At 49.1% G+C, this 140,923-nt stretch overlaps 6 protein-coding genes and 1 long non-coding RNA gene across 23 annotated transcripts in view; 2 read left to right on the forward strand and 5 right to left on the reverse strand.

Moving 5' to 3' along the window:
• Positions 1–5,769: 5,769 nt before the first annotated feature.
• Positions 5,770–13,783, reverse strand: C5AR2 (complement component 5a receptor 2). Of its 4 annotated transcripts, XM_036275150.1 has the most exons (3): positions 13,681–13,783; positions 12,101–12,175; positions 5,770–7,366 (listed from the first exon to the last, which is right to left on the reverse strand). In XM_036275150.1, exon 3 carries the CDS (start codon positions 7,349–7,351, stop codon positions 6,338–6,340), a length of 1,014 nt encoding a protein of 337 aa, XP_036131043.1. In that variant the 5' UTR covers positions 7,352–7,366; positions 12,101–12,175; positions 13,681–13,783; the 3' UTR covers positions 5,770–6,337. The 4 variants fall into 4 exon arrangements, with proteins under 4 accessions (XP_036131043.1, XP_036131042.1, XP_036131044.1 ...); XM_036275149.1 differs by lacking the exon at positions 13,681–13,783 and having other exon boundaries at positions 12,101–12,210; XM_036275151.1 differs by lacking the exons at positions 12,101–12,175; positions 13,681–13,783 and adding an exon at positions 11,915–11,988.
• Positions 13,784–17,047: 3,264 nt separating this feature from the next.
• C5AR1 (complement C5a receptor 1) lies at positions 17,048–36,270 on the reverse strand. Of its 2 annotated transcripts, XR_004961160.1 has the most exons (3): positions 36,132–36,270; positions 23,320–25,331; positions 17,048–17,077 (listed from the first exon to the last, which is right to left on the reverse strand). XR_004961160.1 is itself a non-coding variant. In XM_036275538.1 (2 exons), exons 1-2 carry the CDS (start codon positions 36,132–36,134, stop codon positions 24,282–24,284), a joined length of 1,053 nt encoding a protein of 350 aa, XP_036131431.1. In that variant the 5' UTR covers positions 36,135–36,270; the 3' UTR covers positions 23,110–24,281. The 2 variants fall into 2 exon arrangements, 1 of the variants encoding a protein (XP_036131431.1); XM_036275538.1 differs by lacking the exon at positions 17,048–17,077 and having other exon boundaries at positions 23,110–25,331.
• Positions 35,313–40,914, forward strand: LOC118639245. Of its 2 annotated transcripts, none has more exons than XR_004961162.1 (3): positions 35,313–35,508; positions 36,977–37,194; positions 40,804–40,914. It is a non-coding gene; the product is annotated as an uncharacterized LOC118639245 (long non-coding RNA). The 2 variants fall into 2 exon arrangements; XR_004961161.1 differs by lacking the exon at positions 35,313–35,508 and adding an exon at positions 36,553–36,593.
• Positions 40,915–43,973: 3,059 nt separating this feature from the next.
• Positions 43,974–44,865, reverse strand: INAFM1 (InaF motif containing 1). Its single transcript, XM_036275539.1, has one exon. The coding sequence runs from the start codon at positions 44,851–44,853 to the stop codon at positions 44,428–44,430; it is 426 nt and encodes a 141-aa protein (XP_036131432.1). The 5' UTR covers positions 44,854–44,865; the 3' UTR covers positions 43,974–44,427.
• Positions 44,866–45,701: 836 nt separating this feature from the next.
• Positions 45,702–59,695, reverse strand: CCDC9 (coiled-coil domain containing 9). Of its 6 annotated transcripts, XM_036276038.1 has the most exons (15): positions 59,637–59,695; positions 57,876–57,949; positions 57,183–57,287; positions 55,490–55,591; positions 55,068–55,316; positions 53,366–53,449; positions 53,111–53,284; positions 52,353–52,534; positions 49,390–49,436; positions 49,147–49,279; positions 48,375–48,465; positions 47,852–48,287; positions 47,377–47,469; positions 46,351–46,400; positions 45,702–45,831 (listed from the first exon to the last, which is right to left on the reverse strand). In XM_036276038.1, exons 2-15 carry the CDS (start codon positions 57,876–57,878, stop codon positions 45,814–45,816), a joined length of 1,767 nt encoding a protein of 588 aa, XP_036131931.1. In that variant the 5' UTR covers positions 57,879–57,949; positions 59,637–59,695; the 3' UTR covers positions 45,702–45,813. The 6 variants fall into 6 exon arrangements, 5 of the variants coding, with proteins under 5 accessions (XP_036131931.1, XP_036131928.1, XP_036131930.1 ...); XM_036276035.1 differs by lacking the exon at positions 45,702–45,831 and having other exon boundaries at positions 46,190–46,400; XM_036276037.1 differs by lacking the exons at positions 45,702–45,831; positions 59,637–59,695 and adding an exon at positions 59,186–59,248 and having other exon boundaries at positions 46,190–46,400.
• A 13,533-nt stretch (positions 59,696–73,228) lies between these two features.
• Positions 73,229–80,793, forward strand: BBC3 (BCL2 binding component 3). 2 transcript variants are annotated; one of them, XM_036274772.1, is made up of 4 exons: positions 73,229–73,356; positions 76,056–76,344; positions 77,720–77,910; positions 79,703–80,793. In XM_036274772.1, exons 2-4 carry the CDS (start codon positions 76,071–76,073, stop codon positions 79,817–79,819), a joined length of 582 nt encoding a protein of 193 aa, XP_036130665.1. In that variant the 5' UTR covers positions 73,229–73,356; positions 76,056–76,070; the 3' UTR covers positions 79,820–80,793. The 2 variants fall into 2 exon arrangements, with proteins under 2 accessions (XP_036130665.1, XP_036130666.1); XM_036274773.1 differs by lacking the exon at positions 73,229–73,356 and having other exon boundaries at positions 75,248–76,344.
• An 8,544-nt stretch (positions 80,794–89,337) lies between these two features.
• The window catches only part of SAE1 (SUMO1 activating enzyme subunit 1), an 81,893-nt gene continuing 30,307 nt past the window's right edge, over positions 89,338–140,923 (reverse strand). Inside the window, exons 6-11 of one of the 6 annotated variants that reach the window (XM_036275232.1) lie at positions 130,505–130,610; positions 106,416–106,560; positions 95,974–96,043; positions 91,985–92,033; positions 90,817–90,936; positions 89,338–89,397 (exon numbers count right to left, since the gene is read on the reverse strand). In XM_036275232.1, coding sequence (XP_036131125.1) covers positions 89,381–89,397; positions 90,817–90,936; positions 91,985–92,033; positions 95,974–96,043; positions 106,416–106,560; positions 130,505–130,610 — 507 coding nt within the window. In that variant the 3' untranslated portion in view covers positions 89,338–89,380. Of the gene's footprint in view, positions 89,398–90,816; positions 90,941–90,983; positions 91,863–91,984; positions 92,034–95,723; positions 95,826–95,973; positions 96,044–105,976; positions 106,089–106,415; positions 106,561–126,434; positions 126,523–130,504; positions 130,611–140,923 lie in introns of those variants that run through there. The other 5 variants (XM_036275233.1, XM_036275234.1, XM_036275235.1 and 2 more) reach the window with 5 other exon arrangements.

Genomic DNA, 140,923 nt, shown 5'->3' on the forward strand with positions numbered 1-140,923 from the left:
CAGCTTGAAAGTTCCTGAGCTCTGGCTGGTTTGGCTCAGCGATTAGAGCATTGGCCTGGGGACCAAAGAATCGTGGGTTCAATTCCGGTCAAGGGCAGGTACCTCGGTTGTGGTTCATCCTTGGCCCTGTCCGGGTCATGCAGGAGGCATCTAATCAATGTGTCTCTCTCACATCGATGTTTCTCTCTCTCCCTTCCTCCTTCCCATTCTATCTGAAGGTAAATAAAAGAAATATCCTTGGGTGAGGATTAAAAAAATAATAAAAAGAAAATTCCCTGAGCAGAAATAACCAGTTAGTCAAAGAAACAGAGCTGAACTGAGCTTCTTTTGGAAGACTAACCTGGCCTGAATCATTTCTTGGTTATACATCCAGAAATCACAAGCAAAACTTGAACTATTTCCCAAGGAAGGTAAGAGGTAACCACTGACCAGTCCTCTATTATTTAAGAAAATTCTAACATTATAGCCAATCACTGTGAAAAATAGCCTCTGCTTTTCATTCTACGAGCTGTTTTATTTTTTTATTTTTTTATTTTTTTTTAATCCTCACCCGAGGATATTTTTCCATTTTTTGTACAGATAGAGTGGGAGGGAGAGAGAGAGAGAGAAACATCGATGTGAAAGGGACACATCGAGTGGCTGCCACCCGCACGACCAACCAGAGCCGGGGACAAACTGCAACCGAAGTACGTGCCCTTAGCGGGAACCGAACCCGGGTTTCTCCAGACCGCAGGCCGACGCTCTAACCGCTGAGCCAAACTGGCCAGGGCTACGAGCTGTTTTATAATAATATGCACCTAAGCCTCATTTTATGTTCTGGTGAAGTACTTCCTTGCAAACTGCCTTCTGATGTGTGTACAACAAGCTTTTCCTAATTACTACTTCAGTGGCTCATTGGTTTCATTTATGGTTTTTGCTGCCCTTTTGACAGACGTAATTACCAAACTATCAAAAACAGAATTGTCTAAACCTTTGGGAAGTAATTTGAACATAGAGAGGTCAATTCGCATATCGTTACCCCAAAAAAGGAAAATAAATGGACTGAACAATCTACTTAAAATCTGCAAAACAGAACTACAAGTTTTCTTGGAGAAAGTAAACAACAAATATGAACTCAAGAAGTCATGAATCACGAAGACTGTGAGTAGCAAACTTGAAACTAATTCATGGAAAAACCATTAAGATCTAGTTCTTTGGAAACTTAAGAGAATCGTCCTGGCCAGTTTGGCTCAGCGGTTAGAGCATAGGCCTGCAGTCCAGAGAGACGCGGGTTCAGTTCCCGATAAGGGAGCGTACTTTGGTTGCAGTTTGTCCCGGGCCCTGGTTGGGTCATGCGGGTGGCAGCCACTCGATGTGTCCCTTCCACGTCAATGTTTCTCTCTCTCCCTCCCAGTCTATCTGAACAAAAAATTGAAGAAAATGTCCTCGGGTGAGGATTAAAAAGGAAGATTATTTTTGAGGCTCTTCCTCTGGAGAGCATGCCTTTTCCCCTCCCCCCAGACAGGTTATTTTTGCCCTTCTCCCTCCTAAGCTCCAAGGGTCCTTCTTTTGTTTCTGTAACTTGTTTCCTGGGCCTATGCAGCCCTGCCGGCTTACTTCTACCTCTGTAACATCTAAATAAAAGAAAAAGAAAAAAATAAAGATTATTGCCCTGGCTGGTATGGGTTAGTGGTTAGATCGCCAGCCTGTGGACTGAAGGGTTGCAGGTTTGATTCCTGGTCAAGGGAACGCACCTGGGTGTGTTTGATCCCCGATCTACGTTGGGTTCGTGCGGGAGACAACCAATGTGTCTCTTTCACATCGATGTCTCTTTCTCTCTCTCTCCCCCCCCCCCATCCTCCCTCCCTTCTATCCTCTCTAAAAATCAATGGACAAATATCCTCAGGTGAGGACTGACAAAAAAAAGAAAAAGAAGTACAAATTGATGGTTACAGACTAGTCATGGGATGTAAAGTACAGCATAGGGAATATAGTCAATAAAATTCTAATAATTATGTAAGGTGTCAAATGGGCATGAGCTGTGTTGGGATGATCACTTAGTAAGTTATGTAATGTCTAACCACTCGGGTGTACACCTGAAACTAATATAATATTGCATGTCAACTATAATTGAAAAATAAACAATGATTAAAAATATTAAAGTGGCCCAAATGTCACCCTTGGGGAATTTACAGTTTAGCTGGGAACTTGTGTTCCGGAACCTTGGACAAAAGAAGAGTACTACTTCCTCCCGGGGAGGAGGATGAATCAGGGACGGCTCACTGGAGAAAGTGTCATTTGAGCAAGGTGTTGAAGGCGAATTCTGGTGATTAAGAAAGGCATGGGCACTAGAGTCAAGTAAATGTGGGATCGGATCTCAGCTCTGTAATTTCCTTGCCGGGTGATCCTGGGCAATGACCTCCTCTCCCTGGGCCTCAGCTTATAAAATGAAGCATCTCTCCCACCTCCCTGGGCTGCTGTAAGATTATCTGAAAGGAGAAACTATGGGTAAAGTGCTGTCCTAGGGTAATGACTCTACACATAGGCATCACTACTAGGCGATTTAAAAGATCTGAACGGCTCTGACTGGCGTGGCTCAGTCGGCTGGGCGTTGTCCTGTGCACCGAAAGGCTGATGGTTCGATTCCCAGCCAGGGTACATGGCCAGGTTTCGGGCTCAGTCCCTAGTAGGGGACATGCAGGAGGCAGGTGATCGATGTTCCACTCTCACATCAATGTATATATATATATCTCTCTCCCTCTCCCGTCCTCTAAATATCAATTAAAAAAAAAAAAACTTTAGCCCTGATCGGTTTGGTTCAGCAATTGGAGTGTCCAATGAGTCTCGGGTTCGATTCCGGTCAAGGGCATGTACCTTGGTTGCGGTTCGTCCCAGCCCTGGTTGGAGTCGTGCGGGAGGCAACCAATCGATGTGTCCCTTTCACATCGATATCTCCCTCTCTCTCCCTCCCTCTCTATCTGAAGATAGATGGAAAAGTATCCTTGAGTGAGGATTAAAACAAAAAAATCTTTAAAAAAAGAATAGCTCTGGCCAGTTTAGCTCAGCGGCTAAAGTGTTGGCCCACCAACCAAAAGGTCATGGGTTTGATTGCTGGTCAAGGGCACGTACCTGGGTTGCAGGTTCCATCTCAGCCCTGGTCAGGGTCATGCAGGAGGCAACCAATTGATGTATCTCTCTCACACTGATGTTTCTCTCTCTCTCCCACTTTTTCCACTCTCTCTAAAAATTAGTGGGAAAATATCCTTGGGTGAGGATTAACAAAAAACAAACAAAATAAAAACTAAATAAATAAATAAAAGATTTGAACAGGTGAGATTCTAGAGCAGCCCTGCCTAATGGAACTTCTATGGCGATAGAATGTTCTACATCCGCTCTGCCCAATGTGGTCGCCACCGGCCACACATACCTGTCCAGCACTTGAACTGTGGCTAGAGTAACCGAGCACTAAATTCTGTATTTTAATTAATTTAATTCATTTGAATTTAACCAGCCATAGACAGCTCCTGGGCACCAGACTGGGCCGCACAGACCCGAGGGGCTTGAGCAAAGGCCCAGAGGTGGAAAAACAATACAGCCCAGAGGTTCTGTATGAGTTTCCTGGGGCTGCTGTAACAAGTTACCACAAACAGTGACTTAAAACAACACAAATTTATTTAATTAAAATTTGGGGGGTCAGAAGTGTGACATCAAGGCATTGGCGGGTCTGTGTTCCTTCTCGAGGCTTCGGAAAGAATCCATTTTCTCGCCTTTTTCAGCTTCTGGACGCTGCCTGCATCCCTTGGCTCGCGACCCCTTCCCCACGTCCCTCTGATGTCTACTTCCATTGTCATGTCTCTTGCTACTGACTCTGCCGCTCCTGCCTCCCTCTTATAAGGACCCTTATGACGACACTGGGCACACCCGGATAACTAGGATCATCTCCCCATCTCAAGATCCTTAATGTAACCACATCTGCAAAGTCCCTTTTGTCATGTGAGGTCGCATAGTCACAAATTCAGGGGATTAGGCTTTGGGGGCCATTATTCTGTCTGCGACACGGTCTGAGCACCTAGAATACAAGTGTGTCCAGGGGCGGAGAGAAGTCTCGAATACCAAGTGAGGGAGCTTAGACATGGTCTTTCCTTCAAAATAGATCCATAGCCCTGGCCGGTTTGGCTCAGCGGCTAGAGCATCAGCCTGCGGTCCGGAGAGACCCGGGTTCGGTTCCCGCTAAGGGCATGTACCTCGGTTGCAGTTTGTCCCCGGCCCTGGTTGGGTTGTGCGGTGGCAGCCACTCGATGTGTCCCTTTCACGTCGATGTTTCTCTCTCTCTCTCCCCCTCCCAATCTATCTGAACAAAAAATGGAAAAATATCCTCAGGTGAGGATAAAAAAAAAACAACAACAAAGATCCATAGCATGTCACCCTGCCACCACCTGTACTGCTGTCACCTTGATTCAAGTCACCCTCATCTCGTGGACCATCAACTTTTGCAGGAGCTCCTCACTTCCTTCTCCTCTCCCCCATAGTCCAGTCTCCACCGGCAACCAGAGGGATCTTATTAAAATCTAACTCAATGCCCTGGCCAGTTTGCTCAGTGGTTAGAGCATCGGCCCGCGGACCAGAGTCTGGGTTCAATTCCAGTCAAAAGCACGTACCTTGATTACGATTTGGTCCCCAGCCCTGGTTGCGGTTGTGCGGGAGGCAACCAATCGATGTGTCTCTCTCACATCAAGTTTCTCTCTCTCTTCTTCTCTTTCTCTCTCTCTCCTCTTTCTCTTCCTCTCTTCCTCTCTCTCTCCTACTCTATCAAAGATGAATGGAAAAATACCCTCGGGTGAGGATTTTTTTTTAAAAGTTAAAATCTAAGTCAAATCAGGACACTTCTCTGCTCAGAATAGGGTTGTCTGATTTAGAAAACAAAAATATTACAGACTGCTCAGTTAAATTTGAATTTCTGATCCACAACAAGTAATTTTTTTTAGTATAAGTATGTGTCAAATATTGCATGGGTCATACTCATGCTAAAAAAAAATGTGTTTTGCCCAGCTGGTGTGGCTCAGTGGTTGAGCATCAAACCATGGACCAAGAGGTCACCAGTTCAATTCCCAGTCGGGACCCGTGCCCGGTTTGCAGACTCAATCCCCATTGGAGGTGTGCAGGAAGCAGCTGATTGCTGTCTGTCTCATTAATATTTTTATCTCCCTCTCCCTTCCAATCTCTCTCAGAATCAATTTAAACAAACATTAAAGCCCAGCCGGTGTGGCTCAGTGGTTGAACATTGACCCATGCACCAAGAGGTCACCAGTTCAATTCCTGGTCAGAGCACATGCCCAGGAGGTGGGCCCCATCCCCAGTGGAGGCCATGTAGGAGATAGCCAATGGATGTTCTCTCTCATCAATGTTTCTATCTATCTATCTCTTCCTCTCTCTCTAAAATCAATAAAGAAAAAAAATATATTTTTAGCCCTGGCCGGTTTGGCTCAGAGATTAGAGCATCGGCCTGCGGTCCAGAGAGACCCGAGTTTGGCTGCCACTAAGGGCACGTACTTCGGTTGCAGTTTGGGTTGTGGTTGGGTTGTGCGGGGGGCAACCACTCGATGTGTCTCTTTCACATCGATGTCTCTCTCTCTCTCTCTCTCTCTCTCTCCCTCTCTCTCTCCCTCTCTCTCCCTCCCACTCTATCTGAACCAAAAGAAAAAAGAAAAAGAAAAAAAAAAATTTAAATAAAAAAATATTTTAAAAATTTGTTTTTATTGTTGATCTGAAACTCAAATTTAATTGGATGTTTTATAGTTTATATGGTAATGGTAGCTCAGAAACCTCACATGGATCCCCAAACACTTGCTATGGCCTAGAAGGCTTTCAAAGTTTCTCTTCCCCACCCAGCACCTCTCTCTCTTTGTCTCACACCACCCTGCCTCTTGCTCACTCTACTCCATCCACAATGGCCTCTTCACTGTTCTTGGGGTATGCCTCAGGGCCTTTGCATTTGCTGTTCCCTCTGCTTGAATGTTTTTCTCCAGATTTAAGCATGAATCCTCTCTTCCTTCTTCAGATCTTGGCTCAAACATCACCTTTCCCAAGAGACATATTCCAAATTCCTTCATTTCTTTTTTTATTGTCTGTCTTCCTCCTCAAGAAAGTCAGCCCCCAGAGGGCAGGAACTTGTGTCTGTTTTGGTCACTGCTGCATCCCAGTGCCCACCATAAGGCCTTGCACAGAGCAGGTGCATAATGAATGTTTGTTGAATGAATAAAGGAATAAATGGCAATAGCATTGAGCTGCTGGATCTACCTATGCCTGAAGCGAGCTTTGTGAAATGGGATAGAAGGATACAAACCAGTTTTCCTCTCGCCTAAACCTCCATCTCCGAAATCAGGTCATGGCTGGTGGATTTCTTGCTGACCACACTTTCATCCTTGCTCTGTGACGCCTTCAGGGCCCAGCGACATGTGGCTGGCAGTGACTGGCGAAGTTGAGCCCGCCCGAAATACAGGAAGAGCAGAGGATTGAGGCAGCTGTGAGCAAGGGCGAGGCCCACCACCAGGGGCTCAGCCCACAGGGCCTGGGCCAGGAGCTTGGAGTGTGGGGCAGCCACGGTGAGGACCAGCCCCAGAATGTGGTAGGGGGCCCAGCAGACAAAAAACCCCACCACAACGGCCATGCCCAGTGGCCAGCAGTGTGGGGCTGCATGGCGGAGGAGGGCACCGTGGCAGGTGGCTACGACCACCAGTGGCCCTAGGAAGCCAAAAATAAACCGGGTGGCGGTCACTGTGTTCTCAGCCGTGGCCGAGCCGCCGTAGTCCACCACACACTCCAGCTGCGGTGGGAAGTGCTCCTGGTGCAGGTGGTGGTAGATGGCTGAGGGCACGGTCAGCATCAAGGCCAAGGCCCAGGCTGTCCCACAGGCCACCTGTACCCGGCGTGCCCGCCGATCCACAGCCCACCAGGTGGGCCGGAGGGCCAGCAGGCAGAGGTCCACGCTGAGAGCAGCCAGGAGCAGGACGCTGGCGTACATGGACACCAGGATGACGGAGGGCAGGACCTGACAGCCCACTGCCCCGTATGGCCATTGTCCTCTGAGGGCAATGGGCACCAACAGGATTGGGAGAGACAGACAGCAGAGCAGATCCGCCACGGCCAGGTGGAGAAACCAGGTGGCACCGACCCTCCGGCGAGCCTCCTTCCTGCTCACCCAGGCCAGCATGGCATTGCCTGGCACCCCAATCATGAAGACCACAGCATACAGCGAGAGAGGGGCCACGCGGAGGGCCCCGTGGGAGACACAGGTGCCATCAACGCAGTCCACGGGGAAATCTGGAATTCCATCATAGTGCCCGTACTCGTAGGTGACGGAAATGTTCTCCATCCAGGCCCTGAACACCTAGGCAGGAGACAAAAGCCACAAATCTCAGTGACGAAAACTCTCAGGTCCTTGGAATGCTGGGGTGTGGGAATCCCAGCCCGTCAGGATCCTAGAACTAGGATGTGACGGCATTAGAACCCTGGCGAGCTCTGATACTGGAATTCTAGAAAAACCATCAGAACCGGCTCATTAGCATCTTGGAATTCTAGAATATTCCAACCTAGAACACCAGCCCCTTAGAATACTGGAATTCTAGAATGCTAGTGTCTAAGCACTAGCTCATCAACATCCTGGAACTCTAAAACACGACAGGGTTGCCCTGGCGGTGTTGTTCAATGGTTAGCACATCAGCCCGCACACCAAAGGGTCTCAGGTTTGATTGCTGATCAAGGGCATGTACCTGGGTTGCAGGTTCGATCCCTGGCCCAGGTTGGGGTACAAGTGGGAGGCAACCAATCAATGTGTCTCTCTCACATTGATGTTTCTCCCTCTCTCTCTCTATCTCTCTCCCTCCCTCCCTCCCTACCACTCTCTCTAAAAATCAGTGGAAGAAATATACTCAGGCTGGCTGGTGTGGCTCAGTGGTTGAGCGTTGACCCATGCACCAAGAGGTCACCAGTTAGATTCCTGGACAGAACACATGCCCAGGTAATGGGCCTGATCCCCAGTAGGGGGCAAGCATGAGGCAGCCAATGGATGTTCTCCATCATCGATGTTTCTCTCTCTCCCTCTCCCTTCCTCTCTCTCTAATGTCAATCAATAAATTTAAAAAATATATATTATATATACTATAATTATATTATATAAAACACACACACTCGAGTGAGGATTAACAAAAAAAAAAAATAATAAAAAATATATCAAAACATGACAGTGTTAGAACCCCAGCCTATGAACATCTCGGAATTCTGGACTATTACAATGTAAGAACACAATCGTGATTAAAAAAAATCTTGGAATTCTGAAATATTAAACTGTTAGAACCCCAGCCAATTGTGACTTGGAATTCTAGAGTAGTGCTGCCCCACTGAACCCTCAGTGTTGCCGGAAATGTTCCGTCTGTGCCGCTCACTGGGGTAGCTGCCAGCCACAGGGGCCACCGAGCATTTGAAATGGGCCCTGGTTGGTGTGGCAGACAGCAGAGCGCACACCCCGCACAGGTACACGTCCTGGGTTTCACAACCTGAACGCAGCTGGATAACTGGCAACCAGGTCGAGACACGAAACATTTCGAGAATCCCACCAGAGCAGTTTTTAAAAATAATGACAGTGTGAGGTAAACAGGAAAGATAAAATGTTGAATTCTCTACAATTCCTTCCTTCCTTCCTTCCTTCCTTCCTTCCTTCCTTCCTTCCTTCCTTTTCATTCCTTCCGCACAGTTCCTGAGTACCTTCTCTGTCGCCCTCACTGGACTCACAGCAGGGGAAAGACAGACAAAAACCCCTTGCCCTTGGAGCTGCCAGTAAAATAATAAATAAGCAAACAGGAGAAGTCAGACAGTAAAATATAGATAAGCAAAATACCCAGTATTTCCAAAGCTGACAAATGCTATAGCAAAAGGAAAAAAAAATCACACAGGGAATTTTAAATTAAGTTAATTTTAATTAAATTTAATTCACATTAGTTTTTCATTAAATTAAATTTAATTTTAATTAAATCCTTAGTGTTGAAATTTTAAATGAGTGGTCAGGGAGGGCTTCTCTGTGAAGGTGACATTTGAGCAAAGCCATAAAGGAGGTGAGGGAGGGAGCTGGGTGGGGCTTTGGGGGAAGAGTTCAAGGCAGAGGGAACAGCCAGTGCAAAGGCCCTGAGGTAGGAATGTGATAGCCATGTTCAAGAAACATCGAGCCCTGGCTGGTTTGGCTCAGCAGTTAGAGCGTTGGCTCGCGGTCCAGAGAGTCCCAGGTTCGGTTCCTGCTAAGGGCACGTACCTCGGTTGCAGTTTGTCCCTGGTCCCAGTTGGGGTCGTGTAGGTGGCAGCCACTCAATGTGTCTTTCTCACATCAATGTTTCTCTCTCTCTCTTCCTTCTTCTCTCCCTCCCACTTTGTCTGAAGATAAATGCAAAAATGTCCTCAGGTGAGGATTAAAAAAAAAAAAAAGTTTAAAAAAAAAGAAACATGGAGAACATCAGAGTAACAGCACTGGTGTGGATTAGGGGGTTAAGGGAAGTAGGAATAGAAAGATATGAGAGGCCACATGAGCATTTAGGACTTTATCTTTTTATTTTTTTAATCCTCACCCAATGGGAGGATTACTGAGCAGAGAGGTGACATGATCTCTCATAGCAATAATAACTATCGTTGTTGGTATGATTATTCATATTATTATTAGAAGCCATCCTCTACTGAGCATTTGGTGTTACATGCTGGGCACTGTTCAGGCACCATTAAATATCATACTGCTTAATCCCAACAACTCTCTGATTTTAATACCACTGTTAAACCCATTCTGCAGATGAGGAAACTGAGGCATTGAGCAGTTAAGTAACTTACCTAAGTTCACTCAGCTAAGCAAGTAACAGACATGAGTTTCGGACTGTGATAGCCTCACTCCGGTATTCCGGGCCCCCGCATAGTATCATCCAAAAATCTTAGCTTCAGCCCTGGCCGGTTTGGCTCAGCGGTTAGAGCGTCGGCCTGCGGTCCGGAGAGACCCAGGTTCGGTTCCCGCTAAGGGCACGTACCTCGGTTGCAGTTTGTCCCCGGCCCTGGTTGGGTCGTGCGGGAGGCACCCACTCGATGTGTCCCTTTCACATTGATGTTTCTCTCTTTCTTCCTCTCTCTCCCTCCCACTCTATCTGAACAAAAATGGAAAAATGTCCTCGGGTGAGGATAAAAAAAAAACAAAAACAAAAATCTTAGCTGCGGGAGAGTTAGAAAGCAGGACAACCAGTGGCGCTGAGCAGACCCGGGCTCTGTGACTCAGTTTTGGTTTGTCTGAGGAGTGACAGTCACCCGGATGAACCTACCTCACAGGTCTGGGGAGGCCTTGAGGAGTTAGTATGTGTAAGGCACAGAGCGAGGGATCTGGAGATCTGTCAGAGTGACCTGAGCCGGAGGCCCCCTGCTGGCCCTGGGGCCTGGCTGGCACTGCCCAGAGCCAGGGTTGACACAACAGGAAGAGCAGAGAGGAGAAGTTGGGCACTCCCCGCTGGCCACTCTGCCCTGCCTAAAGTAAAGTGGAAACGAGGTAGCTGTTGAGAGGCCAAGCCACTCTGTGTGTGCTTGAAGTCTGGCGCTCTGTGCTCATATTATTTTTATCACTAGAGTAAACATGTGCAGGCTTTAGAAACGAAAACCCTCAGAGCCCTGGCTGGGTATCAAGTGGTTAGAGCACCGCCCCAATACCCAAGGTTGTGGGTTTGATCTCTAGTCAGGGTACACATAAGAAGTAGCAAACACCCTGGCCGGTTTGGCTCAGTGGTTAGAGCATCGGTCCGCCGACCAGAGAGTCCTGGGTTCGGTTCCCACTAAGGGCATGTACCTCAGTTGTGGTTTGTCCCTCGCCCTAGTTGGGGTCGTGTGGGTGGCAACCAGTCGATGTGTCTCTCTCACATCGATGTTTCTTTCTCTCTTTCTTCCTCCCTCCCTCCCACTCTATCTGAAGATAAATGCAGAAATGTCCTCAGGTGAGGATAAAAAAAAACACAGCAACCAATGAATACATAGATAAGTGGAACAACAAATCAATGTTTATCTCTCTCTCTCTCTTTAAAATCAATCAGTAGATCCAGCCAGTGTGGCTCAACGGATTGAGTGTGTCCCAAGGACTGAGAGGTCACAGTTTCATTGCCAGTCAGGGCACATGCCTGGGTTGTGGGGTTGATCCCCAGTCGGCAGGAGGCAGATGATTGATGTATCTCTCTCACATTGATGTTTCTCTCTCTCTCTCCCTTCCTCTCTCTCTCTAAAAAAACAATAAAAACATATTTAAAAATAATAGCCCTGGCCCATTTGGCTCACCGGTTAGATCGTTGGCCCACAGACCAATGAGTCACGGGTTCAATTCTGGTCAAGGGCACCTACCTCGGTTGTGGTTTGTCCCAGCCCTGGTTGGGGTCGTGCAGGAGACAACCAGTCTCTGTGTCCCTCTTACATCGATGTTTCTCTCTCTCCCTCCCTTCCACTCTATCCGAACAAAAATGGAAAAATATCCTCAGGTGAGGATTAAAAAGAATAATAAACTAAAATAATAAATAAAAACAAAATCAATCAATCAATTAAAAACTAAAAACTCACCCCTGGCTGGGTGGTTCAGTTGGTTGGAGCATCGTCCTGTGCTCCAAAAGATTTCGGGTTCAATTCCCAGACAGGGCACACACCTAGGTTGCAGGTTCCATCCCTGGTTGGGGTGCATACAGAGGCAGCCATTCGATGTCTCTCTCTCGCTCTATCTCTCTCTTCCTCTCTCTCTCTAAAAATCCACAAAAACATATCCTCGGGTGAAGATTAAAAAATAATTAAAAACTCTAACTTTCACCAGCTGTGTGGCGTTGGGCAAGTCACTCAACATCTCTGTGCCTCAACTGCCTCATATATAAAATGAGAATAATAATATACCTACATTAGAGGGTGTTATGAGAATTCACCAAGTTAATAGCAGTGAAGAGCCAAGCACAGCACCTGGTCCACAGTGAGCTTTAAACAGGTAGCAGTGACTGTCCCAGCTGTCTACTATTTAGACACACCCTCTGGCCCCACCCCAAGACCCAACCTCCCCCCTTACCCAACAACCCTTCCCAGCTCTTACCGAGTAAAAATCCGGGAAATTCTCTGCGTGTAAATAGTTCAGTCAGTCTGTGTGTGCTATTTCCCTTTTAATATTCTAAACAGAAATGGGAACATTCAGCACCGACTGTGTCATTGCTTAACCCTGTCCACTTCATGCACCTTTGGGTCGTTTCCCTATCTGCATCACCTCCTGTCTTCGAAACCAGCCCACAGTCTGGGCGTGTCAAGCTTATTAACCAGCCTCAGACTACAGGGCATTTAATGATCATCAATGAGCAGCACTGTTATTCTATACAATAACTTCTATTTGTATGCTGATATCTACATATAAAACGTAACTGCTGCCCTGGCCAGTTTGGCTCAGTGGTTGAGCGTCGGCCTGCGGACCAGAGAGTCCCGGGTTCGGTTCCCGCTAAGGGCACATACCACAAAAAAATAAATAAATAAAAAATCTTAAAAAAAAAAAAAAAAAAGTAACTGCCATGATTATTATTTTATAATCATTCAAATGACAGATGACATTTTTCAACCACCTGTTATGTCCAGGTGTCATCACCCTATGAAATAAGTTATTATTGTTATCTCCATTTCCCAGAAGGTCAGGATTCTTACTATTATCCCCATTTTCCAGTGTCTATTCTTCCCTGCTGTGTCCGGCATCCAGCACACAGCGGGTGTTTAGTTGATGTTTGTGGAGGTAAAGAATGAAGAGGAGCCCTGGCCAGTTTGGCTCAGCGGTTGAGCGTTGGCCTGCGGACCAGAGAGTCCCGGGTTCAGTTCCCGCTAGAGGCACGTACCACAAAAATAACAATAATAATAATAATAATAATAATGTTTAAAAAAAAGAATGAAGAGGGAAACTGAGGCACAGAGAAGCTAAGGGGTCACTTAGGTGTCTCTCCGTTCCTCCCAATTACAAGCACCCACTCGCGTGCTCTTGGCACACGTGTGTTCGTGTCTGCCAGGCTGGCTAGGACCGCTGAGCTGGGAAACTGTGGGACACACGAAACCAAAAGCCAAGCGCTGGGATGTTCGTTGCAGCCCAAGACGGGAAAGCATCCAAATATTCACCCACAGGGGAACGAAGAAACATACCACGTTGTTCTTTTCGTGCAGTGGAATGAACGTGGAAGGGTTTTGTGTGGAGGAGACAGAGCCAGACACACAGGACAATGTGCTGGATGATCCTATTCACATAAAGCTTAAAAAACAGGCAAGAGGCCCTGGCCGGTTTGGTTCAGCGGTTAGAGCGTCGGCCTGCGGTCCTGGGAGACCCGGGTTCGGTTCCCGCTAAGGGCACGTACCTCGGTTGCGGTTTGTCCCCGGCCCTGGTTGTTGTGCGGGTGGCAGCCACTCGATGTGTCCCTTTCACGTCGATGTTTCTCTCTCTCTCTGTTCCTCTCTCTCCACCCCCCCCCCCACTCTACCTGAACAAAAAATGGAAAAGTGTCCTCGGGTGAGGATAAAAAAAAAACAAAAAAACAAAAAACAAACAAACAGGCAAGAGAATTCTATGGGGGTGGTAGTGACCGGGGTTGGGGACCAAAGGGGGCTCGGGGACTGGGCCCATGCTGCTTCTTGACCCCGGGTGCCGGTTACCTGAGTGCTGAGCTCCTGGAGACGCCCCGCCCCGATGTGCCGCTGCTCCGCGTCACACAGGACAGGACACGGAAGGACCTTCCTTATGAAGAGGAACCACCGAGCTGAAGGGATCGTTCACGGGCCACGTGACTGTGGTGGCCTTCCCAGAAGGCGCAGATTGGAGAGGGCTGTTTACTGGACACCTGAGCGTGACAAAACATCGGGATCCTCGGGGAAGCCTTTCTGTTGGGCTGCCCACGTCCACCCAAGAGCCGCGGTTCCGATGCGGACTGCAATGTGACAGTCATGAAGGTTCCAGTCCTCGCCCTGGCCGGTTTGGCTCAGCGGTTAGAGCGTCGGCCTGGGGTCCAGAGAGACCCGGGTTCGGTTCCCGCTAAGGGCACGTACCTCGGTTGCAGTTTGTCCCCGGCCCTGGTCGGTTGTGCGGGGTGGCAACCACTCGATGTGTCCCTTTCATGTTGATGCTTCTCTCTCTCTCTCTCCCCCTACTCTATCTGAATAAAATATGGAAAAATGTCCTCGGGTGAGGATTTAAAAAAAAAAAAAAAAAGATTCCAGTTCTGGTGCCCAGGAGCTGAGAAGAAGGAGTTTCACGGGCCAAGATTGTGAAACTCCCCCTTCTTCCGCTCCTCCTTCCCCCCATCCTTACCGCCTCTTGCAAGAGGGCTGCCAGTCTGGCCAAAGGCACGATCCGGGCCCATCGCCAGGGCCCTGGAGGTCTGGGGTCTCTGCGGAGCGTCTGGCGCCTGGTGAATTCCTGGAAGTTCGTCGTGTTTGCCAGGACCCCTATGGGACACGACTGGGCACAGCCGTTTCACTGGCCCCAGCAAATCTTCAGAACCGGGAAAAACACGGGAAAAACAGGAGTGGCATTCTCCTACTGAACTCTTCCTCTCCATGACTCACACGTCCCAAAATTACCGGGCAGCAAATGAGGTCAGAGATGGCTTGGTGGGTGGAAAGCTGACCAGGTCCCCAACCCACCCAGGCTCAGTGTCACCAGCTTCCTGGAAGCCAGACCCGCATGTGGTTTGACCTCGGAGGCCTGGGGATCTTGGCTGTCCCCACAGAGCCCTCTGAGGTCTTCCTCATTCAGCAGCCGCTGCCTGCTGCCCACTCCCAGCCGCCAAGGACGTGCCCAGCCCTGGGCAGTCTGCCTTCTCCTGAGCCCTGAGGACAGATAAATATTTCTCCTGCCTCGCATGTTCGGAGGGAGACAGCTCAGGGTCATGTCCTCCACAAGAGACCAAGGCCGGTGACCAGAGTCTGAGTCCTCAGAGGCAGACAGAACACTAGCAAGTCCTACTGAGGCAGGACGGTAAGAAGCTAGGAAAACCTGGGCGCGATGGAGTGGGGAAACTCAGACAAGACCATTAAACGGGGGCAAACAATTTGAACAACTTACGGCCGGTTGAAAGACCTTATCTTCCCTAACCAAGGACCCTTGAGAGCAAACAGTGTATATCTCTCGTCCCTGACCAGAGAATACACAGCTCACATCACCCTGGTCGGGAAGATAAGAGACCCAATTAATGCCATCTGTGCCAGGGACAAACAAAGTCCGGGGAACAAATAACCAAAACACCGTCAGAGCCAGACAGACCCAAGATTAAAGTAAAACAGTAAAGCAGCCCAAAGAACAAGGCCAAACTCCACTATCCGCTCCTGCTGATGCATCAGCACATTAAAAACACACCTAGGCCCTGGCCGGTTTGGCTCAACGGTTAGAGCGTCGGCCTGTGGTCCCGAGAGACCCGGGTTCGGTTCCCGCTAAGGGCACGTACCTTGGTTGCAGTTTGTCCCCGGCCCTGGTTGGTCGTGCGGGTGGCAGCCACTCGATGTGTCCCTTTCACGTCGATGTTTCTCTCTCTCTCTCCCTCCCGCTCTATCTGAACAAAAAATGGTAAAATGTCCTCAGGTGAGGATAAAAAATAAATAAAATAAAATAAAATAAATTAAAACACCTGGCAAGCTGACGCGTTTTCTGCTGACACCCTCTCTAAGATTCTCACCTGCAGAAGGGAGATAAAACCCTCAAGACAGAAGACACCAGACAGAAGACACCAGCGCTGGCTGGAGCACACCCGCGCCCCTTCTTGGTCATGAACTTTTACTTCCCCCACCAGACCCGAAACCAGGGAAGCAGTGGGCAGCACAGTGGCAGCTTGTCCTGGGGTTAACACCCTCATCCTGTCCCCAAGGCCCCCTTTTCTCTGACCTCCCAGGGAGCCAAAGCAGCACTGCCCAGGCTCTCTCCGGTAGCTTCTATCCCAGCCCTTCCACGTGTCACTCACTGTCCCCAGCTTTAGTAAACGTGCTCCCACAAGCACCCCAACTCATGGTGTGAAATCTTTCCCGCACAAAGCCAGGCACCCACACGCTACAGGCCGGCCTGAGGCAGATACAGCCTGGGCCGGTCCCCATCCGGTGACACTATCTCCTCCGTGGGCCTCAGTTTTCCAACTTTAAAATGGGAAGATGTTGGCTATGGTGGTTCCCTAGCTCACTCTCGGCAAAGCACAGAGTCTGAGGATGGGCTCGAGAGACAGAACACTCAGACTCTGATTCCAGACCCAGAGACTTGGGGACCTCCGCCACCCTGAGCCTCAGTTTCCTCATCTGTAAAGTGGACTTTTTGCTCCGAGCATTAAGTGGGTGAAGAGAATTAAAACATAACAGTGGTGCCCGGTTCACAGAATACATTATGCACATGTTTGTTAAATTAACAACAACAGGCCCTGGCCGGTTTGGCTCAGCGGTTAGAGCGTCGGCCTGCGGTCCTGAGAGACCCGGGTTCGGTTCCTGCTAAAGGCACGTACCTCGGTTGCAGTTTGTCCCCGGCCCTGGTTGGTTGTGCGGGTGGCAGCCACTCGATGTGTTCCTTTCATATCGATGTTTCTCTCTCTCTCTCTGTTCCTCTCTCTCCCTCCCACTCTACCTGAACAAAAAATAGAAAAATGTCCTCAGGTGAGGATAAAAAAACAAACAAAACATAACAGTGGTGCCCGGTTCACAGAATACATTATACACATGTTTGTTGAATTAACAACAACAGAATATATATACTATAAAGTCTTACATTTTACATTTGAGGAATGCAGGCTTAGCAAGAGGAAGGGGCTCTCACTCCAACTTTGGAACCATTCAGCAATTTTTTTTTTTTTAATTTGAGAGAGAGAGAGAGAAACATGGGTGTGAGAGAGAAACATCGATTGCCTCCCATACGAGCCCCGATGGGGGATCAAACCCACAACCTAGGTATGTGCCCTGACCTGGAGTCAAACCCTCAACCTTTTGTGGGTGGGAGGATGCTCCAACCAGCTCCGGCTCAGCGATTCTTTTGTGTTTGCGTGTCTCTCCCTGCGTGGCGTGTCAACATAAGAAACATCCAAACCTGTAGAGAATTTGAAAGAGTTTATTTGAGCCAAACTGATGACAATCAGAAGCAAAATCTGAACAGATTGAGAAATGCTCCAGAGAATGGCAGTTTTGCACCTTATTTTATTCATTTAAGTTTTTTTGTTTTTTTTTTGTCATTCATCCTCACCCAAGGATACTTTTCCATCAATCTCCAGCCAGAGCGGAAGGGAAGTAGGGAGGGAGGAAGAGAGAGAGAGACCTCAATGTGAGAGAGACGCATGGATTGGTTGCCTCCCGCACAACCCCGACCCGAACCCGAATCGAACCTGCAACTCAGGCACATGCTCCCGACCGGAAATAGAACCAGAGACCCTTTGGTCCTTGGGTGGACACTCCAACTGCTGAGCCAAACTAGCCAGGGCTGCTCCTTATTTTATGTTACAATCAAAGGAGAAGACGTAAGGAAGGTTACGTGAACTCCATCGGTGGTAGATTAAGTGGGCAGGAGAAAGCAAAGGGGAAATTTCTGGGATCAGCTAAAGAGCAAAATGGAAAGACACGTACTTCTTTACATCGAAAAGGAGATCACCCTGATATTTCAAAGGTATGTTATCTTAGACACAAAAAGACAACAGACAGGCTCAGTTAAGGTAAAGACTGACCTTTGTCAAGGACTCTGGGCCAGGATGTGACTGCCCACCGCGACGCATTTTAGTCAGAAGGTCTATGTTCAGACCGTTCTGTGTGGTTACTTTGGTCTCAGAATTTGTCAGGCGGCCACGCAGGCCTCCTCTGAGCTTCTCGGTGCTGGCCGATTTGGTTCAGCGGTTAGAGCATCGGCCTGTGGTCCAGAGAGACCCTGGTTCGGTTCCTGCTAAGGGCACGTACTTTTCTTTTTTTCTTTTTTATCCTCACCCGAGGACATTTTTCCATTTTTTGTTCAGGTAGAGTGGGAGGGAGAGAGAGGAACAGAGAGAGAGAGAGAAACATCGACGTGAAAGGGACACATCGAGTGGCTGCCACCCGCACGACCGACCAGGGCCGGGGACAAACTGCAACAGGTACGTGCCCTTAGCAGGAACCGAACCCAGGTCTCTCCGGCCCGCAGGCCGACGCTCTAACCGCTGAGGCAAACTGGCCAGGGCAGGGCACGTACTTTGTTTGCAGTTTGTCCCCGGCCCTGGTTGGGTCGTGTGGGTGGCAAACACTCAATGTATCCCTTTCACGTCGATGTTTCTCTCTCTCTCTCTTTCTCCCCAACTCTGTCTGAACAAAAAATGAGAAAATGTCCTCCGGTGAGGATAAAAAAAAAAGTACAAATTGGTTGTTGGACCGAGGAACCTCAAAGGGAAGGGGTAGGGTGGGGTGGGAAAAAATAAACCGAAGAATTTATATGTATATATGCATAACCAACGGACACATACAGTAGTGTGGGGAAAAGCAGGAGGGGGGAGGGAGAGAGGAGGAGGGGGTCAATAGGGGAAAAAGGAGGAACATCTGTAATACATTCAACAATAAAGATAAGTTTTTTTTGTTTTTTTTTGAAGGCTCTGTCTCTGAAGACTAGACTGTTGGAATCACAGACTCTTAGAATGTTGGAATCATAGGTTATTTGACCCAAGGGATCCTACAATGTTCATCATAGGCTATTCGAATCACAGAATTCTAGAATGTCACACCAGGACCTCAGAGTCTTCGAAATATAGGGCTCCAGCTGTTTGATGTCAGAATTTTGTAGATGCTGTAAACATTAGTTAAGGAATTCTAGCTCCGAGTTGTCCAGTATGGTCGCCACTGGCCACATGAGGCTACTGAGCATTTGAAATGTGGTAGCTCCCAGTGAGAGTCGCTGTGAGCATAAAATACACATCAAATTTCCAAGACCTGGTACAAAAACACCGAAACAATGTGACAGCTCTCAAGAATGTGACATCTCTCTCAACATCTCTCAATCAATAGTCATTTTAGTCTGGCCGGTGTGGCTCATGCATCAAGAGGTCACCGGTTCGATTCCCGATCAGGGCACATGCCCAGGGTGGGGGCCCAGTCCCCAGTGGGAGGCATGCAGGAGGCGGCCAATCGATGTTTCTATCTCTCTCTCCCTCTCACTTCCTCTCTCTCTAAAATCAATAAAGGGAAAAAAAAATTTTTAAATAAATAAAGTCATTTTATATTGATTCTGTATTAAAATTAGAATATTTGAAATATATTTGAGTATGAAATATATCACCAAAATTAATTTTACCTCTTTTTTTTTAATTTTATTTCTCTTTGCTTGTCTCTTGCCTGTCTGTGGAAACTGTGAAATTGTGTGTGTGGCTCATGTGACATTCTTTTTGTTGTTGTTGTTCATATAGAGTGGGAGGGGGAGAGAGAGAGAGAGAGAGAGAGAGAGAGAGAGAAACATCGACGTGAAAGGGACACATCGAGTGGCTGCCACCCGCACGACCCAACCAGGGCCGGGGACAAACTGCAACCGAGGTGCGTGCCCTTAGCGGGAACCGAACCCCGGTCTCTCTGGGCCGCAGGCTGACACTCTAACCGCTGAGCCAAACCGGCCAGGGCATCATGTGACATTCTTTCAGACAGAGCTAATCTGGAGTGACACCTGCTGGATGTCCCAGACCTGATGCTGGAGGTCACATGGCACAGATGCAGAGAAGAGGCCCTGACCTGGTCTTGGAACAGGGTGGGGGTGGCAGGGGACTTGGGGAGGGGGGCGCTCAGCTGATTCAGCCAAACCCATCATTCTCTTCCTTTCCCCACCACTTCCTCTTCCAGCTTGTTGAACCAGCAAATTCTTGAGCCCTGAGTTTGGCAATCATCTGGCCCTTCAACCTACTTCCTCCTGGGGCTGGGCAGCACGAGGCAGAGGCTGAAGAGAAGCCGTTTAAATCCCACTCATTGGCCTCCAATGTTTCTAGAAGACTGTTGTGAGGCAGCATCTCCTTCCCAAATCAGGCTGAGGGAAAGGTCTCTGGCTGCAGCTCGCTCCCCAACGCAGGAAAGCTAAAAACGGCCAGGGACAGAGACGGGGCTTGAGGGCGGAGAGGCAGAGGGGGGATCGCCAGGGACAGAGACGGGGCTTGAGGGCGGAGAGGCAGAGGGGGGATCGGGGAAGGGTTCCTGCAGAAACTGTGCCCTGAGGGAAGGTAGAACAGAGACAGGGATGGTCTCTTAGAACAGTCCAGGCAGCTGAGAACCAGACAGGAAGAGAGGCAGGGGCACCCGTGGGAAGGATGGAGGACTGGGACCAGCCGGGCGTGGGGCGGGGAGAAGGGGGCGCCCAGTGTGGGAATGCGAGGGGAGGGGAGGTTTAGGAGAAGAGGCCCAGGTAAGTTTGGGGAAGGAGAGTGGGTGTGGAAGCCATGCCCTGCCGAGAGCTGTGAAGGTATCAGTGAAACTGCAGAGGTGAGAAGGGTGTTCAAGAGAAAACTCCAGCCCAGCTGGTGTGGCTCAGTGGTTGAGCGTCGACCCAGGCACCAAGAGGTCGCTGGTTCGATTCCCGATCAGGGCACATGCCCAAGTTGGGGGCCTGATCCCCAGTGGGGGGCATGCAGGAGGTGGCCAATCAATGTTCTCTCTCATCGATGTTTCTATCTCTCTCTCCCTTTCCCTTCCTCTCTCTAAAAATCAATAAAGGAAAAAAGTTTGTTTTTTTTTTTTTAAAAGAGAGAGCCCTGCCCGGTTTGGCTCAGCGTTTGGAGCATTGACCTGCGGACCAGAGAGCCCCCGGTTCAGTTCCCACTAGGGGCACGTACGAAAGAGAGAGAGAGAGAGAGAGAGAGAGAGAGAGTAAGAAAGAGGAAGGAAGGAAGGAAGGAAGGAAGGAAGGAAGGAAGGAAGGAAGGAAGGACTCCAGCCCTGGCTGGTTTGGCTCAGTGGTCAGATCTGGGGACCAAAGAGTCACAGGTTGGATCCCCAGCCCCGTGTGCGGGAGGCAACCAATCAATGTGTCTCTCTCACATCCATGTTTCTAACTCTCTCTCTCAATCCCTCTCTCTCTCCGCCCTCCGTCCCACTCTATCTGAAAAAAAAAAAAAAAAAATCAATGGAAAAATATCCTCTGGTAAAAGAGAGAGAGGACTCCAGAAAGTCAACATGTAAGGGCAGAGGAAGAAAGTCCAGAGGAAGCAGGGAAGGACCATGCAGAGAGACAGAGGGAGACAGAGAGAACTAGCTCGGCCCGGAGCCGGCCTGGGCAGAAGGCAGAGGAGGGACTTTGGCAGTCGAGGTAGGGGGACACCCAGGTGCCCCCACCTGTGGCTATCAGGTAGCTGGGCTCCACAACCTTGCTGCCAGGGAGTCCGCACAGCAACCAACACTCACCATCAAACCCACACACGCCTATTCTGGAAGCCAGAGCACCTGTCCTCCTACATGCTAAGCACCTTGATTTTTTTTCAAGAGTGGAAGGGAGAGGGAGAAAGAGATAGAAACATCGATGACAGAGAACATCGAGTGGTTGCCTCCTGCATGCCCCCCACTGGGGATCAGGCCCACAACCTGGGCATGTGTCCTGACTGGGAATCAAACCGGTGATCTCTTTTTTTTTTTATCCTCACCCGAGGACATTTTTCTATTTTTTGTTCAGATAGAGTGGGAGGGAAAGAGAGGAACAGAGAGAGAGAGAAACATCGACGTGAAAGGGACACATCGAGTGGCTGCCACCCGCACGACCAACCAGGGCTGGGGACAAACTGCAACCGAGGTACGTTCCCCTAGCGGGAACCGAACCCGGGTCTCTCTGGTCTGAGGGCTGACGCTCTAACCGCTGAGCCAAACTGGCCAGGGCGAACCGGTGATCTCTTGATGCATGGGTCAATGCTCAACCACTGAGCCACACCGGAAGGGCGCTCAGCACCTTTAAACAAAGGACGTACCCAAGGCAGCGGCGAGGGAACTGCAAGGTCCCCAGCCAGTGCCCCGCTGAAGGGCACTCCCTGCGCGCTGCTCTTGCAAAGAGACGGGAAGTCTCTGGTCCAATCCAGCGGCCACCAGCCCCGAACTGAGACGTGCTAACGCGACACACACAGGATTTTGAAGACTTGGTACAAAATAAAAAGTAAGCCCCGGCAGGTTTGGCTCAGCGGTTAGAACATTGGCCTGTGGTCCACAGAGACCCGGGTTCGGTTCCCGCTAAGGGCACGTACCTCGGTTGCAGTTTGTCCCCGGCCCTGGTTGGTCGTGCGGGTGGCAGCCACTCGATGTGTCCCTTTCACGTCGATGTTTCTCTCTCTCTCTCTCTTCCTCTCTCTCCCTCCCACTCTGTCTGAACAAGAAATGGAAAAATGTCCTCGGGTGAGGATAAAAAAAAAAATAGTAAAAGATCTCGTTAATAATTTTGCACACTGATTACATGTTAAAATAAAAATATTTTGGATATATAGAGTTAAACAAACTATATTATTGACTAGATGATTATTATGTTACACATTATATATAGCAATATAATATAAATATGTCATATTAATAGCCGCTAAGGGCATGTACCTCGGTTGCAGTTTGTTCCCAGCCCTGGTTGGTCGTGCGGGTGGCAGCCACTCAATGTGTCCCTTTCACGTCGATGTTTCTCTCTCTCTCCCCCTCCCACTCTATCTGAACAAAAAATGGAAAAATGTCCTCGGGTGAGGATAAAAAAAAAAAGTTTTTAATGTGGCTACTAAAATATTTAAAACCACCTATATGGCCGGTTTGGCTCAGCGGTTAGAGCGTCGGCCTGCGGTCTGAAGAGACCCGGGTTTGGTTCCCGCTAAGGGCGCGTACCTCGGTTGCAGTTTGTCCCCGTCCCCGGTTGGTCGTGCTGGTAGCAGCCACTCAATGTGTCCCTTTCATGTCAATGTTTCTCTCTCTCTCTCTCCCTCCCAAAAAATGGAAAAATGTCCTCGGGTGAGGATAAAAACATAAATAAAAAATAAAACCACCTATATGGCACACATCATATTTCTGTTGGCCAGTGCTTATCTATACAATATTTCTAGCACACACACACACAACACACACACACAACACTAAACAGAAATAGTCTAAAGTCAGCGATACATCACAACTCAACATTGATTTTATTTTCATCATGCAAGTGATGCACACTAGCTTTTTACAGAGTCAGAGGTTACATACTGTACGATTCCACTTATACAACCTTCTCCAAAGGGCAAAGCTAGAGATGGAGGCAGGTGCCTGGTTGCCAGGGGTTCGGGACAAGGCTGAGGAGGGAAGTGGGGGTGGCGAGAAAAGGGTGTCACAAGGGATCCTGTTGATGAAAGTGTCCTTTACCTGGACTGTACCAGTGTCAACATTCTGGTAGTGATTTGGTAACATCATTTTGCAAGATGTTTCTATTGAGGGAAGTAGATCAAAGGGACACAGGACACCTTTGTCTTATTACTTAAACTGCACGGGAGTCTGCAATGATGAAAAATAAAAAGTTTACTTTTTGAAAGTGCAAACAAAGTAGTTTACAAAATAAAAAGACAAATTCCTCTGTGACCCTGCGGCCAGGAGGTGATGGAACAATGATGCTTACCCTCAGCCTTCATGCCTTCCTCATGCTTGTTTCCCTGGTAACTACATACCATCTTTTTACTTTTTTAAAAACCCATTTAGGCAACATTTTAACTTCTTGTTTGTCTTGAAATCAACTCACTTACAGAAGCTTACAAAGCTTTTTCTTCCCTAGTTACTTTTTTTCCCCCAACTCTCCATAAAATAAATACTTAACCGTTTTTTTTTTTTGAAAGGTTATAATGTTTCCATTCCTCTATATTCTATGTCTTTACTGTGTTTTCTTTCTTTAAAAAAAAAATCATTTTTAATTGATTTCAGAGAGAGGAAGGGAGAGAGAGAAGCATCAATGTGAGAGAGAAATATAAATCGGTTGCTTCCTATACATGCCCGGACCAGGGATCAAACCCACCACCTCTTTGTTTACAGACGACGCCCCCACCAACGTAGCTACCCAGCCAGGGCTCTTACTCTCTTTTCTTTGCATCCTCTCTGCCCATGCAAACATGTTGCCGTCAGAGGGTACTCCTGGTATATTGGTGTGTGATTATTTTTCAAAGTCCTTGGATAAAGGTGAAGGCTGTGTGGCCCCAGAGGAATAGTTTGTGGACCTTGGAAAGGATGAAGGGTGAAGGAGAGTTCGCTAAAAACACCAGCTCACACGGGGCGGAGTTCAAAGAAGCAGAGGAGAATGGACCACAAGGCAGGCAGATGGTGGCCGGGGAGGTGCCCCCTCACAGCGCCTGGCTCTTCTGGGCTGGGGTGTCCACTGTGGACAATGTGACAGACCTGGACTCCCTGGTCGTCGACTCCTCGGTCAGCACATACCGGAGCCGGGCAGGGAGGGACTGGAGGAACCGCACGTGGAAGCTCTGGGTGGCAAACACATAGATGACGGGGTTGATGCAGCTGTTGATGTAAGCGATGGAGATGCACAGGGTATCGAAATAGTGCGCGGTTTTGAATACGTCGTCATTCCTGCCGAAGAAGGCCAGCAGCATCCCTGACACCTGGTAGGGCAGCCAGAGGACAAAGAAGCTGGTCACCACGGCCACCACCACCTTGAGCGTCTTGGTGGAGCGCGTGGCGCTGCGGCTCCACGCGCGGATCAGTAGGAAGGTGTAACAGATGGTGAGTGTGATCAGGGGACACAGAAAACCCAAGAGCAGCCGGAGGGTGACCACAGCCCTCTCCTTTTTGAAACCGTTGCTACCGTAGTCGACACTACACACTTTCTTGGTTGGAAAGTAACGCACGTGAACCGTGCGGAACATGAAGGAGGGGATGGTCAGTAGAAGGGCCAAGCCCCAGGCCACGGCGCAGGCCACCCAGGCCATGGAGGCCCCTCTGTAGTTTTGGCACCAGACGGGGTTAAACACCAGGAGAAAGCGGTCGGCGCTGATGAAGGCCAGAAGCAAGATGCTGGCATACAGGTTGAGCAGGAGGAGGGAGGGGAGAATGCGGCAGGCAGCTTCCCCGAAGGACCAGTGGTGATGCTGGAGGGTGGTCACAAACATGACGGGCAGCGCCAGGCAGGAGAGGAGGTCGGCCACTGCCAGGTTGAGAAACCAGATGGCATTGATGGTTCGTCTGGCCTCGCAACTTGTCACCCAGACCACCAGGAAGTTGCCGGGCGCTCCCACCAGGAACACGACTGCAAAGACCACCAGAGCCATAGTGTCCGAGGGGCTCAGCTTAGGGACGGAGGAAGAGTTATCCACTGGCAAACTTTCGTCCCAGGTGGAACCATAATTGTAGTCAGGGGTGAAGGCCTCATCGTACTCCTGGGTGGAATCAGAGAGGCAGAGAGAAGTTGAGTCTGCAGATAGAGGCCTATCACCCCACTTCTTTTTATTTATTTTTATTATTTTATCCTCACCCGAGGACATCCTTCCATTTTTTGTTCAGATAGAGTGGGAGGGAGAGGAAGAGAGAGAGAGAGAAACATCGATGTGAAAGGGACACATCGAGTGGTTGTCACCCGCACGACCAACCAGGACCGGGAACAAACTGCAACCGAGGTACGCGCCCTTAGCGGGAACCGAACCCGGGTCTCTCTGGACCGCAGGCCGACGCTCTAACCGCTGAGCCAAACCGGCCAGGGCTCACCCCACTTCTTTGAGCCTCAGGTTTATCCCAGGCAATGGGGGGACTGCTGAGGGCTGAGAGTCAGCAGGGGTGTCACACTCCTTATTGAAATAGTGACAATTGCCCTGGCCGGTTTGGCTCAGCGGTTAGGGCGTCGGCCTGCGGACCAGAGAGTCCCGGGTTCGGTTCCCGCTAAGGGCACGTACCTCGGTTGCAGTTTGTCCCCCGCCCCGGTTGGGGTTGTGTGGGTGGCAGCCAGTCGATGTGTCTCTCTCACATCGATGTTTCTCTCTCTTCCCCCCTCTCTCCCTCCCACTGTCTCTGAAGATAAATGCAAAAAGTAATAATAATAAATAAAAGAGTGACAACCTTCCATGCTGAATGGACTCCCTGCCACCCTGCCACCTCCTCATAAAGTCCCCAGACTTCCCCACAGTTCAGCTACCAAATGATTGAAGCTGAGATTTGTGACAAGCTGTGGTCACTCTCTGTTCTGATGGGTCAGTGCCCGTGATATGATGCTTGTTAGACATCTTTCAGATCACCAACAAACGGAGATGGTGTAACTAGGGTCACACCTCACCGCCACCATCACCCCCTTCGGCTGCCTCCGCCCACTGGGGCAGCTCGGTGGGCCGTCTGGGGGTGGCTCCCCAGAGAAGGCAGCGGTTGGGCAGGGCCCCATGTACTCAGGAACAACGTTTAGAGGAAGGGGCAGAGGTGGGGCACCAAAAAGTCAAGTTATCAAGACAAATAATACCGTAATGCAATATTTTCAAGAATCAAAAACACACCCTGGCCGGTTTGGCTCAGCGGTTAGAGCGTCGGACCGCAGACCAGAGAGTCCCGGGTTCAGTTCCCGCTAAGGGCACGTACCTCGGTTGTCGGTTGTCCCTGGCCCTGGTTGGGGTCGTGTGGGTGACAGCCAGTCAATGTGTCTCTCTCACATCGATGTTTCTCTCTCTCTCTTCCCCCCTCTCTCCCTCCCACTCTATCTGAAGATAAATGAAAAAATGTCCTCGGGTGGGGATAAAAAAAAATTCAAAACACTTATTCACAAAGATGTACGTATGCCTGTGTTCATATACAATAGCCAAGACATGGAAACAAGCCGAGTGCCTTCCAACGGATGACTGGGGAAGGAAGGTGTGTTACGCGTATAATGGAACACTACTCAGCCATCAAAAAGATGAACAGTTGCCATTTGCTATAACATGCTTGGGTCTTGAGAGTATCCTGTTACATAAAATAAGTCAGATGGACAAGGACGGGAACAGTACAAGGATAAAAGGGGTCAAATACAAGGTGACAGAGGGGACAAGACTATGGATAGGGAGCAGACAGTGGAGTATGCAGATGTCACATTATAAAGTTGTACACCTGCCCCCAGATGATGAGGCTCAGTGGTTTGAGTGTCGTCCCATAGACTGAGAGGTCCCGGTGTGACTCCTGGTCAGGGCACGTGCCTGGGTTTCAGGCTCGATCCCCAGTGGGGGACGTGCAGGAGGCAGCTGATTGATGTTTCTCTCTTACATCAATGTTTCTATCTCTCTCTCCTTTCCTCTCTCTTTAAAAAAAAAAAAAATCAAGCCCTGGCCGGTTTGGTTCAGCAGTTAGAGCGTCGACCTGCAGTCCTGAGAGACCCGGGTTCGGTTCCCGCTGGGGGCACGTACCTCGGTTGCAGTTTGTCCCCGGCCCTGGTCGGTTGTGCGGGTGGCAGCCACTCGATGTGTCCCTTTCGCATCGATGTTTCTCTCTCTCTCTCTGTTCCTCTCTCTCCCTCCCACTCTACCTGAACAAAAAATGGAAAAATGTCCTCGGGTGAGGATAAAAAAAAAAAAAAATCAATAAAACATATTTTAAAGTTGTACACGTGACCCCGGCAGTGTGCTCGGTGGTTAGAGTGTCAGCCTGAGCACCGAAGGGTCTCAGGTTTGATTCCCGGTAGAGGGCACGTGCCCGTGTTGCACAATCCATTCCTGGCCCCCCTGGGGTCCTGCAGGAGGCAACCAGTCAATGTGTCCTTCTCACATCGATGTTTCTCCCCCCTCCCCCACCTCCTTTCACTCTGTCTAACAATCAGTGGGAAAACATTCTCCGGTGAGGATTTAAAAAAAAACAACCCTCCAGCTAAAGAAAAAGCTAGAGGGAGGGAGAGAGGAAGGAAGAGGGGAGGGAGGGAAGGAGGGAATCTCTGTGTGGCTGAGAATGGCTAAGTGTTAACAACGGCTGCAGTTGGCTAATAGGTACCCTCAGGGCTCCTAATATCATTCTCTCTACTTTATTTTTATTTTTTTATTTTATTTTTTTATCCTCACCCGAGGATATTTTTCCATTTTTTGTACAGATAGAGCGGGAGGGAGAGAGAGGAAGGGAGAGAGAGAGAGAAACATCGACGTGAAGGGACACATCGAGCGGCTGCCACCCGCACGACCAACCAGGGCCGGGGACAAACTGCAACCGAGGTACGTGCCCTTAGCGGGAACCGAACCCGGGTCTCTCAGGACCGCAGGCTGACGCTCTAACCGCTGAGCCAAACTGGCCAGGGCTCATTCTCTCTACTTTAGTGTGTTTGAAATTTTTCTGTAATAAAGAACAGAGGTGTCCTGGACGCTTCTTCGCAGACAGAGCTGCCGGGAAGTGTCATCCTAAGAGAAAAACGGTGCTGAGATGGCAGCCGGGCTGGACAGAGCCTCAAATGCCAATCTGCCCCAGACGCACCAGACACGGTGGGAAAACCCCACGCGGGGAATGGAATGATGGGACACGTGCAGCCAGTATTCACGGAGCACCTACTGTGTGGCGGGCATGGCATCAGCCCTTTCGACCATGACCATGACCCTACAAGGAGGTTCTATTAGTTTGCCCATTCTACTGATGAGGAAACAGGCACAGAAGGGGAAGAAGCCTGTTCTGGGTCATGTAAATAGGAATTGTAACCTGTACAGGGTGGGATGCCAACCCAGGCAGCCTGCCCCTGACCATCTCCAAGGGGGGCGATGGATGGGGTAAGCACACATCAGGGCCGAGCTAGCCCATCACTGGAAGCCACAAACCCAGGGAAAGGAGACAGAGAGAAATAAAAACCATTGTTACAGAAAATATTCCGAGCTGGCTTTGCATAGCCTGAATTTATGGGTGGAGGTTTATACCCACCGAATCACCCACCTCGTGGGTTAAATACGATAAAAAATGTTCAAGCACCTAGCAGAGTACCTGGCATACAGGAGGGGGCCAAGATATGACAGCCAATGCTATTATTATTAATCGATATTATGGTTACCGAAGGACTGAGAGCTTTCCCTGAACCAATTATTTTTTTCTAGTCCCTTTACGTCACCCTGAAGTCGGCCAGGCTGATGGTCAGGGTTACTTGCTGGTAGAGCCATATCAGTGGTTAAAATATTCAATGGAGAATGCCAATGTCGGCTGATGAGTGGATGAGCAGGGCATGGCATAGCTGTGCAGTGGAATATTATACAGGCGTAAAAAGGGAACAAAGTACTGATACAAGATACAATGTAGATGAAGCTCAAAAACATGTCCGGTTTGGCTCAGCGGTTAGAGCGTCGGCCTGCGGTCCAGAGAGACCCGGGTTCAGTTCCTACTAAGGGCACGTACCTCGGTTACAGTTTGTCCCCAGCTCTGGTTGGTCGTGCGGGTGGCAGCCACTCGATGTGTCCCTTTCACATCGATGTTTCTCTCTCTTTCTCCCTCCCTCCCACTCTATCTGAACAAAAAATGGAAAAATGTCCTCAGGTGAGGATTAAAAAAAAAAAAAAAACATGTGCTGAGTGAAAGAAGCCAGATACAAATGGTCACATATAGGATTCCATGCATATGACATGGCCAGGAAGGCAAATCTATAGAGACAGGGGTTGGGTCAGTGGTTGCCAGGGGCTGGGGGAGAACAGGGGGTGACAGGTTTCTTTTGCAGGTGCAAAAAATATCCTGGAACTAGCCAGAGAGGTGACAAATGCACAGCATCATGAATGTACCAAATGCCACCGAAGTATACACTTGAAAATGGCCAATTACATATTATGTAAATTGTATTCCATTCAAAAAAAGTGCCGTGTCATAAAGACAAGGAAGGGCTGAGGGACTTTCCCAGATAAAAGGGTACTAAAGAGCTAGGGCCATGTGACATCCTGAACGAGGGCCTGGAGGAGAAAAAGCAAATTCACTCTAAAGGGCATTATTTGGCCCTGGCCAGTTTGGCTCAGTGGTTAGAGCTTCGGCCTGCAGTCCAGAGAGGCCCGGGTTCGGTTCCCGCTAAGGGCACGTACCTCGGTTGCAGTTTGTCACGGGCCCTGGTTGGTCATGTGGGTGGCAGCCACTTCATGTGTCCCTGTCACGTCGATGTTTCTCTCTCTCTCTCTCTCTCTCTTCCTCTCTCTCCCTCCCACTCTATCTGAACAAACAGTGGAAAAAAATGTCCTCGGGTGAAGATAAAAACATTTTTTTAAAAAAGGGCATATTTGTTCAACTGAGCAAGTTTGAATGTGGTCAGTAGATGAGGTAATAGTACTGTGTGGGATGTTCAATTTCCTGACAGATAATTGCCCGGCCCTCACATGAGTGAATTTCCTCGTTTTTGAAAAACAGATAGATTTACTCTCCAATTATTCAGAAAAATAAAAGAGATAGATAGGGCGGGCAAATTTGGAGAATCAGGATAGAGTATTAAAGAGTCTTTTTGTATTATTCTTGCAATTTTTCTTTTCTTTCTTTTTTTTTTAAACCCTCACCAGAGGATATTTTTCCACTTATCTTCAGATAGAATGGGAGGGGGGAGAGAGACACACACACATGCATGTGAGAGAGACACATTGATTGGCTTCCTCCCGCAGGACCCCAACCAGGGCCGGGGACCAAACTGCAACTGAGGTACGTGCCTTTGACCAGAATCAAACCTGAGACTCTTTGGTCCATGGGCCGACGCTCTAACCACTCTAACCGTTGAGCCAAACCGGCCAGGGCATATTCTTGTCATCTTTCTATCAGTGTGAAAATACTTCAAAATAGAAAGTTAAAATTGTTGCACTATTTCCATTGATAAAGAGACCCTGCGCTGAGCCATCCACCCGGGCCATCTCCCCACCCTACCTCCAGCAGCCTGGCTTCCCGTTTTCTACTCTGGGACCCTCCCTGTCCAGGTCCCCAAGGTCCCATCCCGAAAGGGTTAACTACACACAGCAGGAGGCCCCAGACTCTGCTGGGGGGTGGGGGTGGGGGGCCAGGGCTCTGCAGGTTGTTGACTCATGTGAACGTCCACAGAAGGCCACCTTTCCCTCGGTTGGTTTCACAAGCCATCTGCTTGCCATCCTCAGCACTGAATGAGTCAGACCCCAATGAGAGAGCTTCCCCATGCCCACACTCGTCATTGCCTCTCTCCTCAGCTGAAAAAGTTCACTGGGCTCTCCCCTCTCCTGAATGCGGAGAAAATATGCTGATTCAAACACTCTGCGGTTTCCATGCAGGACCTGGCTTGCAAAGTTTAGCCAATGATAGCATCACTAGAAACTGGATATAACTGAAATGTTCAGCAACAGGTGACTAGGCTCAATTAGTGATGGCTCACCCAGGCAACAAAATATTACGCAACAACCACAAAGAAGGATGAAGTTATGCACTGATGTGGAAAGAACTCATCTCAGTGAAATAGAAAAAGCAAGGACCAGAGCTACCAACAAAAGAGGAAACTAACTCCCTCCCTCTCCACCCCTTCATTGTTCTCTGCCTCTCCCCCTTACCCCCTTTATCTCTATCATTCTGTTGATCTGTGAGTGTGTGTGCACATGCTCATGTGTGCACGTGCTCATGTGTGCACATGCTCATGTGTGCACGTGCTCATGTGTGCGCGGTCTGGCGCCAGAAGCAGGCATAGGACACCTGTAACAGGTCCCCCTGGGACAGGGCAGTAGGGCTGGGGCAGGCCTCTGAAGGAAGCTGGGCATCATGTATGTTTTGATTGTTTTTCTTTTCTGTTTTGCATTTATCTTCAGATAGAGCAGGAGAAGGGGGAGAGAGAGAGAAACATCGATGTGAGAGAGACACATCAACTGGTCGCCACCCACACAACCCAACCAGGGCCAGGGCCAAACTGCAACCGAGGCACGTGCCCTTAGCGGGAACCGAACCCGGGATTCTCCGGTCCGCGGGCTGACGCTCTAACCGCTGAGCCAGACTGGCCAGGGCTTGATTGTTTTTCTTGTACGTAGAACCATACTGGTGAATGCACTGCCCATTCCTAAACATGGATCTTATATAGAATCTATAAAAGGATTCATGGGTCTGCATTCTAGGAGTTTTGGCAGATTCTAATAGTTCTTCATCGAACACATATTAAGTGGCTGGGGGGATGCTTCCTGTCATACCTGGCAAGAGGTTACTGTCCGCAAGGAGAGAGAAACCAACAACCGGATGAGACCCGGGAGTGTTCAACAGAGAGGCCCAGCCTGGGGAACCAAACCACAGCCCCGCCCACAGACCTTTCTGCGGAGACCGCAGGTGATGGATGTGCTCCAGCGGGTGCTCCCCAGGTGGTAGCCTCCTATGTGTCGCTGTGGAGCGTGTGAAATGTGCCTGTGCGTCCCAGAGCTGAACTTTTAACTTAGTTGTTTTATTATTATTTTTTCCTTTATTGATTTGAGAGAGGGAGGAAGTGAGAGGGAGAGAGAGATGGAAACATCGATGAGAGAGAACATCCATTGGCTACCTCCTGCACGCCCCCTACTGGATATCGGGCCCACAACCTGACCGGGAATCAAACCTGCGACCTCTTGGTGCATGGGTCGATGCTCAACCACTGAGCCACACCAGCCGGACATAATTTAGTTGTTTTAATTAAATGTCAATAGCTGCCTGTGGCCTTTGGCTACTGTACAGATCAGCGCAGGCCTGGGGGCCCCGAGGGCATCCCTAAGAGCCCAGCACTGTTCTGAGCTCTTTCCAGGTGTGAGTCCATCCATTAACTAATCATAGTATATATGTCACAACAACCACAAGGGCAAAGTACTGTTATTGTGCCTAAATTCCCAAGTGCATTTTTTTGTTGTTATTCTTAATCCTCACTCGAGGATATTTTCCCACTAGTTTCTAGATAGAATGGAAGGAAGGGAGGGACGACAGAGAGAGAAAGAAACATCAACGTGAGAGAGACCCATCGATTGGTTGCCTCCCATGAGACCCCAACTGGGGCCAGGGCCGGAACCTGCAACCCAGGTACGTGCCCTTGACCGGGAACCAAACCACCAAATCCTTTGGTCCTGGGCCAGTCCTTGGGCCGACACTCTAACCATTGAGCCAAACCAGCCAGGCCCTCAGGCCCGTGTTAAGAGCCTTTGTTGCGTGGAGAAAGGGCTTCAGGACAGAAGACGGAAGAAGAGGAGATTGTGCAGGTGAGGCGGGGGGCGGCGGGGGCTTGCTCTAGGGGGGCAGCAGTGTGGAGACACGAGTGGACTGGAGGACAGGGTGAAGGAGGGGACACGGTACTACTCATGAGAATCATCAAGCTCTGTTCTAAGCCCTTTTCACGGATCATCTCATCTAATCCACAGGTCAACCCCATGAGGGTTGTTGCTATTGCAACACCCATTTCACCGATGAGAAAACGAAGGTGACAGTTAGCAGGTGGTAGAGAACTTCTACGAGTCGAACTCCAGAACTTTCTCTGAGCAGCTACCAAGCCTAAAGTGCGGTGGGAGCATGGGGCATGTGTTCAAGGCAAAAAGACATAGGTCGGCCCTGGCCGGTTTGGCTCAACAGTTAGAGCGTTGGCCTGCGGTCCAGAGAGACCCAGGTTCGGTTCCTGCTAAGGGCACGGACCTCGGTTGTGCTTTGTCCCCGGCCCTGTTTGGGTCCTGCGAGTGGCAACCACTCGATGTGTCCCTTTCACGTCGATGTTTCTCTCTCTCTCTCCCTCCCACTCTATCTGAACAAAAAATGGAAAAATGTCATCCGGTGAGGATAAAAAAAAAAAGCCATAGTTCGGAGGGAGGGACTCTGCTACACACGAAAAAAATGAAAGGTCAGTGTGGCTGGCAGGTAGCCAAGATGAGGCTGGAAGATCCACAGATACCATGTTAAAGAATTTGTATTTTGCCAGAAAGTGTGGCTCAGTGGACTGAGCATCGCCCCAAGGACTGAGAGGTCCTGGTTCAATTCCCGGTCAGGGCACAAGCCTGGGTTGTGGGCTCGGTCCCCAGTGGGGGACCTGTAGGAGGCAGCTGATCGATGTTTCTCTCACATCGATGTTTCTATATCTCTCTCCCTTCCTCTCGCTCTCTTAAAAAAAAAAAAAATCAATAAAAACACATTTTTAAAAAAGAGTTTGCGCCCTGGCCGGTTTGGCTCAGCGGTTAGAGCGTCAGCCTGCGGTCCACAGAGACCCGGGTTCGGTTCCCGCTAGGGGCGTGTACCTTGGCTGCAGTTTGTCCCCGTCCCTGGTTGGGTCATATGGGTGGCGGCCGCTCGATGTGTCCCTTTCACATCGATATTTCTCTCTCTTCCTCTCTCTCCTTCCCGCTCTATCTGAATAAAAAATGGAAAAATGTCCTCGGGTGAGGATAAAAAAAAACAAAACACATTTTTAAAAAAGAGTTTGTAGCCCTGGCTGGTTTGGCTCAGTGGTTGGAGCATCGGCCTGCGGACCAGAGATCCCAGGTTCAGTTCCCGCTAGGCCCTAGTGGCTAGGGGCATGTACCAAAAATAATAATAATAATAAAATAGCAAACTTTAAAAAAAAAAAAAAGAGTTTGTATTTTATCGTAGGGGTAATGGGGAGCCCTGGATGGTCTTTGAGCTGCAGAGGGACTCGGTTAGGGTTCGGTTTAGAAAGATCCCTCTGCTGCTGTGAGTGAGACTAGAGGCTGGAGGACTAGAGAGGAGGCTGGAGCAGGGATCCAGGCCAGTGGAGACGGGGGCTAGGATCAGGGTGTTGGCCCAGAAGAGAAGAAAAAGTGGAAAGATTTAAGAGCACAGAGGAGGCAGGACTTGGCCTCCGTCCTTGAACACCTGTGGGCTGTTTCTGGAAGGATCCACCACAAACTGGTGGCCACAGTTTCCTGGGGTGGGGGTGGGGCCGTGACAGGCAGGGCGAGGGTCTTCTCACTTCATACCCTCTGGTGTTTGGGACTATTTTCTAGAAAGAAAAAGAAGTTGAAGCTAACGGTGAGTCCGATTCTGAAGTTCTGTTGGCCCAAGCCAGGTCTCAAACGTGGAATGAGGGGGGTGAAGCAATGCCAGTCCCCCCCCCCTGGGTCCAGCCATGGTGCTCTCCCGTTTCCCCTTTCCCCCAGATGAAGCAAGAAGAGACCCTTGAGCATGCCAGGTGCTAGATCACAGCCCTGCCTCAGCCGGACCGCCCCGGGCCTCGGGGAGCGCGTGCCTGGATGTGGTCTCCCTCCGACACTCACAGACCAAGGGACAGCCTGGCTCTGCCAACAGCCAGGGAAGGACCCAGGCTCTCAGGACAAAGGTCTCCCTGTCTGGGGGGTTCTTACTAAATGCTATTCTTGCTAAATAAATGTTACAATGCAACACAGTTATTTTGCAGACTGGCCCTAAACCGGATGAGTTTGACAGGAACCTAACCTGTTAAGTGTAGCCAGTTGCAAAGAAGAAATCAACATGTAATTGACCCAATAGTGTATATAAGCAGCGGCTCAGCCTTCCTTCCACAGGCAAAGCTTCCGATGTGAATTTCCTCTTCTCCTTTGCTTTAAGTAAAGACAACTATCTTGCAGCAACCAGGACCGGTTCTTGAATAGATCACCCCAAGTGGTGAACCTACTCCGTCCAGTAACAGGGCCATCTCTGCTCCTGCCTCGGTTTCCCTGCCTCTACCATTTAGAACACCTGAACATCCAGGTCAGTAACAACCATTCTTCCAAACTGGCTCTTTCCAGCCTCCCTACCTGTGCCCCTGCCGTTCCTGCTGCCCAGGGGCCTTTCGTGGCCCCTGCACTTGAGGAAGAAAGTCACCTTCGGAGACCCAAGGCACAAATGTCCTGCCCTGGGGAACGTCTGGGTCCCAGCCCGGTGCTTGCAGTGGCTCCTTGACAATCTTACTCCTTAGCGTGTCCCAGCCCGGGAGTGGCAGAGTCTGAGCTGAGGGCGAGGGGAGGTCAGGGGGCAGATGGAGACAGGGAGTGAGGGAGAGTCAGGTGGCACCAGAAAAGAGAGCCTCCCTGGCCGGTGTGGCTCAGCAGTTCAAGCCTAGGCCCATGGACCAAAGGGTCTCGGGTTCAATTCCCGGTTAAGGGCACGTACCTAGGTTGCAGGTTCAATCCCCTCTGGGGTTGGGGGTCGTTTGGGAGGCAGCGAGTCATATGTCTCTCTCATATGGATGTTGCTCTCTCACTCTCTCCCTCCCTCCCTTCCATACTATCTAAAAATCAATGGAAGAATATCCTAGGGTGAGGATTAACCCCCCTCCCCCAAAAAAGGAGAGAGCGCAAAACTTCTGGTATCCATTCCCCTTCTAGACTCACCATGTTCAGGTCTCCCAAGTTCTCCTTTGATTGAAGGTCCTCTCGCCTGAGGGCTGTGGTTTTTAAAGCCCAAAAGGAGGGGGCAGATACTCAGGGAGGAAATGACCCGTCTTTCTCCCCTAAGGTTCTTATTGGTCTGCACACTGTGTTCCCTGGCTGGGGCTCCTTCTATGGGGCAGAGAGAGGGGAGTCAGAGGAAGAAGGTGGGGGCTCAGAACACTGAGGAAGTTCCCTCCTGTCCAAGGAGGGAGGAAGCCGGAGAAAGAGATGGCCGCTCTGCATACGTGTGGCCTTGGTTTCCCCACTTTTTTTTTTTTTTTATCCTCACCGGAGGATATTTTTCCATTTTTTATTCAGGTAGAGTGGGAGGGAGAGAGAGAGAGAAACATCGACGTGAAAAGGACACCTCGAGTGGCCGCCACCCGCACGACCAACCAGGGCCGGGGACAAACCGCTACCGAGGTACGCGCCCCTAGCGGGAACCGAACCCGGGTCTCTCGGAACCGCTGAGCCAAATCGGCCAGGGCTGATTTCCCCATTTGAGACCATCTCTCTCTCTCTCCTAAAGTTCAGGGGTCTATCTGGCTGAAACTCCCCTGGGGTCCTGGGAAGTGGGGATGGTGAGCCCCAGTCTCCCAGCCAGGTTGCTTGGATGCCCAAAGATTCAAAGCAGGTGTGTGGGGGTGGCCCAGTGCTTGGGGACTGTTAAATCTTCTTCCCCAGGCCCTAACCATCCCTTCCAGCCTCCTGTGGAGCCTGGGTTGAGGAAGGAGTCTAGGTTAGTGTCCGATTGCTGCTGTGACAAGCTGAGTGGCTTAAAATAACAGAAATGCACCCTCTCCCAGGCTGTGTGTCTTCTGTTTGCCCTCTTGGGAAGTTTCCACTGCCAGAGGACAAAGCCTGGCTAACCTGCTGGAGGATGAGAGACTGCACCAACTACTCCTACCGCTCCCGGCTGAGAGCGGGTCAACTCCCAGAAGGAGCCCACCCACCACCCAGCTGACTGCAGATGCTTGGGTGAGCTCATCCAAGGCCGAGAACCATCCAGCTGACCTGTAGACTTGTGAGCAACAACAAAACATATTGCTTTAAGCCATTAATATTTAGGGATAGTTGTTACCCAGCTGCCTTAGTCCGTTTGAGCTGCTATAACAAATTACGGGGGGCGGGGGAGCTTAAAGCTTGCAATGCAAAGATACATAGCCCTTAAAACCCCAATCAGCTCAGGCTAGCTGAGTTGCCTGCTTGTGCTTTATGCCAAGTGTATTCTTTTTTTTTTTAATCCTCACCCGAGGACATTTTTCCATTTTTGCTCAGATAGAGTAGGAGGGAGAGAGAGAGAGAGAGAAGCATCAATGTGCGAGAGACACATCAACTGGTTGTCTCCTGCACGACCCCAACCAGAACTGGGGATCGAACCTACAACCCAGGTATGTGCCCTTGACTGGGAATCAAACGCAAGACCCTTTGGTTCATGGACCAATGTTTTAACCACTGAGTTACACCGGCCAGGGCTCCAAGTGTATTCTTTTTCTTTTGTCCTCACCTGAGGACATTTTTGCATTTATCTTCAGCCAGAGTAGGAGGGAGGGAGGAAGAGAGAGAGAAACATCGACGTGAGAGAGACACATCTAGTGGTTGCCACCCACATGACCCCAACTGGGGCTGCGGACAAACCACAACCAAGGTAAGTGCCCTTAGTGGGAACCAAACCCAGGTCTCTCTGAACCGCAGGCTGACGCTCTAACCGCTGAACCAAACTGGCCAGGGCCCAAGTGTATTCTTAATAAATTTACTTGCTTTGCTTCAACGCTGCTGTCGGTCACTCGTCTGAAATCTTTCTTATGAGTGTGACAAGATCCAAGGAGTGGGGAGCCCCCTTCCAACACAGGAGGCTCTCCGCTAACGATGCTACGGCATGGATGACCCTTGAAAACATTATGCTGAGTGAAGTGAGCAGATGCAAAACGACAAATACTGTCTGGTTCTGTGTGTACGAGGTCAGCAGAATAGGCAAATTCGTAGAGGTGGAAAGGAAAGGTCACCAAGGGTTGGGAGGCAGGGAAAAGGGAAGTTACTGTTTAATGGCTACAGAGTTTCCATTTGGGAAGATGAAAAGTTTCTTGAGTCAAATAGGTAGTGAGGGTTGTGCAACAAGGTGAGTTTACTTAATGACACTGAACTGTACACTTAAAAATGGGTAAAATGGCCTGGCCAGTGTGGCTCAGTGGTTGAGCGTAGACCCAGGCACCAAGAGGTCACTGGTTCAATTCCTGGTCAGGGCACATGCCCAGGTTGTGGGCCCGATCCCCAGTGGGGAGCGTGCAGGAGGCGGCCATTCGATATTTCTATCTCTCTCTCCCTCGCCCTTCTTCTCTCTCTAGAACCACTAAAGAAAAAAAAATTTTTTTTAATGGTTAAAATGGTCAATTTTATGTTATGTATATTTTACCACAATAAAATAATTACCCAAAATGCAATCTATTTTTATGGTTGTTTTAAAATAAATTAATAAATAATGTTTAGCTTCTCGATCTTAATCGAACACTTAAATATTGATAAATATAACCCACCAACACAAAAACTATTTGGGGGTTCCTCAGTGATTTTCAAGGGTATAACAGAATCCTGAGACCAACGAGTTTGAGAACTGCTGCTCTATGTGCAGCTGAGGTGAGCCTGAGCGAGCTGCCACCGGTTATTTGTCCGCAAGGATCTATCTGCGAACTCCCAGGAATTAAATGGCAAAGGGAAAAAAAAAAAGTTTAAATGTCTTCTGGCCAAAGTAGACAGGCGACCTCTAGTGGAAATACGATGTATTGCTTGACAATGAAAAATTTCACGACTGAGTGTACACAGTCCGCTAAGATTCTAAAACGGAGGCAGAGACAGTCGTCTGAAATGAGGAATTTATTGCAGTATATTCACTCTAAACCCTGAGCCATGCCTCCTCTCATGCACATTCACACACAAACACAGAGACCCATCGTTACACACACACAATTGCATTCTCAGGCACACAGACACACACACACATCCAGTCTCTCACACAGACCCACATACACACACACACACACACACAAATACTGTCACATCCACAAAGAGGCACAGCCTCACACATGGACACACACTCACATGCACACACAGACACACTTTTAAATACACAGACACAACACACACAAAAACAGTACAGCATTAACAAAGGGGACTTAGTAATGGCCATCATTTTCTATTTTTAAAATACTGTAATGGAAAATGAGTTTCTGCCCAGAGCCATTAAATAAATGTTGAACAAATAATTAAGATGAATCTAGGTTTGGCAGCATGCCCAACTGGAGGTCCATAATCCCTCAGCTAAAGCCCTTGGAGACAGATGCATATCAGAACTCAGAGTCGTGCCCATTTTAGAAAGGTAATTCTGAATGAATGCCATATATTAATATGACACCCCCCAAGGGCTAAAGCAGTCCCCTCCCCATCAAACATGTGAATATATTTGCAGCAAAATGTGTGAAAATTCACACCAAAGAAGAAAAATAGAATATAAATAACTCAGTTGATTTACCACCATGAAACTGGGCCAAAATTACCCCCCACCCACCCAAAATATTTTTTGGTTGTCGGAGCTTTATGGTATTTGGAATTGCAGATAAAGGGTGTCGGGTTCTATTAGTGGGCCCCTCACTGGTGCATCTACATATATTTCTGCTCTAATTGTAAACCTATTCCAAGGGTGGGCATGGGAGAGAAACCACAGGATCCAGGACGGTGACTCTTCACTGCCCCCTCCTGGCAGTCCCAGTCCTTGCAGTTCGGCTGCAGAGTTGGGACATCTGGTAGCTTTGGCCAGATCCAGTGATGGGTCCTGATTGGTCTAAAGCTTCAGAGTAATCTCGCCTTCACTTACCAGTGAGTAGTTCAGGAACCCAAGTCTTTTTTTTTTTTTTTTTATCCTCACCCGAGGACATTTTCCCTTTTTTTTTTTTTTTTTTTTGATCAGGTAGAGTGGGAGGGAGAGAGAGGAACAGAGAGAGAGAGAGAAACATCGATGTGAAAGGAACACATCGAGTGGCTGCCACCCGCACGACCGACCAGGGCCGGGGACAAACTGCAACCGAGGTACATGCCCTTAGCGGGAACCGAACCCGGGTCTCTCAGGACCGCAGGCCGACGCTCTAACCGCTGAGCCAAACCAGCCAGGGCAGGAACCCAAGTCTTAACCAACCAGCTACCACAGGCATTGGTTCTTGGTTGGTCCAGGTTGATGGAATCAAATTGAAGGAAAGCCCCTTGGCTCACCAGCAGGGCCAAGCCTTATATCCAATGGAAGGAAATGAGTTCACAGGTGCCTGGATCTGGGGGCACCCGATGAAGCCACTTGGAGATGAGGTTCCTGTGCACAGAAAGAACTAGAAATAGTTTAGGCCTCTGAGGCGGCAGGAAAGGCGCTGCCCAGATCCTCCTGTAAGAGATCCTGCTGCTGCCCGGCTGGTGTGGCTCAGTGGTTGAGTGTTGTCCCAGGCACCAAGAGGTCACTGGTTCGATTCCCGGTCAGGGCACATGCCCAGGTTATGGACCCAATCCCCAGGGGGTGCATGTGGGAGGCTGCCAATCGATGTTCTCTCTCATCAATGTTTCTCTCTCTCTCTCTCTCCCTTCCTCTCTTTCTAAGAAAAAGAAAGAAAAAAAGAGAGATACTGCTGCTGCAGATACTGTGTGACAGCCCCACAGCGTTGGTGCCAAGGCCATGCCTCCCTTGGACTGCTCCAAATGACAAAACACGGTGGGTACTAGTGCCAGCCCATTACTGTCTGACCCAGGACTCCTCTGATGGGCAACCTTTGTTCAAGGACCACTGTCCCAGTAGACACCTTCCCCCCAGACTTTCTCAGAGCTATGTGACAGCCTGAGACTCCCTCACTCAGACCCTCCTTCCTGCTGACCTTTCAGAGATAGAGGGATGTGTGGTGGTGACGGTGGCCAACATTGTGAATCTACTCAGTGCCTCGAACTAAACACTTTAAAATGGTAACTTTTATGCTATGTGTATTTTACACACACACACAGATTTTTTTTTTTTTATCCTCACTGGAGGACATTTTTCCATTTTTTGTTCAGGTAGAGTGGGAGAGAGAGAGAGGAACAGAGAGAGAGAGAGAAACATCGATGTGAAAGGGACACATCGAGTGGCTGCCACCCGCACGACCAACCAGGGCCGGGGACAAACTGCAACCGAGGTACGCGCCCTTAGCGGGATCGAACCCGGGTCTCTCTGGACCGCAGGCCGACGCTCTAACCGCTGAGCCAAACCGGCCAGGGCACACACACAGATTTTGACCACCCACCATTCCCCTCTTTTTGAGGCACCACCCTGGTCTAGCCATCATGGTCCCTCACCTGAACCACGGACTCCCAGCTTCCACCCTCGCCTCCTACAGTTTATTCCCCACCTGGCAGGTGGAGGGCTTGTTAATAAATACATCGGCTCATATCCCTCCTTAGCTCAGAAGCCTCCCATAGCTCCACCGCACTCAGAGTAAAAGCCAAAGTTCTTGCCATGGTCCATGAGGTTCTGCACAGTCTCCCCCATTCTCTCCTACCACACTTCCTCCTGGTCTCCCCTTCACCCACTCAGATCCAGCCACACTGGCCTCTTAGCTGTTCTTCAAACAAGCCAAGCACCTGTAGCCTCAGGACCTTTGCACTTGCTGTTCCCACTTCCTAGAGCACTCTTCCCCACGCATGTTCCATCCTCACTTCTCCTAGGCTCCTTCCCAGTAGCCAGCAACTCCATCACTCCCTATCACCTTTACTGTGATTATTTTTCCCTTTTGCCTTGTCCCCCTACTCATATGTCTGCTCCATTGAGAGCAGGAAGTTTTTTCCTATTTTGTTCATTTCTGTGCCCCCAGTGCTTAAAGTAAGGCCTGGCACATAGTAAATGCTCAATGAGTATTTGTTAAATAAACAATTAAGACATAGCAACCAGTCTGGCCAGTGTGGCTCAGGGGTTGAGCATCAACCTATGCACCAGGAGGTCCTGGATTCGATTCCCGGTCGGGGCACAGCAAGGGGTGTGCAGGAGACAGCCAATCAATGTCTTCCTCATCATCGATGTTTCTATCTCTCTTCCTCTCCTTTCCTCTCTCTAAAATCAATTAAAAAAAATTTTTTTAAAGACATAGCAACCAAAAGAGAGGCTGAGAAATGGAGAGAAGGGAAAAGAGACGAAGAAAGGGGAGGGGATAGGGCAGTGGGAGGGGCTGAACCAGAAGAGAAATGAGAAAGGTGGGTGGGGCAGAAAAGGTAGAACAAGGTGGGTGTATTGGAGTAAGAGGGAGAGAAGTGAAGAGGGGAGAAGAAATAGAGCTGGGGTGGAGAGCAACAGAGATGATACAATGTGTCAGAGAGTAAGGGATGGAGAGAGAGACAATGCTGAGAAACATCAGAGAAAGACACAGAGACACACAAAGATTGAGAGACAGAGAAACAAACACAGACAGAGAGAAGGGCGGAGGGTGAGACACAGAGACAAGAAGCCAAGAGATGAGGAGTAATGGGGCTGGAATATAGAAACAGGGGAGCAGGGCAGTGGGGGCAGAGATGAACTGACCCTTTGCTGTGATCCAGAGCTCTGGGCTGACTTTGTATCTTGGGATCCAAGCTTTGGTTTTTAAAGCCCTGAGGGACAACGGCGGGTGCAGAGAAAGATTGTGATGCTGTTCTAAGATCACTAGCTTATTTAATCCCCAGGGAAACTCTATGAGATAAATACTACTGTCATCTTCACTTTACAAGACCAAAAAGGTTGAGAGACCTGCCCAAAGTCACACAGCTAGTGAGAGGAAAAGCTGGGATTTGAATCTGGACATCTGGGCCCCAAAGTCAGGGCCCCTAACCACCACCTACCCTAAATGTAAAGGGGTGCTGACTTCCTGAGTTCCCCTTCCTTCTGGAAACATCTTCTGGGAAATGGTACTGGGGGGGTAGATGGGAGAAGGAGGTAAAGAGAATGACTGACAGCCCTGGCCAGTTTGGCTCAGCAGTTGAGCGTTGGCCTGCAGACCAGAGAGTCCCTGGTTCCATTCCTGCTAGGGGCACGTATCACCGAGAGAGAGAGAGAGAGAGAGAGAGAGAGAGAGAGAGAGAGAGAGAGAGAATATGACTGACATTCCCAGACAGTCGGTATCCACGGATGTCCCAGTCTAGGAAGGAGGCTGAGCTTCACTCTCCTGGGAAAGTCTCCATTTCAAGGAGGCTGGACAGGAAAACCACTCCCTGCAGGTAGGGTTCAGTGCCCTGCCCAGAGCCAGGCTTCAGTCTTCTAGGTAGGAAAATGAACTCAACTACTTCTGACTCTTTTCAGCAGGACCTGAGATTCTCTGCCCTGGTTCAGCAGCAGCATTGCAGCCCAGGGAGGTTTTATGAATCTTCAAAGGCAGCACAGTGCGTGGAGAACTTCCTCTGTGACTTCCAGGGGGGCAGGAAAGCCCCCCCACCGCTGCTGTCCACCTTCATCTCTCAGACCCCAGGAAGAAGGCATCATTCCCTCCCAGCAGCATCCTGACGTCTCAGTGACTTAGCCTCTGTCCCGACATTGTAATTATACTGAGCACTCATCTCAGGAGCCCAGTTCTTGCTTCTGGCTCTCCTGTCTCCTGTGCTGTGACAGGAGCGCAGACCCTCTGCTTCTTACCAAAGGCACTTGTCCTCTGCCACGAGATACAGAAAACTGTGAAGTCCTTCACAGTGTCTGACCTTCAACTGCCCTGGTGCAGATAAGCCTCTTTTTCCCAACCCCAAAACTACATGATGAGAATGGGAAAAAAAGGAACCCCCTAGGGAAGGGAAAAACACACCCAGCCCACCCCACCAAGGCAAGAGAGACAAAGATCACAAAGTCGAGAGCGAGGGGCCTCTGCAGACAACAAGACAAACAGCACGAGACAGTTGGGTCTGGAGTTTATTGCAGGTGGACGAAAGGACACCAAGAGTCAGAGAGGAGGAGGGCTGTGGGCTCTGTGCTCCAAACCCTACGGAGGGAGGGCCAGGAGACAGCGGTCAGGGTGTGGTCTGCCGGATGGTGGAAGACCCGGCCTGGTCCGGGAGGAGCTGCGAAGGGCGAGGCCCCGAGCCAGCTCCCCCTCACCCTCTCCATTCTTCAGGATGACAGCTCCAGAGACGCCAGGCGATGTCATGAATAAAACGGAATCCTGGCCCAGCCGGGAATGAGCATCCACGGCGGGTGTGCGGCCTCTGCAGTGCCAGCAGTCCAGCTTTGGGGTGCAAAGAATGGTTACCTCGGTCCTCGCCCCCCCGCTGCCTCTGCTGTCTCTCCCAGCATCTGGTGATCCGGGCGGCTGGGGTCGCTGTGGCGGCGGCGGCGGCTGCGTGGCAGCTCGAGCTGGGGTCGCGGTCCGCCGGGGGCTCCCAGGAGGCAGGACACCGAGGCAGCGGCGGGCGCCGGGACCGGCGGCGCGCCCGGGTGGGCAGCGCATGGGAGGAACGGCGCGCTCGGCGGCGGGCCAGCGGGGACCGCGGGGGGCCGCGCGGGGACCCAGATGAGACCGTAGTAGACGGCGAGCAGCACCGCGGCCAGCGAGACGCAGAGGAAGTAGGCGCAGACGGGAGCCAGGCGCAGCCACCGACCCCGCGGGCCTTCACTCAGCCCGGTGCCACCCGGGCTCTCGCCACCACCGCCCACGCAGCTCGTGCCCCGCATCTCCGCAGCCCACTCGCCCGCACAGGCCCCGCCCCCGCGCCCTAGGTCCCGCCCCTCCGGAGGACCGCCTCTGCGCTCCGAATCTCCCCGGTCCAACCTCGCCCGCGCCAGCATGGCCACGCCCCCGAGGGAACGGGCCTTCTCCGCCTTCTAGCCCCACCCCCAGCCTCCCGCCAACCATTATCAAGTTAAGCCCTAATCAGGGCTCTGGCCCCGCCCCAGGAAAGCAATACGGTCTTTACAGAGGCAGGTCCCGGCCCAGACGACTCCTACCAGGCTTCGGAGTTATACCCACGCCTCCAAAGTGTGGGGCGTTTAACTCCTTCGTCCTATTCTTGAGGCCTCCTTCCCGCGCCCTAACCCCGGCCCCTTTCGGGACTTAGTTTTCTTCCAAGTATCTGAGCCACCCCCTCGAACACCTCCCCCTTGCCCGGCTCAGGCTTCGCAAGCCCCGCCCCAGCTCCCGACTGATTTGTCTGAATTGACTATACCCCACCATTGGATTTCGTCCTCTTCTGCCCCTGGCTTCACCGCTCTATAGTCCAGGCTCCATCCCTTTCCTCCTTCACACTCTACTCGTTCCAGCACCGAACTCCAACCACCACTACCTCGGTCGGTGGCTGCGCCCCACACCAGTGTTGGCAACTCCCTTCTAAACCGGCTCTCGTGACCCCACCCCATCCTAACCTGTCCCACGTTCTAACTCCACCCACCGGAATCCTGGCCCGCCCAGAAATCCTAAAACCACGCTCCTCGCGGGACCCTCCTTCTCCCAGAAGCTGCAGCTCCACCCCACACCCTAGTCACGCCCCTCCCCTAGCTCCTCCTCCACCACCCTCACTTTCTCCGTCAGCCACGGGGTCCAGAGTGGGCTCCAGGGAGGAGAGAGCGCAACCTAACCCCCTCCTGTCGCCCCCTCCCCACCAAGGCGGGGAATTCAGTGCCCTCCCAGCAGCGTCTTCAGGAATTCGGGGAGGCCTGCGGGAAGGGGGGAGGGAAAATGTATCAGGGGGATGGAGGAAGGAAGACCCCTTCCTCCCGCCTCTTCCGCCCCAGAAAAGCCTGCCAAGCACCGCAGCCCAGTCTGCCCCCGCCAGAAACACAGTTCAAAGGTTAGCGAAAGCGCTGCGTTTAATAGACAACTGGTGGCCTAGTAATTCAAGTCCTTCGGAAGAGTCACCGGCTGGTTGCCTTGGATGCAATCTCCTGGAGGCGGGGAAACTCGTCCCGGAGACTCGCACCTACCCCCTATGGCCTCCACAGGTGGGTAACTCGGGGGCATCTCAGCCACCCAGGTGCCACGGCGCGCCCCCATCTGTGCAACTGGACTATCGCCCTGCCTCCTCCCCCCTTACATTTAACCCTCTCCTGGCTGGAGCGTGGCAGAAGCAAAGGACAGAGGAGCGAGGCTGCGGGAAGTTAGTGCAGAGTCGGCGGGCGCGGTCAGCGGGCGGCCCCTGGTGGTGGGGCGGCCGCCACCACCTTGCAGAAACGCACCCTCTGGAAGTCGGTGATCTCCGCAGTCTCCTGGCCCTCGGGGCCCGCCTCTGGGGAGAAAAGGCGCGGTCAGCGGAGGGGGAACAGTGCCAGGACAACCCGGTCTAGGCCCGCCCCTCAGCTCGATTGAGCTTGGCTGCAGCCACCCCCGCGCTAAGTGGTTTAGGGGCCTCAGGCTCTGACCCTCAGAATGGACCCACGAAGCAGCAGAGCCGTTTACAACTGAGAAAATAAACTGGTATAACGAGATCACGGTCACTTGGCCAACACGTGGCCCAAAGACAAAGCACTAGGGCACCCAGGCCTCACCCACCACCCTAAACTGTCCTCTCCGATCCCAGCTCACCACCACGTCAAGGGCTTAAACCTACCTGTCGTGACCGCTCAGTGCACCTGCCCTTCCTTGCCCACCCCGAGTTCTAACCAGATCTTCCTTGGCTCCTCCCCCAAACCTTAATCCCACTCCTAGGGGGAGGTACCTGCTTCACAACCTCGCTTCCACCGGGTGGTAGGGAAACGTGGTTCGGCCTCTCGCTCCTACTCCGTTGGACCCAACGTTTTAATTGGGTCCGCATTTCTATTCTAATCTACCCACTCGGTTACACCTTAAAAATCTAATCCGGCTCACAGCCAAATCCATTATACTGCCCCTCTCCATTCTTTAATTAAAAATATATTTAAATTTCTAATCCTGCCCTTAGCCCCGCCTCTTTACTTTTAGACTATTTTCTAAAAACCCCTGCGGTCCACTTCTAAATCCTCATCCCATCATGGTTCCACCTCTTCACCCCAAGGCCCCTGCATACACTCAGTTCCTAGTAACTCGGGCCCAGTCCTTCCCTTAGCTCCACCCCCTGACCTTGGCTCCATTTCCAATGCCATCCCAGCATCTCTAACCTCACGCCCAGGTCCAAGCTGCTTCTCCACACACCCCAGCTCCACTCCATCCCATGCCTCCCCCAAACCCCCTACCCTCAGCCCCAGAGAAAGGAAGCAGCCACCTCCGGGGCCCATCAGCTCCCCCACCTGGAGCTGCCTCAGACCCCTCCTCTTCAGTTTCCTGGGTTCCTGGAAGGCTGGGCCTACTCTCCAGGGAGGCAGGGGCTGGCTGATCACCTCCTGGGGAAGGAGGAGGTCTAGTCAAGTCCCTCCCCCTCCAGGTGCCCCCCCCCCCACTCCAAGACAGAAGGACCTGAAGGAGTAAGGGGGATTCAAGGACACACCTGGGGAATGTCATTTGAATGTGACTGTTATTGAATGTGAACTCTTTATTGGGGAGGGCGCTCTGGAACAGTCCACAGGGGCTGCATCTGGGGTGAGCATCCCAGAGACGGGTATGGACAGCACACAGAGGGGCATGGACTGTCCTCCCTGGCCACCAGGGTGTTGGGGGCCACAGATTCCTGGGGCCCAGCCTCTTGAGGGTCCCCCCTACTCATGCATCCCTTGAACACACATACAAGCAGCCAACTTCATGCATTTTCAAAAGGCCAGGCCTCACCCGGAGAGAGGGCATCAGCCGGGTGGGTGGTCCGGGGAGAATTCAGCTCCATCTCTTCACCCCAGTCAGACACAGGCTGGTGGCCCCCAGGGGGTGAGAAGGGGCTGGAAGGTGAGGCGGGGGACTGGGGAAGTGGCAGGGGCTCCTCAGGGCTGGAGGGCTCTTTGTTGGCCTGGTCACTGCTGAGGCTCTCAGTGGGCTCAGGTTCTTGGGGTTGGTGGTCTTGGGCTGGATCTTCCTCTTCCTCCTCCTCCTCCTCCTCGTCATCAGCCTCTTCTTCCTCCTCAATCTCCTCGTCCTCACTCACATCTTCCCATTCCTCATCCTCCCCTTCGTCCTCCTCCCCTTCGTCCTCCTCCCCTTCGTCTTCCTCCCCCTTGTCCTCCTCCCCCTGATCCTCAGGAGGCTGGTGGGCAGGGGCTGGGGTTTCAGGCAGCTGTGGGGAACACAAGGCAGGTCGAAGAGAGGGTGGGGGCCCTGAGCAGCCCCTCACCACCTACCCAGAGACGACAGCCGGCCTTACCTGTGTGGGCGTCTCCTCAGGGGGAATGGGCTGTGGGGCCTCGGGGGCTGGGGACGCTGCCTCCTTCATCTCCCAGCGGTCATCATGGTCACTGGAGAGGTCAGAGGAAAGGGCTGTGAAGTCTGCGGGGCACAGGAGGAAGGGGCTTCCACCTCCCGCTCCTCCCCAGAGAAGAGGTACAAAATCTGACTTGGGGCCCTGGCCGGTTTGGCTCAGCGGTTAGAGCATTGGCCTAAGGTCTAGAGAGACCTGGGTTCGTTTCCTGCTAAGGGCACGTACCCGGTTCCAGTTTGTCCCCAGCCCTGGTTAGGTCGTACGGGTGGCAACCACTCGATGTGTCCCTTTCACATTGATGCTTTCTCTCTCTCTCTCTCCCTCCCTCCCTCCCCTCCTTCCCTCCCACTCTATCTGAACAAAATATCGAAAAATGTCCTCGGGTGAGGATAAAAAAATTTAAAAAAAAGCACTTTAAAAAAAAATTGACTTGGGGAAGAGAGGGGTTGCGGCATGTTGGTGCACTCAGGAGGAAATGGCGGGTAGGTCTTCAGGTGTCAGGGACAGACAGATAGAGGGGGGACCAGGTGGCAGAAGAGGAGATGGGTGGGACAGGAGGAGGGGCCATATGAATGTCAAGTGGAAAGACAGGCCCAACCTCCCAAACCAAGCACCTGACCCACAGATTGAAAAGTGACACACAGACCCACAAATATACAAGTCAGAAATCAACCGGGTACAGGGCCACACAGCCTGGCTAGGGAAAGGGTGTCCCCACCTGTAGGCACGGGGGGCTGCCTTAGCCTGGGGTCGGCTGCTCTTCCTCCTCCTGCGGCTGACCTCAGCTTTGTGCTGGGACAGGAACTCCCTGAAAGTGGGAGGTTTCGGGGGCCGGGCCCAGGCCTGGTCATCTGCAACAGAACCCAGGAGGAGTCAGGGATCAAGGGTAGGGGCATGGTGCAAAACAGTCCCACACCTGGCCCAGCCAACTGTCTCACCCCACCCAGGGACAACCACTCACCATAGCGGTGAGATGGGTCAAGGGCAGCAGCTGGGCCATCCTTGAACCTGGGGAAAGAGAAAAGGTGTGAGCAAGCAGCTGGGGGAACAGTGGGAACAAGAGGGGTGGGAAGAGATAAGAGGGAGAGATGGGGGCCAGGGTCAGAAAGCAAGATCATTGGAGGAGACATCGTCAACCAGAAGGGGGGTCACTGATTAGGAGGAGGACAGGATCAGGTGATGGACAAGAAGCAAATCTGACATCATGTGACAAATACAGAAAGAAAAAAATTAGTATTTGACCCCCAAGAACAAAAATTTTCAAAGTACATGATCCCTAGCTTCCTGTCTAGCCTCATTTCCTATTACTATCTCTCACCTTCCCAGCTAATCAGGTTCTCCCACCACGTGGAGCTCCTGCCTCAGGGCCTTTGCACCTGCTACTCCTGGGACACTCTTCTCCAGATTTTTTTTTTTAATTTTAATTTGACTTGAGAGAGACAGAAACATCGATCAGCTGTTCCACCCATTCATAAACTCATTGGTTCATTCATTCATTCATTCACTCATTCACTCACTCACTCATTCATGCATGCATGGTACGTGCCCCTAGCAGAAACCAAATCCGGGACAATCTGGTCCACAGGCAGACGCTCCAACCGCTGAGCCAAACCAGTCAGGGCTCATTCTTGTATGTGCCCTGACCAAGGATCAAACCCACAACCTAGGAGTATTGGGACAACACTCTAACAAACTGAGCTCCCCAGCCAGGGCTTCTCTGGATCTTTCAGTAGCCTGTTCTCTTCAGACCTCAGCCCAGAGGCCTTCCTAAATCCCCATTTAAATAATCATCTTGCCCTGGCTGGTTTGGCTCAGTGATTAGAGCATTGGCCTGCGGTCCAGAGAGACCCGGGTTCGATTCCCACTAAGGGCATGTACCTCGGTTGCAGTTTGTTCCTGGCTGGGTCGTGCAGGTGGCAACCACTCGATGTGTCCCTTTCATGTCGATGTTTCTCTCTCTCTCTCTCTCCCCCTCCCACTCTATCTGAACAAAAAATGGAAAAATGTTCTCGTGTGAGGATAAAAAAAAATAAAATAAAAATAAATAATCATCTTATTATATATATTATCTAAGTTTAAAACAACAGCCTCGCCCTGGCAGGTTTGGCTCAGCGGTTAGAGCGTCAGCCATCGGACTGAAGGGTTGTGTGTTCGATTCCCAGTCAGGGGCATGTACCTCAGTTGCAGGTTTGATCCCTGGCCCTGATCAACCTTGTGCAGGAGGCAACCAATCAATGTATCTCTCTCACATTGATGTTTCTCTCTCTCTGTCTCTCTCTCCCCCTCCGTTTCCACTCTACCTAAAAAAAAATCAACGGAAAAGTATCCTCGAGTGAGGATTAACAAAAAATAAAAATGAAAATAAAACAACAGCCTCCCCCCCTCTGCACACTCTGTGTCGTTACTCGTTAGACACAGTCATGGCCTGTCTTTCCCACTAGACTCTAAGTTCTATGAAGCCAGAGCATTTTACTCACTGCTGTGCCCCCATCACCTAGAACCTTCCATAACACACAGGAGGGACTCGAAAAGCAGCTGCTGACAAAGGCAGTGCACACGTTAGTGAGACTTGTTGCAGGCTGCTTTGGGGACACAAGAGAGAAATAATTACTTTCTCTTTCTTCACCCCTGAGAACATCTCCCCAAAAGCCCATCTGCCTACATGTTAGAAAGATCAGCAACAATATCTGCGCAAAATACAGGGTGGGGCAAAAGTAGATTTAGTTGGTCCTATGGAAAATAATACAATAATTAATAAGTAATGATATAAGAATAAATTCTGTTACACATACACACACCTGTAAACCTACTTTGCCCCTCCCTATAGTTCTCACACTTGCACAGCTTAGTTCACAATCCAAATATATTCTGACCACCAGGCACACAGAAAAGATCCCCGTTTTTCTCAAGCCAGTATCAACAATAAAACATCTAGGTGTGGCCCTGGGTGGGTGGCTCGGTTGGTTGGAACGTCATTCCCCCAAAAGGTGGTGGGTGGGATCCCCAGTCAAGGTGCATGCAGGAGGCAACCAATTGATGTTTCCCTCTCACATCGAAGTTTCCCTCCCTTTCTCTCTCTCTTTCTCAAATCAATTAAAAAACGTATCTTCGAGTGAAGATTAAAACCAAAGAAAACAAAAAAAAAAACTTCTGGGTGTGAAGTCTTCCAATGCAGCAAAGGACAGAAGATGGCGTAAAAACTACAACTGCTGATCTTAAGACTGCCGTTGTCGGCTCTTTCAGAAACTTCTCGGCCTTTGACATGGAAGCTAGTCTTCCTGTCAATGATGCAAAGATGCCTTCACTTGAAGTTTGACGGACTGGGTTTTTCCTGGACCCGAAAAGGGACAAAGTCAGACCTAAAGATAATAATGGCACTGGGCTAAGGGGTTTGGGTTGCTGGATACAAATTAGAGGGATGAAGGGAGAATACAAAGATCTAATCACTAGTAGCGATTCTTCCTGCCCTCCCGCATGAGAGGTTCCATCCACACCTTCAAGCATGGAGTAAGGCAGCACCAGCCACTACAGTGGGAATTTTACGTTCCCGCCCCAGAGATGCTGGGTCTGTTGACTAATAGAACGGGGAAGTATGTCCATCTCTCTCTTGTGCATCTGCCAAAGTCATGACCTGCTCCCCTCAGCCTGAACCCCAAAATGAACACACGTGGAGCGAAACTGAGTGCAACCTGTTTCAAGAAGCTAAGGCCTGTCGAGCCCACAGCTGAAAGATCAGCTGAAGCCAGCTGACCCGTGAACATGTGAGAAAGAAATACTTGTACATGCCACGGAGAGCTGGTGGTTACGCAGCATTGCTGCAGTGATTGCTAACTAATACACAGGGCGAGAAATCAGAGCCAAAGGAGACGGAAGCCAGGGCCCAGGTCAAGGAGCCAAACAGGGGCAGGCAGGGACGAGACTCACATCCCGTCGGTCTTCTCAGCATCCCACTCCCGCCGCCACTGGCCCGTGGGCTTGCGGTGTCTCTGCAGCCGCTCCTGGTCGATCCTCTCCCTCTCCTGCTTCCAACGCAGGTACTCCGACCGCTCCCGGCCCGTCATGGAGAGTGTCATGTCACTGGCACCGCCCAGGCCAGCCCGGCGGCCCTGACCCACAGCAAGACGGGCAGTCAGGGCCCCGTTCCACTACCCACCCCACTCTGCCCCATGTCCTCCAGGCTCAGAGGCAGAGCCACCTGCTGCAGGTCACCCAGGAGGCGACAGGGCAGTGATCAGAACCAGGTCTGCTCATGTGGCACCTCCTCGGAGAGCCCATCCCACATCTCTCTGGCTTCTCGCCCTGCTGGAATTTTCTTCCCAACATCTAGCATTACCTGGCATCTCGTTATACATCCAGTCACTTAGCTCGCAGCAGAATAAACTTCATTAGGGCAGGGGCTTTGCCTTGTTAAACCCTCAGCCCAGCACCTAGGACAGGGCCCCGCACCCAGCTGGGCAGTCATTACTAGTATTAGGAATGAGAGGACATGTCAAAAGGAAGCAGTGTGGTCCTGGCACCAGAAGGGCACATCACTTGGGGTGAAAGCCTGAGATGCTGCCCATCCTGTTCTGTCTCCCTCACTGCTGTGCCTGGTGCTCAGCACACACCCAGGAACACTTGCTGCCGAGAGTCTGGCTGCAGAATGGCACGTGGCCCAGCGCACCCCGGCTGCCGGCACCCACCTGCCGCTCCTGCTCCAGGCCACAGCGCACCCGCTCGAAGTCCGGACCCCCCCAGTTGCGCCCATGCCGGCGGCTGCCTTCCCGGCGGTCCCGCTCGGGCTCCTCCAGGGGCCCGCTGCGCCGCCGGGGGTCGTCCAGGAAGTTCCGAACTGGGTTGGGCTCCAGCACGCCTTCCTGCGGGCACAGGGATGAGGTGCTGGCAGGTTCACCCAGCCCGGGCAGTGTGCCCCGCGTGGGGAACACCCTGGCACTGACCCGCTGGTTGCGCTCATACTCCGCAATCTTCTCCATCTCTTCGTTCATCTTCTCGATGTTCTGCCTGCGCCGCTCCTCCCACTCCTGCGTGGACGGACACCGGGGTCAGGAAGAACCACTCAGCTCTTCTGTGCTAAGAGTTACCGTGACGGGCCTGAGTGTGTCCTCTAAAGGCCAGCCCCTGGCTGGTGTCTGGGGACTTGGCTCCTGCGTGTTCCCCATCGACAGTCAATTGGTAAGGGGGACTCGCTGAGCCTCGATTTGTGCCATCAACATGGTGTGCTGAACACCATACTGGGGTCGGGATCTGGATATATACCAAGTCGAGGGGACCTACATGGCCAGTCCCCAATAACCCTGGGCAGCAGGTCTCTACTGAGCCCCTGGTAGAAGACCCTTCACGTGTGTTGTCACAATCAGTGCTTGAGGAATTGAGTGTAGCTGTGTGACCCCAATGGGTGAGCTGGTCTCCAAACTTCAGCCCCTGCGCCTTTCCCCTTTGCTGATTTTGCTTTGAATTCTTTCACTATAATAAATTTTAGCCAAGGATCTTTCTAGCAAAACACTGAACCTGGGATAGGGGTCGGGGACCTGGATACACCATGGTCACTACAGTAATAATGACAGTAATAACAGTAATAAGTTGGCAGATGGCTTGGTGACCCCCCCATGATCCGTTCCCCGGTTCCTCCATGGTAAGAGAATTTTACACAAGCACGTGGCCAAACTGCTAAAGATGACACCTTCATTCCCAGGGCTTGGCATACAAGAAAGAAACTTCTACTTGACTTAAGTGAGGTCTTTTTGTTAGAGCAGCTTAGCGTGTGCAAATAATAAACATCCCTAAGTCACGTTCACTGGGCACTTACTCTGAGGGTTTCAATGCCCGATGTCACAGAACATGTATGATAACCTTTAAAGCACATATTCTTCCCACCTAAGAGAGAGAACCAAGCCCAGCCAGTGTGGTTCAGTGGACTGAGCGTCGTCCAATGGACTGAGAGATCCCAGTTCAATTCCGGGTAAGGGCACATGCCTGGGTTGCAGGCTCGATCCCCAGTGGGGAGCGTGCAGGAGGCACCGATCAAGTTCTCTCTCTCATGTCGATGTTTCTCTCTCTCTCTCTTCCTCTCTCTCAAATAATTAATAAAAACATTAAAAAAGAGAACTCAGAAGCTTCCAGAGGGGAAGCGAGCTGCCAAAGGACAGGGAACAAATAGAATCAGGGTGACCCCAAGTCCATGGTGGGATCTGAGCCACTATGCTAGGCAGCCTCCCATCCGGCTAACCTGAGTGTCAGGGCAGTGGCAGTATTTACAGTAACAACATCACTGCTCGCCACAGACAAATCCAGGGAGTGAGAGGCAGAGAGAGAGCAAGCACATGCACTGGACAGAGCCAGACACACAGAGTCCACAGAGACACGCAGACAGTGCCAGTAAGAGAAGAAAGAGACGGGAGAGGGAGGGCAGGTGGGCAAGTACACACCAGAAGGCAGCAAAGAAGAGGAAACCGGAAGAGACGGAGAGGACACGCAGGCACTGGTCAGGAGTAGGAGAGAGAAAGAGCCGGGTGGAGGGGCTGAGAGAGACAGACACACAGAAAGATGGACAAATGGGCAAACGGGCCATCTGAGAGTAGGAAGAGAGAAATGACAACAGAGAGCCTCAGCGAGAGGCCTGCACCCCTCCCCTGCTTCTACCTTGGATTTTCGGTCAGCAGGTGAGACATCTCCAGCTCCAGAGAGATGAGGGGACCCTCTGCCCCGGCCCCTCCGGCCGCGGCCCCCAGCTCCTCCTCGAGGCTGCTCCCCAGGACTGTCCTCCCAGCTGCGGGATGCCCGGCTCATGCCTGCCCTGCCTCCCTGCTGGGGGGGAGTCCGGCCTCCCCTGCTGGTCCCTGGGGGCCGAGGGGTCCCGGGAGACCTCCGGGAAGGGCCCTGGTTCTTCTCCTGAAAGGGGGGAAGAGGAAACATCCAGTCACTGGGGCAGGGAGACTGGGACAGCCCAGGATCAGGTACCAGGATGGAGGCCACCCACAGGTCTGGGGCAGCTGAGAGGCCTCTCAGGTCTCAGCTCTCTCCCCTCCCCTGATTTCCAGTGTCCAACCTGGTGTGGGGCTCACCACATCAACTGCCACATTCTCCTTCTCCAGGGAGCGGCCCTTCCGGGGAGCTGTCACAGCTACGCCCTCAAGTTCAGCTTTTTTACGATCCTCCTCAATCTCCTAGGAACAAACAGCAGCAGTAGGTGAGTGCCGGGTCCTGTGCACGGCTGGACTCCCAAATCCCCCTGAATTTCTCCCAAGTCTAGCCCCAGCCCAGGGCGCTCTCCTGAGCTCTAGGCAAGAAAGCTGGTCACCTTAGCATCTTCCCCCAAACTTGCAGCACGCTGCTCCCCTGCTCAGACCCTCCTGTGGTACCTTTCTCTGAGTCAGAGCCACAGGCCCCCCCACAGCCCATGGTCTGACATGCTTACCACCCTGACCTCATCTCCCACCCTGTCCCCGTCACTCACGCTAGCCTCCTCACTGCTCCTCGAACATACAAGGCTCCGACCTGCCTCAGGGCCTTTGTACCCGCTGTTTCCTGTCAGAAACACTCTTCCCTCAGAGATCCTTCTCCCTCCCTCCTTCAGGTCTCTGCTCAAATGTTCCCTCTAAGGGAGGCCATCCCTGACCAGCTTATAGAAACCAGCTTCCCTGACATTCTCCTGACCCTTCCCCTGTTCATACCTGGCATTATGCATATTTTGCCTACTGTCTGTCTTCCCCCGCAACAGAAGCTGCCTGAGGACAGGGACATCTGTCTGTTTTGGTCACTGATATATACCCCAAGCTTAGAACACTGCCTGGCACACAACAGAAATTCAATTTGCCTTTTTAATGAATGAATGAAGAATGAATAAATGAAACCTCATCCTCTTCCCAGGCCCCATCTCTGGGACAGCCCCACCAGTTACTCTGTCACCTTTGGCAGGGGCCTGAGCCTTGTCCTGGACTCTCCCTCTGTTCCCCACCTCCCACCACTGCCCATCAGTCACTGAGACCCTCCCAACAACCCTGTCCCAAGCCAAGCACCTCCTCTCTCCCTGAGGTCCCTGCCTCAGCTTCCTCCTGGGTCTCTAGTATCCAGTCTCCAGTATCACCTCCTCCCAACCACCATCAAACAGCAGCTAGAGGAGTCTTCCTAAAAAGTTATTCTGACCTGGTCCCACTTCTCTCAAAGCCTTCCATGGCTCCCCAGTGCCCTCAAGATAAAGTCCAAACTCTTAGCCTGGCCCCTGCTGACCCTCTAACTTTAAGCTCCAAGTTTTTACACAAACTATTTCCTCTGCTTGAAACATGTTCTGCTCCACTTTTCAACTGGTTATGTCTACTCACCCTTCAGGTCTCAGAATCCCCTCCTCCAGGAAGCCCTCCTTGATATCCTCCAGGCTGGGGAAGAGCCCTCACTGGGCTCCCAAAGACCCCTCAACTCCCCCATCCCAGCCTTGCCCACTCTGGGTCATCACTGACTGAACGCAGCTCTGTGCCCCCACTGGACTGTCACCCTGGAAGGGCAGGCCCAGGGCTGTCTCAGTCACAGCTGTTTCTCCAGTACCACTTAGCACAGGGCTGCTACAGTCAAGACCTTGGTGAATACTTGTGAATGAATGATGGAATGATAGCATGAAGGAAGGAAAGCCAGGCTAAGGCCTTTGGCTTTTAGCCTGAGAGTGAAGGGGAACCATGAAAAGGCTTTAAGGAAGGGAGAGGTGAGGGAAACTCACTGCTGGGAGGAGAGGGGGTGGGGTCTCCCAGGGCAGGGCTAGGGCACCTGGTAGCGCCGGATGAGGGCTTCATTCTTCCGCCGAAGAGCCTCGATCCTCTTGTCCAATTCAGCATCCTTCTCCTCTTTCGATTTCAGATCCAGTGTGGCTGACTGAGATAGAGAGACAGTAAGAAAAACCTATAACCGCCCTGGTCAGTTTGACTCAGCAGTTAGAGCATCGTCCTGCAGTCCAGAGAGACCTGGGTTCGGTTCCCCTAAGGGCACGTACCTTGGTTGCGGTTTCTCCCCGGCCCCATTGGGGTCGTGTGGGTGGCAACCAGTCAATGTGTCTCTCTCACATCAATGTTTCTCTCTCTCCCTCTCCCTCTCGCTCTATGCAAGAGTTTCCTCGGGTGAGAAGAAAAAAAAAAAAGCCACTGCTGTGGCTCAGTGGTTGAGCATCAACCCATGTACCAAGAGGATGCCAGTTTGATTCCTGGTCAGGACACATGCCCAGGGTGTGGGCCAAATCCCCAGTGGGGGATGTGCAGGAGGCAGCCAATCAATGTCTCTTTCATCGATATTTCTATCTCTCCCTCCCCTCCTCTAACATCAATAATTTTTTTTTTTTTAAAAAAAGGAAAGAAACCTATACCCACCCCAGTGCCATACAATCCAGGGTCTGAGTCTGGCACCTGGGCCTCCTCCTCCTCCCAAGCCCCCTGCTCCAAAGCTCAGATTCCGAATTTGCCATCTCACCATTCAACTGGCTGGGTGGGGCCAGCGTGCCAGCAAACCTTCCCTGCAGAAGCTGAGCACAGCACCAGGGGTTCCTGAGGGCAGAGGGGGTTCCTGAAGAAACAGAACTAAGGCCAGTGCTCCCAACCCCCAATCTGCTTCCTTACTCCCATCCTGGGTCCTACACACACACACACACACACACACACACACACACCTGCACCCCAAGAGAATCCTAGCCCTCACTCTCAAGTACTCCTCTTAAAATATCAGCCTGCCCCTTTTCTGGACAATTTTAGGATTCTGCCCCCTGTTAACATTTGCATCCACCATTTCCACGTAAACACTGGAGTCACACCCACCTTGGGAAAGTTCTGGCCTCACCTCACAACACGGCTTAACAAACCATCTAATACCGCTTCCCTCCAAACGAAAGTTCCCTAGTTCAGCTTCCACACCCGTGTGCAGAGAGTTTTAACCCGGGCCTCCATCTCAAGAGAGATCTGTCTAACATCCTCTCCCCCCAACCTGTACAAGGAAGTTTTTGGCCCACCTCCCTGTGCCCATTGTAATGCCGCTCACATCCCTGTGAACATACTAGATCCACTTCTTTCCCAGGAAAGTTTCAGAAACATCCCATAACCCCGCACTCTAAAACAGCTCGAACCCCACTCCCGGAGGCTGCCCCGACCCTCAGAGAACATTCTAAACCCACGCCTCTCACAGAGTTGTCCCAGCCGCGTCCCCACCATCCCGAGAAAAAACTGCAGCTGCCTCCCTGCAAAGATTCCGAAAACAGGCCCGGTACTCACTGGAGAGGCTTCCTGAGCCTGGCCTGATCTCCCTGGTGAATACGCTCCCACCCCGACGCGGACAAAATTCCCGACCAAACCCTGGCTTCACAGGAAAAAGTTCCAGCACTGACCCCGCCCCGCCGCCGGGACAAACTTTCTGGCCCCGCCCACGCATCGCGTCAATGATCCCGGTCCGCGGCAGACTTCCCCAGCCAACCTCCTGGCCCGCTCCCCGGGTCCCCAAGCAACAGCTGGAACCCGCCCCCTCCTTCTCGCGTTAATACACTGACCCCGCCCCCCGACGCGCCAGTTATCTCCGGCCACGCCTCCGATTTGCCCAACCGACCTTCTAGTCACGCCCCCTGGCTCCCGGGCCCCATCCCGGTCGCGGCAATATCTGGCCCCGCCCCCGGCACCCCCAGCTCAGGGGCAGCCAGCTTCCGGACCAATGCTCTGACCTTGCCCCTGGCTCCAGCCAAACTTTCTGGCTCCACCCCGGCATTCCCCAACCGGGACCCTGGCCCCGCCCCTTAACACCTCCAGCAACTCTTGGCTCCGCCCTTGCATCGCGTCAGCCTCTGGACCCGCCCCTGACTATCCCGCCAGCGATCTGGACCCACTTCCCACTTCCAGATCAGGCAAAACTTTCTGGTCCCGCCCCCAGCATTTTCGGCCAGCGGCCCGGCCCCGCCCCCGAACTCTCCGGGCAGCACCTGGCCCCGCCCCCCAGCGCGGGCTCAACTTTTCGGCTTCGTCCCCAGCTGCCCGTCCACGCTCTGGGCCCGCCGGGGCCCTGCCCACTTGCCAACGTCCCGCCCCGCCAGCGCCCCTCTAGCTTCCCATGTGGGCGTCCAGTCCCCGCCCCCCGCAGAGCACTCTGACCCCGCCCCCGCGGGCTGCTCGCTCCCCCGCCTGCGCTGGTTCCCTCCACGTGGGGCGTCAGGCCCCGCCCTCTCCGGGCGCGCTCCCGGCCCCCTCTCCCGGTCACCTGTCCCGGAGACCCCGCGGCGTCGGCGACTCCCGCTCCGTCGGCCTCCGCGTCCGCAGCTCCCGGGCCGCGCGCGTCACTTCCTGCCTGCACCACGTGAAGAGGGGAAATAAAGAGGGTCACTTCCGGTCTGCGGCCCGTTTCCGGGATCCTTAAAGGCGCCGCGCCCCCACGGGTGGGCGCGTGAGTGGGTCGTGCTGGTCCGCAAGCGTGTTCTGCACCCTCCTTCTGCCCGGATTGCTTTGTAGGGAAGGGAGACACCAACCCTCCCTGTGGCCCCCACATGCTCCTCTTAGTTCCTGGTTCTCACAAACCGGTGCGTGCCAGGCGCTGGCCAGTGGCTCCTGGAAGCCGGCCCTGCTAGCCTTGTGCTGGGGGAAATGAGGGAGGGGTCAAAGTGATGAACGAGGAGGGCAGGCACAAGTAAATGGGAAATAATCTAAAACAGAAACAGAAAGGTGGGAGAGGCCTTGGAAGGGGCAAGAGGAGAGAGGCCTGAGGGGTGGCTGTCCAGGCAGAGGACACACGACCTGTGCAAAAGACCTGTGGTGAGTGAGCTTGTATTCCACGAGCTGGAAGAAGCTCAGAAAAGGATCAGCTAGATTGGGCTACAGAGTCCAGGGGGTTAGGCAGTAACCAAAACTTAGCCATAGTAAACCAATTTGTTGTTAATCCTCACCCCGAGGATATTTTTTTGCATCGATTTTTGGAGGGAGGGATGGGGAGAGAGAGAAAGACATGGATGACACATCAATTGGTTGCCTCCTGCACGTGCCCCAACTGGGGCTGGAGACTGAACCTGCAACCCAGGTACATGCCCTTGCTAGGAAATCTAACCCTCGACCCTTCAGTACGTGGGCTGACACTCTAACCACTGACCCACACCGGCCAAGGCAATAAACCAATTATTATGAGTGATGATAAATGCTATGTAATACCCTTACAGGAGGTGATGAGTTATGTGGGCAGACCAGATTCTCTGAGGTTGCTAGTAATTTTATTTTGTGGTTTGAAACATGGAAAGTGGAAGTACCTGATATTCCCCTGCCCTTTATATGGCTACTATATACAGCCTTTCAGCTCTTTATTCAAATGTCACCTCCTTTCCCAGGGAGCGTTTCTTAAAACCACTCGTTAAAATGGCAAAATCTGCCCTGGCCGGTTTGGCTCAGCGGTTAGTGTCAACCTGCGGTCTCGAGAGACCCGGGTCTGGTTCCCGCTAAGGGCATGTATCTCGGTTGCAGTTTGTCCCTGGCCCTGCTTGGGTTGTGCGGGTGGCAGCCACTCGATGTGTCCCTTTCACGTCGATGTTTCTCTCTCTCTCTTCCTATCTCTCCCTCCCACTCAATCTGACCAAAAAAATGGAAAAATGTCCTCAGGTGAGGATAAAAAAAATTGCAAAATCTCCCATCCCTTTTCCTCTTCCAACCTTATTTCTCTATTTATTGTTAACCCTCTAAACTGCCATCTCTTACTTATCTTGTCAACTGTCTTCTGTACTGCACATCATCTGCTCTGTACCATGCTATGTTCCCAGTTCCTTGTACATCCCAGGCTCTCAAAAAATATTTGTTGAATGAGTAAATATTTATTACTGGTATTTCCTTGCCTTTTTAATAAAACAAAAGGTAGCTATGCTGCACTGAAATTCTGTATCTTTAACTTAACAGAGGATGGTTCACAAGTTTTTTTTGTTTTTGTTTTTGGGTACGTGCTCCTAGTGGGAACCGAACCCGGGACTCTCTGGTCCGAAGGCCGATGCTCCAACCGCTGAGCCAAACCGGCCAGGGCAGTTCACAAGTTTTTTAGAAAGAGGAAGGGAGATAGACACATTGATCAGATACCTCCTGCAGGCCCCCAACCCGGGCATGTGCCCTGACCAGGAATCCAACCGGGATCTTTCAGTCCATGAGACGATGCTGACACTGGCTGGGCAGTTCACAACTTTTTTAACTGCTGAGTAATATTCCATCCTGTAGATGGGCCATAATTTGCCCCACCTGGCCTCATGGACGTTTGAGTAGTTTCCAGTTTGGGACAACTGCCCACAATGCTGCATTGAATTTGTAGAAGCACACATCTTGGTGGGTACATGATCCGTAACTTTGCTCAGAAAGAACTCACAATGTTAGGATTAAAACTGGACTCTGGCCCAGCCTCTGTGGCTCAGTGGATTGAGCATCGTCCCATGAACTGAGAGGTCCTGGTTCGATTCCTGGTCGGAGCACATGCCCAGGTTTGGGGCTTGATCCCCCGTGGGGATGGTCAGGAGGCAGCTGATTGATGTATCTCTCTCATATCAATATTTTTATCTCTCCCTGCCTCTCTAAAAAAATCAATAAAAACATTTTTTTAATGGTCTCTGAAGCCAGAAGGCATAGATTTGAATCCTGGCTCTGTCTTCTACCGACTGTGTGATCCTGGGATATATAGGACACTTCTCTGGATTTCCACTTCTTCATCTGTAAACTAGAGATTGTGACGCCTCCCTGCTAGGTTTGTTGTGCAGAATTCAATGGCTCGGTGAATTAATACATAAAAAGTGCATGGCACAAAGCCTGAAATATAGTAAGTTCTCAATAAATGGAGACCATTTATGACTTCTAAAAAGACAAATTGCTGGATCAAAGGTTAATTTACTATAAAGTAAAACTGACAGAGGTGGACCCAGGTTGTGTAGGGCCTGAAGTTTACACAAGTTGGAAGCCCTCTTGAAGAAAATGAATAAAAGAATGTGAGACTTCGCCCAGCCAGTGTGGCTCACTGGTTGAGCATCGACCCATGCACCAAGAGGGTCGCTGGTTCGATTCCCGGTCAGGGCATATGCCCAGGTTATGGGCCTGATCCCCAGTGGGGGGCATGCAGAAGGTGGCCAATCGATGTTCTCTCTCATCAATGTTTCTATCTATCTCTCCCTCTCCCTTCCTCTCTCTCTCAAAGCAATAAAGAAAAAAAAAAGTGAGACTTGAAGGACACCTCCCAGGGTATTGGACACAGCCATGGAAGCGAGGGACCAGCAGCTTATACTTATCGGCCTCACTGTAAAGCCACCGCTAAGGGCATGTACCTCGGTTGCAGTTTGTCCCCGGCCCTGCTTGGGTACTGCGGGTGGCAACCACTTGATGTATCCCTTTCACGTCAATGTTTCTCTCTCTCTCTCTCTCCCTCTTCCTCTCTCTCCCTCCCACTCTATCCGAACAACAACAACAACAACAAAATATATATCTCTTGGGATGAGGATTAAAAAGAAAAAGATTAGCAACAAACATTTTTTGATTGATTGATTTGAGAGAGAGAGAGAGAGAAATCGATTTGTTGTTCCACTTATTTATGCATTCATGGTTGCTTCTTGTATGTGCCCTCATGGGAGATCCAACCCTATTGAGAGGACTCTCTAACCAACTGAGCTACCAGGCCAGGGCAGAAAATGAAATTTGAAAGTTCAAAACACAAATCTAAAAATACTTTGTGTGTATATGTGAAACAGAGTTAAAATCTAGCATTAGTCCTTAACTATCAGGCTACATGAAGACCTAGTAGAAATTTGATAGGCGTGCAGGCTGGCTTTGGTGGTGCACGTTTTCACCACCAGAGGGCGGCATGGTGCATTCCCTGCCGCTTTAGCAGTGGGACAAGCATTCATCCAACAAATAGTTCTTTATTTTATTTTTTAGAGAAAGGGGAAGGGAGAGGGAGAGAGAGATCGAAACCTCAGTTAGAGAGAACATCGAGTGGCCCTCTCCTGCATGACCCCCACTGGGAATCAGGCCCACAACCTGGGAATAGAACTGGAGACTTCTTGGTGCAGGAGTCAGTGCTCAACCACTGAGCTACACTGGCCAGGCAACAAATAATTGTTGAAACAACATAAAATCGACTTTGTGCCGGGTCTCATTCTAGTTTTTAGGTCTGTGAAACGGGGATTCGAATGTACAGCTGTGCGGGAGGCACGTCCCTGCTGCCATGAAGCTCACTTTCTTCGAGAGGAAGCAGACAATAAACGACTAAACAAATTAACGTCTGATAGCAGTGCTGTGGAACAAAATAAGGCACGGTGAGAGGACAGAGATGGTCCTGGAAGGTTTCTCCAATGAGGTGACATTTGAAGAGACCAGAATGAAATGCGGGGGCAAGCTAGGTGAATATGAGGGTGCCCCAGGGGGAGGATGGGAATGTGGTGGCTCCATTCACCAGCTGTAAGGTGGAAAGGGAGACAGGCAGGCCCAGCCGCGCCTTATAGGAAGCAAAGGACAGCATGTTCTCTGATACAAGCTGCGCAGTCTGAGGTACAGACAAGATAAGCTATGAGACCAGGGGGAGACAAGGAGGCGATCAGGGTCCTGCCTGGAGGAGGCAGCACAAGCATCAAGCAAAGCGCTGAGTGGTAAGTAGGCAAAATGTTGAGAACGGTGCCAGACACATTATATGTGTTTGCTATTATCCACTAACTCCACAAATAGCTACTGAGCGAATAATGTGGATTCTACTTTCAAAATAAATAAACCCAAATAAATCCAGAATCCTACCACATCTTCCACCTCCACCTCCTGCCTCTCAGGATAGTCAAAAGGACTTAACGAAGTCAGGCACACAGTAGGTGCACAGAATGTGAGAGCTGCTATTATTATTATTATCATCATTATCATTATTATTATTACCTCAGCCCCTACATCCTTACAGCTGCTCAGGCCAAACCCTGGAGCTCCCCAGAATCTTCTTTTCCCCCCACATCCACACCCAGTGCCTCAGCTAATCCCATAGACTCCAACTTCAATCTGACGCCAGAGCTTCCACTTGGGTGCAATGACCACCACCCCAGCCTGTTTTTAGTCTCCTCCTTAATTGGGTTCCCTGCTCTCAGCTCACAGCCTGTTTCCCACTTGGCCGCCAGAGGGCGCCTGTTAGAATTGAATTAGCTCGAGTCCCTCCTCTGCCTTCCTGTGGCTCCCACCTCACTCCGAGTAAAAGTTCAAGTTCAAGTCCTCACCGTGATGAAGCCCCCTCTCGGACCTCCTCTACCACACCTCCAGTTTTCCCTTACTCACTCCCAGCTCTTTCAGCTGCCCAATAGCTCACCTTCCTGGATATGCCTGCTCTGACCTCAGGACCTTTGCACCTGCCCTTCCCTTTGCCTGAGGCACTTTTTGCTCCCACACCTCCTTTGGACCTTTACTCAACATCACTTTCTCAAGAACACCTTCCCTGGACATCCTAGTGAATAAGACTACCCTCGACACTCTCCAGCCCCTTCCCTGCTTTCTTTTTCTACCTCACTTTGTGTTGTTGCTTGTGTCTTTCAATGTCTGTCCCCCCCAGACCAGAGTATCAGCCCCATGAAGGCAGAAATTTTGAAATTTTGCTTTGTTCACGACTGTATCCCCAGTGCTCACAACAGTTCCTGGCACAGAGGACGCTCTGGTAAGTCTTTATTGAATGTATGAATGAATGACAACCACTGGTATCTTGTTGATGACAAGCATTCCCTTCTCTCCCTATGGAAGCCCAGAGGCTCCATTCACCCGCTATGTGACCTTAGGAGGCCGACCTTAATCCTCTGACCTCAGTTTCCCCATTGTAAACAGAATTTAAAAGAGTCTCTGTCTCACGGGATTGTTGTGAAGATTAAATGGATTCAGATTTCCAGCATTAAGGTGGGCTTTTTCGTGGCGCCTGCGCTTTCGCCTTTTGCCACTAGGGGGAAGCAGGCGCCCGGCGGATTCGCCCGAGCGGCCCGCGCGGGCTGAGGAGCGGGGGTAACTCCAGCAGAGGAAGCTGATGAAATCCTAGCCAACTCGCAGTGAGCTCATCCCGCCCGGGCGCCTCCGGAAGCCACGGGGCCGCCCGGCCTCCGCCTGGCCCAAGTGATAAAGCCGGGGTGCTGAACCAAAGCGGGAAGTCCTTCCTGAAGTCTGCCCTGCGTGGGGCCTGCTACCAGAAGGCAGAGCCTGCAGGAAGGGGCGAGGATGAAGTAGAGAGGAGTCCCCTGGTTGTCTCTGCAGAATGAAAAGTGTGGAAGTGAGAGCAAGAGGAGATGGGGGGGGGGGGAGACAGAGACAAGAAATGGGAGAGACAAAGGAAAGAAGAGAAAGATGGGGAGACTGAGGCAGAGGAGGGCTTAACAGGCACAGAGAGGAGAGACAGCCCCGGCAAGTACACGGAGGGACAGAGATGGAGAGTAACAGAGACAGGGAGAGAGAGTTGGGGAAGACAAGGAGAGACAGAGATGGTGGAGACAGAGACAAGGAGAGACAAAGATGGAAGGTGGAAAACAGGAACAAAGAGAGAGGGACAGGGACACAAAGATAAAGAGAGACATACATGGAGAGACAGAAAGACCTAGCCGAGTGGCAGAGATGGGGGAAGCAGAGGTAGAGGTGACAGAGAGAGAGTCAGGGGGAAAGAGCTGTAGGATAGGGAGCCTTTAGGAAGAAGGGGAGCCAAGGAGGGGCGCCTGGGGTGGGGGTCGCCCGCAGGGGTGGGCCCTGCGGGAGATGTGGCGGGGTGGGCCCTTCCCCCTCCCAGCCCCCAGCCCCGCGGCGGCGGCGGCGGCGGCGGCGGCGGCCGAGTCCCGAGTTACCAAGTTACCGCAGGATTCGCTAGCTTCTCACTGGCGAGGCCGCAGCCAATCAGGGCGCAGCGCCGCTGTTCTCGGGCAGGAGGCCTGGAGACGCGCGCACCTTCCCCCGACACCGGCGCAGCACGCTGACACACAATCGCAGTGGCACGCACACACATACACACACGTACACACACACACTGTCCCAGACACGCAGCATCGCCCCCCCCCCGATGCAATCACCGTGATACACACAGTGACATACACGCGTCCCAGGAACACGCAGAGACACACAGTATCACACAGACACCCAAAATCTCAGGGGCACAAATACAGTCCCAGGACACATAGCACCGCCCAGACCCACCGCCCAGACACACAGCATTACCCTAACACCCAAGTACATTGACACCCAGCTTCACCCAGACACACGCAGTCTTGATTACTTTAGTCCCTCGAACACACAATGTCAGTGACAAGCGTGATCACAGTGACACCCTTATAATCCACAGCCAATTCATCCCCACACATACACACTATCACAGTAACACACACAATCACGACAATGACATGATCACAGTGACTCACAACATTGCATACACACAACCTCATTAATACATCTGTATATACAGTCCCATGGACACACATCACCTTGACAAACACAACCACAGTGACAGACATTTACAATGACACACATAATCACAATGACACACGACATTGCAAGATGCACATACTGTCTATCACAGAGTCCCACGGACACACAATATTTCAGATACAATGACATACACACAAGACCACTATACACAGCATTGTCCTGACACACACAATAGCATTGGCACACATGCACCTCTTCCCCCTGACACACAGCAAAGCACATTAGCATATGCTATCATAGTGACACACAACGCACCAACCACACACATAACACAAGTCCACTGACATACACAGTGGCACATACAATCCCATGGATGTGCAGCATTGTGCATACAAACACATAACTACCACGGCATACACACACAATCCCACGGACACACAACATTGCACAGACACAACCATAGCGACACAACCACATTGACAGCATTACACTGATACATACAGCCACACTAACACAATACAGTGACACACCATGTTCACAGACCTTCTTGCTAACACATCATTCCCACACTTATACAATCCCAGTGTCACACAAACACAATCACATGGACACACACCAGCATACTGCACAAAACAGCATGCTGACACAAACACATCAATACACATCACACTCACACTCAAGATACCAGAACATCATACAATAGCACCCTGACACAATCACATAGTCACGGTTGACACATGACATGTGGGGCAAATGTAACATACTGATACACAACACCATGCCATTGACAAGCAATCAACTGATACACAACAGCACACTAACACAGCCACACACACCACACCCTGAGAAAACCACCACTTTCATATATCAACACCCTGACACAGCACACCGACTCCACAAACTTACAGAGGACTCTCCAGCACACAAACACAGTCACACAAACACCTCCCCCATCCCTGCCCTTGTCCCAGTAAGATGGGTGTGATGTGAGATACTGGGGGAGGGCATGCTGAGTGGACTTGTGTGCGTGAGTGTGTGTGTGTGTGCGCGCGCGCGCACGTGTGTGTGTGTATGTGTGTGTGCTTCTGCCTCCCTTTCTCGGCCCTTCCCCGGGGGCGGGGCGAGCGGCAGCCGCTGTTACCGGGTAAACTTCCCCGCCTCCCCCAGCGCGGCCATTAGTCAGCCCCCCCCAGGATGATGTCATCGCCTCATTCTGGAGGCTGAGTAATCCTCGACTCCGCCCCCCCCCCCCCCCCAGGTACCAGGAAAGGGGCGGGCCTCACCTGGGCTAGCCGGGGTCTGGAGCTGGGGGAGCTTGGCTGTCTTGGGTCTCCCTGGGATGGGGACTGAGGAATCTGAGCCTCTCTGGAGTGGCCTGGGGGCTCACATCAGGGTCTTTTGAAGCTGGGATCCCTGTTGGCCAACTAGAGGTTCTGGGGGATTGGATCTTCCAGACCTAGGGTCCTGGGCACCCTTGGACACCCTTTGGACCACTGTGAGAGGCTGGGTCACCTGGCCAGGTGTCTGGAGGGGGTGGGGAGGGGCTGAACGACTCAGGGTTCAGATTCCAGGGTCCTTGGCACTGTGAGTCCTGGGATCTTGGTGTGGGGTGGGGATATGGAGTGCCAGCGAGTAAAGGGAGTGGCTGTGGGTCAGATGCCTGGGAGATCAACAAGCTGGACCCTGGAGAAAAGGACTCAGGGGAGGGGAGTTGGCAGGTCTGCACCCTGGGCTGGGCAGGTGGTCATCTGGATGAAATGGACACCTAAGAGTCTGGTGACTGCTAGGAAGAGAGGAGGTTGGAGGGGGTAAGGGTCTTCCAGCATAAATACAGCCAGGGCTGGGATGCCCAGGAGGCCAGAGCCTAGAGACCCAAAGGCCTGAGTCCTGTTTCCTGTGGAGGCGGGTGCTTAGTCCTAACTTTCATAGCATCAGATAGGCCTGAGTCCCTTCGTGGGGCACCCTCAGCCCTCGTTCCTGGGGCTGGGAAACTAGCATCTTCTGGGGCAGGGGACTCATATCCTCATTGTCACAGGACAGGGAATGCCTGGGTCCTTTGGGGAGGGGCAGGGGCACCCCTACTTTTATGGGGTCAGGACGCCTGGATCTTTTTCTGGGGGAATAATCTTCAGTTCCTGTTTTCAAGAGCCACGATGCCTAAATCCTGTTTGGGGGGTTCAACCAGCTCCTATCTTCATGGGGTCAGGATGCCCAGGTCTTCTGGGAGGGGAGCATTAGATCCCTGTTTTCCCAAGACCAACTCCAGCGTACCTTCCTGGGGGGAGGGACGGGATACGCAGCCCCTGTTTCCAGCCCATCCCAGGTGCCCATCCTCGTCCGAGAGTGCGGGGCGGGGCGTAGGGGGTGGGGGACGCTGGCCAGTCCGGACCTCACTCCGACCGGCCGCAGGCTTGCAGGCAGAGCGCCTGGCAGCTCCCCGGGGCCCGACTCCCCGCCCCCCGCGCCGAGGGCTCCCCCAGATCCGGGCGTGCGGGCGGGCGCGGTAGCGACCAATGAGCGCTCTCGCCGTCTCCGGGAGCCGGGCCGGCTCTGCCCGCCTGGCATTGGGCACGCGGTGGGCAGCGGCGGGCGGGGCCTGGGGGGTCCTCGCGCCTGGTTGGGCCAGGCTTGTTGCTGGGTAACGGGGCGGCGAGTTTCCCCTGGCAACGGCGGCGGGTACCGCTCACTGGCTGGCCGGGAAGGAGGGGGGCCGCGGGCGCAGGCAGGCCCCGCAGACCCCAGCAACAGCGCGCGGCCCCCGCCCCGCCGGGGAGCGGTAACCTTCACACGCGCCGGCCTCTCGGACCCTGCGGACGCCGGCGCCCCCGCCCAGCCCCCACCGACTCCGGTCCAGCCTCCGGGCCTGGGAGGCCCGCTACACTGTGGGGACCCAGGAGGCCCCCTCCCCTCCCGGAAAGCCAGGACTCGGGCCCTGCAGTGAAAAGTTAAGTCCTTCCCAACTCCCTCTTGCCCTGCGGAGAAATCTACTTTTCCAGAATGGCATACAAGAGACTGGGGAAGGGTGTGGGTCTGCAGTAAACTAGCTGGGACATTTATTTCTTTAATCAGCACTTCACACGGAGGCCACTCCTGCTGGGCATTGCTCTGAGTGCCTTATAAATATGCACTCATTTCATCTTCACATTGAATGTTTGGTCCTATGGTGATCTCCTTTGTACAGGTGAGAAAACTGAGGTACAGAGAGGGGAAGCTACTTGCTCAAGACCATCATTTGAACCCAAGTAGCCTGGCTCCAGAGGCAGGGGTGTTTCATCACTTCACTGCTGAATGTCCCTTTGAAAAGCATTAATATTCAAAATGAGAAACTGTGTAGGTCAAGCGAAACACACTAGTGGCTGGCCCTCAGGTCACTGGCTTTGAAACCTCAGCCCCAACTGAAGGGTGGTAGCTTGAAGTCCTTGTTTGGATTCTCAGAGAGTCAGTAGACCCCCACACTGGTAGTAGAAATGCTGGGTAACATGTATTAAGCACTCACTAGGCCCTGATGCTTTATTTTTATTGACTTTCTCACTGCAAAATCCTGTGAAATAGGGTCCTTTATTGTCTCAACTCACAGATGAAGAAATTGAGGCACAAGAGACATAACCATTGCCCAAGGTCACACAGCCAGTAGGTGGCAGAGCTGGGAATTCTAACTCAGGCCATCTAGACCCAGAACCCTCCTTAGTGAGCTCACCCTGTAGGCTTTGGGGGGATGGGCCACAGCTGTGGGTCTGGTCTTAAAAGATAAGGTATCATCATTTGGAACAGGATCTGGACTAAATAGTGGGAAGGAGGATCATAGCTGGTGACACTGCTTATGGCCTGGTGACACTTGGTCCCCTCCTGCCTTCTCCCACCCCTACCCACCAAGTCAGATTCCTCCAGTCCTTCATACTTATTTTCTTCTCAGAAAATCATTCCAGCACATCTGACCTCCTGGTGTTTAGTCCTAGATTGGGCAGCTTGAAGGCACTGGTCAGTGAGTGAGAGGTACAGGCTGGACGGTGAGCTAGGCCAGGGCTGGGGCCTGCCTCTCTCTTAACTTCATCACTGCCAGGCACAGAGCAGACACTGACAGTAACCAGTTACACAAGTGTTAAATGCTAACATTTATTGGGCGCCTACTACATGTCAGACACTACACTCAATGACTTGCATGCATGATCTCATTTAATAATGTCTAAAGTGGCATTTCTCAAACGCCTTTAAACTTGGTCTTTAAGCCCTGGCCCGTTTGGCTCAGCGGTTAGAGCGTCAACCCGCAGACCATAGAGTCCCGGGTTCAGTTCCCGCTAAGAGCACATACCTCTGCTGTGGTTTGTCCCCGGCCCTGGTTGGGGTCGTGTGGGTGGCAGCCACTCAATGTGTCTCTCTCACATCGATGTTTCTCTCTCCCTCTTCCCCCCCTCTCCCTCCCGCTCTATCTGAAGATAAATGCAAAAATGTCCTCAGGTGAGGATAAAAAAAAAAAAAACAGAAATAAAAAGAAAATGTAAATTAAAAAAAAAAACAACAACTTGGTCTTTAAAAATACACTTTATTTGTGACCTGATATGAATTCACTACATATCAACAAAACTTTCACAAAACAATAGTTTACTTTGATTTCATAGTGGGTTTTTTGTTGTTGTTTTTTTTAATGATATTCTATTTTGTATTGTGTTCAAAGTCTGGTCAAGAGCCGCTCAAAGTAGCAGGTAGAAGGAACTGACTATAAGGAGCACAGTAAAGTATTTGGTGTGACAGAAATGTTCTGAATCTTGATTGAGGTGGTGTGCAATCGTGTACATTTATCACACCTCACCAACTATACCCTGAAAAAGAGTGAATTTTATTGTGTGTAAATATAGCTCAATAAACTTGAATAAAACCAGTAAGATCCACAAAAGTGAATTCACAGTCCGATGTTTGTTCACAACCCACAGTTTGGAAAACACTGGAAGGCAAAAAAGAAGGAAGAGGGAATGAATGAATAGGGGAAGGGAAGGGGGAGGGAGGGGGGTTGAATCAGTCCCCAGTATTTAAAGTAGGGAAATTTCCAGTAAGGTCTGCATTTCCTGCTTCTCTTGGGAAATTGAATGATCTGGCCCTGGAGAAAGCTGAGTTTGAGCACCTGGAAAGCCCACCATTGCTCAGGACTGGCATCCCTTTTTGGATAGCTCAGTGCTGGGCACTCAGAGGCAACTCACCCTGTGGTGACTTGGTTTAGGGATGTGACATAGAGGGAATGGAAAGTGCAGGGGGATAGAGCCCCAAGGCCCCAGGGGAAGAAAGGACAGGCGTCAGCCAGTCAGAGCTGTGGTAGGAGTGACAGGGGGAAACTAAGAAGGGAAAGGGAACTGAAACCCACAAGACAGGGTGAGAGTCAGTGGAGAGTCCTTGCAGGGTCTGCCCGGGCATGTTCATGCCAGGTGCCTGGGGTTCCTTCTGGCCCTGGGTTCCCTGCCAGATTTGTGGCAAGTGTGGCCAGGTGCGCCTGCTCCCGGAGTGTGTCCTATCAGTGAGCCAGTTAGCAGGTTAGCAGGAGCCTATCACAGGTGTGACTGTGACTGTGTTGGGGGCCAGTTTCTTTTATGTCTAACTTGATCTGTCTGTGAGGGTCAACTTCTGACAGTTTTACTGTGTCAGCTGTGAGCTGGTGTGGCTGTGTTTGTGTGTGTCCCTGAGGGAGTGTCATCTAGATCAAGCTGTATGTCCAGGTATCTGTGACAGGTGTGTGTGTGTGTGGGGGGGGGAATGTCACAAATGTGAACTTAATCCACCGGTCGGTTTGTGGGTCTGGATGTGCTCATCAGTGTGGGGGTCTGTGCACCTGTGTGTGTCGTTCTCTGGGTCAGTCTGCGTGTCCAGGTGACTATGTCAGAGTCAGTCTATGTATTTGTGTTTGAGGGTGTGTGTGAGTTCATGTGTCTCAGGTCAGTTTGTGAGTCCTCACCGCCCCTGTCCAAGGTGTGCATTTGTGAAACTGGCCGTATGTCTGAGTCGGCTTGTTCTCGTGGCCCTGTTAGCACGTGACTTTGTGTACCCTGGAGCGTGGTTCCGGGGGTGTGTGTCTGTGGGTCCCAGTCAGTGTGTCAGTGTGTCAGTGTCTGTGTCCGGCTGTCCCGCATCGCCCGGGGCCAGGCCCCGCCCCGCCCCCGCTGCAGGGAAACCCCCCGCTAGGAGGTAGGGGGCGCGGCGCGCGCCAGCAAGTCCCGACTTGTCCACGGCTGGCGGGCGGGGCCGTGGCGTCACGCGGGGGCGGGGCGTGGGACCCGCCAGGCGGGGGCGGGGCGGGGCGGGGCGGCAGCCGAGCGGGCCCAGGATCCGCCGGGCGGCCTGAGACGCGGCGCGAGCCACATGCGAGCGGGCGGCTGGCGGCCGCAGCAACAAAATCAGCAGCGGCGGCCACGACGTGGACGCGCCTGCGGACCGAGCGGCAGCGGCAGCCACAGCGACAGCAGCAGCCACTGCAGTTAGAGCAGCAGCAGCAGTAGCCGCAGAGAGCGGCGCTCGGCGGGCGCGCCCTCCTGAAGGAAGCCGCCCGCCCCCATCACTGCCCCCTCCGGCGTTTTCATGCCCCCGGGGTGAGTGTGCGCACCCCGAGTCCCCGCCGGCCGCGATTGGCCAGGCCGGGTGGCCTCCCTGGAGGAGGTGGCGGGAGTGTACGCGGAGAGCACTGGGGGCTCACTGCAACCTCACCGCATGCCTCCCGCTCTCCCTGCCCTCCACCTCCACGAGGGACTCTGGGCTGGGCTGGGGTCGCTGGGCTGGAGGTACTAAGGGTCCAGGAGCGCAGGTGCCTCCGCGATCTGGCGGGTTTGTTTACAAACAATGGGGTGCGGGCTCGGCAGCGCCCCCTGGCGGCCAGTGCTGCCCCGGGGAAGTGAGTCGACCCCGACTGCCCCGGTCCCTGCAGTCCGGGAGGGGCGGGGGGGTACGGAATGGAGGGGCGGCCACACCCCGGGCGCGCGCCCGCTGGGGGCGGCGACAGGGGGCGGCTTGCGGGCCGCGGAGTCTGCGGCTCCTGCGGGCGGGGGCTGCGCCCCAGCAACAGCCGGTTATTGGCCCCGCGCTCGCCTGGCGGGCGGGGCGGGCGCACGTGGCGGCGGCGGGGTTGGGGGGCTGTGACAGCGCAGGGGGGCGTCTGGCCCCGCCGTGGGAGCGCGCGTGTGCGGGGTTGTGGATCTGCAGGTGTCTCGCCTGGGTGTGTGCGTGTGTCTGGCTCCGAGTTTGTGCTGGGGTCCGCAGGGAGTGGTGGTGTCCGTCCAGGGGAATGTTGGGGCTGTGGCCCTTCAGGGTGTGTGCGTGAGTCCCCGTGTGTGTTTGTGTGGAGTACTGTCTGCCCTGCCTGAGGGGTGGGGGCTCTGTTTATGTGTGTCGTACCTGTGTGTGTGCGTTCTCTGTGAGAGTTGTGTGTATGTGTGCTGTTTGGGGGTGATTCTATGGGTCTGTGTTGCTGGGGTGTGCTAGTGTATGGTTGTTGTGTGTTGCTTGAGTGAGCTGTTTGTGTGTTTATATGTGTATCCTGCCCGATGTGTTGTTTGTGTGTGCTCGTGTGTCTTGCCTGTGTGGACTGTGTCTGTGACTGTGTATATCTCCAGGGCATGTGTCTCAGCTAAGCGTTTGTGATGTGTGCCTGCCGAATGCGTCTGTTTTCTGTCCAGGTATCTGTGAGTTCTGCATGGGGTGTGTGTGTGTGTTGGGGGGGGTTGTCTCTGCCTCTGTTTGGCTTGTGTGTCTGGCATCGGTGTCTGGGAATCGAGGACCCGTCTCTGTGGGGTCTGTGCAGTGCAGTCAGTGGGTGTTGCTGTCAGCCTCTTGCATAGGGCTGTGTCTGAGCCCGTGTGTGTGTGTGTGTGTGTGTGTGTTGGGTCTGAGGGGTTTGTCTCTGCGATGGGCTGGCTCATGTGTGTCATGTGGGCTGCGTGTGTGTAGTGTTTATGTCAGTCACGTGAGACCAGTGTTTTCAGTGGGTGCTTTAGGTGTGCATGCTGCCAGGGCTGTGTGGGATTAGAGTTAGCTGGTGTGTGTGGTGTGTGTCCGGGGCTGACAGTTGGTGATGGTGTTTTGAGGTTGGGGGAAGAGGGTGGGTTGATGTCTGCTGTTCTGCTGTTGTGTCTGTGTGTCGTTGCTGACATGTGTGGTAATGCATCAGGGTCCGGTGACATGTGTCTGTGTGTGCCTGATTTACATGTGGTCTGGGGTCTAAGAGTTGGTGACAAGTGGGTGTGTTTCGGTTGTGTTGGTCTGTGTGTGTCTGTCTATTTTGTGTTGATATGTCTGTGAGTCCTGAGGTGTATATACCTTAACTCTTGGGTGGTGTATGTGTGTGGGGAGGGGTATGTGTGTTTGAGTGTGTGTTTCTATCTGTGCTTGTGTTGGCTGCATTGTGTGTGTGTCTGTGGGCATATCAACAGTGGGTCAGTGTGTGAGATTCTGACAGTTTGTATACGGGGTGCAGGGTGGAGGGGATGGGTTGTGCCAGACAGTGTGCATTGTTTGTATAGCTATTCTGATGGTCTGTGTGTATATGTGTATGTTCACATTTGGTCAGTGTTTCTGTGTGTGTGCATGTGTGTGCGTGTGTGTCTTGTGTACTGAGTAGTAATGTCCAGCACGGAACATCTCAGTGTTTCTGTGCAAATGGGAGATGAGGTGGGAAGTCAGGTTGGCCAGTCCTGCCTGAATCCTTATATGTGTGCGTTGTGTACCCTTCACACATACCCGCAAGTTTTCTCCATTGGGGTCCTGCGTGAGTCCCTGTGTGTGCTGGGGGAGCCATCACAGTGCCTGGTTACCCTCTGTGTTTGCCCATCACTGTGTCCCAGAAGTTAATCCCACCAGCCCATGTCAGTGTGAATCCCTGTCAGGTTGGGTGAGTTTGTGTTGTGGGGCCATCAACCCTCATCACACACACACATACACACTGAACCCTGCATCTGGGTCCCGTGCACGCTCACTTGCTGTGAGAGCCATCCTGTACCTCCCTGTCTCTCATGTGTGCCCATCACCATGTGCTTGGGAGGCTGCCTTCTGCTGAGCCCTGGGTCAGCCCCTAGGTGGATGTGTGTCTTGTGTGATGATCACACACATACATACACAGTGCCCTCCATCTGGGACCAGTGTGTGTGGTAGGTGCCATCCCTGCCCCCCCCCCACGTGTGTTCATTGCTATGTGCAGGAGTGGAAGTGCCCTGGGGACCCTGTAGAGGTTGTGTATTGTGGGGCCTTCGTGACCCCTGTACTTGCTGGCTGACGGCACCCCTCTCTCCCTGTCCTGCAGGCCCCAGGGAGAGCCATGGCCCGAGCACATCAGGAGGGCAGCTCCCCGGAGCCCGTAGAGGGCCTGGCCCGAGAGGGCCCTCGCCCCTTCCCGCTCAGCCGCCTAGTGCCCTCGGCTGTGTCCTGCGGCCTCTGCGAGCCCGGCCTGCCCGCCGCCCCCGCCGCCCCTGCCCTGCTGCCAGCTGCCTACCTCTGCGCCCCCACCGCCCTGCCCGCTGTCACTGCCGCCCTAGGGGGCCCCCGCTGGCCTGGGGGTCCCCGCAGCCGCCCCCGAGGCCCACGCCCCGACGGTGAGTGCCTGCCCCACGCCAGGGATAATGGGAGCGAGAGAGACACTGAGGAACTGGCCAAGTGGGAGCGGGTGGGGGGAGGTGGCGAGGCAGCCGGGCCACAGGGAGGGTGTGGCCAGTGTGGTCTTTGTGTTGCAAGAAGCAGGAAGACGGAGTAGGAGGCTGGGGGTAGGGGGAGGCCGAGTGGGAAGTCCCTCCTGGAATCTGACTGCAGTCCCTGAGTTGCAGCCCTTGGCCTTTTCCGGGCCTGGGGCAACAGCTGTTTCCCAGCCCCTCTCCCCTAGTCTGGGTCCCCTTAGCCCCACTGAAGGTTGTAGTGGGAGAGAGTGTGGGCAGAGCAGGAGGACGGTCACTTTAGGACTTTGAGGAGGGGTCGAGGGTGGCCTTTTGCCATTATCTGCGTCTTTTTGGCCAGGGCCCGCCCTCTGCGCTGTCCGAGAGGAGGAAGAGGGGGGAGGGGCCATTGTGTTGGGAAAGTGTGTATGTTGGGGGGTGGTGAGTCTTGGGGAGGGAAGGGTTAAAGGTCCCCTGCCTGATGGGCCGTTAACCCTGTGGTGCCCGGTAGCCCCATCCCAGCCGGCACTCGGTGGCGGGATACTGTCCTGGTTTCCCTCCAGCCCCACCCGGTCCCTGGAGCCGACGGAGGCTCGGAGGAACTTCTCTGACTCAGTTCCCTGGCAGTGGGGCAAGGGGGGGACTCGAGTTTAAGACCAGAGTCCCAGGTGTGGAAACTGAGGCCCTGGTTTTTGGCCTTAGGGATCCCTGAGGCCAGGACCTGGGGTGACAGGAGGAAGAGACGTCAGAGGAGCTGAGAAGGAGGTGGGGCAGGAAGGCATCTCCTGCATCCCAGCCCCCCAGGCCCGTGCTCAGACGCAGCCAGTCTGGCCTCTGGTCTCCAGGCCCCTGCCACATCCGGGGGTGTGGCTTCACTGTGGTTGGACACGAGAGGGCAGGAGACCTGAGGCTTGTGACTTTGGGTGTAGTCAGTGGCTGTATCCCTGTATGACCTTGGGCAACTTCTTAGGGTGGACCTCAGTTTCTCCATCTGTTAAATGGAGCAGGCATACTTTGGCCCCGTTTTGGAATAGAGGTACTTAGGTGGGATGAGAGGAAGACCTCCCCACTAAACAGACTAGACAGGTGACTCCAGAAAGGCCGCCCCAGGACCTCTTCTTGCTTTCTGATGCCTGGGGCGTCGGAGTTGACCAGTCTGGGTGTAAGAGGGGAAAACGGAATCGCTAGAAATGAGGCGGGGAGCAGAAGAGTCATCAGGCGCCTGGAAAGGGGAGAAGCCGGCCGCGGCTGCCTAGTCCCTCGGGAACACCTTAGGGCCTAGAGAGGTCACGGTGCTGACCACACCCGTCGGCTTTCCCAGGTCCTCAGCCTTCACTCTCGCCCGCGGAGCAGCACCTGGAATCGCCGGTGCCCGGCGCCCCGGGGGCCCTGGCGGGCGGCCCCACCCAAGCAGCCCCGGGAGTCCGGGGGGAGGAAGAGCAGTGGGCCCGAGAGATCGGGGCCCAGCTGCGGCGAATGGCGGACGACCTCGACGCACTGTATGAGCGGCGGGTGAGTGCTGGGGGGAGGGGTAGACGGCAGGTGGGACTTCCCGCCGGGGAGGGGGCCGCGGGCGGCCCCGCCAGATGTGCGGCAGCTGCTGCCCTGCGCGGCGGGGTCGCGCCGGGGACAGGCAGTGGGAGGGGCGGCGTGGCCGCGGAGCCGCCGAAGGCCCCGCGCGGCGGCTGGCGTGGCCCGGGCCGGGGCCGGGGCTGCCTGGAGCGCTGCGGCGCGCCCGGCCCGCGGCCGCGGGGACTGAGGGCGGCGCTCGGCGGCGCGGCTCATATATCCCGGGCTATTTATAGCCGGTGAGTCAGCAGTGGCGGCGCAGCCGCGCCCGCCCCTCCCACCCGCTCGCGCGGCGGGCAGCGCGCCGCACGGCTTCCCGGGCCGGCCGGGGGCGGGGCCTGGAGCCCGGAGCCCCGCCCCGCGGGAGGCCCCGCCCCCCGCCCGCAGCCCCGCCTCTGATTAAAACAAAATATTTGAAGCCTACAGCAGAGAATAGAGAAAAACAAACATCAGGGCGCCCACCCGCTCTGTCCAAGCTGAACAAGACACCGCACTGCTTGCTTATTCAAAGAAAAACAAAAACCGGATGTTGTGAAGCCCCTTGTTTCCCTCCGGGAGCCGTCCCCTCCCCCCTTTCCAAGGAAACCGCTCAAGTTGGCCTGTCCCATTCCTCTGCAGGTGTTGATCCTTTTGCTCCACTTTACCAGGCCACAAACGATGCTTAGGACGGTGGGGCGTTTGGGGCGTAATATAGATGATATACGGTGTGTGTTTCTCTCCAAACTTTTTCCCTTCTCAATTTATACGAGGGTTTCATCCATATGGGCAGAGGAGCTTTGATTCACTCATTTTGACTGGATCAACCTAGAGTGTTTCTGTTCGTTTACCCGGTATTTGATCTTTAGGATTTCCTTTAATGCTTTACATTTTACCTATTGGCTTTTTGTTTTTGGCTCCTCCAAATGACACGCATTTTCAGGGGCACTCCTGTGTCTCCACAGTAGATGCCCGGTGGTCTACCCACCCTCAGCCTCATTCGAGGGTTGCTAGCTTGCTCACCAGGGTGGCTCACCACGCAGCACCCCGAAGCTGTGTAAGGATAGCGGGCTTTTTAAACTTGTGCCAGTCTAATGTGCCCCCTTTGCTACTTCCTGGCTACAAGAGTTGGTGGGAAGTGGTAAGGAGGCAGGGTCTGGTACCAGGCATCCCACCCAGGCACCTATTGGGATCATTTGGATGGCTTATCTGATCTCTAAGATGGGTTCCTCCTTCCCTGTATGGTGGTGGGAGTGTGCTGTTGCCTTTCACTTTTGCTGGTGGGAGTCTTGTATCTAGCCGCCTTCTTGCCCCTTTGCTAACACTTTGGAACTGAGAGTGTCCTGCCCCTGGAGAGAGGGCAGGGCTCAGCTTTGCCTGGACGTACTTCTGTGAAGCCTCAGCATGGGAGGCGGACTGTTCCCAGTTCTCCTCCTTCCACAGATTGTTCTAGAATCCCTAAGACTATGGGCTCCCTGCTCCCTTCTCTCCATCTGACCAGCCCCATGTGACTGATTGGGTGACTTTCTCATCTGGAAATGAGCACTTGCTGTCCTCCCTTGAGGTGACGACGTTGGCCCAGTTGGGCAGAGGAACTGGGATTTGGGTCTGACTAACAATGATAGCACCTACTTCAGAGGTTGAGGGTGTAGCTCGCTCTCAGGACCATGCCTTGCTCCTCCCTGCCCTTGGACCTGACCGCCCACGTGCCCCTGTCACAAGCCCACTCTCTAACTTCCTCTTCTCTCTCTTTCCCTAGAGACAAGAGGAGCAGCAGCGACACCGCCCCTCACCCTGGAGGGTCCTGTACAATCTCATCATGAGACTGCTGCCCTTACACAGGGGCCGCGGAGCCGCCGAGATGGAGCCCAATTAGGTGCCTGCACCTGCCCGGTGGACGTCGGGGACTTGGGGGGCAGGACCCTCCCACTCCTGACGCCCTGGCCAGCGCAGGGGACGTTTTCTGCACCATGTAGCATACTGGACTACCAGCCCTGCCTGTCCCGGGGGCGGGCCAGGGCAGCCACTCCAGACCCAGCCCCGGCCTAGCCTGGGGTGCACTGATGGAGACGTGGACTCCTGGGTCCCTGGCTGAGAAGCCAGGGGAGAGAGGGCTGATGGACTCAGCGTCTGAAGGCGGCGGTGACCGAGGGGGTGGGGACTGAGCCGCCCGCCTCTGCCGCCCACCACCATCTCAGGAAAGGCTGCTGGTGCTGGCTGCCCGTTCCAGCTGCAGGGGTGCCACTGGGGGGTCTCCCTCCCAGTGCTCCTTCACTTTGGGTCTGACCTCAGGCCCCTGGTGCTTCCCCCCCTCCTCCTGGGGAGGGGGCCCGTGAAGAACAAATGAGCCAAACGTGACCACTAGCCTCCTGGAGCCAGAGAACGGGGTGCGTCTGACCGCTGCCCCAGCCCAGCGCCCAGCCATCTTCCCTGAGCCAGCCGGCGGGTGGTGGGCATGCCTGCCTCACCTTCATCTGGGGGTGGCCAGGAGGGGCCCAGACTGTGAATCCTGTGCTCTGCCCGTGACCACCCCCCGCCCCATCAATCCCATTGCATAGGTTTAGAGAGAGCACGTGTGACCACTGGCATTCATTTGGGGGGTGGGATATTTTGGCGAAACCGCCCCAGCCTTAGTCCCCAGGGCGAAGCGCTGGGGGGAAGACGGGGAGTCAGGGAGGGGGGAATCTCAGAAGAGGGAGGAGTCTGGGAGCGGGGAGGGATGGCCCAGCCTGTAAATTACTGTATATGCGCTGCTGTAGATACCGGAATGAATTTTCTGTACATGTTTGGTTAATTTTTTTTGTACATGATTTTTGTATGTTTCCTTTTCAATAAAATCAGATTGGAACAGTGGATACTCTTTCTGCTCTCCTTGCCCACCGCATGCCCTGGTCAGAGCCTCTGTGACCCTTCTGGGCCACACTGACTGCAGCTGTCCCCAGAGGAGGGCTGAGGAGTTTGGGCGGCAGTGTATGAGCCAGCCTTCAGGAGCGCCTACTCAAACCCCACGCAGAGCAAAGCCCCATAAGGGTGGGGGTCTGGGTGCTTTCTCACTTTATCCCCCACTGGAGAAAGCATGGCGTGGGGGCTCGGTATTTACTGAATGACTGAGTGAGCCATAACTTAATTCAGAAGCACCGCCCGAGGAGTCCCAGGGAACATGTCAGTAATGAGATGGGCCTTATCCCTGCTCTCGTGGAGGCACAAGGTGACACCTGGGAGAGCACCAGGAGCTAAGCTCAGAGCCAGGCTTCACCTGTGTACCTGCCCTAAGGCTTAGCCCAGTGCCTGGCATCAGGATCTGGTGTGGCCCTGGCCAGTTTGGTTCAGCGGTTAGAGCATCGGCGAGAGACCCGGGTTCGGTTCCCGCTAAGGGCATGTACCTCGGTTGCAGTTTGTCCCCGGCCCTGGTTGGTCGTGCGGGTGGCGACCACTCGATGTGTCCCTTTCACGTCGATGTTTTTCTCTCTCTCCCTGTTTCTCTCTCTCCCTCCCACTCTATCTGTACAAAAAATGGAAAAGTATCCTCGGGTGAGGATAAAAAAAAAAAAAGAAGGATGCTCCTGTGGTTCTCTTCCTGAAAACAGCAACGGGCCAAATGCTTTCCCGTGCCCTCTTCCACGCACGACCTGCACACACAGGTTCGGATCCCAGCTCCGCCCCTTCCTGCAGTCCTCACTGGAAAAGGGGAAATCGCCCTTCTACAAGGCCAGGGGCAGATAAAGGGAACCATCACTTTTGAGACGCATTTGTCAAAACCCTGCCAAGCTGAGGCTGCAACATGCCTACGCCAGCATTTGCCTTCCTGGGGGGCTCCCTTAGGAGTGCATGTGCCCGGGTTCAAGTGTTGGCAGAGCACAAAACCAGTTGTCTTAAGTATCCGACAGTAGTCAACAAGGGAAAATCAGGTCAGCTGTATTCATGCAACAGAATAGACAGTGGTTAATTTGAACTAGAACCCTATCACTACGAATAAAGATGAAAAAGCAAGTGGCAAAATGATGAGGGTATTCATTTTAATTTTTTAAATCGTTTATTGTTAATCCTCATCCAAGGATATTTTTTCCTTTTTTTTATCCTCACTCAAGGACATGTTTCCATTTTTGTTCAGGTAGAGTGGGAGGGAGAGAGAGAGAGAGAAACATCAAGGTGAAAGGGACACATCGAGTGGCCGCCTCCCGCATGACCCCAACCAGGGCCGGGGACAAACTGCAACTGAGGTTCATGCCCTTAGCAGGAACCGAACCCGGGTCTCTCTGGACCACAGGCTGACGCTCTAACCACTGAGCCAAACTGGCCAGGGCTTCCTCTTTTTTTAAAGAGTGAGACCTGGGTTTGGTTCCCACTAAGGGCACGTACCTCACTTGCAGTTTGTCCCTGACTCCAGTTGGGGTCCTGTAACCAGTTGATATGTCTCTCTCACATTGATGTTTCTCTCTCTCTCTCTCTCTCTCTTCCCCTCCCGCTCTATCTGAAGATAAAAACACAAAAACAAAAAAAAATGTCTTCGTGTGAGGATAAAAAAAAGAGAGAGTGAAAGAGAGGGAGGGGGGAAGAGAGAGGGAGGTAGAGAGAGAAACATCGATTGGTTGCCTCCTGCACAGGGATTGAACCGGCAACCCAGGTACACGACCAGGAATCCAACCTGGGATCCTCTGTCCGAGGGTCGATGGCTCTAACCACTGGGAAAACCGGCCAGGGCTGGGTGTTCACTTTATTACCCTACTTTTCTTCATGCTTAAATACTTGTGCACAGGCCCAAGGCCCCACAGGGGGCGGTCACACCCAGCTGTCTGACAGCAAAGCTCTGCTGGGTCCTCACTGCGGTCCAGCACCTCCTTTACCAGTAACAGTTCGTGGAGTTATCAATGTGGCCGGATTAGGTCGATCAATTTATTGTTTTCCATCCGTCCCAATTTTGTTCCTGTTTCCTCTCTCCCGCTTTCTCTTGGATTATCTGAATAGTTTGGAGGCTTCTTTTCCATTTCTCCTTTGGAGTTTTGTCATTTCTTCAGTGGTGCTCTAGGAATGACAGCCACACCCTCACCTGCCCAGAGCCCTTACACCCCTTCCCGGACAGTGCAGCGACCTTGTCACCTCTCAGGCCGCCGATCCTCTCCGCTCCGTTAGTCTGTGCTGTAGCTGTCGCGTGAATTCTGTCTACACCCATGACAAAGTCCACAAGACGACGTCACCACGTTTGCTTTAGTCATCTGTACTTCGAATACATTGAGAGGAAAAAAGTCTTTTAAAAAACTTCCCCGTTTGGCTCCCGTTCCCAGCGCTCGTCAGTGCGTCTGGAGTCCCACGTTGCTCCTGGGACAATCTCCTGGGAGCCCGAAGCTTGCTGAGCTTTTTACAGTGTGTTTCTGCCCCAACAAATTCTCTTCGTTGTATCTGAAAACACCTATTTTCACTGGTTATAGACTTCTATGGTCGACTGTTTCCTTTCAAGCATTTTATTATTATTATTAGTAGTAGTAGTAGTAGTAGTAGTAGTAGTTTAATCTTTTTATTGATTTTTTAGAGAGAGAAGAAGGGAGAGAGAGAGAGAGAGAAACATGGACCAGCTGCCTCCTGCATGCCCCGACCAGGGATGGAGCCCACAACTGGGCATTTGCCCTGACGGGGAATTGAACTGGGACCTTTCAGTCCATGGGACAACGCTCAAGCTCAATCCACTGAGCCCCACTGGCTGGGCCTTTCAAGCATTTTTTATTTTTATTTTTTAAATTAATTTATTTTTGTTACAGATGTTTCTCCTTTTCCCCCACTGATTCCCCCCTTCCCCTCCCTCCCCGCCCTGTCCCGAGTTTGTTGTCCATGTCCATTGTTCATGCATACATGCATATAAGTTCTGTGGTTTATCTCTCCCCCACCACCCCCTCTTCTGGGGATTGTCAGTCTGTACCCCACTTCCATGTCTCTGGGACTACCCCATTCCTCAGACTGTTATGTTCATTATATTCCACAAATAAGTGAGATCATATGATACTTGTATTTCTCTGTTTGGCTTGTTTTGCTTAGGATAATACTTTCCAGGTCCGTCCATGTTGTCTCAAAGGATCAGAGATCTTCTTTCTTACAGCTGTATAGTACTCCATTGTGTATATGTACCACTGCTTTTATATCCATTCGTCTACTGATGGACGCTTGGGCTGTTTCCAGATCTTAGCTATTGTAAATAGTGCTGCTACAAACATGGGATACATATATTCTTTCTGATTGGTGTTTCAGGCTTCTTAGGGTATATTCCTAGAAGTGGGATCACTGGGTCAAATGGAAGTTAAATTTTTAATTATTTTGAGGTAGCACCATATTGTTTTCCATACCTTTCAAGCATTTTAAAGATGTTTCAGGGCCTAGCCAGGCAGCTCAGTTGGTAAGAGCACTGCCCTGCTATGCCAAGGTTGCGGGTTCGATCCCCAGTCAGGGCACATACAAGCATCAACCAATGAATGCATAAATGAGAGCAATAACAAATCGATATTTCTCTCTCTCTCTCCCTCTCTCCAAAACCAATGAAAAACATATCCTCCGGTGAGGATTTAAATACATAAACAAACAAACAAACAAATATTTTTAAAAACCACAAAAGATGTTGTTTCACCGTCTCCCGCCCTCCATCATTTCTGATGAGAAATCCAGGACCATTCGAATCGTGGTTCCTCTGTTCAGGATATTGTGTTGTTTTTTGTCAGGATACTTTCAAGATTTTTTTCTTTATTTTTTTATTTTTGTTTTGACTATAATATGTCCAGGCAGGGTTTTTTTGTTTGTTTGCTTTTTATTTTTTATTTTATTTTATTTTATTTTTATCCTCACCCGAGGACATTTTTTTCATTTTTTGTTCAGATAGAGTGGGGGAGAGAGAGAGAGAGAAACATCGATGTGAAAGGGACACATTGAGTGGCTGCCACCCGCACAACCCAATCAGGGCCGGGGATAAACTGCAACCGAGGTACGTGCCCTTAGCGGGAACCGAACCCAGGTCTCTCTGGACCGCAGGCTGATGCTCTAACCACTGATCCAAACCGGCCAGGGCTGTTTGTTTGCTTTTTTAAAAAATCACATTTATCACAATTTGGGATTCACTGAGCTTTTCAAACTGTAAATTTATGTCTTTCACCAAATTCCAGAAGTTTGGGTCCATTATTTACTCAAATATTTTTATATTCCCCACTTTCTCTCCCCTTTCTGGGACTCCAATTACATGTATATCAGACCTCTTGAGATCGTCTCATGAGTCCTAGAAGCTTATGTTATTAAAAAAAAAAAAGTGCCTCTTTACAGTAGATAAGTTTTATGAATTTATTCCAGTTCATTAAACCCTTTCTCTGTCTCCATGCTCTTTCATTCAGGTCCACCAGTAAGTTGTTTGTTTTTCATCCTCACCTGAGGATATTTTTCTTTAAAAAATTTTTTGTTTTTTCCTTTATTACAGTGATACCTCGGTTCTCGAACATAATTCGTTCCAGGAGGACGGTCGAGAACCGAATTGTTCGAGAACCGAAGCAATGAAACCCAATAGGAAAGCGGACTCCACAAAGCGTGACTCTCTCTCTGCTCTCACACTGATGACGCAAGCAAGGCGCGCTGGGCCGAATGAACGCCATTCGGCTCAACTCGGAAGTTCGAGTTCCAAATATTTGTTCTGATTCTGAGACAAAAGTTTCTCGAATCCTGATTTGGTCGAAAACCAAGGCGTTCGAGAACCGAGGTATCACTGTAATTAGAGAGGAAGGGAAAGGGAGAGAGAGATAGAAACATTGATGAGAGAGAACATCGATTGGCCGCCTCCTGCATGCCCCCCACTGGGGATCAGGCTCACAGCCTGGGCATGCGCCCTGACCAGGAATGGATCTGGTAACCTCTTGTTGCATGGGTTGATGCTCAAAAACTGAGCCACACTGGCAGGGCGCGGATATTTTTCTATCATCAGATAGAGTGGGAGGGAAGGAGAGAGAGAGGGAAAGAGAGAAGTATTGATGTGAGAGAGACACAATGACTGGTTGTCTCCCAAACAACCCAACCAGGGCAGGGGACAAACCGCAACTGAGGTATATGCCCTTGACCGGAATCAAACCTGTGACTCTTTGGTCCAAGGGCCGACACTCTAACCGCTGAGACAAATTGGCCAGGGCAACCAGCAAGTATTAAAAACATTTTCCTTCCTTATTGATTTTAGAGAGAGAGGGAGAGGGAGAGATAGAAACATCGATGAGAGAGAACATCAATTGGCTGCCTTCTGCATGCCCCCTGACCAGGAATCAAACCAGCAACCTCTTCATGCATGGGTCGATGCTCAACCACTGAGCCACACTGCCTGGGCAACCAGCAAGTTTTTAAAATCACAGATATTGTATTTCTCAGTCCTTGAATATCCATTATTTTTCTGCTGAGATTTCCTATTTTTCATCATTGCACTCTTTTCTTACCTTGATGAGAAAAACTGTAGTCAATAACTGCTTTAAAGTTCTTGTCTAATTGCAACACTTGGGTTCTCTGTCATTTTGTATTTTCCCTTGAGAATGAGTCACATTTCCCTGATCCCATGTATATTAAGTAATTTTGAATTATATCCTGAATATCATAAAGGTAATGTTGTAGACATTCTGGATTTTGTTATATCCTCCAAAGGATGTGACTGTTTTTGTTTTAGGGGACAGTTATGTTTGCTAGACTGAAACTGTTACAGTAGGGAACAGCGCAAAACCAGTTCAGTTCAGCCTTGCTGTGACTGCCCCATGCTCCACATCCCAGTGGTCGGCAGGAGTCTTTGGCTGAATTTACACATGTAACATGGGGCTTTTCTTCCTTGGCACTCTCCTTCCCAGTAGCTCTGGTTACTCTGACTCTCGCCTCTGGTTCTTCAGGCCATTACTGCAGCTGGTTTTCAACCAGAGTCCTAGCTGCCTGGTGCAGGGGCTCTGTTCACATGGTGGAAAAAATTCACACACACACCAAACTCACCCCGTGGTGGGCTCTTCTTGCAATTTCCAACTCCCTTCCCACATCCACCTGCCTTTGTTCACTCACCAGAGCCATCCAATAGTTGTTGTTTGATTGGGTTTTGTGTCTTTTGTTTTGTCTCGTCTAGAATGTAGTTATTTGCAGGCGAGTTTGTCTGTTAGAAACTTACTCTACCACACAAGAAACAGAACTTTGGTATATATATATTTTTCTTTTTTAAAAAATAACAGTCACATTTATTTATTTATTTTTCTTTAATTTTTTTTTTCCCTTATTGATTTTAGAGAGAGAGGAAGAGAGAAGGGGAGATAGAAACATCAATGAGAGAGAACATCGATTGGCTGCCTCCTGCATGATCCCCACTGGGGATCGGGCCCACAACCTGGGAATGTTCCCTGTCCGGGAATTGTACCGGCGACCTCTTGATGCATGGGTCGATGCTCAACCACTGAGCCACATCAGCCAGGCTGGTATGTTTTTAATAGAACCAAATCTATCATATTTAGGACAGAATGGGGAATCCTGCCCCTCCCTTTCAGGTTAGATGGAAAGAGGCAGAGACCCAGGAACAGTCAAAGGCAGATGCCTCATTTTCTTGCCCTGGCCAGTTTGGCTCAGAGGTTAGAGCGTTGGCCTGCAGTCCAGAGAGACCCGGGTTCGGTTCCCGCTAAGGGCATGTACCTCTGTTGCGGTTTGTCCCCGGCCCCCGCTGGGGTTGTGCGAGAGGCAGCCACTCGATGTGTCCCTTTCACATCGATGTTTCTCTCTCTGTCACTCTCTTCCTCTCTTTCCCTCCCACTCTGTCTGAGCAAAAATGGAAAAATGTCCTCGGGTGAGAATTAAAAAAAAAAAAAGGCAGATGCCATATTTTCTTAGCAAAGTCCAAAGGGCTCCTAGAAAAACTAAAGAGGGATCGACTTTTCCAGGTGTCTTTGTGGCTGTTTCCATTGAAACCAAGGTGCTGACCAGTCTTGTAACTTGGCAGGGGTGAAGCTCAGAGGACCTAGCAGTGAGGCCCTCATCTAAACCGCTGACCCCTGCAAACTGTGCGCCCTCTAGCAAGCCAATCCCAAACTTGGACAGGTGCCTCTCGCCGCCTCCAAATGCTACCATCCTGCAATGGCTGCTTCTGGAGAGATGTACTCTTCATTGTTCATAGTTTCTGTCCTTCAAGAAGTATGACTGTGCCCCGGCCGATTGGGCTCAGCGGTAAGAGCGTTGGGAGGCTCAGGACTGGTTTCCGCTAAGGGCACCTACCTTGATTGCAGTTTGTCCCCAGCCCCAGTTAGGGTCATGTGGGTGGCAGCCACTCGATGTGTCTCTTTCACATCAATGTTTCTCTCTCGCTCTTCCTCCTTCTTTCCCTCCCACTCTATCTGAAGATAAAAAAAAGAAAGAAAATGTCCTCAGATGAGGATTAAATAAAAAAGAAAAAAAAGAAAAGAAAAAAAAAGAAATATGACTGTGTGTCTTTGTAAAACTCGATTCTGTGCTACATGCATGTACTGTCTATCCAAACAACAAATGAAATGTACAATGCTACCACCCTACAGCCTTTTGAAGGAATCACCATCTCAAATGCATTTATATACTCTGTAACCTGAGCAATTGGCTTTGGGGAGTCTTTCCCAAGTGTGTAAAAAGAAAACAGGCTCGATATCACTCAACAGCAGCCTGATTAAATAGCTTATGGTTCATCTGTGGTTTCGGAATTTGATGCCTGATGCGCTGACAAGGATCTCCAAGGCAATGAGAAAAAGCAAGTTGCAGAATAAGTTATTTATAAATATGCATAATAGCAGCTAACATTGAGCAATGTCTACTAAAAGGACATAGTAATTCATTTAATTTTCACATATCAAAGAACGGTACTACTAGTCCCTCATTTTACAGATGGGACAACTGAGGTACAAAAAGGTCACTTGCCCACGGTCACATAGCTAAGGTGGAAGAGGCTGGGTTTGAACCTGACAACCTGGAAGGACTCCTGCTCAATGGCTGGGTTGACCTCTGAAAGCTGACACACCTAACCTACGCAAAAAGCATCTCACATTTCTAATATCCTGACTTTAGCTGTGAAGTCAGCTGCTCCTGCCACATGGCCAACATTGAACTGACAGGCTGACGCAGTGGGGAGGAATCTTTTTACTCTTACGCTGGTATATTGCTTGACGGTTCTAGTACAAGTTTAAAAACAAAACCCACCTGCCCCTATGGACCCAGCTGAAGGGCCTCCCTTAGCACCTGGGCCTGCCTAGTGGTTCTCGGTGGTGACTGCTGGGTTTAAAGGCCTTGTGAAGGCAAAGCCCGGGTCCCCTTGCCCTCACCGAGATCGTAAGTGGTGCCGTTACTCGAATGTTTCCTAAATGTCCCCTAAGAAAGCCTTTCCTGTCAGCCCACATTCCGTCCCTTACCTCTTGGGTGAAGCCGGCTCCTCATCTGCGATATGGTCACAGTAGCAGATCTACCCCCATGGGGATGCTGTGAGGATTCAAACAATTTAGCTAAAGTGCAAGCACTCTGGAAAGTACCAGGCAGGCAGTGTGAACAAGCTAGCATTACTATTAAACTCTTTGACCTGAAAACTACCACCACCTAAGCTTCCATTTGCCACCTGTAATACACACACACACACACACACACACACACACACACGTATATTTAAAGGTGGCTCATGTATATATATCAATATATAAGTTTATTTACAAAAGAAACTGACAAAATGGACTTGCGCCGCCAGAACGTGGGGCTGTGATGGAACTGAGCACGTTTTATCGTCGTCATTTTTCACGTGTTCTGCTGGAAGGTTCTGTCTGAGCCTTCAGCACATTAAGCACTGATCAGAGGTTTGGCTCCTGCACCAACCATACGACAGTGCGGGGTATGCAGTAGGGAAACCTCGCCACCCCGAAGCCGACCCATTTGCTTTCATGCAGTAGCTCCAGCACCCCAAAATATGTCACTCTCAAGAGTAGATCCTCCTTCCCACAGGGGCTACACATCCCTGGATGTACTAGAAACCACAGGATAACCACTGTGCACTTCCTGGAGACCTAGGGAAATCCAGTTGATGATAATACTGATGTGTAATGTGGGAGAATATGAAATTTGAAGAAATGAGAATAATGACATTTCTTGCCCGGGGCTGGCAGCTTCCAGCACCCCCTCCCTGATCCCCGAGGGCTCCTCTCCAGATGACTCAATCTCTGCCATGAGAAGCACAGGCCGGAAAAGTTTGAAAAGCCTCAGAGAAGCTTCTACAGTGAATTTTTTTATCCATCCAGATTCACCTGCTCCCCCTTGTGACCAAGGCCTCACATTGCAAAATAAAGGATGTAATGAGTTCATTTCAAAGAGGGCATGAAATTCACGCATCGATAAAATCCCTGACCTTGGTGCCTGACTTGACACTAATGGGGCCCACAAAGGGGCCCCTCCAGAAATGCAGCCCTGCTTCACCTACAGCGGCAGCAGAGGTGACCTGGAGGGAGGGTCGGGAATTTAGTTCTGTCTCCCAGGGACCAGTGTTTTCAGGGTGCAACAGGATTAAGATAGGACAGGGGCCGATTTATTCATTCGAACTGGCTGGAACCAAACCTCGCACAATTTTACGTCAAGGAGGAACCAGCTTAGACTTGGTGTTGCGATGACAGCTCTGACTCGCCCCAGCTGTGGGATGGGGCATATTACTTAAGTGTCACTTAACTTCAAAATGAGGCCATCGCCCACCTTGACTCTGCTCAATGCCTGGTATGTAGAGGAGCTACATAAAAGGTACATTCAGCACCACATTTTACTCCTTTCCCATTATTATAATTCTTGTCACTGTGAAGAGCCACTATTTAACTGGATTATTCAATAGACTATTGGAACCAGAGGTTTCCAATAGAAGTGCTTCACCTTTTGCTGCATTACCCAGAAAAACGGTGGTAGAAATGGTGTCGGAGGAGAGGAATGTTGGAATCATGTGAAGCATCCAGTGGAATTTCTTCAGGTTTAAAAAAGCAATTGGCGGGATCACTACCTGTCAGAGGAAGTTACAAATGTGGAAGAAAAACAAACACATCCTAAAGCAAATACGTTTATTTCTATCATTCCTTGTTAAAGAACCACGAGAATCAGAAAATATAAAAAAAAACACAAACAGCTGCCATTCGGGGGGTAAATGAAGGACCGACGCAACCCTTCAATGCAAGTCTCCAGCGCCACATCACAGACGGAGCTCTGTGAAAGGATGGGCTCCTCCCTCCCAACGTGACCCCAACAGATCAGAATCCCCAGGGAGTGAGACCCTGGCACCTGCCTTTTAAAACAAGTTTCCCTACTAATATTCAACTTGGAAGGTCTTGCCCTAATGTCCAAGAGGACCTGGTACCATTTCCTCTGTTCCACAGCTCAGGCTGAACTCACTAATCCTCAACTAAAACTCAGGAACAGCGCACCAGATGCCACCTGTTGTTTTTCAGAATCTCGAACTTTGGAGGAAATACATCCCGCCTGCCATGTTTTTCCCTCTTTCAGGGCACCTGTCTGCATTTGGAACTTCAGTTCCACTAGTGTTTCACTGGGCCTGGGCCTTATTCCCCACTGAGGTCATGCTCTTCTCTGTGTGACATCAGGCGGGGAATAAGTCCAAGAAGGTGGCGAGAGGCTCCTACGCAACCAGGCGTGCTGGTTCCTGGCAGGCATCTCCAGCGGTGCCCAGAGGCCTGGCGATGCTGTGATGGCAGCAGGACAGAGGCATAAGAGGGGGCTTTCAGGTGGCTGCCACTCAGGGGAGCTGCAAGCAGTCCTGTGCAGTGCTGGATGGAGACAGCCAGTTCCTCCACCCCTTGCTGTGCAGCAGCTGCTGGTACTCGCAAGGAGCACATCTGTACAACCTCATCGTTCGCAGGAAATGGTTTGTATCGGTCCAATGACTTCACTTTTCTCTCGCCTGGAGATGCCTTGGTGGGAGGAAGGGCATGGGGAGCACATGTGGGCACACTGGGGGTCAACATCTCCGGGGCCGCCACATTGTGGGTTCACTTGGGGCCAAGGCACTCCACAATCCCATTTCCCTTCATACCATCAAAAAAGAAGAAGTTGTTGTGAGGTGGGTCCCTTTGAGACAGGGCCTGGGGAGAAAAACAAGAAGAAGGTTCAGCGCAAGTGCTTTAAAAGAGATAAAATGGAAGAAAAAAAAAAAAAACGAGAAAAAAAACCCAAAAACCCCCAAACCAGATCTATAAGCAGTGTGGGCAGTGGTTTCTCAATAGAGGTAGATTTTGCTCCCCAGGGGCTATTTGGCCATGTCTGGAAACTTTTTATTTAGAAAGTCACAGAGGTAGAAAAAGTGAGCCAGCTGGGCTGTGCGAGCTCAGGAAACAAGTTACAGAGGCAAAAGAAGCGCCCTCGTTGCTTAGGAGACAGAAGACACAGATAACACACCTGGGGGAGGGGGAAGGCAGGAGTGCTCCAGAGACGCGCATGGACATTTCTGATGGTCATGTCTCTCTGCAATGGCCCTTACCAGCTGTGTGCCCTTAGACAGATCATTTAGCCTCTTTGAACCTTACTTTTCCCATGTAAAGCAAACATAACAAATGTATTATCCCAGGTACTAAGAGATGATATACCTAATACCTTAACCAGTGCCCGGCATGAAGGGGCACCACCTTGCAAATGGCAGTGATAATTATTTATGACTCTGGCTGAGAAAGGCAGTGACTCACTCCAACACGTCTTAGCTGCAGCCCTCATGAGACTGCACGGCCTGCCCTCCGCAGGGCAGGCCTGGGAGCTGCTCTTCAGCCACGGACACAGGGACTGGCTTGTGGGGTTAACAGAATCTGAAACCACAGCTGAGTCATATGTACACATGTGTGTAATGTGTTCATACATGTCAGTGACTTTTTTAAGAGGTTCTAAACCAAAACAGGGTTTCCATTTGAAGAGGACATCACCTAAGCTGGCTCTAGGAGGTGTTTTGAGGTTCTGGAGAGCACCACGTTGTCACTCATAAGGCAGGACCTCGTTTACAAGGTTAGAAATTGCTCTAAACATCCTAAACTTCTCCTTAAACTGAGCGCCAACCCCAATCAGTTTTCTCATCTGTAAACAGGGATGATTTCACCTACTTCAAGTGGCTATTCAGCTATTTGTCCAAGGAAATGTTTTGAGTATCGACTCTGTATCAGGTATAGTGCTAGATACTAAAGATGGGGCTTGGATCTGACAGGTGTGCTCCTGTTGTGCATAAGAAAAGGCAAATAAATAGCACCTGCCTGCTAGGGTTTCTGGGGAGAATGAAATGCAATCAATCTTGTCATGTGTGCGGCACAGAGCAAATTCTCAGTAAGAGGGAGCTGCCACTGCTAATGGGGCCAGGTGTCCCTTACCCATGGCCGAGGATCCCAAGCATTCAGCTAGGTGGAAGGGCCCAAAGGCCCACAGTTGGGGCTCCTAGAACCCGGAGAGAACCCACCTTACAGGAGATGATACAATGTGACTTAACATGGAGCCTGGGGATGGCACTGCCATCACTGTCACCTGTAGTACTGTAGGCAGGGAGACCTACTGTGGAGAGTGGAAAAAGGAAGGATGATTTCCACCCAAGAAAGATGACATGATGGGGATATGGACAGAATACATGGTGTCTAGAATAGTATAAGGAAGGAAGGAAGGAAGGACATAAAGATGATTCTCAGGGAACAGACTTTTACATTTGTTCTCCACCTCCTACCGTTCACTTTTTGAGTGGTCAGATGGTCTCTCAGGAGAGAAGGAGGAGAGGTCTGTGGCCCTCAGACTGCAGGACTCTATTGCCAGTTGACTGAAGGCTGGAACCTTGTTAAGTCGGGGGAGGGGAGTAGTGGGGACAGGACAGCAGGGCATGGGGCGAACATGGGGCACAAGGTAAAGTGCTTCCCAAGCCAGATGGGGGTAGGAGGAGATTCCAGACACACCCGGCAACCAAGAATGCAGAGTGCTCTGGTTATCTGGCATAAACAGAAACAAGATGCTGGGCAACAGCTGTCCCCAGCAGGCAGCAAGGAGGGGGCTGCACTAGAGGTTAGGACGGGGATGCAGAGAAGCCGCTGCAAACAATAGGGTCAAGGCCACCTGCTTTGACCCCCAATCTGCATCCTCTATGAAAAATCCAGGGAGCAGCTTCTCAATGGGATGCACAGAAGTGAGCCTTGGGGTAAAAAGACAGCAGCCCTGGGTCCACGTAGATGGAGCCACTGGACGGGGTATTGTTTAGGGAATGTGCCCGAGGCACAATGACCAAGTGGTAAAGAGCACAGACCCAGGAATCAGACACCTGGGTTCCATACTTCCCTGCACCTCCACCCTCACATTTTTTATAGATTAAAAAAAAATCCTTACCCAAGGATATTTTTACATTAATCTTCAGTTAGAGCTGGAGAGAGGGAGAAAGACAGAGAGAGAGAGAGAGAGAAACATCGATGTGAGAGAGACACATCAATTGGTTGCCACCCACATGACCCCAAATGGGTCTAGGGACAAACCGCAACCAAGGTACATGCCTTTGGCCGGAATCGAACCTGGGACTCTTTGGTCTGCAGGCTGACACTCTAACCGCTGAGCCATACCGGCCAGGGGTATAGATTTCTTTAATGTTTTCTTTTTCTTTTTTTTTTAGAGAGAGAGAGGAAGGGAAAGGGAGAGATAAATGGAAACATCAATGAGAGAGAAACACTGATTGGCTGCCTCCTGCACGCCCCCTACTGGGGATTGAGCTTGTAACCCAGGCATGTGCCCTGACCAGGAATCATACCAGCGACCTCTCAGTGCACAGGTGGACACTCAACCATACCGGTCAGGCAACCTCCACCTTCACTTTATTTATTTATATTTTTCAGACAGAGCGGGAGGGAGAGAGGGAGGGGGGAGAGAGAAACATTGATGTGAGAGAGACACATTGACTGGTTGCCACCCACATGACCCCATCCTGGGCCGGGGATAAACTGCAACCAAGGTACGTGCCCTTAGCGGGAATAGAACCCAGGTGTCTCTGGACTGTGGGCCGACGCTCTAACCACTGAGCAAAACTGGCCAGGGCTCCACCCTCACTTTATACATCAGGAGTCACAATACTTTCTACCTCACAGGGTTGTTGTGAGGATAAATGAGTTCATCCAATAGTCTTTCTGTGGTACATGTTATTATTGTTGTCACTACAGGCTACAAGAACACGTATATACCATTCCCATCTTATGATTCTCCGTCACTGCACTCTGTCAGTGGACCGGGCACCATGCTGCCAAAAGAGGGAAGGACAAACCACCACTGCAAGTCCATGAGCATCAAGAACCTGACAAAGGCCAATCTAACATCTCTGGGCAAATATGAAAGTTCCCAAAGAAAGTGAAATTTATTTGAGGGTATGCAATAGTTTTAGCAACCCAAATGTTCTTCTAGAATAAATTTAAAATGCTGTGCTAGCTACTGGTTATATGACCCCACGTGAGATACTTCCCTTCTGAGAGTGCCAAAGACACCTATGTCACAGGTCACCCTTACAGAGCCCTGTGGGGCTCCTGGCACAGGCACTGGTGCTGATTTTCCTCATTCTCTGTAAATACCTATGGTGTATTAACAAGATGGAACTCTGAAGCCATGGTGATGGACAAAGAAACCCTACAGAGGTGAAGAGCATGGATTTTGGAGTTCCTTCTCAGGGCCTCAGTAGTGTCCTCCCTGAAAAGGGAATCACGACAGTACCCATTTCACAGCCACGAGAAGCAGAATACCTGGCCAATATCATAAGCACCAGATACCTGACTGGTTCAGTTCGGGAAGGGCAGGCAGCACTGTGTCCAGTTCTGGGCTCAGCACAGAGCAGGCACCCAGAGGTCATTTGCTGAATGCCCACCTGAATGGGCTGCAGAGGATGGGATGGGCTGAAGGGAAGGAAGGAAAAGGGTGGGGCATGAAACAAGGACGAGCAGGGTCAGAGAACCCAGGGAGCTCAGACAGCCCGGGCTCTCTCAGGATATCTATGAGGTGTGCAGTGGGTCAACTGTCTTCTGCTGCACAGTCACTGTTTACCTTCACAATTTCCTGGGCCAAGATTCCTCCAACCACTGCACACACAGGGGCCATTTCGGAGAAGCAGTACCTAGAGGAGAAGACAAGGAAAATGAAGCACTGAGGAACAGGACAGTGGTAGGACCTGTGGAAAGGCCGGTAATGGTCTGCCTGAATGAAAACATCTACCAGGAGTCAATTCAGACAGCAATGCTAATGCTGGCATCTAGGCGTGAAAGTAAAATCTGATCCAGGGGTTAGTGGGTGGTTGGAAAAGACCTTTGAACTTTGGCAGGCGGAAATTGTTTCACAACACTTTTGTGTTTTTTTTTTAAGTTAAAGGAAAGACTATATCTGTGCTTCCTAAAAATAAGGTCCTACAAATATCAGATGTTTCAGTGCCCCGGTCACATTCTCGCAATTCTATCCTTACCCATAATGGGTAGTGGGTTCTATATGCTACTCCCAGACAAATGTTAGGGAGAAGGCCTGTGTTAACATGCAGGAGGCATGGGAAATTTGGAACCTGAAATTAAAGTATGGGGACAGAAAAAAGTCTTCACTACCCACATAGATACCAGCCCTTCTTGAGCCAGGATGGGGCATCCAGAGGACACATTTTAGCTGATACTGTAACTGGCCTCTCCAAATCACCCATCCTGGGTAGCTAAATACGATTTCCTTCCACCTCCCCAGAGGAAGCAAGCTCTGCCAGTCCCCGGTCCTGAACAACAAAGGTATTTCTTTCCCTTTTTTGGTTAATCCTCACCGGAGGATAACCCCCCACTTTTTTTTTTTTTAAATGAAGCGAGCGAGAAAGAGAGAGAGAGAGGGAGGGAGAGAGAGAGAGATATAAGCATTGACATGAGAAAGACACATTGATTGGTTGCCTCCCGCAGGACCCCAAACAGGGCTGGGGATTGAACCAAGAATTGAACCCTTCGGTCTGTAGGCTGACACTGTAATCGTTGAGCCAAACAGGCCAGGGCGCAAAGGTATTTCTTAAATGAGCAAACCGGGACACAGACAAGCTGTAGCTTCCTGAAGGAACCCTACCATCAACAGACCACCTCCAACCTTCACAGTGTTTGTGCCCATTCCTTCTAGACATTTTAAAAAGTGCACACATCTAAACACATATAATTTCAAACCTAAGTAATATCAACCACTATTCATTCTACACTGTAATCTACTGATGGATATCTACATTTTGGCATAGATGTCCATACAATTTCTTATGGCAAATACCTAAATACAGAATTCCTGGTCCTGATACATTTTGCCAAAATGCCCTCCAGAAAGGTCATCTCCATCACAACTTCCACCAACTGTGTATGAAAGCTCCCTCTCCTCACTCCCCAGCCAGGACCAGCACTCCCATCTGTTCAGCCACAGAGGTAACTTTTCCCCCTGTTTATCAAGCTCCATATAGAATTATAAAACATATAGAGAACTATACCAAAGAAACACTAATCACCCAGAATTCTACTACTCAAAGATAATCAACTGAAGAATTTTTTTCTCTTTTACTAAAAAAACAAAACAGCCCGGCCGGTGTGGCTCAGTGGTTGAGCATCGACCCATGCACCAAGAGGTTGCCAGTTCGATTCCTGGTCAGGGCACATGCCCAGGTTGTGGGTCCAATCCCCAGTGGGGGTCATATAGGAGGCGGCCAATTGATGTTTTCTCTCATCGATGTTTCTCTCTCTCTCCCTCTCCCTTCCTTTCTCTCTAAAATCAATAAAGAAAAAATAAATAAATAAAACAAAACAAAAAACATACCCATTCTCTTGTGATCATACCATACAATTTAATATTCTGCCTTTTCTCTCTTAAAAGTGTATTATCTTGCTCTGGCCATGTAGCTCAGATAGTTAGAGCATCATCTTGATACACCAAGGCTATGGTTTAGATCCCCAGTCAGGCCACATACAGGAATCAACCAACGAATCATAAATAAGGGGAACAAAAAATTGATGCTTCTCTCTCCCTAAAAAAAAATATAAATAAATAATTGAAAGTACACGATCTTAACTAAATGCTACCAAACTAAACCAGCAACATATAGAAAGGATTATATACAACGACTAAGTGAGACTTATGTCAGGAATGCAAAGTTGGTTCAACAACTGAAAAATCAATCAATGTAGTATGCCATATTAATTGAATAAAGGACAATAAATACATGATCATCTCAATAGACAGAAGCACATGACAAACTCCAGCACCTTTTCAAGATAAAAACACTCAACTGGGAATAGATAAAAACTTCTTCAACCTGATAAAGGGCATCTATAAAAAATTCACAGCTAACATCATACTCGACAGTGAAAGACTGAAAGCTTTCCTCCCAAGATCAGGAAATGACAAGGATGTCTGCTCTCACCACTACTACTGGACATTGTACTGAAAGTGTCAGCCAAGGCAGTTAATGTAGGGAAAAGAAATTAAGAGATCTCAGATTGGAAAGAAAGAAGTAACAGATGACATAATCTGGTATATAGAAAATACTAAGGTATTCACAGAAAAAATTATTTGAACTATTAAATTAATTCAGCAAGACTTGCATGATATAGAATAGACAAAATCAATCGTACTTCTATACATTAGTAATGAACATTTTAAAAATGAAATTAAGAATTTCACTTACAATAGATTCCAAAATAAAAAATTTAATAATAGATGTGTAAAATATACACTGAAGATTACAATAATATATCGTTGAAATAAATAAATGACCTAAATAAATGGAAATATATCCTATGTTCATGGATCAGAAGACAATATTGTTAAGACAGCACTACTTCCCAAATTAATCTATATGTTTGACACAATCACTGTACTGAAATTCCAGCTGCTTTTTTGTAGAAATGAAAAAAATCCATCCTGACATTACTATGGGAAGGCAAGAGACCCAGAATAGCCAAAACAATCTTGAAAAGAAAAACAAAGTTGGCCCTGGCCAGGTGACTCAGTTAGTTGGAGTGCTGTCTCATACACCAAAAGGTTGCAGGTTTTGATCTCCAGTTGGGGTACATATGGGAGGCAACCAACTGTTGTTTCTTTTTCATATCCATGTCTCTTTGAAGAGAAAGGAAGGGAGAGGGGAGAAGGAAAGGGGGAGAGGGAGAGGGAGGGCAGGAGGGATATATATAGAGAGAAACATCAAGCCAGCAACCCAGGCATGTGCCCTGACTGGGAATTGAAACGGCAACCTCTTGGTGCACTAGACTACACTCAACCAACTGAGCCATACCAGTCAGGGAGAGAAATAAATCTTTATGACCTTGGATTAGGCAATGGTTTCTTAGATGTGATACCAGAAGAATATGTGGGAAACCCCCCCATAAAACAGATCAGTTGCATTTCATTAAAATTAAAAACTGAACTTCAAAGGATACCATCAAGAAAGTAAAAAGACAATTCACGGCCCTGGCTGGTGTGGCTCAGAGGTTAGAGCATCGGCCTGCAGTCCAGTTCCCGCTAAGGGCACATACCTCGGTTGCAGTTCAGCCCTGGCCCTGGTCAGGTGGTGTGGGAGGCAACCAGTAGATGTGGCTCTATCACGTTGATGTTTCTCTCTGTCTCTCTCTCCCTCCCACCCACTCTATCTGATGATAAATAGAAAAATATGCTCGGGTGAGGAATAAAAAAAACTCTTGCAAGATTCTCCACCAGCAAAAGATTAGTTGTTCCTCACCACTTTGCGCGTTGACTTTCGCAGCTTTACTCTATTGCGGTTTTTTCAAACACTACACTATATTTGAAACAACCGTGATAGAGTAAAGCCACGAAAGTCAAAGTGTGAAGTAGCGAGGGACGACTGTATATAAATAAAGAATCCTGCCCTGGCTGGTTTTGCTCAGTGTTAGAGCATCGGCCTGTGGTCCAGAGAGACCCAGGTTTGGTTCCCACTAAGGGCATGTAGCTCGGTTGCAGTTTGTCCCCGGTGCTGTTTGGGTCGTGTGGGTGGCAACCACTCGATGTGTCCCTTTTGTGTCGATGTTTCTCTCTCTTTCTCCCTCCCACTCTATCTGAACAAAAAATGGAAAAATGTCCTCGGGTGAGGATAAAAGAAAAAAAAAAAAAAGAATCCTACTTCGCAGAAATTCATTTATCACAGTATAGAACTGATGAACCGCGATAAACGAGGGCCAACTATACCACTCACTTGATCACAAAACTTGTGTTATTAGGGTGGTCTGAAACCTCGAGCCCTCAATCTCTGAGGTATGCCTGTATATTACATTATTGGCAAAGTCAGAAAAACTATAGGAATAGAGAACAGATCAGCCACTGCTGGTGGGAAGGGGCTGACTATAACAAGGCACCACAAGGGAATTTTTCGAGGTAATGAAACTTTCCTATATCTTGATTGTGGTGGTGGTTATACAACTCTATGCCTTTGTAAAAATTTATGAAATTTTAAAAACAAAACACACTTGACTCATAGAACTGCACAACAAAAATAAATTTTACTGTATGTAAGTTGAAATAATAAAAATTAAGACAAAATAAGCATCACCTCAAGAAACAATCAGACAAATCCAGAATATGAGATATTCTACAATATAACTGGCCTGGACTCATTAAGACAAATGAAAAAACAATGGTAAACTTCTAGATCAAGAGTTGGAAAACTTTCTCTGTAAAAAAACCACACAGTAAATTTTTGGCTTTATAGGCCATATAGTCTATTTAAACTCTTTAAGTCTGCTGTTGTAAAGTTGGAAAAGCTCTACAAAAGCTGTCACAGATAATACATAAGTGAGTAGGTATGGAATGAAACTTCACCCTGAGATTAGAAGACATAGAACCAAATGCAACAGATAAACCCTGATGCATTATTTTAAAGTCTCAGGTTGGCATCATGGCCCTCTTCCCAAAACTAAAAGCAAAATAGCAGCAAGTGAATCTAGCTGAGTGGTATATAGGTGTTCACTACTATACTAGTCTTTCTATTTTTCTGTATGCTTGATCTTTTCTTTTAAATTTTTTTCCTTTATTGATTTGAGAGAAAGAGGAAGAAAGAGGGAGAGAGAGATAGAAACATCAATGAGAGAGAACATCGATTGGCCACCTACTGCATGCCCGCCACTGGGGATCATCCCACAACCTGGGCACATGCCCTGACCCAGAATTAAATCAGCAACCTCTTGGTGCATGGGGACAATGCTCAACCACTGAGCCACACCGGCCAGACTGCTTGATATTTTCTATGATAAACATAATTTTTAAAAAATTGATTTTAGAGAGAGGAAGGGAGAGAGAGAAAGAAACACTGATCAGCTGCCTCCCACATGTGCCCTGACCAGGGATCAAACTTGCAACATTTTGGTGTGCAGGACGATGCTCCAACCAACTGAGCAATACCAGCCAGAACAATAAGCATCATTAAAAAAATTTTTTCTTTTTCACCCTTGCAGGTTTGGCTCAGCGGATAGAGCGTCGGCCTGTGGTCCAGAGAGACCCGGGTTTGGTTCCCGCTAAGGGCATGTACCTCGGTTGCAGTTTGTCCCCGGCCCTGGTTGGGTCGTGCGGGTGGCAGCCATTTGATGTGTCCCTTTCACGTCGATGTTTCTCTCTCTCTCTCTCTCTCTCTCTCTCCCCCTCCCGCTCTGTCTAAATTAAAAAAAAAAAGAAAATGAAAAAATGTCCTCGAGTGAGGATTAAAAAAAAAAAATTTTTTTTTCTTTATTGATTTTAGAGAGAGAGGAAGGGAGAGGAGGAGAGAGAGATAGAAGCATGGATGAGAGAGAACATCGATTGGCTCCCTCCTGCATGCCCCGCACTGGGGATTTGGCCCACAACATGTGCCTTGATAGGGAACTGAACTGGTGACCTCTTGGTGCATGGGTTGACGCTCAACTACTGAGCCACACTGGCTGGGCCACTGGTTAATTCTTTTTTTATCTTCACTAGAGGACATTTTTGCATTTTTTGTTCAGGTAGAGTGGGAGAGAGAGGTGGGGGGAGAGAGAGAGAGAGAGAGAGAGAGATCGAGATCGATCGACATGAAAGGGACACATCAAGTAGCTGCCACCGCATGGCCGGGGCCAAACTGCAATTGAGGTACGTGCGGAAACCGAACCCGGGTCTCTGTGGACCGCAGACCAACACTCTAACCGCTGAGCCAAACCAGCCAAGGTGGTTAATTCTTATATATGCCCTGACTAGAGATCTAACCTGAAATCTTGGCTCATTAGGATGATGCTCTAACCAACTGAGCTACCTGGCCAGAGCTATCATGAACTCTTTAATGCCTTTCCAATTTCTCCTTCTTTTAATATGATAATCACTATCTTTTGTAGGTAAATGTTTGCTCAAATTATTTTGTTAGGATCTATTCTTATTAGCAAAGAGCAGAATTACTGTGCCAAAGAGGGAACATTTTAATGACTCTTGACACATATTTCCAACGTGTTCATTAAAAAGGCTGCATCTTTTCCCATCACCCTTGCTAATGAGTATTTTTTAAAAAGCTACAAAGGATTTTATTGATTTTACATATGCTATGATAGAAAATGTAGAAGAAAACACAGTATCAGTGGTTAGTAATTTCTCTGAGTAATGGAATTATGAATGATTTTCATTTTCACCTTTGAATTTATTCTGTACTATCTGATTTTTCCATAACATGTATATTATTTCTGTAATTTAAAAACTAGTAAGTTCACAAAAGGATAAATATTGTATGATTCCATTTATATGAGATACCTAGAATAATCAAATCCGTAGAAATAGAAGACAGAAGTTACAAGGGGCCTGGAGAAGGCAGAAAGGAAAGTTAGTAGATGGCGGTGATGGCTGCACAGCAGTGTCAATGTACTTAATGCCAATGGACTGTAGGTTTAAGAATGGTTAAAATGGCCCTGGCTGGTGTGAATCCATGGTTAGAGTACTGACCCTGGAGCTGAAGGGTCTCGGGGTTTGATTCCGGGACAAGGGTGCCCACCTGGGTTGTAGATTCCATCCCGGACCCCAGTCAGGGTGAGTGCAGGAGGCAACCAAATGATGCCTCTCTCTCTCTCTCTCCCCACTTCCCTTCCACTCTCTCTAAAAATCAATGGGAAAAATATCCTCAGATGAGGATTAAAAAAGAATGGTTCAAATAGTGTATTTTATGTTGTGTATATTTAATCACAACAAAAAATTTAAATAGTAAAAGTTTCATTTACATATACAAATTATGAATGTTTGTCATAAACATATATAACAGTAAAAACTACAAACAATTTAAATACCCACTGATAAGGTGTAATTAAATAAAGAATCATGTGCCAGACAAGGACATGAATCTATATTTTTGACACAAATATGTCTATGACACGCTAGAAAAAAGAAGGCTATTGTATGGAAAGTATGATCTCATTTTGACATTAAAAAAGAGAAAACAGCCCTGGCTAGTTTGCTCAGTGGTTAGAGCATTGGCTCGCAGACCAATGAGTCGCGGATTTGATTCCAGTGAAGGGCACATACGTCACATCAATGTTTCTCTTCCTTTCTCTCCCTCCCACTCTACCTGAACAACAACAACAACAACAACAACAACAAAAAGGAGAAACGTCCTTGGGTAAGGATAAAAAAATTTTTTTTTAAATGAAAAAAGATAAAATATATGGGTAAATATACACAGCAGTCTGTGAAGCTAAATCCTGAACTGTTAGCCATGGCTACTTCTCAATGGTGCGATGACGGGTGATCCTTTTCTTGCCTTCTACATTTTCTGGCAACAAGCATCTGTTACTTTCATAATCAGGAAAGCAATAAAACTCTCTAAAAAGAGAATAAATAAGGTCACATAAAGGACAGCGTAAGCGGACCACGGACAGATGAGAGAGACGAATTGTGCACAGTGTTCCCTACTCAAGTGAACAGCCTTGCTCCACGCTGGCAGCGGGCAATCTGCGAGGGTGGCTCGGCTGCCAGACATCCCAGCCCATCTCAGGCCTTCAAGAGGCCACCAAACCCCTCTTACTTAAAGGGCAATAGAGCGGGAACACCTGAGCACACGAGGACTTGGACATGGGAAAGCGGTTTCTGAGGAGCAGGTGGGCGGGGGAAGGAAACACTTTGGAGAGAAAACCAGCCAGCAGCTAGTTAGACTGTTAACAGTTAGGTGGTGGCTTTCTCCTTCTGGGAAGTGGACCTCCGCCACTGGCCTGCTACGCAGAGCCAGGCCACTCATCACTCTAAATGCCCAAATTAATCACTTGGCTGCGTAATCACGGCCAGGCACTTGGTCTGTTTGGCGGCCCGGCCTGTCTGGCTGCATCTGCTGCAAACGGAGTCCTGCCTGAGCCAGAGCAGGTACCACTTGCTTACCACATGTTGTTCTCCCTTCACCAAGACATGTGCCCCCGGCTGTGAGTCTGAGACAGGGACCCTTGCCCAGCCTGCAATGTTACATTAGCCCTTGAACTCATGGTGCCAACTTACAAAAGCACCTTGTAGATGGCTGCCTGTATGGCTGAGGGCTCAGCAGGGGGTTCAAAACCTACTGCTGGTCCTAAATCTGGTGCAGTCTACTAGTGTCTAAACACAGTGCCCAGACACAAGAAAGAAACAATTAGCCTGGCCAGTGTTTGAGCATTGTCCCATGCACCAAGAGGTCACTGGTTCAATTCCCAGTCAGGGTAAATGCCTAGGTTACAGGCTCCATCCTCAGTAGGGAAAGTACAGGAGGAAGTTGATCGATGTTGATGTTTCTCTCTCATCGATTTTGTTTTTAATCCTTACCTGAGGACATTTTTCCATTATTTGTTCAGATAGAGTGGGAGGGAGAGAGAGGAAGAGAGAGAGAGAGAAACATCAATGTGAAAGGGACACACTGAGTGGCTGCCTCCCACAGGGCCCAGCCAGAGCCAGGGACAAACTGCAACCGAGGTATGCACCCTTAGCGGAAACTGAACCCGGGTCTCTCTGGACCGCAGGCCGACACTCTAACTGCTGAGCCAAACCGGCCAGGGTGATATTTTTATCTCTCTCTCCCTCTCCCTTCCTCTCTCTGAAGTCAGTAAAAAAATATTTTAAAAAATAAATTTAAAATTTCTTTAAAAAAAAAAGAAATGACGCCCTGGCCGGTTTGGCTCAGCGGTTAGAGCGTCGGCCTGCGGTCCGAAGAGACCCGGGTTCGGTTCCCGCTAAGGGCACGTACTTCGGTTGCAGTTTGTCCCCGGCCCTGGTTGGTCGTGCGGCTGGCAGCCACTCGATGTGTCCCTTTCACGTCGATGTTTCTCTCTCTCTCTCTTCCTCTCTCTCCCTCCCACTCTGTCTGTACAAAAATTAGAAAAATGTTCTCGGGTGAGGATAAAAAAAAAAAAGAAATGACTAGGGGAGGAAGGGACTCTGATTCACTTTATTGCTATGAAGAAAACCAAGTTAGTGTGCTACTACCAGAGGTATGGTGAGACCTGGGTGAGGTCTTGGTTGGCTACTTACTAAAACCTCAGCAAGTGATAAAAAAAACTTTCTGAGCCTCAGTTTCTTCATTTAAATAATGGGAAAGTAAGCACATCTCAAGGGAATATTGTAGCAATTAAATGTGGAAAAGCACAGAACATCTTCAATACATGGTGGTATTGGAGTAGGCATTTAACTTTCCTGAGCTTTAACTTTTCCTCACATACAAAAAGAATTGTTGTGAAGACCATGTACATACTAGCTGCTCAATAAATTATAGCCATCATTATTACTGCTACAAGCTAGAGGCATAGCAAAGCAATTTGGGAAGTTTCCCAACGACAATGAAAGACAACAAGAGGGAGCTGATAATGCCAGAACTGCCTGGAAGGGGGTTCCTGACCTAGTCATCATGTGGACTTCTCTAATCAAATCCTAAACCTGGCTGTGTATAAGAGCAAAGACTGGTCACCTAAGGTGAAAGCATCCAAGTGCCCAAGGGAGAGGATGCTGAGAACATGACTACCCTTGCTGCTGGGGTAGACACTGGTGAGACATCAATGGAGGGCAATAGGGTAATATCTACCAAGTAATAAATCACATTCTCTCACCCAGCTATTTATCCTGCAGTTGCACCTGCACACAAGACCACACACTGCAGCATCCCACGGTAACGCGGCCACAGGGGACTGGTTCAGGGAGCACTACTGCTCCCATGCTGGAGTACTAGAGGGCTGGAGAAATGAGGGAGAAAACTACTGTCCGGAAACATCCCCAAAAGACACTGTGAAATGTAAAAAGTACACAACAGTGTGTATAGATTTTATACCACCTTGAATTTTGAACTATGTGAACATAACTACTGAACAAACAGAACTTGCACCTCTGTTTCACACGCTGTGGCTACACCGACAGAGAGGCAGAGGTCTGCGGGAGTTGGCAGAACGCAGCAAAGGAGGCTCTCCTCAGGGCTTTCAGTCTCAATAAAGCATCTCTCTGACTTAGGGCAAATACACAGACGTTTATCAATCCAGGCCAAACTAATAAATGCTGTGACCAACCTGACAAAGTCTTCGGGAAGCAGGTCAGGATTAACACCCAGGGAGTCAAGCACATCGTTTCGAATCTGGAGCAACAGCTCACAATCTTCCCCAAAGGTATCACAACTAGGGTCTCTTCCCTTATCCGTGCGGAACTTCAGGAGTACTGGGAAAGGAGAAAGAAGGGAGGTTATAAAGCAAGTCTTTTAATAATAAATGCTTGTAGATGTTGAGAATTAAGAAAAAATTTTAATTCTCTAGGAATTATACACTAATTAAAATGTGGGCCAAGCCTGGCCAGTGTGGCTCAGTGGCTGAGCGTTGATACACGCACCAAGAGGTTGCCGGTTCAATTCCTGGTCAGGGCACATGCAAGGTTGTGGGTCCAGTCCCCAGTGGGGGACATGCAGGAGTCTGCCAATTGATTTTCTCTCTCATTGATGTTACTATCTCCCTCTCCTTTCCCATCTCTGTAAAAATCAATAAAGAAAAAAAAAAATGTGGGCCAAATTGCCCTGGTTGGTTTGGCTCAGTGGTGAGAGCGTTGGCCTACAGACTTGAAGGGTTTTATCCCCAGTCAAGGGCACATACCTGAGTTGCAGGTTTGATTCCCCGAACCAGTTAAGGTCGTGTTGGAGGCAATCAATCCATGTGTCTCTCTCTCATCGATATTTCTCTCTCTCTCTTCCTCCCTCCCACTCTATCTAAAAATCAAGAAAAAAAAATATCCTCGGGTGAGGATTAACCAAAAAGAAAAAAAAGTGGGCCAAGTGAAAGGTAATACACTTTTCATTTATTCAACAAATAGTCAGAAAGGCAATCAAATAATTATACAAATAACTAAAATGACTGTGATGAGTGCCAGCATAGTGTACCAGAGGGTTTGACATTGCAGGGTGGTGTCAGGTAAGGCTTCCCTGAGGAAGCAATAACTGAATGAAGTATGTGTTTGGGGAGGGGGAAGCTTCCAGTAGAGGGAAAAGGCCCGATTATGACCCAGAAGAGAGGTCAGGAGCGGGAGGCATGCATTCTAGGCACCAGTTCAAAGGGCTGCTTTAGCCAGAAAGGCCAGCCAAATGCTCAGACTCATCAGACAGGCAAGTCATTACAAACAAAACCTCCCTTAGTACAACAATTATGTCAACCTTCAGAAACGAGTGTTTAATTTTGGTTTTGAACCAGAGAAAGGTTGAGATGATGGCAGCAAATCAGAGCTACTGTGAACAAGACCCTAACAAGGCTTGGATTTTTAGCCCAACCAAAAAGACATAGGCAGGAGCATGATAAGATCAATAAAAATACAAACCCCTTCTACTGCCATTATACCTGTCCACAATGTTCACTGCGTGCAGGGTGATGGCATTCGGGTACTCCCCGAGGCAGGCGTGAAGCCATTCTCTAGGCCACTACGCCCCCATCACACAAGCTGTGTATATCAGTGGAGACAGAAATATGTGGCTCCCTGGGGGCTGTAGGGTAGCACCTTATACCTGGAGGGAACTTTATAGTTTACACAGAGCTTCCATTTGAGTTTCATCGTTACTTGCTGTCTGATAAAGTGAACTTATTCAGCAAATTATCCGCTCTATCAGTATAAGAGGCTCTCCCCTAAAAATAAAGGTAGATTAAAAACTCAGGCAATTTCCTGTGAGGCTCTGTAAAAACGCACTTGGAATCCACCCCAGATTAAGAAATGAGTCCTTCTCTTTCTACTTGTTTTCTTAAGACTCACAAATAGCCTAGGTTGAAAACCACTCTCTAAGAAAGAGTACAAACTCACTCATTCAACCAGCAAGACCGAGCACTCACGGTGTGTCCGGCTGGCCGAGAGGCACTGAAGGGACAAGGGCAGATGAGTGAGACTTGATGCTTGTATGTATGAAGACGATGGGGAGAGAAGAGAGAATTGAGGAGTCACAACAGATGGCTTCAAGCCTGAGAGAAATTCATAAATGGGCTATAAGTATTCCAAGAAGATCCCACACCACTGAGGCTCAGGTAAAAGAAGACACAGACTGCGCCTGGGCTATGCCTTTCTTAGTGCCAGCGTCAGAAAAAGGCCTCTGGTCTGTTTCTCTGGCAACTTTCAAATGCCTAGTATAGGGTTCTGCATATCAGAGGATTTAAAAAGGGGGGTAGGGGGCTGGCCAGTTTGGCTCAGCGGTTAGAGCGTTGGCTCGCGGACCGGAGAGTCCTGGGTTGTTCGGTTTCCACTAAGGGCACATGCCTCGGTTGGAGTCTGTCCCTGGTCCCGGTTGGGGTCGTGTGGGTGGCAACCAGTCGATGTGTCTCTCTCACATCGATGTTTCTCTCTCTCTTCTTCCCTCTTTCCCTCCCGCTCTGTCTGAAGATAAATGCAAAAATGTCCTCGGGTGAGGATAAAAAAAGAAAGGGGGGGTGGGAGGGTTGCTCAGGAACACCTGTTTTGAACACTGTTTGCCATCTGGAAACATGACTCTACTCTTTTTCAAGAACACATCTCCTAGAACCCTCAATTGTACCTGGCCACTTGGCAGCCAACTCAAGGCCAATGGCCATTTGGATGTTGCTAAACTGATCTGCCTTCACCTCAGCTTAGCGTCTACCTCTGCAGATGTGTTGCTGGAATTCCAATCTGGAGTAAATAAATGCAATCACAGAAGCATTTGGGGGCAGGGTGGAGAAGAGATTGCAGAAGAGGCAGTTAATCCCTGGTTAGACCCAGCCTCCTTTCCAGCAATGTCTTGTGAAGACAAAGGAATCTGGAAACCTAGTCCAGCCAAAGCAGAGGACACTCCGAGCACATGATATTGAATGTCAGCACTACTCCCGTCAATCGCTCCTGAGAGGACACAACCACAAACCCAGAACGAGTGTCAGTGCTGCCTGAGCAGATGACCACGGCAATGCCAAGTACAGCCGCTCATACCGAACAATCCAAGACCCAGTGGCAACCACGTGGACAGTGAGTGGCTGCTTAATTTCAGGCTGTCAGGGTGGTGGACAGCAACAGGGCCCCAACTGGTACTGCCTGAGCAATCCTCTCATTTCTGTGTCACTGGGACAGAAGCATCAACTGTCATATGGGACAAAGAAGAGGATCCTTTTTTCAGACCTCACCACAAAGCTTTTCATCTTTTGGTTAAATATAAGCTCTCAGAGAAAGCTCAAATCATCATAACAGCAAAATAGCAAATAATAGCAAAACCAACAGTGCCTACTATGTGCCAGGCATCGTTCTAAATATTGTGCATACATTAACACTCACCCACAATAACCTGGTGAGGTAGGGTGGTCCTATTACTCTCCCTACTTTATAGATGAAGAAACAACTTCTGAGAGGTTAAGTGTCTTGTTCGATGTAACTGCCAATAAGTATTAGGGCAGAAATGGCAACTCTGACATTCAGACTCTGTGCTTCTTAACCCTAATCAAATCCAGGAGAAATGGCAGGACCATCAGGAATGCAGCCCCAAGGATTCCAAGCAGTCTGGCTCTTTGCTCCCCACCTCAGGAGGACTCCCATTCAACCACATTTTTATGCATTTCCCAGATAGGCTCTGCCCTCTCTCAATTGGTCTATTAACTTTAAGTTACTAATTCAGTGGGTGAGAAATGGAGGCGGAGGCCACACGAAACCTTGCCTATCAACAGTAAGACCAGTTTCATCTCAGAAAGAAAGAAGGTGACACTAAGAGGAGTGAAGGCAGCCAGCAGCTGGCCCTGCTGTTTCGCTGGGCCCCTTGCCTGTTCCTGGTGCAGGCTGCCTGGATGAGGGCCGGCAGGCTGGCACCGTCCAGATACCTCGCTGACCACATCTGAAGGCCTCTCAGGGCCTCTGGGAAGGAGGCCAGTCAGAAGGCCACTTATTTGTAGCAAAGCAAACAGAAGCTGTATTTTTCACTCTTTTTCGAATGTCAGCACTCCAGTTAGTGGGGGTGGGAAGAAGCCCATGCTCTAGACAGGCAGCAGCCTCCGAACTGACCCTAGCCCCTGACAAGTTCTTGCTTATTAAATTCTCCCCTTTGTTCTGCTCTCCACCCCTCCCAAATAGCCAGACACATACACATCACTGTTGACTCTGCATTTCTGAAGAGCACCTCCCCACCAGTTTCCAGATTATAAAACTGTTCCATTAAGATCAAACATTTTCAGGAATGGAGAGATGCTCTGCCAAAAGATGACTCATGAATCGTATCAAAACAGTGCACAAAATTAGAGTCCCAAACTTGATTAACTTCATCTGAACCTTTTAATTAACTCAGGTTGCTGAAGGCCAGGGAAATGACATTTATTGCTATAGATGACAGGCTTGTGTCTCTGCTGAAGTTCAGGTCTTGCTCATGTAACAAAAAAGGCAAACTTTGAAAAGGAGAAACCAAGCACCTTTTCACATGAGAACAAAAGCTGTGTACCTGTGAATAACTACCACTTCTGTAAAAAGAAATGAACTCAAATTTAAATTGAATCAGAATACCAGATTACTGTTACTATAGGCACTTGGAAAGCAGTATTATTAATCACTGTATTTCTTTCAACAAGTATCTTAACTGCATTTAAATAGTGATTATATTTAGCATAATCACTAAGGCCATCGAAAAAAAATATTTTTATAAGATTAAAAAATAGTTAATGTTGCAAATTAGCCCCAAGTCTATTACTGTCCCCTAAAACAGCTCAATTAAGGGAGAGAAAGCCAAATCTATATAAAAACCTCATTTGCCTGACTGACGCCTAAAGCTTTCCATGTCAAACACCCCTGCCCCCATCTCCAGCTCTCCCCCACCTACCGATAAACCTCCTCCCAAGCAAGCCGGCTCACTCAGTGGAGCCATTCACTCTGGGAACAGCCTGGAAACCAGTTCTACTCCTGAGTTACACAAACTTCAAAGAAAGTGAGAAGTAGTTATCCTCATAGACAATTACCTGTCTTCTAAGGTAAAACACTAGGTCTGACATTTAGTCAATTGTTCATTCAATAAATATGTACTGAGCGCTGACTTTGTGCCAGGCTGAGTAGGACAGGGGAGAGCCAAATGCATGTTCTGCCTCCAAAAAGCATTTAGTGAGGGTGGCAAACCCAACTACTTACAAGATAGCAAAAGGAGGGAACCAGAAAAAGAACTCTTAGTGTAATGAAGGTGGAATGGGGCAGTCTCATTGAGCAGCCAGGCCCCCCAGCTCCTCTTCACGGGTCCCCCAGCCTCCAACACTGCTGTCCCTTCCACTCACTCTCGGAAGGCTCCCGAGCTGCCGGAGGGCCCACTGCACCTTCTCTCTGCACAGCCCTTCCTGGGAGTTGGCAGGCAGCAGAGTGCAGTAGTGAGGAGCCCAGCTCTGGAGCCTGACTATCTAGGCTGGATCCCTTATTTTTTCCATTTACTGTCACCTTGGGCAAGTGACAATGTCCCTGAGCTTTCTTTATAAAATAAGAATTTTAAGAGCATTTACTTTTCGAGGTTTAAGGATTAGGTGAACTAATCCACGTAAAGCACCAGGACAGTACCATGTGTGGTTTAAAAATTCAGTAAACGCCAATACTCCAGAATTGTGGCTACTCTGCTCCAATTTCCATAAACCCAGGTCGGCCGCCCCCTGGAGCTGACATACTTGTTCATGCTGAACTTCCTCGTTTAACCAAGTTACCACGACTAGTGCAGCTGTGAGCTCTGAAGACTACAGTGACTCTCCCCTCATAGCTTTTTTTTTTTTAATCCGCACCCAAGGACATTTTTCATTTTATGTTCGGGTAGAGTGAGAGGGAGAGAGAGGAAGAGAGAGAGAGAAACATTGATGTGAAAGGGACACATCGAGTGGTTGCCACCTGCACGACTGAACCAGGGCCGGGGACAAACTGCAACCAAGGTACGTGCCCTTAGCAGGAACCAAACCCGGGTCCCTCTGGACCACAGGCTGATGCTCTAACCACTAAACCAAACCAGCCAGGGCCCTTCACGGCTCTTAATCTGTTTGTCATCTTACAATCATCTGTAAATTCACTGTACAAGGGTTGACTTGTCTTCCTTGCTAGATGTTTGCTCAGAGACCATTTCTATTCTGTTCACTACTTATTTAATTCCTAACACGGGCTTGCACCCTGGTAGCACTGACAAAGTATGTTCCATGGGAAGGAAGGCAAACAGCCACACATAACGGGACAGGGCTCTTGACAAGTGACATGAGGTCCTCGCAGATCCTAACCAGGTCTGCTTTTTACTAACTGAATTGAATACAGTTTTCAAGATACCCAGGATGGATCCGTCATTTGTTTTCTTTTGTTAATACTCACCCAAAGATATTTTTCCCATTGATTTTTAGAAAGAGTGGAAGGAGGGGGGCGGGACATTGATGTGAGAGACACAGATCCATTGGTTGCGTCCCGCATGCACCCTGACTGGAGCAGGGATCAAACCTGCAACTCAGGTATGTGCCCTTCACTGGGACTAGAACCCTTCAGTCCGTGGGTGGTGAGCCACACCAACCAGGTTTTTTTTTTTATCCTTGCCTGAGGACATTTTTGCATTTATCTTCAGATAGAGAGGGAGGGAGAGAGGGAGGAAGAGAGAGAGAAACATCGAAGTGAGAGACACATCGACTGGTTGCCACCCACACGACTCCAACAGGGGCCAGGAAAGAAGTGCAACCGAGGTACGTGCCCTTAGCAGGAACCGAACCCGGGCCTCTCTGGTGCAGGGGCTGAGCCAAACTGGCCAGGGCTGGATCTGTTTTTTAACAAGTATTTACAAACATGCTAGACAGGAATTCCCAGCAAAAAACAAAAAAGATACATAGTGCACCATCTGTCCTCAGGAGGGAAACAAGACTCAAGGCCATGCCTGGAATCTAAAGGTGCAGAACAGCCAGCCCGTGGGTGTGACCTCAAAGGAGGGACAAAACTGGACTAGGGAAGGCAGGAGTACTTTGGGAAGCCACCATGTGTCTGGCTCTCTCAGCCTCTTACCTTTTAAGGCGTCTGGTCATCTGTATATCTTGGCTCCACAAAACTCCCTCTACTTTATTCACCTCACCCTTAGTTTTTCTTTTTAAGCCAGAAACTTAAAAGTTTGCGTGTGGCCTTCACCAGGTGGCTTAATTGGTTGGAGCATCATCCCATACACCCAAAGGTTGTGGTTCAATTCCCAGTCAGGGCACATACCTAGGTTTCAGGCTTGATCCCCAGTTGGGGTATGTACAGGAGGCAACTGATCAATGTTTTTCTCTTAACCTTCCCCTCTCTCTAAAATCAATGAGAATGTCCTTGGGCGAGGATTTTTAAAAAATGCTAACAGTATGTGTGCATGTATTCATTCATTCATTTTTTTTCCACCCAACATGTCCTGAGTAGCTGTCCTCCATCCCCATACCCTGTGCTGATCTCTGCTAGGAACTCAGAAGTAACCCAGACAGCACCAGGCCCTGCCCTTGAATGCAGAGCTCGGAATCCACAAGGGGCATACTCATAAGCCTCTGTCTGTCTCCACAGCCACACAGTACTGTGATCTCTTTCTCCAGAACATCACCTTCAGAATAGCTCCCCTGAAGACTTACTCTGAAATGCCCCTTCTGGGCTCCAAGTCCTGGCCACCCTTCCACCTCCCCAGTGCGACCCAGTCTACGACCTTATCACATATCAGCTCAAAACAGAAAAAGAAAGCGGTCTCTTGTTGTTTACATCTCACTCTCTTCTGAAAAGAATTTGAGGCAGCAGATGAAGCTGTTGATGGGGGAAAGGAGAGTACTTTTTCTCAGAAATGACCTGAAAACAAGATGCCATTTTTTGCCTACCAAATTAAAGACCAAGATTACTGAACCTAAACAAGAAGGCCAGGGGCCAGCTCTGTCAGCCAGGGCTGGTGGGTGTGAGTGCTCAGTGAACCACGTGATGATGTGGTATTGAGGATCTTTATAAAAGGTTATGCCCCTTGGCTGGTGATTGAATTATGTATAAATGGTTACTGCCATGTTATTTATACCACACAAAATCTGGAAATAATCTCACATCAATAACAGGATGGTTACATGTAATATACTGACAGAATGAATTATTTATTCAGCTATTAAAATTATGTTTAAGCAGCTGTTTAGTGACTTTTTTTTTTTACAACATTTAGTTTTTTTAAAAAGGCATATAATATCCTACATTTAGAATGAGCTCTCTCATATAAAAATAAAATAGAATGAGATAGGTACAACTGTTACCATTCCCATTTAAAAGGTGGGAAACTGAGGCTTTGGAGAGGCTCAGGGTTACGATGGATTCAAAAGTCACCTTCAGCAACCTCTATGTTATACTGTCTCCCTAGGAACAGAGACGAGATAGAAAACATGCTTATCTTTAAAAAAAACACACACAAAAACACTTCAAATGGATATGGCTACCCCCCAGAGCACACCAGTTTGGAATGATGCAAACCACCCATTAAGACTCTGCAGCAAAATGTTCTAATTCTCCTCTAAAAAATGTCAAGTGATTCCTGAGCTTGACTCTCACCTTTAAAGTGGAACATCCTGACTAGTATGTAAAGATTGTAATTTATAAAAGAAGGGGATGAAAAGATTCTAAAGCACAGAGGTAAGTTATGCAGAGCACAAGTACAGAGCTCCACGGACCCCAGTGCGCGGCCCCTCATCCATCGGCCCGGCCACCCGCACACTCACACAGAATCTGACAGAGCCCTCCACATTCAGACCCACCCTGCCCGGTCACAAGCAGCAGGGAGACAGGGTCTTTTCTCCAGCCCAGCACTTGAGTGGCACATGACCTTGACTCTGGGCATCTGCTGCTCTCTGCCAACCACTCTCACCGAGGGAAGATGGCACAGGACATTCCCGTGACTGTTGTCTGACAGTCAGAGAAAAGATGTGAGGCTTTAAACAAAAATTGCAGCTGGGCTTGGGGCCCGAGAGCTGCTCAAACAGGCTAAAGCCGGGGCTGGGGGAGATGTGGGTCTGGAAAGAAAAAACAAGGCAGGTTGCTGACAATGTTGCCCATTATTGCAATCTGGTCTTGATGGGCCTTAGTTTCCCATCTGCAAAAGTGGATTAAGAAAATGTCACAAGGCTCTTGTGAAGTTCAGATTTTAAAAACAGACATAATGCTATTATTAGTAATGCTAATAATTAAAGTCTGGTAGCACTCTAAGATAGGCAGTGTGCAGTGACACTTAAACACTTTCCAGCCCTGGCCAGTTTGGCTCAGCGGTTAGAGCGTCGGCCTGCGGTCCAGAGGGACCCGGGTTCGGTTCCGCTAAGGGCACGTACGTCAGTTGCAGTTTGTCCCCGGCCCTGGTTGGGTCGTGCGGGTGGCAGCCACTTGACGTGTCCCTTTCACGTCAATGTTTCTCTCTCTCCCTCCCATTCTATCTGAACAAACAAACAAACAAAAAACATGATAAAAAAGTCCTCGGGTGAGGGAAAAAAAAAAAACTTTCCAGGTGTGGCGAACTTGGACAAACGACCTAGCCTCTCTAAGCCTCAATTTCTTCTTGTGAAAATGGGATGATCACAATAAGATCTGCTCTCACAAGGGTGCTGTGAAGATTTAATGTGATCATGACGTACATAAAGTGCTTACCAATAACTACCAAAGCACAACATGTGCCAGACCTTCATTTAATCCCTGTGTCCTACCAGGATGCCTAACCAGTCGGTTCTCTTACCACTCTGCATAAGGCTGAACAGCACTTTTGGGTCACCTGTGCCCTCCCCTCCGCTCTCTTCTCTGCATGACAGTGCCTTCTTCCTTTCTGAATGACTGTGGTCTGCCTGCTCTCCACCACTGATAAGGCAGTGGCACCAAACAAAAACCACTGTTTTTCCTTTCTCCCTCCTTACAAATTATTTTTAAACATTTGTGGTCATGACAGCAGCAAATCAACAAGTGCTCAGCTGCTACCCCACTATCGGAACCCATTTCCCTGTGGCTGTGTCCTCCTGGGTAGCTCCTGTCATTGCTGGAACGTCAGACCCAAACAGTGATGGCGGCCTGTGGCCTGGTTTACAAAGGTTACAAGCTCTAAAACAAGAAGTTCCTTCTGAAGAGAACTGATCACCAAATCAAGCTGAGATCTGGAGACAAAGTTAATTAAAAAATCATAAAAACAGGAAAATTGGGAGGGTAGTGGGGGCAGGAAAAATTGAAGATAAAGTTTCCTAAAGTCTATCTATAACAATTAAAAAATTATGCCCAGCTGGTGTGGCTCAGTGGTTGAGCATCGACCCATGCACCAAGAGTCGCCGGTTTGATTCCCGGGTCAGGGCACATGCCCAGGTTGTGGGCCGGATCCCTAGTGGGGGGCAGAAAGGAGGCCGCCAATCATTGTTCTCTCTCATCAATGTTTCTCTCTCTCTCCCTCTCCCTTCCTCTCTCTCTAAAAATCAATAAAGAAAAAAAAATTTAAAAATTACAAAGTATCTGTTGATAGGAAATCTTACAAAAGAATCCATGTAGTGATAAGGTATAATATACTAGAAAGATCTGGAAGAATACACAAGAAATGGCAGTTTCCTCTAAGGTATCTGAATATTTCACTAAGATGTCTTACCTTTACAACTTAGAAAAAGAAAAAATATAACTGTTTCTAAGAATCTCCTATACATGACCATTGGGAACAGGGAACTGTCAACATCGCCACATCTGTGAGAAAGCAGAGGTCACGAAGTGAAGGGCCTTGCTCAAGGCCAGAAAGCATATGGCAGAGCTGGGACCTAAACTTCTTTCTTCCAAATCCAAATCTGGAGTCGTCAAGGCTTAGGTGACTGAGAAGGTTCTACTGGCAGGACAACGTAGATGTGAATTCCAAACTTGGCTAGATTTAAGAACCAAGAACAATCTGTCACCTTAGAAAAGACTAATTCTTCCATGGAGGACCCTAGGCCTGACCTCACCAACTCCTAGCAAAGAGAGGAGCTGCTGGTCAGTGACAGGCCCTTGCTGCCTGGACACAGGGAGTTAAAGGGGAGTGGAAATGTTCCCCAATCCTGTGGATGGTGTAGGCACAGTCCCGAAGCCAAGTCTGAGGTTTAGAGGTACTTCCTGTCTTGTGTGCAGCACAGTGGGGAAAAGGCCAAAGGCCAATTATATAAATTAGCAACATCTTGATGGCTTTACATGGGCCTCAAAAAAATTAATAAAAGCCACAAGATAAGAACTGGCAAGATGCTCCAATCTTGGGACAAGTGATGGTAGCAATCAATCAACCCACATCTACCAGCCTGTGCTGGACAGTCAAGAGATGAGAGAGCCCTGGCGGGTTTGATTCAGCGGTTAGTGTCAGCTTGCAGACCAAAGAATCTCAGTTTCGATTCCGGTCAAGGGCAGGTACCTTGGTTGTGGTTTGTTCCCGGACCTGGCTGGGATAGTGCGGGAGGCAACCAGTCAACGTGTCCCTCTCAATGTTTCTCTCTCTCTCTACCCTTCTCCCACTCTATCTGAAGATATTTGAAAAAGTATCCTCAGGTGAGGATTAAAAAAAAAAAAAGAAAGAAAGCCGTACCTGGTTTGGCTCAGCGGTTAGAGCGTCGGCCTGTGGTTCAGAGAGACCCGGGTTCGGTTCCCGCTAAGGGCGCGTACCTCAGTTGCAGTTTGTCCCCGGCCCTGGTTGGTTGTGCGGGTGGCAGCCACTCGATGTGTCCCTTTCACATCGATGTTTCTCTCTCTCTCTCAATCTCTCTCTCTCTTTCCCTCCCGCCCTCCCTCCAGCTCTATCTGAACAAAAAATGGAAAAATGTTCTCGGGTGAGGATAAAAAAAAGAGAGAGATGAGGGAGCTGTGGTCCCTTCCCTCAAGTCAATTCTGTTGTCCAGAGGGTGGGATGGGATAACAGAGGAAGGAAACCCAACTCAGATAAGTGAGTTAGATTATGGAGGTAACATCAGAGCTGAGCAGTAAAGATAAGAGGGAAGGGCCAAAACAGGTATTCCAGGCAGAAGGAATAGAAAGAAGGAATAGAAATGTGTGTAGAAACAAGAAGGTGACAGCAAGGGGTGACAGATGTCTGGGGGACAGGTAGTTTTTTCAAGGAGGGTAGAAGGGAGTGAAAGGGGAAAAAGAGGTCAACTGGCCCCAGGCCAGGAATGTCAATCCAGGAAATCAAAATTGTATCCTAAAGGCAAAAGAGTCATGAAAGGGTTTTAGTGTTTCAATGGATTAGTCTGGTGACTGAAAACGGATGAGGAGGAGATCTGAAGGCAGAGGACAGCTGGGAGGCTGTTAAAGAGGTTCAGTCTCTGATGATGGTGGGAGGCAATCCTCAGGGAGAACTCCTGGGCACATGAATAGGAGAGGCAGAGGAGTCTAGGCTGGACTCCATAAAGCACCACAGAGGGTGCTTGTCTGGGGCTCTAGGTGAACTTGATTAATGCTCTGCAGAAGAGAAAATGGCAAATGGGTTGGAACAAAACTAACAGCTCAACTTGGAGCACTGGGTTTCCAACACTCATTCCAGCTCCAGGTGCACAAAGGCAGCCCATTAGGACATTTCCTGGTTTATCTTTAATCCTTATCCCTAATCCAATCCACAACCAACAATGAGGCTCAGCAGGGGAAAATGATTCATCAGAGGCCTCCACAGTGATGTCCTTTCTCCTCTAGGACCTGCCTCCAAGTCACTTTTTGTATTCCTAGTAAGGTCTTGCCCAGCTCTAGACAAAAACTGAAGGCTTGTTTGCAGGTGGAAAATTGTTTATATGCAAATACACCCCCTATAGTGTGCCTAACACTACTGTATGCCAGAGGAAATACCTTTTTTTTTTTAATCCTCACCTGAGGATATTTTTCTATTTATCTTCAGATAGAGTGGAAGGAAGAGAGAGAGAGAGAGAGAAGGAGGGGGGGGAGAAACATCAATGTGAGAGGGACACATAGACTGGCTGCCTCTCGAATGACCCTGAACTGGGCCGGGGATGAACCGCAACTGCGGTTCCGTGCTCTTGATTGGACTCGAACCCGCAACTCTTTGGTCCAAGGGCCAAAGTTCTACTGCTTAGCCAAACCAGCCAGGGCAGAAGAAACATTTTTTGCAGAGCAAGGACCCGAAGTGGAGGCCATCCCAGCCTTGCTCAGCAGTGGGGTGTAGTTTTACTCACAATCTCTGGACTGGTTCATCACAGCTTTGCTGTTCTCACTCATGGGGTGTGGGATTTCTCCTATAGTAGATGACTCTTGGCACCCTAGCAAATCTGGGGGAACCTAAATGGCTCCTTTCCAGAACTGTATACAAAGAATACCAGGTTAAGACCTCTCTACCATTTGAAGAGATGACGAAGATACACTGTCAAATGTGTCCCATTCCACCCTGGCTGGTTTGGCTCAGAGGCTAAAATGTTGGCCCGCAGACTGAAGAGTCGTGGGCTCGAGTCCAGCCACAGGTACATACCTGGGTTGTAGGTTCAATCCCCAGCCCCAGTCAGAGTCATGCAAGAGGCAACCAATTGATATGTCTCTCTAACATTGATGTTTCCTCTCCCTCCCTCCCTCCTTCCCATTCTCTCTAAAAATTAATGAAAGAATATCTTCAGCCCAGTTGGTGTGGCTCAGTGGATTGAGTATCGTCCCATGGTCTGAGAGGTCTTGACTCGATTCCCAGTCAGGGCACATGCCTGGGTTGCAAGACTTGATCCCTAGCAGGATGTTTCTATTTCATCTCTCTCTCTCCCCCTTCCTCTCTCTCTCTAAAATAATCAATAAAATTATTGAAAAAAATATATATCCTCAGGTAAGGATTAACCAAAAAAAGAAAAAGTGCCCCCTTCCTATGGACCTAGCACAAATCATAAAGTCCTTTGCAGGTATTATCCAACAGGTCATCAAATATCAAGGTTTTCCAAGGTGCTGAGAACCGGCTTTTTTGGAGGTTGTTTTTTGTTATTTTAAATTCTATGTTGAACAATTTTGAATTTTTTTTTTTAGAGAGAGAGGAAGGAAGAGATAGAAACATTGATGTGAGAGAAATACATAGGTTGACTGCCTCCTACACACCCCCTACTGGGGATGGAGCCCACAGCCCAGGCATGTGCCCTGACTGGGGATTTAATTGGGACCTCTCAGTCCATGGGATGCTCAATCCACTGAGACACAACGGGAAGGCTATGTTGAATAATTTTAGACTTATAGAAAAACTGTATACAGAATTCCAGTATAAGTGCACCTAGATTTCCCAAATGTTAGCATCCTAACACATTTGTCATTCTTTTTTTTTATTCCTTACCGGAGGACATTTTTCCATTTATCATAAGATAGAGTGGGAGGGAGGGAGAGAGACAGAAAGGAACACTGATGTGACAGAGCCACATCGAATGGTTACCTCCCGCACGACCTGACCAGGGCTGGGGATGAACCACAGCTGGGGACAAACCACAACCAAGGTATGTGCCCTTGACCGGGATCGAACCTGCAACTCATTGGTCCGCACTAAGCCAAACCAGGGCCATTCTTTATTTTTTTTAAATGTTTTTATTGACTTTTTAGAGAAAAAGGAAGAGAGAGGAAGATAAAAACATTGATGTGAGAGAGAAACATCAATCAGCTGCCTCCTGCACACCCCCCACTGGGGATCGAACCCATATCCTGGGCATATGCCCTGACTGGAAATCAAACTGGGGCCTCTCAGTCCATGAGAGGATACTCAATCCACTGAGCTCATGGGCCAGGCTGTTATTTCTTTATATTATCTATAAATACACATTTTCCCTGAATGATTTAAAATTTGCCCCTAAATACTTCTTTGTGTATTTCCTAAAAACAAGAACATCCCCTTATATAACCACAAAACAATGATCAAAAGTATGAAATCATCACTGACAGAGTATTATTATCATCTAATCTACAGATCCTTATCAAATTTTACCCGTTGTCCCACTAATAAATGCCCCTGAGAGCAAAAAGAAAAATCTTCCAGGCTCTGGAATTCAATCCACGATTCTACATGCCATTGCATTATCATGTCTCTTTATTCTTCTTTAATTTAGAAAGGGGTTCCTCAGTCCTTCAGGATACTTTTGAAGAGTACAGGACATTTTTTTTTTTTTTTTTTTTTTTTACAGAATAGTCTTCAATTTGAGTTTGTCTGATGTTTCCTCATAATGAGACTCCAACTACCAACCCTGGACCAGGAATCCTGGATGGTGTTGTGTCTTTTCAGTGCATCCTATCAGCAGGCATAAGATCTATTTGTCTTATTCTTAGAATGCTAACTGATCTCTTGGTTGAGGAAGAATCTGCCAGGGTTCTCTAAAGTCTCTGTCAGTATTAAAGAGGATCTTGGGAGGAGACAACTATCCTGTTTTACAGTACACTTTCCCATTAGTTGTAGCATCCATCAATGACTCTTGACTGAAACCATTTTTAGCACTATGGTGAAAATACAGATATTTTATCTACATCATTCCTGCTTTATTTATTCTACTGTAAAAAAGGACTTTCTCCTCTCCCCCATTTATTTACTTATTCACTTGTCAGTGTAGAGTTATGTGTTCTTATTCTATTCTATGGTTTATAATCTATTACTACCATTTATTTGATCCTTGAACTGTCCCAGATCTGACCAGTAGGAGCCCTTTAAAGCTGGCTCCTGTATCCTTTTGAAATGACCTATCATTCTTTGAGCACTTTCTTACTTTCTGGCATAGCAGATGTTCTAAGCTCACTTGTAATTTTCTCACCCCAGCCCCAGAATCAGCCATTTATCCAAGAATATTAACAATCACAATCTGGGTATGAAGTACGTTCACTAACCACAGAGTGTCTTTACTTCTAAGCCCTCTCAACAAACAGGTAGAAAATATATGTATTAATGTGGAAACATACATACACACATCTATTTCTACAGCTATAAATAAAAAACCATGGGTTCATCTGATGACTCAAATTCTGATCCAACCCCACAGGGTTCCTCCTAGCCTTTCCCACCTTCCATATTTACAGAAACTCCCTTTTCTGGCAGTTAAAAAACAAACAAAAAACCCCGATTCTCATTACCTACAATATATTATTTATCTTTTTATTTGCTCAGTTCTAAAATACATAATAAGTAGTTTCAGAATTACTAACCTATATTACTGTGAAAAACAAACTTACTAACCAGAGTTCGATATTTGTTTATATTTTTTTCTTTAGTCTGAGGGTATATAGTCAAAATACTACATTCAAGCTACATGGGTTAGTTCCCGTTTTCGTGCCTCAGTGTAGTAATGCCCCCATTTGAAACACAGTACTTAATAGATTTAAAAATATAAACACAAACAGTAAATCAGCCCTAGTAGGTAGCTCAGTTGGTTAGAACGTCGTCCCGATACACCAAGGTTGCGGGTTTGATCCCCAGTCAGAGCACATATAAGAATCAATGAATGAGCCCTGGCCGGTTTGGCTCAGCGGTTAGAGCGTAGGCCTGCGGTCCGGAGAGACCCGGGTTCGGTTCCCGCTAAGGGCATGTACCTCGGTTGCAGTTTGTCCCCGGCCCTGGTTGGTCGTGCGGGTGGCAGCCACTCGATGTGTCCCTTCACGTCGATGTTTCCCTCTCTCTCTCTTCCTCTCTCTCCCTCCCACTCTACCTGAACAAAAAATGGAAAAATGTCCTCGGGTGAGGATAAAAAAAAAAAAAAGAATCAATGAATGAATGTACAAATAAATGCAATAACAAATCAATGTTTCTCTGTCTCCCTCTCAAATTAATTAAAAAAAAAAATGTTTTTTGTCCTGGCCAGTATGGCTCAGCCTGTGGACGAGTGTCCCGGGTTTGGTTCCCACTAGGGGCATGTACCTTGGTTGCAGTTTGTCCCCAGCCCCGGTTGGGGTTGTGTGGGTGGCAACCAGTCAATGTGTCTCTCTCACATCGATGTTTCTCTCTGTCTTCCCCCCTCTCTCCCTCCCTTTCTATCTGAAGATAAATGAAAAAAAAAAAGTCCTCGGGTGAGGATAAAAAAAGATAAAATTTAAAGAAAAAACATTTTTTTAATAGTAAGTCAAGTCCTGTGGATTCAATGGTCTAACTTGCTGACCCTTCAGAAACCTGGGGCTTTATAGAAATGTGGCAATGCCAGCCACCCCTAGTTATTCTGATTCAGTCAATATGAGCTAGAACCAGGGGATTTCTATTATTCAAATGTCTCCAGAGAACCACTGACTGTGAGATAAAAAGCCTAAAAAACAGTACCCTGAAGATCTCTGGCCAGTTCCCACCCAGCTCGTCTCACGGGAATATGGTCCCTGCACTGCTGCCCACGGCTGTCCTGCTGCTCTGCCTGCAGCAGTCTCGCCTCTCTTCACCACCCAGCAGATACCCAGCCTTTAAAATCCAGCTCAGATGTCTTCTCTCTGAAGACTTTCCAACTTCCCAAACATGGCCAGAACCTCAGTTTCCTGAGCTCCTGTAAGTTTGCTTTTGATTATTGTGAAATAATTTGCACATTTTGAAAAATAGAACAGTACAACAATGACAGCTTTTTCCATCGCCCTCTGTTACAGCTCTCCTCTAGAGGAGTACAATTATTTGTGTTTGTCTTTTCCACTAGCAATGAGACCTACTATTCCTCCTCTGATGATTCCCAGGCAAGGGATCTGGCACACAGCAGGTGTTCAAAAAATGTTTGGTTTAAGGTTATTTGCAGCTTTAACCCTGTGGCTCAAAGATGGCCTAAGTTATTTTCCATGAGTCTCAGAACTGATTCTGAGAAGGATTCTGTGCTAAGTAATTCTCATCTTAAGATGAAGTCCATTTCTTCCTGCCCTGGACTAAACCTGCCTGTTATTGTTCATGCTCGTAAGTGAATGCTGTTTCCATACTAGACCTGGTATTTTTAGCACTCCTGTTTTGATAAACTCACACTAACCTCAAAAAGAACAAATCAAAGTCAACTTTTTGCCACAGGAAACCAGCTCATGCTTAATGTTTTGCAACATGCCATGGGAGAATAATAAAAAGATGAGACCTTTTGCTCACAGATGGTGAGGCTAATGTTCAAGATAGTGGAAAAATGCAGCAGGAAGCGTTCAGTCTGGCCACTATCTTAGTAAGTAAACTGGAAAAACACTCAGCACCCAAACAAGGCAAATGCACGCACATGGATAGCAGGGCAGCTGCTTTCACAGACACTGAATTGTGAATGGGGCAGTAAGAACCATCCACATGTGAGGGGCAGGCCACGGCCAGGACGGCACTGGAATAAAAAGCCTGCTGGGTGCCTAGGGGAGCAGACAGGTGAGAGAATCCTGCAGGGATACCAGTGGGCAAGCTGCTCTGCTTATAGAGTGGAGTAAATGACCTGACAAGAGAAAGACAGTCACTCACACTGAAATATTTAATAAACAAGCACCTACTATGTCCTCCAATGGTGAAACAAAGTCAGGTTCTCTATGAGGTATTCTCAGGTGTGCATTACAGCCAAACCCTGTCCTCACCAGGAATTCCTAAGGCACTATCAGGTGGGTCAGTCACATTTCTAGAAGGGTCTTGGGAACAAATTCCAAGAACTTGGAAAAACTGAAAACAACTTATGTGATTTTTAAGATTAGACTAGTCATAGAACCTGTCTGTATACTTAAAATGGGTAACCTTTCTGGTGTAAGTCATACCGCAATAAAGTTGTTAAAGCCTAAAAATAAAAATACAGAAAATCAAGACATGATTTCACTGACTATTTAGAATGAGAAGAGATTTCAGAGACAGGCTGGCTAACTTAAGGCTCCAATTTTTAAAGGTGAGGAAATTAAATCCTAGAGAGGCAAACGGACTCATCTGCCTAAGGTCACAAGGACAGGTGATGGCAAGTGTATTTGGCAGAACACAACTTCACCTGTGGAAGCTGCTATGCTCTCCTGGACAAATCCAACAAGGTCAACTTAAAAGAGAATCTCAATTATAAGAACGACTGAGTAGAAACTGAAAGAAGTATTTCTCTGAATATAAGAATAAGATGCCCCAAGAGTCAGCTTAATGCTTACAAGCTAAGGACTGTAAGCTGATGGCAATAACTGGGGAACAAGATCACAAGAGCATGTCCGTTTACTCCTAGAACCTTAGTCCAGCAAGTAGTCAAGGGAGTTAAACAAGTTGGCACCAACAGAGAAACTCCCAGAAAGCACACCAGGTTCTTGTGCTGACTGCATCTGAACACTCTGTGTAGTTCCAGCCGCAGCACCTCTGGAAAGGCATAGCAGAGCTCAGAAAGACCAAGGCGCGGGGAGGGGTGGGGGGGGGGGCACCACATCAGGAATGTGCATGTGACAACACTAAAGAAAGATCAAAACATGTCATCTGCTGCGAAGAGAAAGGTACAGGAAAGGCCAGATATCCAAAACACCCAGGAAGAGCACTGGATGTGGTGTAAAGGAACCAGACTCTGGAGGACTCAAGAGACTAAAGTTTTAGACCTAAGGCCACCACTAATATGTTGGGTGATCATGGCAAGTCACTACCCTTCTAGGCTTTTTTTTTTTTTTTAATATATGCTTTTATTCTTTTTTTTTTTTAAATGCGGACCCGAGGACATTTTTACATGTATCTTTAGATAAAACAGGAGGGAGAAAGAGGAAAGAAAAGAGAGAAACATGGATGTGAGAGAGACACATCGAGTGGTTGCCACCCACACGACCCCAACTGGGGCCGGGGACAAACTGTAACCGAGGTACATGCCCTTAGTGGACACCGAACTCAAGACTCTCTAGTCCGCAGGCTGACGCTCTAACCGCTGAGGAAAACTGGCTAGGGTGCTTTAATTTATTTTTTAGAGAGAGGGTGGAAGGGAGTAAGAGAGAGAAACATCAATGTGAGAGAGAAACATCGAACGGCTGCCTCCTGCATACCCTCCACGGGGGATCCAGCCCAAACCCAGGCATGTGCCCCTACCGGGAATCAAACCAGGACCTGTCAGTCCATGGGACGATGCTCAATCCTCTGAGCCACACAGGCAGGCTTAGGCATTATTCTTCTCATAAAAAGAGAAAGTTAGCCTAATTACAATTGAGAAGTGGGTTCAGTGTGAATGCCAAGTCAGAGAGCAATTGCAGGTGGCGCTGTTTAATGGATTTCGAAGCTACAGGAAAGGGACCCATTGGTTCAGACATACCAGGACAATGACAAGGGTTCCTTCAGTCATGTTGCCGCTGGTGAGGGATGGAGGGAAGAAAGGGAAGCACAGATCTGCCATCCTTGGCCTAGATGATACATGGGGTTGCTTCTTTTAAATTCTGACCATTACAAAATTGTACATGTAAAAATGGTTAAGATGTTACATTTTATGGCATGTGCTTTTTTTTTTTTACCATAATAAAAACATTCTGTGACCATTAACTAATAAATATACATATATATATATTTTTTGTTGTTCAATTAGAGTGAGAAGAAGAGAGAGAGAGAGAAAAAACATTAACGTGAAAGGGACACATCGAGGGGCTGTCTCCAGCATGACCCCAACCAGGGCCGGGGACAAACTGCAACCAAGTTACATGCCCTGAGCAGGAACTGAACCCAGGTCTCTCTGAACAGCAGGCTAATGCTCTCACCACTGAGCCAAACCGGCCAGGGCAATAAACATAATTTTTAATCACCAAATCCAAAATGCTGAAACTTGAAACTGAAAAGAACCAGTACTACTTAGAAGAGAGAAGTAGACATATAGGATGTATAGGGTGAGGAAAAAAAGCTCTGATGGGGAAGGACAGCAGCATCCGTTTATTTCTTTATTTTTCTTTCTTTCTTTCTTTGGTTAATCTTCACTGAGGATATTTTTCCATTGATTTCTTTTTTTTTTAAAGACGGGAAAGAAGGGAGAAGGTGAGAGTGAAGGTATGTGCGCTTGACCAGGAACTGAACCTGAGACCCTTCAGTGCACAAGCCAACGCTCCAAACACTGAACCACACTGGCCAGAGCTCTTTTTAAAATTTTCATTGACTTTAGAGAAAGAAAATAAGAGAGAGAAACAGTGATCAGTTGCCTCCTGTATACCATGACCAGAGATCAAACTTGAAACCTGGGTATGTACCCTGACTGGGAATCTAACTGGTGACCTTTTGGTGCACAGGACTATGCTCAACCAACTGAGCCACACCAGCCAGGGTGTCAGCAGCATTTGGATTAAGTATACATACACCTTTAGCCCTGGCCGGTCTGGCTCAGCAGTAGAGTGTCAGCCCACAGACCAAAAGAGTCATGGGTTCAATTCTGGTCAAGAGCACATACCTTGGTTGCGGTTCAGTCCCTGGCCCTGGTTGGGGTTGTGTGGGAGACAACCAATCGATGTGTCTCTCTCATGTCGATGTTTCTCTCTCTCTCTCTCCCACTCTATCTGACATAAAATGAATGAATGAATGAATGTACACCTTTCCACCCTGGCCGGTTTGGTTCAGCGGTTAGAGCATCGGTCTGCGGTCCAGAGAGGCCTGGGCTCGGTTCCCGCTAGGGGCACATACCTTGGTTGCAGTCTGTCCCCGGCCCTGGTTGGGTCGTGTGGGTGGCAACCACTCGATCTGTTCCCTTTCACGTCGATGTTTCTCTTTCTCTCTCTCCCTCTCACTCTACCTGAACAAAATATGAAAAAGTGTCCTCGGGTGAGGATTAAAAAACAAACAAACAAACAAACAAACACCTCTCCCCACATGATTTCCCGGGTATTCATTGTGCCTCCCCATTTCAATGATAGGCTCCTGAGGGCAGAGATGGCCGCAGGCCTGGATCTTCATCAGTCTGTGCAGTTTAAAACATCTATAAATGAGGGCATAGCAGCTACTTTCTATGAATGTGAGGATCAAATGAGTGCTGAGAATGGAGCCTGGCTGCTACTATTACCTGGTATCTCACACAGTCTTTAATTCATTAGATTTCAAAGAACTGGGCTGTGCAGCATCTACCTCCTTTGCCATCAAAACTCTGTGTCCTCTTAGGCAAAACACTGAGCCTCTCTGGGACTGTTTCCTCATCTCAAGAAACCAAACTGGGGATAGTCTCACCCTGTTTACTCATATGGTGCTGTTATGATGACAATTTGTTTAAGAAAATACTGTGAAAACTGCAAAGGGTTAGATCAGGGTTTCTCAACCTTGGCACTATTGACGTAGGGGGTCATGGGGAGCTGTCCTGTGCCACATGTCATGGGATATTTAGCAATATCCCTGCCCTCTACCCACTAGATGCCAGCAACACCTTTCCTCACCCAACCCCCAGCTATAAACAATCAAAAAGTTCTTCAGACACTGCTAATGTACCCTGGCAGGCAAAATTGCCCTGGGTTGGGATTCACCAGATCACAGTAAACTCAAATACCAGTTGACTAATTTTTTTTTATCCTCACCTGAGAACATTTTTCCATTTTTTGTTCAGATGGATTGGGAGGGAGGGGGGAAGAGAGAGAGAGAGAAACATCGACGTGAAAGGGACACATCGAGTGGCTGCCACCCGCACAACCAACCAGGGCCGGGGACAAACTGCAACCGAGGTACGTGCCCTTAGCGGGAACTGATCCCGGGTCTCTGGACCACAGGCCCAACTGCTGAGCCAAACCGGCCAGGGCCAGTTGAGTAATTTTATAAGAAGCAGTATACCTAAAACCTTTGTAAATCAACAACTACTATTTAATGATGGCTTTCTATGTGCCAGACACCAAGCAATTAGCTTCTCCCAACAGGCTGACCTTGTGTTCTTTCTGAACCCCAGACAGGAGGGCACTGCTGTGACTCTATCTGGCATTTCTTTGCTCAACTGTCCTAGTCCTTAAAAGGGGCTCTTTTCTGAGTCCTACACTCATATGCAGAGGACTCATTCCTACTTAACCCATTTAATTATTTCTATAAAAATGGATTATTAAGTGTTTCAAAATAGTTCATCCCTCAACTCTCCCAATCGGATCAGCATCATTAATTAGTATGGAAAGAGCTTTACTCATAAATAATGTCAAGATAAACTTCAGCCTCATCTTATCTTCTTACTAGTTTATTAAGGTGGCTTTATATAGTTTTATGTATTTCCCTTTGGAGAGGGAAGAATGCTTGTGAACTCCCATGCACAACCATCTGTCCTGACTTAGACGGGGAGTTCCTAGAGTCTGCACAGATAAAGAGAAGGAAGGAGGTGGGGACACAGTTCTCCTCTCTGCTCTGTGGAAAGGAAGACCAAACACTCTAAATACAACCAAAAATGCTTTGTAAATTTTATAAAGAAAAGGTACATCTCTACCTCAGAGTCTCCCTGAGAAAGAGATATGGTTCTGCAGAGATACTGACTCTTGCAGGTCTGGGTGAACACATGGGGCCTGGGACAGGTGACTGAGGGACTCCCAGCATCTTGTGCTACATAAACTGGGACATGGAAAAAGCTGTTGGGAAGCACATCCCTAAAAGCACAAAAATGTCAAGGTGATTTTTTTTCCTCTGTACTATTCTGGTATTTTGTACAATAAATATGAGTTATTTCTACACTAATTAACAAACTGGTATTTTATATTTACTTGCTATATAACTTTGAGAATATGAGTGACCTTAATCTCTCTGTGCTTCAGTTTCCTCATCTGTAAAAAAGGGATAATAACAGCCGTGGCCGGTTTAGCTCAGCGGATGTAACGTCAGCCTGCAGACCAGAGTCCCAGGTTCGGTTCCTGCTAGGGGCACATACCAAAAAAAAAAGGGACAGTAACAGTACCTACCCCCAACAGTTCATGCTAAGCACTCAAATGTAAGTGATTATTATTATTTTAAATAACATTAAAAAAATTAATTAATAGTGCCAGGCACAAGAACAATGAAGAGCCAAATGATACTTAGCTAAGAGCCCCCTGATCACCAGCAGGGAGGGAGGGAGGAAGAGAAACCTTTCAGAAAGAGTAAAGCTGGTTTCGGAGCCAAGGAAGAACTCTGCAGAGGGAAAAGTGGTGCTGAGAAGTTGTTTGATTTATGACACTGTTATCTCAGGCTCAACTTCAGAGGGAAGTTCATTTCAACAACAACAAAAAAGCAAAATTCATTAAGAAACCAGAGCTCAATGATGGTCCTTGTCTCCATTCACTCAGATGTATGGCCACTGAGAACCAACTAACAAGTAACTTGACTCAGGGCAAACATCAAGAAACCACCTGGACTCTGCCGCCACATTTGCAGAATTCAAAGCCCAAAGCGCTGATGGCTCACCGGGAAGCCTCAAGCCCTCACCTTGAAGGAGAAAGTAATCCGGAGTTGTGCGCTTCAGAGCAGCCTTTGCTTTGTCGCTGCCCCAGTCCACTTCCAGTGCTTCTTTAACGGAGCAGAAAACCACCTTCTGTTGAAAAAAGGCAAAACTGCTTAGGAATAAACTATGTTGGCTTTAAATCACAAGGCAGTAGATCTTCACCATCTAGAGAAATGTCATTATCTAAGGTTTACTGTTCATTAAAAGAAGCTGAGGCCCACTCAAATCCAATAAACATTTATTGAGCACTTACTGTCTATTCCTCTGGGCACTGGGACACAGCGATGAAAAATGTACTCCCTGCACTGAAGGAAGACAGAGCCAAGCTAAAGTCCTAATACCATTCTGGCTCTTTCTCTCACTGGCTATATTTGTGCAGAAATACTTGCACAAACAAAGAGGAATATGTGTGTAGAGATATTCAATAAAACAGGGTTTTTTTGCAATAGTAAACAAAAACAAACAAAAATTAATAAATGTTTCTCAGTAGAGGAATGGTTTGCTGCTGTTGATGGAGGACAATACTAATAAGTAACAGCAAGACTAATAAGGAGAATGAAATGAAAGTTCCAGGCTATGGAAATGGAAATGGCATTTACAAAGGCCCTGTGGTAGAAGGAAGTGTGGCTAAAACCTAATAAACTACATCAACTAATCTTGGAAAATGCCATAATATAGATTTTAAAATACAAAGAATTAAATATGAATGAGAAAATGGTTTCTCTTTCCCTTTCTGGAACAATTCCATCCAAAGCCATTTGCTAGAACTGAGGGAGGGCAGGGAAAACAGTGTTATGGAAGGGCAGGGTGGCCTGGCTGGAGGGAACAGAGGGTAAGAACAGCATCCCCAGGAGGCAGCAGCAAAAGACTGACTGCATTCACAGACTTGATGCAACAAGTAAATATTCTGAGATTCTAGGAAGTCAGGCTTCTCAATGTCAGAGATGAGAATTAGAAATATGGAAAGGGAGAAAACTAGAACGAAGCCTGTGGTTTTTGGTGTAGACTTATTTTTAAATATATGTAGATAGATAAAGAAATAAATGTAAAGAAAAATAAATAAATGTAGATGCAAATGTGGGTATGTATGCACACACATGTGTGCATACATTAACTAGTTATATCCACTGAGAAGGTCTAAAAATAACACTACTCTAGAAGCAATGAGCACAAGGAACACCCAGATCTTGGTTTCTAATCACCATTCTAGTGCTTCTAAGAGAAACATTTCTCTTTGGAGAAATGCTTGGTTTCAAACCTGGGTCAGAAAGAGTATGAGAAAACCCTGGAACATCTTATCGTGCCTGAAACAAGAAATGCTCAAAGAATGATGGGGACATAAAACAGAAAACAGGAGCCAGCTTAAAGAAGTGCCCACTGGTCAAATCTGGAACAATTTGAGGATAAAAATAAATAATAATAGATTACAACACTTTAAATAAACTAGAATCCATTAGTCCACAGACCTAAATTAATCAAGTTTAATAAGGAATGGGATATTTACATATTTTCAAAACACCTCTCCATAAAATACATATTAGTCACACAGGGAAAAGAAGAATTGTGTTCAAAGAAGTCTGGCAGACGTAATCTTACTCAAATGATGAAAGTGAACATTAGCAGTAAAGGGCATATGGAAACCATGCACCAGACTACAGGATGTGATGAGAAGCATCCGTACCATGATATTTTTGCCAAAACGTGTAGCTGGAATCTAATGATGAGGGAACATCAGATGAACCCAAATTAAGGAACATTCTACAGAATAACTGGCTTGTAATCTTCAAAAGTGTCATGAAAATATAGATGCACACGTGATCCTGGAGTGGATCCTTTTGCCAAAGGGACATGATTGGAGCAACTGGCAACACTTGAATGGGGTCTGAGGATTAGACGTCAATGATGTAACTGGGTGTGTTTCCTGATTTTGATGGTTGGTTTATAGTTATGAAGGATGCCTTGCTTGAGAAAATACAGACCGAAATATCTGGGAGTGATGGTTGGGATGTGTTGGCACCTTACTCTCTGAGAGTTCAGGAAAAAATGGTTCTCAGTACTAGCTTCTTTTACTGGGTCTAAGATGGGTATGAGGTTATAAATAATCTCAAATTTATAGAGGTGGGTGTTCTCTCTTCTCTCTCTCCACACACAAACCACACAACTCCCCTCACCCCTAAGATTTATATTTATTTTTAATTTATCCTTTTCACCATTTTTTCAAAAGTAATTTTTAAAATTGATTTTAGAGAGAGGAAGGGAGAGAAAGAGATAGAAACATCAATGAGAGAGAACATCGACTGGCTACCTCCTGCACACTCCCCACCGGGGACTGGGACCACAACTGGGGCATGTGCCCTGACCAGGAAGCAAACTGGCAACCTCTCAGTGCATGGGTAGATGCTCAACCACTGGGCCATACCAGCTGGACTCACCCCAGCTATTTAAAAGAGAGAAAGCCCTGGGCCAGTGTGGCTCAGTTACTTGAGCAACCTGGTAAGGTCACTATTTTGCTCCCAGTCGGGGCTAGAGGGAAACAGACCCAAAACGACAAGAATATAATTTTGGACGTTTAATGAGACATGATCTATCTGGCAGTTTATATAACTTGCTAAGGACCAAAATGGATTTTATAGATGAAAGTTCAAATTGTTAGTGAAGATAAAACAAGGTTTTAAATTTTCAAAAAGATCTTCACCTGTCCAGCCGGTGTGGCTCAGAGGATTGAGCATCATCCCATGGACTGAGAGGTCCTGGTTCGATTCCCAGTCAGGGCACATGCCTGGGTTGAGGGCTCAATCCCCGGTAGAGGGTGTGCAGGAGGCAGCTGATCAATGTTTCTCTCTCACATGGATGTTTCTGTCTCCCCCTTCCTCTCTCTCTAAAAAATCAATAAAAACGTATTTAAAACAAAATCTTCACCTGAGGATATGCTTATGGCAGCAGGGGAGAGAAACACTGATCAGTTACCTTCTGTTTGTGCCCCAACCAGGGGTTGAACCCACAACCCAGATATGTGCCCTGACTGGGAATCAAACCAAAAACCTTTCAGTGTACAGGATAACAATCAACCAACTAAGCCACACCAGCCTGCCCACTACCTGATTTTTTTAAAAAATAGGTTTTTATTGATTTTTAGAGATAGAAACATTGATGTGAGAGAGAAACATCAACTGGTTGCCTACTACACATCCCTCATTGATGAGTGAGCTCACAACCTGGGCTTGTGCCCTGACCGGGAATTGAACCGGGACCTCTGTCCACAGGACGATGCTCAAGTCACAGAGCCACACTAACCGAGCCCAACACCTGCTTTTTTTAAAAAAATAGAGTGGGAGGGAGGGAGACAGAGAGAAACATTGATGTGATAGCCACATCAACTGATTGCCTCCCAAACGACCCAACCAGGGCTGCGGATGAACCACAATTGAGGTATGTGCCTTTGTTGGGAATCGAACCCACGACTCATTGGTCTGCGGATTGACGCTCTAATGGCTGAGCCAGACTAGCCAATGCCCACCACCTGCATTTTTAAGAGCAGTGTTATAACTCTGAAGTTCCCAGGATTTGCTGTCCATGTTGGTAGCCACTAGCCACATATGGCTATTAAAATTAGTTAAAATTGAATAAAATAAAAAATTTGTTCCCCTAGGCTCTCTAACCACATTTTACACCCTTGGTGCTACATGCAGCTATTGGCATTTGTATTGCAAAGATAGAGGATGTTTCATTCTCACAAGCTCTCTGCAGAACATTCTTTTTTCATTTTTGGCTGTAGAGTATTTGTTTTGTGAATACATCACTATTACTCTGCTTTTTTTTTTTTTTTTATCCTCACCCGAGGATATTTTTCCATTTTTTGTACAGATAGAATGGGAGGGAGAGAGAGAGGAAGGGAGAGAGTGTGAGAAACATCGACGTGAAGGGACACATCGAGTGGTTGCCACCCACACGACCAACCAGGGCCGGGGACAAACTGCAACCGAAGTATGTGCCCTTAGCGGGAACCGAACCCGGGTCTCTCCGGACCGCAGGCCGACGCTCTAACCGCTGAGCCAAACTGGCCAGGGCTATTACTCTGCTTTTGATGGGAAGTTTTTGTTGTTACAAATTGGGTGGCTGCAGTCAGTGTTTCGTGTATTTGGCTAATCTCCCTAGGCAGCCGTGTGATTTCTCGAGTAGATACTTAGGACAAAAATTGGGATGTGTGCATCTTCAACTTCACCATACCCTGCCTGCTAAATTACTCCTGAAAGTTCTATTTACACGCCAAAGCCAGTAATATATGATGGTAATGTGTGCTAACCTCAGGCCCTTTTGCCACTCTGTTGAGTGTGAAAACTGACTCAGGTTGTAGCTGTCATTTGTTAGAGTCTCCCATGAGTGTGAAAATTAGACCTAGAAATCTGTACTTTTGTTTCAATATTTACATTCAACTTTAGATCCAGAACTAGATCATGTGTTGTAGTTGTTAATCTTGATTTAAAACGCAAAATTTAGCCCGGCTGGTATGGCTCAGTGGTTGAACATTGACCCATGCACCAAGAGGTTGCTGGTCAGAACACATGCCCAGGTTGTGGGCCAAATGCCCAGTGAGGGGGCATGCAGGAGGCAACCAATCATGTTCTCTCTCATTGCTGTTTGTCTCTCTCCCTCTCCCTTCTTTTCTCTCTAAAATCAATAAGGGGAAAAAGAACAAACATATATTTTTTAATCCTCTCCCGAGGACATTTTTTGATATTTTGTTCAGATAGAGTGGGAGGGAGAGAGACAGAGAGAAACATCGACGTGAAAGGGACACATCGAGTGGTCGCCACCCACATGACCCCATCAGGGCCGGGGACAAACTGCATCCGAGGTACGCGCCCTAAGCGGGAACTGAACCTGGGTCTCTCCAGACCGCAGGCCAATGCTCTAATCACTGAGCCAAACTGGCCAGGGCAAAAGAACAAACATATTTTTAAAAAAGCAAAATGTATTCACAGTCCCAGGTATGGAAAACATAGAACAAGTTGAGCGAATGTGGACCCTGCTCCCCAATAATGACTGTAACATTCCTTTCAGTATACTTTCTATGCACATATACATGATAGAGTTCTGGTATATATGAATACATACAAGACATATAATGGCCAATATATGACATGTATGTTTTGCTTTTTGTATTCCATATGTTTTCAGAAGCATTCCCCAGACTTACATCTACTTTGGAGAGTGTGGTTTTCATGGCCTTGCTGTAACATTGAACCAGTCCCGTTGCACTGGCAAGGTCACTGTAGTTTCCCACACTTCTAAATGGCCCAGCACAACCCCATAACTTGATGGCTGATAGACAATGTGCAGAACTCATTCTATAACTGCTGTTGGATTTTTGGCAAATGAGCAGCCCATTGGTATTTATTGAAAATCAAGTCTTATTCGGTGCTGTGCCTTTCACTGTGGTCCCTACCTCAGGAAGCTCTAAGAGGTGTAAGAGGGCTTGTTAACACTCGTAACTGGACTATGAGATTGAAACCCTTAATTAAGGTTCAAGGTTCTCCGGGAAGAAGTGGATAATGCGGGCAGTGGGTTAGGCATTCTTTTTTTTTTTTTTTTTTTTTTTTTATCCTCACTCGAGGACATTTTTCGTTCAGATAGAGTGGGAGGGAGAGAGAGAGAGAGAGAAACATCGACATGAAGAGACACATTAAGTGGCTGCCACCCGCACAACCAACCAGGGCCGGGGACAAACTGCAACCAAAGTACGTGCCCTTAGCGGGAACCGAACCCGGGTCTCTCCGGACCGCAGGCCGACGCTCTAACCGCTGAGCCAAACTGGCCAGGGCGGGTTAGGCATTCTTGATGGAGCAGTCAAGGGTGTGAAGTGGAAGGAGCAAATGAGATGTGAAAGTTACCCATTTTAGTGTCTTCATTTAGGCAGATGATGGATGCTACTGCTGGGCAGACCCTGTCCTGGGTGCTTCATCTGAAAGATCCTTCATGCCCTGAGCATTGTCGAGTGTGTTTTCTCTATAAATCCAATGCCAGTGAGGTGGGTGAGATAAGCACCACCTTTTGCATCTGTCCTATGACAAATTAGGCGACGTGGTTAAGTTTTGTTTTCTTTTTAATTGTTATGAGTGGTGATAGTAAACTTTGGGTAGTTTCAACAGAGAAAGGGACATTAGTTGGAGGCAGGCTGGAGTAGCACAGGAAGCACTGAATAACTACTGTGATCTGAGAAGGGTTAAGAACCAGGCAGTTGGGGACCCTCAGAGGTGGTAGGAATTTGGCCTTTCTCTCTAGAACCTTGACATTAATATGGCTCTATTTCCAACTTTCAAATTCTCAGTTCCCAGGAGAAAGATTCTCATTGGTCAATCTTGGGTAATGGGTCTTCCACTGGCTCTCACCTGTGGCTGGAGGGCTAGTACACATTACAGATAGGGCCACTGTGGGTCTCCTCCCGAGATATCAGACCTGAGAGGTAAATTCATTTGCCTAAGGTCACAGCTTAGTGCAAGAATAGAAATTGTTCTGCCCTTAGACTTGGGGAGGAAAAAGAGGCTCTGCCCTCCTTCCAGCCATCCTCCTCATAGGGTGAGGATTCCATGGGACCAAGGAAATATGTCCACTAGAATCCACAGCCTTCGCCCCAGTTCTAGATCACATTTTGGATGTCTGGGACCCCAGAATTTCCTGCCCAGACAACCCAGGTTTACTTCCCAGGAATTTGTGGGCTTCTTCCCTGATCTGCCTCTTGGAGTACAGCCCTCACAACAGTGTCTGCATGCCTAGGCCTGGAGGATGGGTGTTTTGATGGGAAAGGGCAGGCAGGGGAGCACACTCAAGTGTAATGCCTCTTGCATTGTGGGAGAGAGCTAAGAGAGAGGAGGGGAAAGGACTGGGGGACAGCTTTCCCAGTACACCTCATTCTGGCACAGAACTCCAAGGAATATGAGAATTCCAAATTTGAACTTCATCTTCCAGGTGACTATGGAGAAGGTATATTTGTTAATGCAGAATATAATCTTTTATTTAACAGCTTGTTAGTGTGATTTATAACTAAACACGTAGATGTGATATATGGGTTTTCACCTGTACTCTTGCCCCAGGCCCTAAAAGTGTTGGAGGCCAGCCTGCTCAGGGCTGAGACTAAAACATAACTTTTTTCCTAACGAATCAATGGGTTCTTAGCACTGCATTTAGCCAGGCAAACTACAAAAACTCTGAATGAAGGTCTCGGTAATTTTTTAAACCTGATAAAACTTGATTTCCTCATTGTGTTGGCAGTCCCAGCATACTGCTGATGGCTTGATCTGTGTTGAAGACTTGTTAAGAAGGGTCTGGCCGTCTGTATCAGGCACTAAATGTCACTAGGCTGACTACATGACTTATTTTTTAAGGTCAAACAGACCCACTGACCAAAAGTTTGGGAGCAGTACAAACATCTTGTATTCCACCCTGAAGGAGTGATTCTGGGGAGCCAGAAAGTGACCTTAAAAGCCTTGACTGTTTTCCAAGAGGTCACTGATTAATTCCTGGTCAGGGCACATGCTGAGGGGTTTCAGGATTGATCCCCAGTGGGGGGACATGTAGGAGGCAGCCAATGGATGTTTCTCTCTCTTTTAGAGAGCCTTCCACTCTCTCTAAAAATCAATACAAACATATTTCTTTAAAAAAGCAGGTGGTAGCATTCATAGAATATAAAATCAATTTTAAAGAAGTTAAAAAGCATACCAAACAATTCTATATTGCTGGGAAACACATACATATGTAGTAAGAAGAAATGCATGGGAGTGAGAACCACGACTGAGGACAGTGGTTACTTAATGTTGGGGTGGGACAGGCAGGGGGTGAGCCTCAACCACAGCGGTAATGTTTTATGCTCTAAGCTGGGTGGTGGGTACACGGTTAACTATACGCTTCTTAATTTATACCTATAACATCACACAATAAATTTTATTCCACTGCTTAAACTTACAAACACGTGATAAAACACCATGCAAACAGGGCTATATCTGCCCCTTCTAGGTACCTTATTAAGTCCCCACACATGTACCACCAGCCCAGCGGAAAAGAGAGAGAAGGAGCACACAGACTGGTACAATAGTACCAGAAATGTTTGGTTTTTAATTGAACACTGTTTCATTGTTATGTCCCGAAAGTTGCGTTGATGTGGCATGATTTTTGTGTATCAAATATCACATACACACACATGACTGGATTGTGCTGTGATGCTGGGAAGAACCCCCTCCCCTCATCTCTACAGCCCAGAAGCTTTTCTCTTGTGAGAAAGGGTACCAACAGCACCCACCCCACACTCTACAATCATCAGACCTGGAAAACCTGCTATCCGTATTGCACCAAACTCTCTGCAGTTTGCACCCTGCATTTCCCTGTCACCCCTCCCCCAAATTAAGCGATTCTGACAATTAGCAGTGTTTGGGCCTAAAGGTTCTGGGGTTTAGGCAACTCAATGACTTACTTCTAAATATTTCTGGCCAAGTCCCTTGTCCTGTTTGGAATTCTGTTCTCAGTTTAGTTGAAAATCCTAAACTATGAGAACGAATGTACTACAAAGTTAGCCCATTTAGTTGATCACAAAGACAGTTAATTCGATCCTTCTTTTTTAAAATGACAATAATATGCTCGAAAGCTATCATATTATGCTGCAGGAACAGCCACAACTACACTGCACAAACACTTCCTGAGTGTGATTGTGCCAGGCACTGCCTAGGAATACAGCGGTGGACAAAACTGCCTGTATGGAGCTTAACGGGAGAGATACTGACAAGTGATCTCAAGAGCAATCAGCATTACAAATCAAGGTGTCACATAAAAAAGAGGAGGAATGAAACTAGTCAGTTATCAGGAATGTTTCTTTAAGGATGGCGGTGAGAGGAGGATGACTGAGCTGTCAACAAACTGCTCAGAAAAGGAGAATCAAAATAATGAATCACTACTCCACTGTGGAATTTCACAACTAATTCATGAGAAGAGTATTAACAGTGCCCAAATTAGTCACCTACTATTTTCAGAAGCAGAGGTAAAATTAAATCTGTATTTCTTAGCATGTCATGAACAAATCCTACTTTATGTTTAATTTTTAAAGTGCTATTAGGGCCTTGGCCGGTTTGGCTCAGCAGTAGAGCGTAGGCCCACAGACCAATGAGTCCCGGGTTCAATTCCAGCCAAGGGCACATACCTCGGTTGTGGTTCATCCCTGGCCCTGGTCGGGGTCATGCAGAAGGCAACCAGTCAATGCGTCCTCTCATGTCAATGTTTATCTCTCTCTCCTTTTCTCTCCCCCTCTTTCTACCTGAAGATAAATACAAAAATATCCTCGGGTGAGGATAAAAAAAAAATTTTTTTTTAATAATAATAAAGTGCTATTAGGGTGAGTAACCACTATCAGGCATCTACTCATATCTGGCAGCCCCCTAACAAAGAAATATGAACAGCAAATGGGAACATAATTATGGTCTCTTCTCCCAAAGATGTTTCCAGAATGATCCCCATGTTCACATACTGCATCCCACCACCTTCATAAAACTTCTTATTACCCTAGAAACTCCCAGAGGAATCACCTCGTAGGTCATACAGTGAGCCAGTGCCCTCCCTCCCACCTGCTGCTTCTTACAGAACTCTGTGACCCTGGTAGGCCACTTAACTTCTCTTAGCTTCAGCATCAGCTGTAAATGGCAACGAGACTGGGTGTGATTCCCTGCAGCCAACACACTGCATTGCACCCAGAAGGCATTCTGCAACTCAAAGATACAGAAAGAGCTGGCTGTTTTGGAGTGACGAAAGCCAGAGTCACTCTGTCCGATATCTCTCTCTGCTTTTTGTTGATCCTGCTTCCTAGGACTGGTCCTGGCTTCAGTGTCTGGCAAACTGGCCTTCACATGCCAAATCTAACAGCTCTTTCTCTGGGAAACTTCTGAAGACTTCCTCACCATAAAACCATTACTGTACTCTCTCCTTTATCCACTGGGCATTAGTGTCTACATCAGGTTTGGGCCCAAGACCCGATTCTGATGAAATCTGTTGCATGACTCTCCTGGCATAGGCACCAAAAGAAGCAAACAAACTACTGAGCACCTATCTCTGGGCTACGCACCTCCCTGCTGCTGTATTTATCATGATGGCACATGTGCTAGAAAGGCCCAGTGTCTTCCTAGACGGTGTGAAAACCACAACCTCTGTTTTCCCTCTTTGTTTTTTAACGTTTCTAATTTAGGAGCACAATGCGGTGTACCTTGAAGCAAAAGTGGCTTTACAACATTTGGACCCTAACCAGAAACCTTTCACAGGAAACAGGAAGTGGCTGCTTCCCCACCCCCACCCTGCACTCTGAGCATAACCCAACTAGTTATCCCGCACAATTTAGGCAAAAGGGCAGAATGTGCATCAAGGAATTTTTG

The sequence above is a fragment of the Molossus molossus genome, unplaced genomic scaffold (genome assembly GCF_014108415.1).
Source record: "Molossus molossus isolate mMolMol1 unplaced genomic scaffold, mMolMol1.p scaffold_m16_p_21, whole genome shotgun sequence".
Lineage (NCBI taxonomy): Eukaryota > Metazoa > Chordata > Mammalia > Chiroptera > Molossidae > Molossus > Molossus molossus.

Bases quoted from the DNA above. Each gene is read 5' to 3' on its own strand.
- C5AR2 (XM_036275150.1), bottom strand. From the start codon at position 7,351: ATGGAGAACATTTCCGTCACCTACGAGTACGGGCACTATGATGGAATT.
- INAFM1 (XM_036275539.1), bottom strand. From the start codon at position 44,853: ATGCGGGGCACGAGCTGCGTGGGCGGTGGTGGCGAGAGCCCGGGTGGC.
- CCDC9 (XM_036276035.1), bottom strand. The intron at 47,470-47,851 runs GTGAGGCCTGGC...CTCCTTCCCCAG, and splicing joins GGCTGATGCCCTCTCTCCGG to GAGGTGATCAGCCAGCCCCT. The intron at 46,401-47,376 runs GTGGGGGAGCTG...TTTTCTCCCCAG, and splicing joins GGGGTCTGAGGCAGCTCCAG to AGGCGGGCCCCGAGGGCCAG.
- BBC3 (XM_036274772.1), top strand. From the start codon at position 76,071: ATGGCCCGAGCACATCAGGAGGGCAGCTCCCCGGAGCCCGTAGAGGGC. The intron at 76,345-77,719 runs GTGAGTGCCTGC...CGGCTTTCCCAG, and splicing joins CCGAGGCCCACGCCCCGACG to GTCCTCAGCCTTCACTCTCG. The intron at 77,911-79,702 runs GTGAGTGCTGGG...CTCTTTCCCTAG, and splicing joins ACGCACTGTATGAGCGGCGG to AGACAAGAGGAGCAGCAGCG.